This window comes from Triplophysa dalaica, chromosome 21 (genome assembly GCF_015846415.1).
Source record: "Triplophysa dalaica isolate WHDGS20190420 chromosome 21, ASM1584641v1, whole genome shotgun sequence".
Taxonomy (NCBI): Eukaryota; Metazoa; Chordata; class Actinopteri; order Cypriniformes; family Nemacheilidae; genus Triplophysa; species Triplophysa dalaica.
Window position 1 is genome coordinate 907669 of NC_079562.1, and position 138789 is coordinate 1046457.

The 138789-nt window shown below is 39.2% G+C and overlaps 8 protein-coding genes and 1 non-coding gene across 16 annotated transcripts in view; 4 read left to right on the plus strand and 5 right to left on the minus strand.

Moving 5' to 3' along the window:
• The window catches only part of gli2b (GLI family zinc finger 2b), a 59720-nt gene extending 39640 nt beyond the window's left edge, over positions 1–20080 (plus strand). For both annotated transcript variants that reach the window (XM_056735520.1, XM_056735521.1), the window contains 11 exons: positions 1626–1822; positions 3646–3819; positions 6442–6643; positions 6719–6905; positions 7154–7264; positions 8249–8383; positions 9685–9834; positions 12048–12212; positions 12899–13180; positions 17092–17413; positions 17519–20080. In XM_056735520.1, coding sequence (XP_056591498.1) covers positions 1626–1822; positions 3646–3819; positions 6442–6643; positions 6719–6905; positions 7154–7264; positions 8249–8383; positions 9685–9834; positions 12048–12212; positions 12899–13180; positions 17092–17413; positions 17519–19506 — 3913 coding nt within the window. In that variant the 3' untranslated portion in view covers positions 19507–20080. The remainder of the gene's footprint in view (positions 1–1625; positions 1823–3645; positions 3820–6441; positions 6644–6718; positions 6906–7153; positions 7265–8248; positions 8384–9684; positions 9835–12047; positions 12213–12898; positions 13181–17091; positions 17414–17518) is intronic.
• A 17850-nt stretch (positions 20081–37930) lies between these two features.
• Positions 37931–76357, minus strand: LOC130409963 (CLIP-associating protein 1). The gene is made up of 44 exons (XM_056734217.1): positions 76238–76357; positions 73292–73760; positions 66951–67029; positions 66629–66732; positions 66454–66545; positions 66296–66371; positions 65588–65685; positions 65312–65376; positions 59903–60031; positions 59749–59825; positions 58571–58663; positions 58212–58357; positions 56882–57017; positions 56151–56221; positions 55934–55993; positions 55596–55673; positions 55210–55377; positions 55023–55069; positions 54756–54926; positions 54596–54616; positions 53576–53683; positions 52777–52815; positions 52389–52538; positions 50938–51045; positions 50587–50646; positions 49695–49798; positions 49285–49308; positions 48877–49121; positions 47210–47273; positions 47067–47069; positions 46826–46989; positions 46670–46748; positions 46403–46546; positions 44927–45073; positions 44732–44838; positions 44496–44600; positions 43222–43369; positions 42807–43020; positions 42678–42731; positions 41477–41667; positions 41274–41402; positions 40991–41197; positions 40805–40921; positions 37931–39463 (listed from the first exon to the last, which is right to left on the minus strand). Exons 2-44 carry the CDS (start codon positions 73523–73525, stop codon positions 39377–39379), a joined length of 4743 nt encoding a protein of 1580 aa, XP_056590195.1. The 5' UTR covers positions 73526–73760; positions 76238–76357; the 3' UTR covers positions 37931–39376.
• On the plus strand, positions 67409–67538 carry LOC130410808 (U4atac minor spliceosomal RNA). The gene has a single exon (XR_008905043.1). It is a non-coding gene; the product is annotated as a U4atac minor spliceosomal RNA (small nuclear RNA).
• On the plus strand, positions 74625–82968 carry traf3ip2b (TRAF3 interacting protein 2b). 7 transcript variants are annotated; one of them, XM_056734213.1, is made up of 10 exons: positions 74625–74750; positions 78590–78656; positions 78748–79322; positions 79880–79922; positions 80833–80897; positions 81238–81335; positions 81425–81493; positions 81576–81692; positions 81822–81896; positions 82361–82968. In XM_056734213.1, exons 3-10 carry the CDS (start codon positions 78761–78763, stop codon positions 82505–82507), a joined length of 1176 nt encoding a protein of 391 aa, XP_056590191.1. In that variant the 5' UTR covers positions 74625–74750; positions 78590–78656; positions 78748–78760; the 3' UTR covers positions 82508–82968. The 7 variants fall into 7 exon arrangements, 6 of the variants coding, with proteins under 6 accessions (XP_056590191.1, XP_056590192.1, XP_056590190.1 ...); XM_056734214.1 differs by lacking the exon at positions 74625–74750 and adding an exon at positions 76212–76333; XR_008904959.1 differs by lacking the exon at positions 74625–74750 and adding an exon at positions 77712–77932 and having other exon boundaries at positions 81576–81630; positions 82361–82430.
• Positions 82969–83533: 565 nt separating this feature from the next.
• Positions 83534–89082, minus strand: clcn4 (chloride channel, voltage-sensitive 4). The gene is made up of 12 exons (XM_056734713.1): positions 88927–89082; positions 88130–88284; positions 87932–88031; positions 87648–87835; positions 87439–87561; positions 86552–86758; positions 86390–86470; positions 85749–86294; positions 85486–85672; positions 85014–85409; positions 84702–84918; positions 83534–84013 (listed from the first exon to the last, which is right to left on the minus strand). Exons 1-12 carry the CDS (start codon positions 88934–88936, stop codon positions 83923–83925), a joined length of 2301 nt encoding a protein of 766 aa, XP_056590691.1. The 5' UTR covers positions 88937–89082; the 3' UTR covers positions 83534–83922.
• Positions 89083–90208: 1126 nt separating this feature from the next.
• On the plus strand, positions 90209–91355 carry LOC130410673 (putative claudin-24). The gene is made up of 2 exons (XM_056735492.1): positions 90209–90228; positions 90328–91355. The coding sequence occupies exons 1-2, from the start codon at positions 90209–90211 to the stop codon at positions 91076–91078; spliced, it is 771 nt and encodes a 256-aa protein (XP_056591470.1). The 3' UTR covers positions 91079–91355.
• A 139-nt stretch (positions 91356–91494) lies between these two features.
• On the minus strand, positions 91495–96210 carry LOC130410186 (claudin-34-like). Its single transcript, XM_056734714.1, has 2 exons — positions 96151–96210; positions 91495–94883 (listed from the first exon to the last, which is right to left on the minus strand). The coding sequence occupies exon 2, from the start codon at positions 94711–94713 to the stop codon at positions 94009–94011; it is 705 nt and encodes a 234-aa protein (XP_056590692.1). The 5' UTR covers positions 94714–94883; positions 96151–96210; the 3' UTR covers positions 91495–94008.
• Positions 96211–97076: 866 nt separating this feature from the next.
• On the minus strand, positions 97077–104018 carry shroom2b (shroom family member 2b). The gene is made up of 10 exons (XM_056735493.1): positions 103927–104018; positions 103599–103616; positions 103336–103464; positions 101049–103260; positions 100731–100798; positions 99961–100404; positions 99452–99838; positions 97792–97957; positions 97420–97692; positions 97077–97349 (listed from the first exon to the last, which is right to left on the minus strand). Exons 1-10 carry the CDS (start codon positions 104016–104018, stop codon positions 97077–97079), a joined length of 4062 nt encoding a protein of 1353 aa, XP_056591471.1.
• A 21979-nt stretch (positions 104019–125997) lies between these two features.
• LOC130410371 (annexin A7-like) lies at positions 125998–129126 on the minus strand. The gene is made up of 2 exons (XM_056734997.1): positions 126934–129126; positions 125998–126710 (listed from the first exon to the last, which is right to left on the minus strand). Exons 1-2 carry the CDS (start codon positions 127414–127416, stop codon positions 126558–126560), a joined length of 636 nt encoding a protein of 211 aa, XP_056590975.1. The 5' UTR covers positions 127417–129126; the 3' UTR covers positions 125998–126557.
• Positions 129127–138789: the final 9663 nt, after the last annotated feature.

A 138789-nucleotide genomic window follows, 5' to 3' on the forward strand; every position in this document is an offset into this window, starting at 1 on the left:
GCAGGAATTATGTGTATTTATGTACAATCTCTCACCGATGTGAGAAAAATAACAGACATTTAGTGGCATCTGCATCTAAAGGTGCTTATTAAATCACACGGCGGTTTCCTTTCACTATATTGTGCACTATGTGTGTTTCATCTTTCCTGTGTTGTTTAACATTTTAGGGAGAAAAATTTCAAACCAAATGTTTGAGTAAAATACACAATTATATATTATAAACAATGAATGAAACAAAAAATTTAAATAAATCACTTCCACTCTTTGACTATATTGTGCACTTCGTGTGTGTGATCTTTTCTGTGTTGTTTAACATTTTAGGGAGCGAAATTTCAAATAAAATGTTTGAGTAAAATACACAAACATATATTATAAACAATGAATGAAACAATAAATGTCAAATAAATCACTTCCGCTCTTTCACTATATAGTGCAGTATGTAGAACTCACTATAAAAGGCAAAGCAAACACTCTCGAGTGCAGCCAAGGACATGGACGACTCGTTGAATCACGCTGAGATGGAATCCTCAGGCCACAGAGATTTACTGGATTCTGGCTGGGATCCTCATCGCCGGCGTTACCCTGTTGCATTGTGGGAGCCGTAAGCTCTGACTCCAGGAGCGTCTGGATCTTTAGGAGGGTAGAGGTGTGAAAGAGACGCCTTCCAAGGTCCCGCAGTCCCCTGGCTTTGTTTTACTGGAGCCTCCCAGTATGAAAACGAGATGCGTTCCACAGGCTAAAGATGTTCAAATCTGAATATTACATTATTTAAGTGCCGCCCGGGCTGTGTTTGCACTCTCGCAGCGCAGTGAAATAGAGAATGTTTTGCACATCGTCCATCTGATCTCCGAGGACGCAGGAGATTATTAAGTATGCATGTGTCTGATGCGTGCATGTGCTTATTGTTAGCTTTCGCATTTTTCCTTGCAGTCTTTATAAAAGAAGTGACCTTGCTTTGGCCAAACAAGTTTGTTCGTTCACAAAACACGCTTTCATTTGACTCTCGTTTTCCACTATTAAAATCAAACTTGTGTCATTAAAACGGAGGAAAATATCAGATTAGCTCATTGAATGTTGGCTGTGGATTAATTTAATGAAGCCTAATGACCGCAGATGGAGAAACACGACTCATCTACTAGGTTTAGTTTGCATACAGTAGATCTGAAAGAACCTTCATAGCAGGTTTGATCTTTTCAAGAAGTCAAGATTGAACTGCAAAAAATATTTGTGATCTTTTGAAACTCTAAATGACATGTGTTTGTAATCTCTGTGTTTTCCTCGGTTTATTCTCATCCTCAATTGAGATATTAAAGAGATTTCATTCAAATAAATCATAAATAACTAGAATAATTATTCTTATTAACTGACCAAAGCAATCCCTTACTTTACTTTTTCAGGGTAAAAGTAATTAAATTACTGTAACAAATTAGTAACTAGTTACACCCAACACTGAAAGAAAGACGCTGTGTCAAACGCTGTGTCCTTTCATCATCATACACAGGTCAACAATCATAAAAACAAATCTTCTGATTATCAGAAATGTTCAGTCCATCATTAATGTTGTTGTTTGACTGTATTGAGGTGATGTCATGGATATTAAATCTTCTTTTATCTCTGTCCTCCAGACCTCCAGGGTTAGCAGGCAGCCCGATGATCTCTGACATCTCTCTGATCCGTCTGTCTCCGGGGGGCGCCGGCGAGTCCACATTCCTTCATCCCCACTCTTACGTCTCGCCGCATGTGGAGCATTACCTCCGATCGGCTCACGGCAGTCCCACGCTGTCCATGATCTCTGCGGCCCGCGGACTGAGTCCAGCCGATGGTGCGTGTTAACTATAGTTTTGTATATTTCTGTATAGTAACACGCTACTGACAGCGTTTGAGAAAGCGACCAAACCAGTTCATTTAAGTAGTTTGACTATGTAAAGGGTTAATGGTACAGGCAGCTTGTTGTTATCGCAGAAATAATCCACAACAGTGTGACCAGGACGTGAAGCTGAGGGTCTTGTATCACACTGAAGGGGCTTATTTCGCAATAACAACCGGCTGCTTGTACATTATCCCACTTATTACATGGCTACTTGCCACATGCAAAACAAATAGACATGAAACGTGAATTTGAAATATTTTGTTAGCTAATTTTAACTGACACGATAAGCCCCACTTATAACCGGAAAATCTCAGAAGAACTGCGAGGTTAATAGCTTTAATGATAACTATAATGTTAACCACCCCAACAGAAGATATCGTCATGTTTATTCTAGGTTTGCTCACTGCAGTTTTTGAATTTGCAAGCCCTTTAAATTGAATGAATTTTGATTGGCTGTCAATGTTTTATCATTAATCAGTTGTGGTGTGGATGCCATTGAATTTTTTCAATTTAGATTGATTTCGATGACATTATCTTGAAACTTAGAATAATAACATAATAACATAGAACAAAACGGCTAGTATTCGCCTGGTCATGTGATTTCTATACGTCCTTAAAGTCACTCTGTGCAAGTATTTCATTAAAATCCATCAACTTCTACTAGGCGATTGATGGATAGGATAGTTACCATGATTTAAATGTTTTTAATGTACTCATTTTTACTTTGGCACGTTGTTTTCAATGAGGAAAGAATGAATTCACAACAATAAAGGGATAGGTCACCCAAAAATGAAAATTCTGTCATCGTTTACTCACCCTCAGGTTGTTCCTTATAAATGTCTTTGTTCTGATGAACACAAAGGAAGATATTTCGAAGAATGTCAGTACAGTTTTCAACCCAAAGGATTGATTTCTGGGGGATGAGATCTGTTTACTGACGTTCCTCCAAATATCATAAACGATGACAGAGTTCTCATTTTGGTGTGAACTGTACCTTTAAGTTTAGTAGCGTATGGCTTTTATGTATACTGTGGTTGTTGTCGAAGTGTCATAGCTTTTCAACAAACAATGTTGAGCTATCTTTCATCACAATTAATCCTTGGAATTTTCAACGTCTGTGTTTCAACCGTCTCAATCTTCCCCCTGTGGACACTAAAGGAATCTGACGCATGCAGATGTTTCTGTGAAGTGTTAAACAGCGAAACTTTCAACATTCCCTGCTTGTGATTTTGGCCTCGGGAGGGCGTTTTGAAAATGAAATAAGAGAGACCCGACAAGGCAGAATTCCTGCGGTCCGATGACAGGCCCCTGTTCAGATCTGAATTACAATTACAGGTTTGGGCGAGCTGAAGGCGTGACGTATAAATCACCATTCACCGTCTGTCAGCAGTAATGTGTTTGCACCTTTAAACTTAAACAAGCAGCGCGCTGGAGATCCCAGTAGCTATAAAGACATAAAAGCTTGCGGGCAAAAGAGAAATGAGTCTATTTGAGCCGAAACGAGGGCGGATGGGTAGAAACGGCCTTGAACGGTTTCCGGGCACAGCTGTAGTCAAACCTCAGTGTTAAACACAGACCTGCTGCTAGTGCTGCCTCTAGATTCTCTGTATAAAAAAGAAATATATGGTTTTCATTAAGAGATGGCTTGATTTGTTTGATATTGATGTTGAGCCAAATGAATAGATTTTATTTGGGCTTTCAGTAAACGTTCTGGCAGTAAAGTCTTGTTTTCTCTTGGCATGCCCTCTTAACTGCTGCCGTTCTGCGTTACGCAGTGACCCACGAGCATCTGAAGGACAGAGGTTTGTTCGGTCTGCCCCCTCCACCTCCCGGTGCCACCCCGGCCGAGTATTACCATCTGATGACCGGTCACAGAAACCCGTACGGAGAGCTGCTCATGCAGGGGGCGGCGGCGGCTCACCTGCCCGAATACTTCACACCTGTGGACGGTGAGAGAGACACATTTACTGTCATGAATTTGACAGAGACTTATATTTAAAACACCTTACAGGACATTTAAGACGGACAGAGAGAACGAGGAAAAGAAAGAAAGAAAGAAAGAAAGAGAGAGAGAAAGAGGAAAAGAAAGAGAAAGAGGAAAAGAAAAAGAGGAAGAGGGAAAGAGAAAGAATGAGGAAAAGGAAAGGAGAGAAATAGGACAAGAAAAAGAAGAAAAGAAAGAGAGAGAGAGAGAGAGAGAGAGAGAAAGAACGAAAGAGGAAAAGAAAAAGATGAATTGAAAGAGAGAAAGAGGAAAAGAAAGAGAAAAGAGGAAAAGAAAAAGAGAAAGAGGAAAAGAGAAAGAATGAGGAAAAGGAAAGGAAGGGAGAGAAATAGGACAAGAAAAAGAAGAAAAGAAAGAGAGAAAGAGGAAAAGTAAAAGAAAAGAAAAAAAAGAGAAAGAAAGAAAGAGGAAAAGAAAGCATGAAAGAATGAAAGAGAGAGAGAGAGAGAGAGAGAGAGAGAGAGAGAGAGAGAGAGAGAGAGAGAAAAAAGAATGAAAGAGGAAAAGAAAAAGATGAATTGAAAGAGAGAAAGAGGAATAGAAAAAGAGGAAGAGGAAAAGAGAAAGAATGAGGAAAAGGAAAGGAAGGGAGAGAAATAGGACAAGAAAAAGAAGAAAAGAAAGAAAGAAAGAGGAAAAGAAAGAAAGAAAGAAAGAAAGAGGAATAAAAAGAGAGAAAGAGGTAAAGAATGACAGACAGGGAGAGAGAGAAGCAGAACTGAGTGATGTGATCATGTGGTAGAGTTAGACAGATGTTTCAGGAGTGTGTGATCCTAACAGTGTGTCAGTCATCAGTCATTGTGTTGTGTGTGTAGAGATGGTGTTCTAGTGGGTTAAACCACTGAACTGGTAAATCAAAGGTTGCTGGTTGGATCCCAGCAGCCACCACCAGTGTGTCCTTGAGCAAGACACTTTACTCCATGTTGCTCCAGGGGGATTGTCCCTGTAATAAGTGCACTGTAAGTCTGCCAAATGACTAAATGTAAATGTAATGTAAGTCACAACATTGTGAGAGGATCATCCTGCAGTGTTTGTGTAACTCCATCATTCACTGAACTTATACTGTCACTAATCATCCGGAGCATATTTGACCTCATGTCACCTCAAACACGCTAAGACTCCATCCGTCCATGGTCACGCGTGTGACGTTCAGACGCTTTCACTAAAAGGACGAGAGTGAACATCTCATTGAGCTGAAGTCATGTGACTTTGATCTGTGTGATGTTTCTCATTCTGACGGTGGAGTGTGTCTCGCTCTGACTGAAAACACCGGCACTCCTTTACTGAGACTAATACACAATCATCCACAAACAGTCCTGATGTCACCGAGCAGAACGACAAACACACAAGAGCCTGTGTGTGTGTGTCTTAATATATCATAGATCACAATAAAACAGTTTCTTTTCTGTTCAAGCTTCGGCTTCTGGAGAGGCTGGAAATGCTAAAGATGTTAGAGACAGCAAACCATTAACTCATGTTACGAGTAATGACCCTGACGGCAGAGAAGCCGAGCTGTTAATTATTAGAGCTGGAGTGTGTAGGGAATGTGACACAAACACACACACACACAATTTGGGTAATCCTGAATGTGTGTTGGCATCACACGTGATGAAATCATTATGAACGTCCGGTTGGTGTGAGTCTCTGGACACACACAATCATCCACACAAACACGCATACACCCACACTGACACACACAAACACGCACCCACAAACACACAAACACTCACACGCGAACACACGCACGGCACACAAACACGCACACAAATACTTACGCACACACAAAAATAAACACACATACACACACACACACAGGGTTTATTAGCAGAGGCAGTATTGCTAAACACCTGTTGTGTTGGCTGCAGTCGTCACAATAATTTGTGTTTGATTCTGACCATAAACACATAATTTATAAAACCTGCCATATAGACGTTTTGAATTTGTGTTAAATGATCAGGATATTTTCTCTTCGCACGCATTCATGCACAACACACATTAATCACACAAATGTCTTTTACATTGTGCTATCTTACTATACAAACTGTACATTGTGTCCCCTGACAGTCACACAAACCTTGCTGCAATTTACATGTTCAGATAAGCATCAGTAGAGACACAATTTCACCGCTGTATTAGACATGTGGAAGAGAGAGTAAGCGTGTTTGGAGAAGTGTGTCGATGTAATAAAAGTGTGTTGTGTTGTCAGTGATGTCAGTAGATGGTGTTTTGTGCAGAAAGGAATAAATCTTCAGCACTTATTGATGAGACTCGACTCTGTCCTGTGGAGCTTTGTGTCACACACACTGTGTGAGAGCATCCATCATACACACACACACATGAGGGTCCTGGAATAGAACAGAGGTGGGCGGGGCTAGAATAACACAGAGGGGGCGGAGCTTGAAATGACACAGATGTGTGTCAGATGATGCCCACACTACTAAAAACGTTCGGTGGCTGCTGTGAACACTTCAGAGTAAACCACATGAACAATTACTTTTGGACTGTTTTTCATTATTTTTTCACAAAATGTGTAATGCTGGCTGTGTGTGTGTGTGTGTGTTTACAGTTTCACGCTTCCCCAGTCCTCGTCTGACGCCCCGGCTGAGTCGCAAGCGTGCGTTGTCCATTTCTCCGCTCTCAGACGCCAGCATCGACCTTCAGACCATGATCCGCACATCACCCAACTCTCTGGTGGCGTACATCAATAACTCTCGCTCCAGTTCAGCCGCCAGCAGCTCGTACGGTCACCTGTCTGTGGGGGGGATCAGGTACTGTACGGACCCCCTAAACCCCTGTCACACAAACATCATCTGCACATGCTCACGTGTGTGTCTCTCCTGCAGTCCTTCCTTTGCGTTTCCTCCCTCCATTAATCCTGTGGCGTATCAGCAGCTGTTGTGTCAGCAGAGAGGACTCAGTGCGTTCGGTCACACACCACCACTGATGCAGCCGTCACCCACATTCACCAGCAGACACCACCCACTGACACTCTCCGCCCTGACCACGCCCACCGCCGCCCCTGACGGCAAGGTAACGCAACACCTCGCTGAACACACGGCGACACATGTCAAGTCAACAATACACAGCTAACACAGGAACGCATGCGACTAATACAACTGAAGACACATAAACACATGTCAACACAACAATAAACCGCTAACACAAGAACGCACACCAATGCAACTAACACAACTGAACACACATAACACATGTCAACACAACAATACACAGCTAACACAGGAACACAATGACACAACTCTCTCTCTCTCTCTCCTTAGGACTTCAGTGGTGACTCGGCAGTCAGCAGCACAGTGAACCCACTGAACACAAAAAGGTCAAAGGTCAAGACAGAGTTTGACGTGCTGCGACCCTTGTCACCGTGCTCTCCGGTAAGAGTGACATACAAGAGAGCGTTCCTCATGTGAAGAATGTGTATTATAATTCAATAGCTTTTAATTACACCCAGAATGTTTTAGCATTCAATAATGAAAGGAAAATGTTTATTAATGTTGAATATTCAGTGCACGTGAAGCGTTCAGTGTCCATCATTTATAAACTTCTCCCTGTCCTCGTGCACTCTGTAGACGGCGAGAAAGCTCACTAGACCTCGTGTCTCATCCTCCAATTAAACAAACCGCACGACAGAAACTGTTCTGCTAAACAACGAGGCATGACGAATCGCAGCGCTAAAACGCCGGTGCGTTCTGTTATCCTGAAAAAACCTCCTCCTGATCAATGACGGGCCGGGCGGCCCCCGGGAGCATCCGCGGTCCCCTGACCCCCTTCTCGCACGAGCGGCGGCAGAAAAACTCCAGCTGATAAGAGCTTTACGAGCGTTCACTCGCCGCGCTCGTGTAAACTGTGCCAGAGCACTTCATTTTCATGAAATATTGGCCGGCCGTTATTGTCACCTGAGAGTTTTTTCTGCCCCCCCTCGCTCTCCGCTCATCTTTTGACAAATCTGCGGCTGCTGGTGTCGGTGAGGCGGCTTGGCTCTTGATGCATGGGGAGTAACGCGGCTGCCGTCGTCTTGGGGCCAACAGAATTGATGAAGATAGCTCGCGCGCCGCAGATAAACATGCTGCAGTCAGCAGCCCGCGAGCGCGCGTGTGTTGCGTCGCGTACCCGCAGTGGTCCAATAACTCTTAACACACCACACACGTGTACCCGCACACAATTAATGTTTACTTTTCAGTACTCGTCCGCCGGCGTCCTTTGAGTGTATTTTTAAAAGAGCACTATCAGTATCTTTTAATTAAAGCTTGAATAACACACATCGGTGATGAAACCAAACCACCGCGTGTTTCTCTGGCGTCCTTGTTCACGTCTCCACCGGAGAGCGTTTATGACGTAATGTTGCCGTTTCCCCTCAGGACCGTCTGGATGGTGCAGTGGACCTGAAGGAGGACCTGGACGACTGCAAACAAGAGATGGATGTTGTGTATGAGACGAACTGCCACTGGGACGGGTGCAGTAAAGAGTACGACACACAGGAACAGCTGGTGCATGTAAGTCTGTGGGTTACGGGATATCCTGACAGACGGCAGGGGGGGGGGGGGTGGGGTCACAGGTGACACGGCGTTCAGATCTGAACATGCGCTGGTGTTCATCAGCATTTTATGACAAATCCCACGTAAAGCATCAGTCTGAGAGTTTTTGTGTTAGATGTTCATTGGTGTTTTAATAACATCTGAGACGCCTCACCTGGATCTGCAGGTTAAGCAGAGTCATGAGATCTCGTTGACCTCTGAAATGCTTTGACCTCTGACCCATAGAGCCAGATGAGCTGAAGTCAGCAGGGTTTGAAAACCACAGATGAACTGTGCAAACTTTTTTTTTAAGTATTAATAATATTTGATTACTTAATTATATTAAAAAATGAAATATAAAACATTTATATGTAGACATCTTTGATCGGTGTAAAATAAATGACAAAAAAGGGCTTTTGGTTTTAAAGCTTGGCTTGGATCTATCCCAGCATGCACTGGTGTCCTGGGTGGGGTGACACAACTTTCTCTGGCATTCCAGACAACCAGTGAAGCAAAGAGAGATGAGGACACACACACACACACTCTCTCTCTCTCTCTCTCACGAGCACACACACACTCTCTCTCTCACTCTCTCTCTCTCTCTCTCTCTCACACACACACACACAGTCTCTCTCTCTCTCTCTCTCTCTCTCACGAGCACACACACACTCTCACTCTCTCTCTCTTGCACACACACACACACACAGTCTCTCTCTCTCTCTCTCTCTCTCTCTCTCTCTCTCACGAGCACACACACACTCTCACTCTCTCTCTCTTGCACACACACACACACACACACACAGTCTCTCTCTCTCTCTCTCTCTCACATACTCTCTCTCTCACACACACACTCTCTCTCTCTCACTCTCTCTCTCTTGCACACACACACACACACACACACAATATCTCTCTCTCACTCTCTCTCACACACTCTCTCTCTCTCTTACACACACAATCTCTCACGCGCACACACTCTCTCTCACGGGCACACACACACTCTCACTCTCTCTCTCTCTCTCACACACACTCTCTCTCTCTCTAACACACACACACACACACTTTTATTTCCTCTGACAGATGTGTAGAACACAGTGTTCTTCAGAAGCTGAAATGGTTTCATTTCCTCAAACACTTGTTGTATTTGTTCTTGACACATGATAATGTTGTGGTCCTTTATCTCTTTGATAAGAGACTCCGCTGACGTTGAGTTGAGAGGTCTGAAGACGGAGATCTGTGTGTGTGTAATGAAAGTAAATTGTGTTGTGTTTGTGTGTTTGTAGCACATTAATAACGAACACATCCACGGCGAGAAGAAAGAGTTTGTGTGCCGCTGGGACGAGTGTTCGCGTGAACAGAAGCCCTTTAAAGCTCAGTACATGCTGGTGGTTCATATGCGCAGACATACAGGAGAGAAACCACACAAGTGCACTGTGAGTTACCCTCTATACTCTACAACTACACACACATCCACACAACACAATCACACACACATCCAAAGAGCATGAAATTAAGACACGCAGAACATCTACAGAGCATAAACACACAACAAATGTGTTTCAACATCTACAAACCCAAAACACACATATACAGAGCATAAACACACAACAAATGTGTTTCAACATCTACAAACCCAAAACACACATATACAGAGCATAAACACACAACAAATGTGTTTCAACATCTACAAACCCAAAACACACATATACAGAGCATAAACACACAACAAATGTGTTTCAACATCTACAAACCCAAAACACACATATATACGGAGCATAAACACACATGACATCTACACACTCCAAACACACACAACATCTACACACTCCAAACACAGACACGACATCTACACACTCCAAACACACACACAACATCTACACACTCCAAACACACACACAACATCTACTCACTCCAAACACACACACGACATCTACACACTCCAAACACACACACGACATCTACACACTCCAAACACACACAATATCTACACACTCCAAACACACACACGACATCTACACACTCCAAACACACACAATATCTACACACTCCAAACTCACACACACAACGACATCTACACACTCCAAACTCACACACACAACGACATCTACACACTCCAAACACACACACACAACATCTGAACACTCCAAACACACACACAACATCTACACACTTCAAACACACACACACAACGACATCTACACACGCCAAACACACACACGACATATGCACATTCCAAACACACACACACAACGACATCTACACACTCCAAACACACACACGACATATACACACTCCAAACACACACACACAACATCTGAACACTCCAAACACACACACAACATCCACACACAACATCTACACACTCCAAACACACACACAACATCTACTCACTCCAAACACACACACGACATCTACACACTCCAAACACACACACGACATCTACACACTCCAAACACACACAATATCTACACACTCCAAACACACACACGACATCTACACACTCCAAACACACACAATATCTACACACTCCAAACTCACACACACAACGACATCTACACACTCCAAACTCACACACACAACGACATCTACACACTCCAAACACACACACACAACATCTGAACACTCCAAACACACACACAACATCTACACACTTCAAACACACACACACAACGACATCTACACACGCCAAACACACACACGACATATGCACATTCCAAACACACACACACAACGACATCTACACACTCCAAACACACACACGACATATACACACTCCAAACACACACACACAACATCTGAACACTCCAAACACACACACAACATCCACACACAACATCTACACACTCCAAACACACACACAACATCTACTCACTCCAAACACACACACGACATCTACACACTCCAAACACACACACGACATCTACACACTCCAAACACACACAATATCTACACACTCCAAACACACACACGACATCTACACACTCCAAACACACACAATATCTACACACTCCAAACTCACACACACAACGACATCTACACACTCCAAACTCACACACACAACGACATCTACACACTCCAAACACACACACACAACATCTGAACACTCCAAACACACACACAACATCTACACACTTCAAACACACACACACAACGACATCTACACACACGCCAAACACACACACGACATATGCACATTCCAAACACACACACACAACGACATCTACACACTCCAAACACACACACGACATATACACACTCCAAACACACACACACAACATCTGAACACTCCAAACACACACACAACATCTACACACAACATTTACACACTCCAAACACACACAACATCTACACAGTTCAAACAGCCCATAAACTTCATAAATTTGTGTTGTTTTCATATAATAAAGTGATTGTTTATTCTAATGTTTGTGTTGTTTTCATATAATAAAGTGATTGTTTATTCTAATGTTTGTGTTGTTTTCATATAATAAAGTGATTGTTTATTCTAATGTTTGTGTTGTTTTCATATAATAAAGTGATTGTTTATTCTAATGTTTGTGTTGTTTTCATATAATAAGGTGATTGTTTATTCTAATGTTTGTGTTGTTTTCATATAATAAAGTGATTGTTTAATGTTTGTGTGTCACAGTTTGAGGGCTGCTCAAAGGCGTACTCACGTCTGGAAAATCTCAAGACGCACCTGCGTTCACACACCGGAGAGAAACCGTATGTGTGTGAGCACGAGGGCTGTAATAAAGCTTTCTCTAACGCTTCAGACCGGGCCAAACACCAGAACCGCACACACTCCAATGAGGTAAAACACACACACCTGCGTTCACACAAACACACACACTTCATCTCAACATGAAACACATGTTTGATTTAGATCTGTTTACCTGATGAGAACTGCACGCGTGTGCCGCCCTTCAACACACACAGGATCAGATCATTTACTTCAGCGTGCGCTGTTAAGGAACCGCTAACTGCCTAATTCTATGTAAATGTGCCATTTTCAGCATACGCTAACAAATTTAAGCCAAAATTAGATTTGTTTGCGCAGTCCCTCATCATGTGTAGTGATTGTTCCCGCCTGCTCAACGCTGTCCCATTAACAACCTCTGTGTGTGTGTGTGTGAATAATGAGCTCTGAAGCTAATGAGTACAGTAACCCACCATACATTAGTGAGAATCAAGGCCGTCCCCAGTGGAGGCCGAGACCACCTGCAGATCACACATAGAAAATGAAACCTGCCTCCGTTTCCATTCGGCTCTGATCCATAATGAGCTTAAGAAGAGAGAGACATCGTTTTATCACGACTTTATTAGTCAACAGTAATGCATCACCCATGCTTAGCGTCGGCGCCGTCAGCGCATCAGTAATTTATTCCCTCTAATTGTGCATTCGTCGAAAGCATTTGAAGATAATCTGATATAACGGGCGAGAGATAAAAGTCTAATTCAGAGTCGTACATTTGACTCGACTCATATTTATCTCCGCAGAAACCTTACGTGTGTAAGATCCCCGGCTGCACCAAGCGCTACACGGACCCCAGCTCGCTGCGCAAACACGTGAAAACCGTCCACGGGCCCGACGCTCACGTCACCAAGAAGCAGCGCGGCGACCTGCCGCCTCGCCAGCACCCGCCCAAAGAAAACGGTGAGAATGAGTCGGGAAATAAGCAGATGACACGCGTGACGGAGGAGAAACTGGAAGGCAACGGCACAGGCAGAGGAGTGGACGACTACCTGCAGGTCAAATCTATTAAGACTGAAAACTCTATGGTAAGATTCACTCTCACTGTCTGTGAGGTCTGAAACATGATAAACACGAGTACACAACTACACACGCTTGAGTCACTTACACTAATGCTGGATTCACACGGTACGTGGCAGTCATGTTGGTCCAGGTCATTTTCAAAGGGAAACATGCTGGATGGGGCAAAACGCGGGCAGCTTTGATGGCGGAGCGCAAACGGTACTCCTGCATCCTAAATCCACCAAACTTCCACGGGCATGTCTCTTTGCAGCATGCGCATCTGACGTTAAAATTATTTTAACTTTTTGTGAATTGCAGCGGCAACCACATCGGCTTAAAGGTGGCTGCCGCGCGACAACTGCACCGCTCGTGCGAATCCAGCATAACACAGAAGAGAACGAAAAGAACATTTAAGGCCCAATTCACATTTCGCGTCTTTTCCGCGCGCATGTTTGTTATTTTAAATTATACATTTAATTTACATACATTTTTTTTATTTAATTTACAGTTCAATCTTAAATTTAATTTACAGTTCAATTTTTAATGTAATTTACAGTTCAATTTTAAATGTAATTTACAGTTCAATTTTAAATTTAATTTACGGTTCAATTTTAAATGTAATTTACAGTTCAATCTTAAATTTAATTTACAGTTCAATTTTAAATGTAATTTACAGTTCAATCTTAAATTTAATTTACAGTTCAATTTTTAATGTAATTTACAGTTCAATTTTAAATGTAATTTACAGTTCAATTTTAAATTTAATTTACAGTTCAATTTTAAATGTAATTTACAGTTCAATCTTAAATTTAATTTACAGTTCAATTTTAAATTTAATTTACAGTTCAATTTTAAATGTAATTTACAGTTCAATCTTATATTTAATTTACAGTTCAATTTTTAATGTAATTTACAGTTCAATTTTAAATGTAATTTACAGTTCAATTTTAAATTTAATTTACGGTTCAATTTTAAATGTAATTTACAGTTCAATCTTAAATTTAATTTACAGTTCAATTTTAAATGTAATTTACAGTTCAATCTTAAATTTAATTTACAGTTCAATTTTTAATGTAATTTACAGTTCAATTTTTAATGTAATTTACAGTTCAATTTTAAATTTAATTTACAGTTCAATTTTAAATGTAATTTACAGTTCAATCTTAAATTTAATTTACAGTTCAATTTTTAATGTAATTTACAGTTCAATTTTAAATGTAATTTACAGTTCAATTTTAAATTTAATTTACAGTTCAATTTTAAATGTAATTTACAGTTCAATCTTAAATTTAATTTACAGTTCAATTTTAAATTTGATTTACAGTTCAATTTTACATTTAATTTACATTAAACAATTTAAGACTTTAGTATGTTTATATCTGACAGTAATCTGTCGCCCTCTTGAGAGCACTCATATTCAACTGGAAGGTGCACTTGTAATATATTTGTCAAGTCTGTCCCTCAGCATACCTCTTAAGTATGTTTCTCACCTGTAGACTGTAAAGTGTATCTTTAGAAATGTCTTTTAATATCTATAATATGTAGCTGCAATCCGTAACTTTTCACTCTTTTTCAGCATCTCTGAACTTACATTTCCCACAAAATTACAACCAAGAGTTTAACTTATAAATCACTATTATAAGTTTGTGTATGTTCTTACACAATAACTTTGTGTATTTGTAACCAACTGAAGCATTTAATCTTTTATTAATTTCTAATGAAATCTATGGAAATGTTTTTGTTCACGCTGATTCAATCATACTAACAGAGCATGTGTGTGTGTCTCTTAACTGCTTTCTGCATCTCTGTCCTGTTTCTCTTCTCCTTCACTTTCATTAAGGACAGACGTTACTGAGGTGAGCGTGAGGATCTCTGTGTTTTCACCTTTATTTCTGTGACATGGACGTGAAAGATTTCACAATCGAATGTGTAAATTACTTAAGACAAATGAACACCGAGGTAGTTTAGGTCTGGTTTAATGTTTGTAAAAACAGTTCAAATGAGCCAACGTACATGTTTTGTACTCAGTTTGAAAACGAAAAAACAAAATGCTGTCTGGATCGACCTCAAACTTTGACCATACACATTTGCGCAACTTTTGTTTGTTTATTTCTTAATTTCATTTTTTGCAAATCGCTTCAATTTGCAATAGTAGGATAATTTTTATGTATTTTGTAGCCTCGAAGTAGTTTCACATACACATTATAAATGTAAATAACAGTAGGAGGTCAACTTTATCATTTTGTACAAATATTTCTTGTTGTTTAATGGTTGTGTATTTTACAGCTATTTACAGAGACAGTCACACCACATATTTGAAATACGTCAATTAAAATACAATTTGAGTGTATAAAGTAGTTCACTTCAAATTTGCCCCCATTCACTTTCCATGGTAAATGGGGTATATGCGCACGGACCGATGACTTGTTTCTGCTCTAATCTCAGGGAGCTCTGTTCTCCATGGACACTAGGTGCGCCGGATGTAACAAAGGCATTTTTCACTCGGTCTGATCGAGATGGGTGTAGGATTATGGTCAACCATATGAATCAAATGATCCAAACACTACGTCATACATCGACAACCAAAAAGGTTGTATCCACAAATATAAAAATGCGAAGTAAACTTTTGCACATACTAGAGGCTCGATCACAGCGGCACCTAGCAGTGCTCGGCTGAAGGGCTGTTGCTTCGCTGACATTCGGTCGTTTTCTTAAACACTAAACACATTGTTATCAGTTGGTGAAAAACTGCCTCAGTTCTATAAGAGCGGACGGGGCTTGGCTGTCTGAGATCTCAGCAGAAGTACGTTATACCCAGTGTGCATATACCCCATTTTATTCCTACTATGGAAATTCAACGGGTGCAAATTTTGAAGTGAACTAATTCTTTAAATTGGTGCAAAAAATAAAACTACTGAAAATACACTGTGAGGTTTTTTCTCTAGTCCATGTCTTGTCATCCGATCGTTTCTGCATGCTAAAGCGTGTCTTCTATGTTCTGTCCAAACATGTGTTTGTTCGACCCTTTTTATTTCTGTGTGTGTTTTGCGCACATAGTCCGAAATATTACCTGGAGTTCTTACTTAATTTTTGGCCTCATCTAACGGCTGGAACACACTACAAGACTTTTGCTCAGATTTTCAGTCTGGAGTTGTTCTGCGCTAGTCTGCAGATTTGATCATGTATTGTTTTCTATGCAAACATTCAAAAAGTCTGCAAGTGTGTGATGTCTAGTTTTTAAAAAATCTGTTCAGATTTTAAAAGTCTCATAGTGTATTCCAGCCTTAAGTTGCATCGTTAACTTACAGTAAAATATAGTATCACTGCATCAAAACTGTGGACCCCGTATTGTGTAATTGCCTGTGATGTGTTGGCGTGCAGAGGGCCTTTAATTTCCCTCGGGCCCCCCCCCCATCACTGAGATCTAACGCCCCCCGCACGCCACTCAAGGATAAAAGCCATTAGTGGATTAATATTATATCAGTGGGACTGTTTTTGTGTGCTGAACAAATAGTGCCAGAGCTCAAGCTGTGATCAAGAAGTGCCGCGCTTCCTGTGGGGACCTCATTTACCTCATCCGGGGGATCAGCCGTCAGGAAACAAAGACGTGCCGTGCCGTAGCTTATTTATTTTGCCAGATTTTCCTTTGTGCATTCACACCAGACCACATGCATAATGCACAGAGACGTTGCCATAGGAAATAACGATTTGTCAAGCACTTAACCTATCTATGTGAGGGGGGATATAGACATGAAACGTGTCTCGACGACGAGGAGGGGGATTTTGGGATGCGCAGTATGCTCATTATTTGCAATTATACAACTGCAAGTGATGTTCAGGACTCTGTGTCAGCATGTTTCTATCTGTCCGTTCATGAATGTCAATGTTTCTCGCTGGTGCATTGTGGGTAATCAAACATCCTGTGGGTTTTTCTCAGATGTATCAGTCCAGCCCTGGTGGTCAATCATCATGTAGCAGCGAGCCGTCACCGATTGGCCGTGCCACCCACCATGACGGTGGAGTAGAGCCGGCAGGACACAGCGGGGGCAGTCTGGGAGATCTGAGCGGATTGGACGACGCGCCCCTAGTGGATTCCACCACCGTCTCCACGGGAATGTTGGGCCTTCACCTGCGCAGATGCCCCGCCCACAGACTCTCACACCTGAAGCAAGAGAAGCTGAAATCAGTGAGGGAGTCCTGCTCTTGGGCAAACACGACACCTCCTGCCCCCTGCACCAAACTGCCCCCCATTCACATCGGTGAGTGAATCTGTCGTTCATACCAAACACCAACGTGTTCATCCTCTAAATTTCAGATTTTTATGTGAATGATTCTTCTCAATGCTTAACTTCTCTCCGTCACAGGTTCATTATTGGAAAATGGTCTCTTTGATCCAGCGCTCACCATCTCCAGCCCATGTCTGAGTGACCTTTGCCCCGGTGAGACTACGCTTCTTAGTCAGCTGGTGGAGCGTCGGGACAGTCTGGGCAGCACCATCAGCTCCGCCTACACCCTCAGTCGCCGTTCTTCAGGAATCTCCCCGTGCTACTCCAGCCGGCGGTCCAGTCAGGCCTCACAACCGGGAGGTCGCCTGAATAACATCAGCTCGGCGGACTCATACGACCCCATCTCCACCGACATGTCCCGACGCTCCAGTGAAGGCAGCCAATGTGGAGAACTCCCAAGTATGCTCAGTCTCACGCCCGCCCAACATTACAGACTCAAAGCAAAGTACGCTGCTGCCACAGGAGGAGCTCCACCCACCCCTCTACCCAACATGGACCTCGTTAGTCCGAAGGCTCGGATGGCCTTATTAGGCGATTCCTATGACATGACATCATTGCCTGTACATCCCCCAACGGTTCCCAGAAGGTGTAGTGACACCATTTACACTAACAGTAGGGTTTTACCCCATCAGGTGCCAGGCAACATCCCACGAAGGGCGAGTGACCCGGTGAGACGACTAGGTGAGCAGCGTTCTCTTGGTCAGCGCTTCTACAGCATGACTAATGTGAACCCCAGCCGACACTTTGCTCTTCAGACCTGCAACCCACCTGAGGGGAACATGAACCATCACCCGTATCCATCCCGGCCTCCTAGCATCTCTGAGAATGTCGCTATGGAAACCACGGCGAGCGACAGTCTTGATGATGGCATAATGTTGCCAGATGATGTCGTTCAGTACCTCACATCTCAGAACAGAAGCTCCGGGCAGCATACCGGGTCAGTGTACCGCCATCAGGGCGTCCACGGCTTCGGTTCCCAACATCGACGGCATGCACTGGTGGAGAGCAACATAAATGATGGACATCGACCGACAGCAGCTTCCTGTCACATGAGTCCTGCCGCTCAGAAGACGTTCACGGGTTCCCCCAAGAGTCAGATGCCGGTCCAATTGAACGAGGTCAGTTCTGGGACGGTGGAGTCATCTCCCAAGCAAGGAACTGGGCGGGGAAACCTTCATCAAAAACAAAACCTCAGCCCCTTTCACAACCTCAACTCCAACCAACAGATCGGCTTCATGAGTCAAAACCTCGCTCACGCTGCCCAGCAGAATCTAGAGCAACACAATATTGAGTTTAACTCTCAGATGCAAGCGCTGCACCAGACGAACACAGAGCAGAACTTTATACATGGATACCATCAGGGCTCCAATGACATCGCCAACATGACGGGACTCGTGTCCGTGAAACCTCAAACCAGCCGGGTGCGAGTTCAACCCACGGCTGGTCAAACTCAAAACTATTCCCAGATGAACACGAGCCAGCAAGCTTACGCCATTCAGAATCCCACACTGAACGGAAACCACAGACTCGTGCACCCGCGGCCGCCCACAGAACCCAAACCACACAGCCGGCAACTCTCAGGGCCGACACAACAACTCAGTTACCCACAGTCCAACTTCAGCCCAGCATACGACAGTTCAGAGGCCAGCCCAAAAAAATCTGCCAACGTCAACAGCACCCACACCAGCGCCATGATGTACACGGGACAGATTCACATGTTCGACTCCAGCAGTCTGGTGATGATGGACGGTGTCGCCGTGGCTGCGGTGGGTTCTCCTGAAACCAATCACGTCTCCAGCACGGTGGATTCAAGTGAGCCGGAGCATCCGCAGATCGACTTTGATGCCATGCTGGATGACGGCGACCACTCCAGCCTCATGTCAGGAACTTTAAGCCCCACCCTCCTCCGCAGCCTATCCCAGAATTCCTCACGCCTCACCACACCCCAGAACTCCGTGACTTTACCGCCGGTGGCCGCGGGAATCGGCAACATGGCCATCGGAGACATGAGCTCCATGCTCAGCACGCTGGCGGAGGAGAGCAAGTTTCTTAACATGATGTCATAGGACGGACAGAAAGTACGAGCGTTACGTTTGTGATGAGTGACGACAGGGATGTAATGCTTTTGTTAAATGCTTTTTGAAGTGTATCATTCTGTATGATATTAGTTTGGTAGTGTTTTTGTTGAAGAAGCCATACTTTGCCTTAGACAAGTTCAAGTACGGCACATATATAAACCCACAGAGAGTTTGATAAGAGACGGTCCTGTATTTTTATACGACTTTTGAAAATGTGTGCAGGAACAAGTGCCTCTCTGTGCACGAGCAGATGCAGAAATACATTATACGAACAGAGCGGGACTTTATCTTTCTGTGGATACAAAGAGCTTTTGTTTATTGTGTAAATGAAATGTAATATTCTACTTCTTATCCATGTTTGTACTCGACAGAATCGATGTCTCAAAATAATACACAGATAAAATATAAATGTGAAACTTTAAGAAAAAAGTTTGTACTCTTGTTTTGATTGACTGAAGATGGAAATGATAAGAAAATGTGATGGTGCTGAAGACTCACATCTCAACTGGTTATACTGGACTGATGTTTAGACCGTCTTATTCTACACCGACTCCATTTACAGGTCCGGATCATGTAAATATCTTTTGTACATTTTTAATGAAATACAATATTGTTGTTTTTTCTACTGCCGTGTTGTTTGCGTCGTTATTTTACAGACGGACATTCTTTACAGGTTTATGAATCTTTCTTAAAGTAAAAAAAACAGAACGCGTTTAAAAGCATTTATAGCCATGAAATAAAAAATCACAGACCATTCGCATGTGCACACCACTAACAAAATAAATGTAATGTGCTTAATGGGATGTGAAACTCTTCTGGAAAATATAGAATTTTTCATTTCAAGGTAATCGTTGCGAGGTGGCTTTACAACAAAAATATATTTTAATATGTGAACATTTAAAATAAATAGTACCAAAATTAGAAGAGATAAAAAACAGTATAAAAATGACAATGGTAAAAAAACGTAGAATACACAAGAAAATAAATGTGACTCTGGACAACAAAACCATGGATCACTATTTAGAAATTTAGATTTTTACATCATCTGAAAGGTGAATAAATAAGATTTTTATTGATATATGAGAATAGGACAATATGTGACTGAGATACAACCGTTTAAATCTCTGGAATCTGAGAGGGCAGAAAATTCTTAATATTGAGAAAATTGCCTTTGAAGTTGTTAATCAGGGTCACTGTAGCAGGCCATTCACTCACACAAATAAAGTTTTGATATATTTAAGGTTGTACATTTACAAAATATCATCAAGGAACATGATCTTTACTTAATATCCTAAGCTTCCAAAGTATTTTTGTCTTTTACTAAAAATGTTCCCGTTCTACTTAACACTGGTATTGTGATCCAGGGTCACGTGTTTTCTTTTTGTAGCTCAGAGGCCTTCTGAGTAGATTTGATTGATTTCTTAGACTGAATTGAAACTTTAATGAAACATCTCTGAGATGTTTTCTCCCTGAGGTTTTGTGAAGAGTATAGAGGTGTAAATTAATATTGAAGTAATCTGCATTTGATTAAATTTGATGAGAAATGTTTGAGTCGATATTGAGATCTTCACTAATGTTGACCGTAGCGTGACTTAAGAATGATTCTGAATTGCTGTGCCGGTCGAACATGAGAGAGGGTTAGTTTAAGAGTACAAACGTGAGTCTTGTGCATACAGAGCAGATTTTAGTGTAAAGCTGCGTGTTTTCTCAAATGAACAGTGACACGAGCACCCGGAGGAGACGCCGCTTAAAGCACATAAAACACGCGGATGAAGAAGAAAACGGTCGAGGGATGAGGCCTTCTGAGGAAAAAGCCCAGGAACAAATGTGTTTTATTCTGACAGCGAATTCAGCTGAGGCCTCGTTTGATCTTGTGTTTCTGATCGCTGGAATTTGGTATTCTCTCTGAGAAATGAAGAGGAGAGAAAATAGCCTGAGGAGGACGAGCTTGAAGCGCTGAGGAGAAATCGCTGAAGAATGCGCAGAGCTCATTTATATAGGCTACGGATGACCACGGTGACCTTTAGCAAGAGTCACATGTGTCTAAATTATACAAGTCAATTAGACGTGAACGCAATCTGGAGCAGTTTGTGTAAGTGACCACACCATAAAGCCAATGAGTTTATGAACAGCTCGTGCACGTTTGTGATGGTTAAACTACAGGTTGCAAGTAATAAAAACACGTTTGACCACAGCAAACACACTAAATTAAAACACAGTAAACACAGTTTCATCAAGTTCATCTAAAAATTGATTATTTTCAATTGTTTAATACGTTTTTGTAAATATTTTCCAGTCGGATCCTTTTGTGTTTTCTGAAAAATGAATTAATATAAAATAAAATGATGGATTTACTTAAAAAGCAGTCTCTAAAAACGAACAAAAAACTGTTTTATTTCAGGTAAAACAAATCTTATTCTACAATTGTTAATAGCAGAAAACATTAGGCCAGGTTAAAACTAATCCACACACTAAACATAAAGGGCAGAGACTCAAAGCATTTGATCACATTTCAAACACTAGGAAAAGAAAAACAATTTAAAGTTATTTTATATTTTTTAACTTTTTTTAAGTTAAACTTTGATTTATTTGTTCTGACATATTAAACACACTTAAATAGTCTCATGCTTGCCTACCAGAGGATGACAGAGCAACACATTTCCCAAAATACTTTTCAACATCATAAGGCAAGATAATTACAGGTATACTGGCATGATGCTAAGTGATGATAGATAAGCATGGCCAGATTCATATATTAATAACTGGAAATTAAAAAAAATGTAAATCTTCGTAATTTCGGCAGATATTTTTCCTGTTTAATAACAAACTCACCAATTTTTTTAAAAAATACAAGACTTGGCATCTTGTGTTGTTTTGCCTTAGAGAGTAAATGTCTCTTGATTTGAGAATGTCTAGATGTTTAGATTTGTGCTGAAAACAGGACAAAAAATACTGAGAAATGTATATTTAGCAGTGCAGGTGAGTCAGACAGAGAAATATAACAGAAAAGAGAGAGAGTGGGGGGGGGGGGGGGGGGTTGTGTAATGGTGTGTGTTGAGTTGGGGGCTCAGGAGATCACTGATCTAATGAGGCTGTAATGTAGTGCTGCTGTCTGTGTGTGCAGTCCAGTGACGGATCGTCTGAACCACAGAAACACACACACGAACACACACACACACATACACACACACTGAGTGATCAATCAATTAAAGATGTGGGTAACCTCAGCAGGAAGTCGGGCGGAGACGGATAATTAACACACTGCAGGGTGACACACACACACACACACAAGTGTTTGAAGCTTTATTAGTGAGGACTCATAAAACAAAATGTTAAATAAATGATGATAATAATATTTACTTAACACACCTCATACAAATGATATGAAATGATCTGAGTTCAAACATGAGTTACATGATTTAATCCTGAGGACACACACACACACACAAGCTGATGTGAGATTTCATGAGATGTTCAGAAACTCAAAGTTCAAAGTCGGCTTCATGTTCTTCTGTGATCTCCAGGTAACAGCTGACATCACCACACTTAAATATACAAAACCCATATTAAGTCATATATATTACAATTTATTGATTATTGATGTATCTATTACTACACATAATTATGTCTTGGTTTACTTATATGAATATTATAAAATATACAACATAAACATCTCAGAAGTGACACTGTGACATTTCCATCATATATTCCTTTGTGAAATGGTCCTAAAGAACAAGTGAAACATTTGCATTGTGTTGTTTAAACTTGAATTTGAAGAATTCTTTTATTGTGTGATCTCTTCATTATTTCTGCTGATGTCTGTCGTACAACACTACAGTTTGTGTTCTGGAAGCTCTGGTCATGTCATCAGAAACTGGTTTTGCTCAGTCAAAGTCAGAGTCCTCCTAACAGACGCAGGAATCCTGTCATGTGATGTCTCATATGAGTCGGACAGCTCTGATCATGACTGATGTGTCGTCTCTCACGCACAACTGTTGTGTCGGTTCATAAATAAAGAGTGAACGAGACCTCCTGAAGCTCAACGCTCAGAACACTGGAAATGAGCCGGTGGCCCGCCGGCCGTCTCTCCCGACTGAAGGGTCCTCAGATCTCTCAGAGATCCGCCCGCGGGCAGACACACCCCCTCACCGGAGACACGGCTCTCCGGCTGTATTAACGGTGACATGATGACTGAGAGACTATTGATGAAAGAGAAAGACGCCTCTGGACGCTCAGAGGTTCTTCATCAAGCTCATGTGAATGATTCACTGTGAACTCTGAACGAGAGCGAGGGGCTCCGCGACGTGCCCTTTAATGTTTAAGATGTGACGGGGTCCTCCTCCGGCGTGTCATACACACTCACTTCTGACAGAACGGCAGCAGAGGATTGTGGGTGTTCAGAGAACTTCAGCCCTGGTGGCATTGAGCCCCTCTCACGGATCTCTGTCACCATCAGACGACACCTGAAATTATTCATGTAACATTTTGTATCGACAGTTTATGACAGGTAAAAAAAAAATGTGATGAAATAAAAATGTGGCATCGTTGCATCATCACTGACTTCATGCTTCAGTGGAAACCCGTCCAATACTACAAGTACGTTTGATTAAGTGTTTCTTTATTATTTAGACAAAGTGCATGTTTATTTAAGGCACCAGAATTCTTCTTGTAGTAAAAGTGTCATTTTAAGCATATTTCAACAGTTAAGAAAAATAAAGTTCACTATTAAGTTTTTCTGAGAAGTACATTAGGAATAGACTGAAAGTATGTTTTCTTACTTGTACTCCAGAAGTAAACTTAAATCAACTTTTTGTTCAGAAGGGTGTTTTTTGTAAACTGTATCAGTGTTATAGTTTTATTAATACATTTATATGTTAATATTAGTTTAAGCATTTTATGTGTATGCTTTTGTCATTTTATAATTGATTTGTTTATTTATTTATGTTGCTATATAATATGTATTTATATTAATTTAGTTCATTTAGTGCTCTAAACTTATTATAAACTAAGTATATTAAAGTGTTTTATAACCATTTTTTTTATCTTTAAGTATTGTAAGTGTACTTTGTTTGTGTTTACTCTTCATACGAAATAATTTTTCACCACATACTGTAGTTTAACATACTGTCTTAAAATTGTACATGTTTGAGTTTATATAGAAATAAGTTATTAATTTAAGTTTAAGTAAGTTTACTGAAAAACTGTAGTCTGTAAACTTTGCTGTAGTTTTTCCAGCAGACTTACTGAAGATTTATGTACTACTTAATATAATTTCCAATAAGAACTGTTTTCAATTACCTTTATCGAAATGAAAAACTTTGACTTTTGAGATTCAAAATGAGCAAGAAGAGACTGATGTTAGCACAGCAACACTGTAAAATAAAAAAGCATTTTTCTCTTGTTTTCTGTAAAAATATTTTAAACTTCTTAAATAACGATACTATTACACAACAAGAAAGGTGACCCGAGATATTTAGTCTTGTTTCGTGATATCAAATATATAAACGAGGTAAGTTATGCATAAAACAAAACTGTACATTAAATCTACAGTAAGTTACTGGCACACCTGCTTCAAAATTACAGCAAAGTTTTACGGTGTACTCGTGTCCTCATAGTTTAATCCTGATACACTTAAAGTCCTTTAAAAGTACTTTTATAAAGTAAAATATGGGCCTGATTAGTAGCAGACTTACAAGTATACTACTAATGATGTTTACTACATAAAGTATACTTCAAATGTGTTTGCTCAGAGGAGTAGTTCACTTTAAACCCCTGTTGACTTTCCATGGTAGGAATGAAATGCCTTTGGACAGTCAATAGGGGCTTATTTTTAAGTGAACTGCTCCTTGAAGTATTCTTAATAAAATGAACTTGAGCACTTGTTAGAATCAGATATGAAATGTTCAAGTTTAAACTGAGAATTTGAGCACAATTTGAGACATGGAGCGTTCTTGTGAAACTCTAAAGAAGGTGTCTCGCATCTGAGATTTTCCACAGGAGAAAGACACTAAACAGACACCCAGTGATATCTTGGAGAAACAATTGAGATATTGAAGTGATTTTTGTCATTTTTCCTTGCAATATGAACATCGGTGGATTGGTTGAAACTACTGTGAAACAGGCCAGAAGCAAAGAGAGAGAGAGAGAAAGAATGATGATGAAGATGCTGAAAATGTAATGGGTGGGATCCTGGAGGTGCGTGGTCCTCGGGGGGCGATTTTTAAGGCTTATTAATATCGATGGCTCTGTCCCACTGACTTGTGTCACCCTCATTATAATACGAGGCCACCCAGCCAATCAGTGCGTGCGGTTGATGGCGGAGTGAACGCTGGGGGTCAGGAGGGCGGGTCTGGTGAATATTAATATTTCTAACTGCATTATTCTACAGAGCCCAGAGGTCACAGACGGGGGGAATAAGACCCCGAGGCAGACACACTCCATCTGACCCATTTCAGAAACGAGCTGAGAAAAGAACGACAAAGAATATCTGTGAGTGTTTCTATGGCTCCGTTTCAAAACTAAATGAGCAGCCTTGCTAGTCAACACTTCATCATGTGCACTTCTGAGACAAACACTGCTCTATAGACGACATCATTCAGACGGTTTAACCACAATTATTTCTGAATAGATTGTATGATTTCATTTGTGAAGAAAAGTCTTTCTTGAGATATATCCATGTTCTATACACATTTTCATGTTTTCTATTATTTCTTTCCTTTCTTGTTTCTCGGGTCTCTGTCTCTCTATCTCTCTCTCTATCTCTCTCTGTCGTGCATATGGGAGAGTTTTGTTCTGGAATGTTAACTCGGGTGTTTTAAGCTGGTTCAGATTTACCAGAAACAAGCTGGAACCCCTCCGACAACCCCTGCGGCGGTGACAGCCCTCATCATACCCGCATACACTTCTGATCTGAGGTCAGTTCACAGAGACACCAGAGAACAGGAAACAAGGAGAGAGAATGTGACGGTGCGGGACAGACGGACATCACAGAGTTTTGTGTGTTTGTGGACATCGGAGAATAGGGGTGAATTTCCTCCTCGCGTGACTCATGAGGGATCTGTTGAAAGAAAACCATCTCTGTGTTTTAGCGGCTTATTGCTTTTATAAAGTGGTTACTCCGTATGCTTAGCAAGGTTTCATAAAATAGCCGTTTTATATCTGGATATTTTAGCTTAAAGTTGCAAAACTTCACCTGATTCAGAGAAACTTTTATATTAATATCAATCGTATAAAGCACATTAAAGATTTACAATATTCATAAAGAATAAGATTGAATATATGCATCAAATTTTTTTATGATTTACATCTGAAAGAAAGACTAAAGTATTTATTTTACTATATACTTAAATGTTTGCATTGAAATTTTTAGGAATGCTTAAAAAAGCCTGTATGTGATTATGTGTACAGTATACATTTATATTTAGGCATTTATCACACACTTTTATCCAAACTGATCTACAAAAAACAATCAAGCATCTTATCTTAGGAAATAATAAGCGTTCTTTCTTTTTACATTAAAGGAACTGAAAACACGTGAAGAACCCAAAACATCATAAAGATTACGCCATCATTCTGAATTCTGTATAGACAAACTCTATTACATTATCTGAAAATATTCCTCAATATTCTAATGTATTAACAATGTAATTCACCAGCTGATAATATAATTCATCTATAGATTGAATGACGTTTGAAAGAGATCAAGAAATGTTGTTTTTACAATAAAAGAAGAAAGTGCAGTTCATGAACATGATGTGTAAGTGGGACAGATCAGACTGTATTTATTGTTCCTGTGGTGAGTTTAAGAGCGGCCCAAGAGAGAACTCGTGCATTACAGGTCTGTCAGTGTCATGAAATAATTACACATAAATATTCATGCCGTGTTTCAATGCAAACTAGCATCTGTTTCCAACTAACATACCATCTGTTTGTGGGACTTGTAGGGACAATTGTGATAAAGAGCTCTTGTGATGTCTGTTATCCATTCTGATGTGAAGAGATGAATGCTTTTATCGCTCTTCTGAACGTTGTGCTCGTGTTTCTGTGACAAATGATTCAGATCAGATCTTGAAAACATCATCAAACACAGTGAGATATATTCTCCGTCTCTTTGTTTTTATAATGCAGAACTAACAAAACAAATTGAACCCGAGTACATAAAACTAGTTTTGTTAGGTTGTGTTGATCTGGGTGAACTTTACGAAACAAACACTCGTGTATCATCCCTCTGTCTCTGTTGGTCTGTCTGTATAGGAAAGAAAACGAGAGGTTTTCCTCTCAGTTAAATTTAGAGCAGATCTTCACCAACAAACACCAGCAGCTTTTAGCACCCGAGGTGTTGAACACACACATTATAGGTGGGAAAACATTCCCAGCATCCCCTTGGCATGAAGAAAAGACGAGATGAGGTCAGAGATCAAGTCAAGACCTTGAGTCTCGTCTGCCGTCGCTTTAATAGACCAGCAGAACTTTACAAACATGAGATGACAGTGTACTGTAGGAGTTTATTTTATTGTCTCAGAAATACACTTCGTTTCTGCTGCAAATCGTCAAATAAACAGAAATAAATATGACTTTTAGAGGGAGATCAGAAGTTTTTCAGGGATCTAAAGTTTTGAGAGAGAGATACAATGTGGTGATACACTCACATTAACAGAAATCTTTTACACAACATCACAGGAACATAAAATATTTGAGCAATTTTGTTATGCGGTTTTGTAATTTTATTATCCGTTTATTTTTCCTTTTTTTTTTTTTTGTTTAGTTTAGTCATCATTTATTTTCAGGTAATAATTTTAGTGCCTCAACTTGTTTCATTATTTGATCATTCTTGTTTATGGCTGTGGCAACATTTTTAATTCCTGTTAAGTAATATTCAGGCCTGTATTTGATTTTAATGAACAGAAATGTTTTAACATTGGTTTCAGAGAATGATAATAAACAGAGAGTAAATGAGGACCGAATTGACTCTTTTTTTTCTTCTCCATGTCATTTTAATGTATCATAATACATCATTATTTTTGTTGAATCTGCTCAACAGTCAGTTCAGTTCTGAACACGATCGGGATGAAAATGCATTGAGTCTGAAGTTGAATGGTCAGTAGCGTGTCAGCTCTTAAGGCTCACCCTGACGATGACCTTAAATCCGTCCAGCGGTCACAGATCTCATCCAGGCCTGTGAGGTCTGATGAATGCAGAGCGGCTCGCCCGGCCTGTCATTGGCTAATCATCAGCAAGGATGATAGATGATGTTTATTTTAGCATGATGGAACGCAACCCCCTGGCCGATGATTATTGCAATAAAACGGACAGACCCTGCCGGACGACTTATTAAATTATCAAACTATAATTTGCATTAATGTGTGTTTTGGGGCTTCCTGACAGGCGACGGCACGCGTGCAGGAGGAACCGTTCCACCTTCACAGCTGTTACTGTTGACCTCTATTGGGTCCTCTCACAGTGAAGAGAAGATAAATATAATCCACTTCACACACACAGACGCTTTGGATTCATCAAACACACGCTGCTGGAATCAATAAGAAGAAACAGACGTATGAACAACAGATAAAGAAAGGACAGAAACAACACAAGCTTCTGAGCGCTCAGTGATCACCAAAAGCACACAAGAAAGCTGAGAAAGAACAGAACACATACAGGAGGAGATGTAGAGATTCATAGATCCAAAGACACATAGATGCCTCATCAGCATCTGTCTCTGTGTCATCGGTCAAACTGGAACAGTTTGTGAACACTCAAGAGTAGATAAAGTGACTTCATGTGTCATCATCATTCGAGAACTTGAGATAATGAGAACTTAACGTCTCCTCCTCCAGCACGCGCTCCAATCAAGAGAACAGATGGACGCTTGATATTTTAATACTAATGCTAAATTTTGTTTATTTTTGTCTTCCTGTAAAGCTGCTTTGGAATAATGAAACATTGTATTAAAAGCGCTATATAAATAAAACTGAATTGAATTGTGCATCTAGTAATACACGTATCAACCGTTATGTGCTGTTGTGTAGACACAGAAATTTTAATTGTTAAACTAACACAAGACAAGACAACTGCATTAGCTAACACAACATTAAAAGGTGAAAACCTGTAACCTCGAGTCATACATAAACACAAACTCAACACATTGTCCACGTGTGAACTTTTTTTTGTGTTGATTTGCTTAATCTTTGTTTTTTTATGTTAATTTTACATTGAAAAAATGTGTGCTAAAAGTTGACAAAGCCTTTTTTATGAAAATAAACTTACTTATAAAAAGAAGTATGCAAAATCTTTAACATAAAAATATGATTCCAATTAGTTTTTTCTGTTAAGATTTTCTTTATTTGTTTAAAAGTATTTACATAAAAAGTAAAATAAACTTAACATTATTTAATTTTAAAATATTTAAATGTACTATTTTTCAGTAACATTTTTATTAACTTTTTAAATTCTTTACATAAAAACTTCTCAAAAGAAATTATGTAAAATTTACTTAAACAGTGTGTAAAACATTAACAGAAAAAAATATTCAAGTGACTGAAATTTCGACTCTTCCATGATGGCGGACGAGACGTGTCTAGAGCGGTCAAACGTGGCATTTATGTGTACATATCTATAATACGAACAGAGTCAAAAAATCTATCCACCCTGTTCCTGGTCTTTCTGTCACCTCTCATAACATCATGAACTGAATTTCTTAAACATATAAATTGTTTTTTAAATAAAAAATCCAGGAAATATTCATAACACCTCCAAGCATATTTTTATAAAACGCTTCAATCTATTCTAATGTAAATTATTCGATTCCATTTCAAACTTCATGAGGTTTGATGAGAGGGTTTTGCTTTCTCAGTTTTTTGGTCCTTACATAATTCCCACATACTTCAGTTTGTGTTTATTTATAGATCTGATGACATCGGCGTTAAAATGTAAATAACACTAGTGCTTTTGTCATTTAAACGATCCATCATCGTCTCCAACACACGGCAGACAATTCAACATCATCACGTGTGTTAGACGTGAGGTTTACTTTGCGAGCTCAAACAGAAGCACAATATTTGTCTGAGGACTCGTGATGGGTTGTTTTTTTAATGAAGCGTTTAAAGGATCTCGCGGGGAAAGGAAAGCCCTGGTGATGCTCCGGCCGGACAGGAATGAGGAATGAAAGAGAAAAGAGGCTAATGGTCCTGATGCTTTTTAAAGTGTGATGTATCAGAGGAATTCATCAAATCTGTTCTTCATCTCTGTTAACCCTGAACGATTTGATCAGTTCTGCCAATTTTGTGAATATAATCGTAGCAGTCGTGCAGATAAAACAAACACACGTTTGTATTGAATGATCTGTTAACACACACCAATTTCAGTCTCTTCATAGTACACAAAACAAATCATTTCATGGTGATGCATAACAGAGAGGACAACATGCCCCCCGCTGATATCCTACAGGCTTCCGCTATTACCCGCGTTTATGAATCACAAAACAAACAACAACAAACAACAGGAAACAGGCGTCATTAACAGAGGTGGCAATTTCAAACAGATGCCAGCGGGTTTTGGCCGTGACCCAGTCAGTGTTAAATACAGAGAAGCATTGACTGTGAACGCTCCTAAAGCCTCTCTCAGCCAATCAGAGTGTGTCCCTGACGGCCCCGGGGTCAGAGGTCACCTGAGCTAAAGCAGATCAGAGGGGCCGAGGGTCTGGAGGCCGGACACGCTCATAAATCCAGCGGCTCAGAGGAAGTCATCCTTTACTCTGAACTTACATAAAAACAATAAAACACTTTCATCACATCACACCAGACCACAAACCAGCAGACGTTCATTCATTCTCTCACCAGCGCTCATGACAATCACGCTCTCACAGGAAATACAAATCTCTGGAGGATCTTTCTACCTGAGCTTCTACAAGCTTTATTCATTCAAGAAGGAATATTATTTGCAGCGATGTCACAGGAGAACCATATTGTGTTCTGCTTTAAATATGTCAAAGATCTGAGGGGTGTGTTTTTATGATTAATGATGAGAATTAACTTTAAAGACTGAAAATAAAATATTTTTAATTGTTTTCCAACACAATTAGCTGAACATCCTTAAAAAAGTTTTGTTAAAATAAGGAGCAGAAGCGTTTTGGTCTTGATTTCAGAGAAAGCTGACAGATGTTTTTCCTTAAAGAAAGAAATAAGATGTCGATAGAAATTAATTAATTTTTAACTGTCACACAATGTCTTTTCCATCATGTATTTTTTGTTTTGTTTTGAGGTTTGTTGTCAATGTATATGTCACCATTATGTGTACTTTTTCATTTATAGAGAATGAATGTTGTATTATTGTTGGCTGTTTTTATGTTAGTTTTATGTTTCCTCCAAAGGGACTGCAGATGAAAAGTAGATATTGTTACTAATTCTGGCATATTAACATGATGTATTCTTATACAACAATGTTCATGAATATGCATGGTCCCAATTAAATAAATCAATATAATAAATATTTCCATTGTGATACGCCACCGACGCGCCTGCTGCGTGTCTACATTTAAAATAACGAGTTTGCGCGCGCAAAAGACGCAAAAACTGAATCGATTTAATGGAAGAAACATCAGTGATGAGACACCATCTCCGGCCTGAGTTTTGTCAAAACAGTATGAAAGGTTTCAAAAAGAAGACAGAAACAAACACACCAGCAGCTTTACTGGAAAATAACCATTCTGAGATTCATAAACCAGCAGCTGGAATAGAAAACACACAAACATCTGCTGCAGGAAATGTTTCTTTGTACAATATCATATCACAGATTAAACGTGTAACAGGCGGTTTCCCAGACAGGGTTAAACAACGTTAAACAACATGCACTGACATATTTTAAACATATCATTGTGATTGTTTTGTCTCAAGATGCCCATCAGTAATGTTTTTGTGTAACGTATGTTTTGAGAAACTCCTTAAATATCCTAATTTAACTTAGACCTAGTCCTGTTTTAAGCTAATGGCTGTCCAGGAAACCGCCCCAATGCGTCTAAATGATCAAATCCAGCTCAAAATAACAGACCTGTGTTGTGAGATCATCTGCGGGTACGTTCTGTGTCAGCACAAATTTCGTGGACACATGATTCTGTTCCCAACAAGAGATCCTTAAAGAATGACCTTTAACCTCTGACCCCTCTGAGCGTGTCTCAGGATCAAGAGTTCTGTGGCTGAAACCAACAGACCGACCCAGAGGACAATGTTACCGCTCAGATGTTTCTCTTCATAGCTCATGAGATGGGATGGAGTTCTCGGTTGTGCTTCATCTCAAATGTTTCTCTTAAAATTGCTCAGGAGAAATTAAAAGAGAATCAAACGAGAGGTGAAATCATAAAGATTCGAGTGAAGAGAATGAGAAATGTTTGAGTTAAAATCGAGATCTTCGCTAATATTGACTTTTGATTGACACGGTTGACATCTCTTCTCAAACTCTCATGACACACACATTTTTCTAAATAGAAAAATCTGAGACGCAGATGAGATTTAAGATTCCATTTGTACTCCATTGATTCTCATTCATGTGGAGGAGAAACAACTGAGCTGTTGAAGAGATCTCATCTGTGATTTCTCTCTCCGATGCGTAACGGATGAAGTGATGAGATCTGAGGGTGTGTTGAGATAATGCACTGGGGCAGTTTGACTGGCTGTGATACGACTGCAATGCGAGCGCTTTAAATTTCATAGTCTGCCCAATTACATCTTCATAATCAGAATGGATGACAGAAGGGTCGACCCCCCCCCCCCGAATCCCAGAACACGGGACATCTAATGTCAATCTGACAGGCCTCACATGGGTGGAGAGAGGCCAGCACATACATATTAATCAGCGCGATTAGACGTGTTAAACGCGGGCCGGTACAGAGAGGTGCCTCTCTCGGACCTCCGGGTCGGTCGGAGGGCTCCCTCGCGTTCTCTTCCTCCGACATCCATCCACGCGTTGACCCGCCAGCGTCTGCTGCAGTCCGCCCTTCCCAGCGTGCACCGCGGCCGGAGGACTCCCACGAGCCCGCGCTCGCTCGCTGCCATCTGCCGTGATTTATAGAAAACGGCCGATGATTTATGGTCCAGTCAGCGCACAATGAAGTCGTCCTCTTTCATTCGCGCGACCTCCCCGACCCAGCCGCCAGTCCCGGCCAGGTTTGGGAAATATGCTGTAATCATACACTAAAAAGATGTTTAAACAGCGAGGTCTGGCGGAGGGAATTGAGCCCTTTAATAGAATTAATTTTCTCCGGCTGGGTGAATGTTGATGAGGAAAAAGCCGACGGAGATGCCACGGGCCCACACCGGAGAGACGAAGGGCCCAACCTCACTCGCTCGTCCTTAAAGAAACCATTACAGGTGAACCGGGAATGTCAGGCGAGGATTTCAGACAACACAGGTGAAATCTCAGATGAAGCATAAAGATCTTTACTGTTTTTCTGTGAAAAACTAAATGATGAAACATTAAAAGAATGTGGATTAGACGCGATGGCAAACTAGACAGGCGACGCGTGTGACACTGTCATCTTGGAATCATACTTTAAGGGCTTCTTATGACTTCTCGAAAATGAATGAAAACATTTTAAAAAGTCACAGCCCAGCCTAATTCCCTCACACGTCTTACAAAATATAAAAATCAAGGTGCCAAAAATCTCAAATAGAAACGATGTGCAGTATTTTAAAGAACGTATCCACAAAAATGTTAAATGCTTGATAGAGGTTCTGTCAAGAGAAATCATTTTGTTAGATTTGATGGTTATGAATCAAAACCATAAGAACAAGAAATAAGACCAATTAATGACACGTCTCAGGCGTTCAGACACTTGAGTCACTGAGGGATGAATGGATGGATGAAGAAAAACAGATCCATGACTTTTCTCATCTCTAACATTATAAATGGACCTCGGCCTAGAAAAAATAAACAGATGTTAAAGATTCTTCATCTGTCCACTTGTGAAGCTTCTGCTTAATGAAATAAAGCTCAATAAACGTACGTCTTGAGATGCTGAAGGACATCTTTGAGTGATCCGTCAGGAAAGTCAAAGCTGTGTCATTGAACTCTATAGAAGACATTATTAATGAGAGAATATAATCTGCATTAAATCAATCTGTGTGTGTGTGTGTCCGAGTACACGCTGGAGAATATAAACACATCACATCATTTTCAGCTTGAATGAATCTCTCGTGTCTTCTGTGATGATGATGTTATTTGTGTTTGACGGCATAGAGCTGGTGATGAGCTGTCAGGACACACGTTATTATAGAATATTACATTGTGAATGTCAGAGTGATGTGTGTATTATCAAAGATACAGCACAGGGGTTTTCATACTCTATGATGCTGAGGACACCCAAATATGAGGGACCCCCTTCTATAAAATATGTATCAATCTATATATATTTCTGTGTAAAGAAACGTTTAAAATTTGTTGGATAAACAGTTAACAGGATATTATAAAGACAGCAGCTTGTTCCTAAACCTAAATAGTCGGCAACCGTTTGAGTCCGAAGAAAGAAAATATAACGAGAAAATTTCACTAGAAAGATTCAAACATAAACAATTCTGGAAACTATCCATAGCAAAAAAAGAAGATAAGCTCTGTGGACTTTCATCCTATTTTACTTATTCTTTTTTCCGGGGGACCCCTTGCAAATTCTAAAAACCCAGTTTGAAAACCCCTGCTTTTGAAATATATACCAAATATATAAGAGTACTTCAAGTTTTTAATTGTACTAAGTTCAAAAATATGTTCAAGTATACTTTATGAAGTATCTACTAGTATAATTGTAACTTTTTAACAATGTAAGTGTAACCTTAACTTTGAACTACTATACATTTATATTTTATCACTAGTAGTGAATCCTATTTGGATATGATTTGTTTAACACTTCAAATCTGCAAGAACACTTAAAGGTTGATTTGAAGTAGATTTAGATGATCTGTGTGTTTAATGATAATCAGTTTATTTACTCTGCACTATTCCATCCTAAAGTGATATAAACCTGAACGCTTGTGCTTAGACAAGACAAACTATGTGAAAAAGTATTTCAAAGCATTAAAGACTACACACTTAAAATATAAAAACACTATGGAGACTTCTGTCACTGTAAATCAAGTATACCGAAGAGTCATTTCTGAGAATACAATGAACGTATACTTACTACAGCTTAATAGCACAACATGTTTTAAAGGGATGTTTCATTAACTCATTTATTTCATGGGATGGATAGAAGATGGAAGTAAATTAAGCAGTGAAACGGGTTTGAGATACCAGAGTATATACTGTAGTGAAGTGAAGTACACATACATACATACATACATACATACATACATACATACATACATACATACATACAGTGATGTCAAGAGTCTCTCAATGGCTTCAGCTCCCCCTGCTGATGAGACGTATAAGTGCCATTAAATCACATTTTATAAAACATCCTTCTCCATCCAATATGATTAACATGAATATACTTGATATTCATCAGTTAAAATCTATGAATAAATGTCAATTTTTATCAGATATAGTATAATCACAGAAGACGGAGAGCTAACCAAAGCAAGCAATAATACTGCTGGATGACAGGAGAGGAAATGTCTACAAAGGCAGAAACTTGTGAAGGTCTCAGAAGTGAATGTCCAGCGAGATTTCAGACATCAGAACTACAGATGAAAGAGAATCACATCTCACCACATCACACCGGAATATAAAGACCTTCTGTCAAGATTTAAACTACTACACCATCAACCTTATTATAGTTTTATAGTTATAGTTAAACTTCTGTTAACTGGATTTCAATAAAATATTGGCCTTAATTTTGTTTGAAAAAGGAAACTCAATGTTGCCTCGGAAATAAGGCAAATAGGTTTAAGCTGAGGCACTAAAAATTATTAAGTGAAAATAAATAGAAAATTAAATAAATTAAACTTACAGTATGTTCAGTATATAACAACATAAATAAATAATAAAAGAACAAAAGCATGTAATAAAACTGGTGAAAATGTAACTAAAATGAACATAATAAAAATGTCCAAATAAAAGCACATTTTAAAATATAAATTCAAGCACTATAAAACTGAAAACAACACTATAACCCTTACACCATGTATAAAACTGATTTTCAAGTCATTTCAATCTCTCACAAAGCTTGTGAAGCGCTGTGAAGAGAAAAATGAAGCCTATTTTTATGGCCATTAAGAGTTTCATGATCATCTACTTTGACATGCAAGTTCTCACAATTGCATAAATAAATCCAAAATCTGACCTGAAAAATAAGACACGATAAAACAAAAACCTTATTAAAAAAACAATTAATTTCAAGAAAGTTTTGAAAATAAGAGCGTCTTGTTTGACTTCGGTCTGTTCTGAGTTCAGCTCAACTCACACTAATGTTACTGCATTCTTTACTATAGTAAATTGCTGTAGAATATTCTAGTAATTGCTTCATGTTTTTATTGATTACTTTGGTATTCTGTTGTATCTACTAGTGAACCAATAAACTGATAAAAGTATGTACTGTGGTAAACTTGACTGCATACTATAGTAAGGTTCCAAAACAATGGGAATATCACTACAGTTTACTATAGTAAATACTTAAGTGTGTAAATATACATAAATAGTATTTTTTTATGTGGGCTGAATGACTGTATTTCCTCTGATGAAATATCCTGCGATAATAAACTGTGTTTCTGTCTTCATGACGTCTCCTGACTGTTCAGTAAAATGTGAAATGCCCACGGAAAACATCAACATTACATCCTGTCCTGATCATCATGAATAACTCAATACAACACCTGCATGACTATTTAACACCTTATGGAGGACCAAAGTAATATAATATTATAATAATTAAAATATTAATTAATTCAGTGAACCACTAATACAATTCTGCCGTTTATATTGCAGCAATTTAATCATGCAATAATTTAATCAACCATTAAAAAAAATTATTAATTTATTTTGTAATATTCCCTGAAAATACATCATTAATTGTTTAGTTCTTTTCACAATAGCTGTCAAAAATATGACTTAAGTTCCCCCAAAAGGAATTAGGAGAAGAATTAAAAAAAATGTCTACATTATGAAAAAGTCATTTTTGACAGTAGCTATTATGTATTTTTTTAAAACAATTAATCATATTATAAATCATATATTATCATATATTTTTAGGGGACATTAAACAATAAATGAATGAATTGAATTAATGATCAATTTAATTAATTAATGATTACATTGCTTTTCTACAATCAATGAACTGAATTAATATTTTAATAATTTCATTCTGAATCCTTGGGTCTTCATAACACCTCACATGATGGCGTAAGCAAAAAGATTACCTTTCAAATATATAACACAACACATCTGTGATTTAATCCTTCATTAAAATAAAAATAAATCACACAGCACAGACATGTACAACTTTAAGGTTTTGTTTATCGAAAGCAAATCAAGTTTACAGATTTCTTATTCTACACGTGTGACAGTCAAAGAAAAACAGGTCATGTGTACAAAGAAACAAAGAAATACAGACGTGAATATGAAGTAGAAAAGCATCAAAAGCAAAGTAAAGCGCGTCGTGTGAAGCTCTGGATGTTGTTCTCTATGAACTTTGTGTTTCTAGCGTCCTATGAAAGAAGTGTTGACTTTACAAACTGATGTCATACAGATGTTGGCCTCTTTAATATTGCTTAATCATTTAAAATTCTTTTTATTTAAAGCACTAATAGACAGGATTCTGTACTCTGCGTAATGGAACTGACAATTAAAATGATTTCTTTAACTGTTTCATGCAAAAGATTTTTTAAATAGCAAATCAAAGTTTTAAATATACCTAATATTCTACTTCTAAATAAATCCTTTTGTGTGTGTGTGAAATGTTCTTTGGGATTTTTAACAAGAGCTTTAGGATATTTTTAGTGTCATTTTCCTTCTTGAAACACGAAAATAAAAACAAAATAAAAAAGTAAATATCATATAAGGTTTAACATTCAGTGTGAAACAATTAAGCACCGAGATTTAAAACCACAAAACTGGGTATAAACAACAACTTGACTGATAAAATCCAATTTGGATTATTTTTGTTCACATTTTCTTCTCCGAACAGTTCAGAATTCCACAAATATATTTGCCTTTACAGTGTATTTCATAAGTTTTCTAATGTTACAGCCCGTCATATATTTCACCTGCAAAACCCAAGTGTTTAACAGTGGAATCTTTACTCGGGAAAGGCCAAATGCACACATTTCTGTAAGACCATTTTAATCAAATAAAATCAGCGTCATCACAAAAGGAAAACTGTCTCTTAGTGTTGAAATGTCATGGTCCTGAAACCGTTCTCTAATCCAGAACACACGAAATGTTATCAACCAAATAAAACGATAATGTACAAATACAATCTTTTGTTCTTGCATATTTTTTAACATCCAAACAGTTTTCATTCATTCTAATACTGGTCACCACAGGCAGAAGAACGTGAGGCAGCGGCGTTTGTTTCTCCAACAAAATAAAATCTGCTAAAATGACACATTCACAAATAAACCACACACCTGTGATCGGCCGATCTGATGGAACGATAAACTCGCGAGGTGGATAAACACCACAACAAACCTTCAAAATAAATCAAACAAACACTGATTGCGAGGGGAAATGTTCTTCTGCTGGTTTCCTTGCGCAGGCACGGATCAAATCAAAGTCAAAGGCGACGGTTGTTCAAGTGTTAAAGTATCATTGAATAATAAAACATATTCACACGTGTGCTCTAACAGCATCTACTTACACGAGAGACAACGGCACGAGTTAGACGTGCTGGAGAGCGTTTGATGATTGTTTGGAGATGGATGGAGAGGGAGTGACGCTGAGATCAGCTGTGAGAGGAGATATCTGAAGAACTGCTGCTGGTGCTGGTGGTGGTTTGAGCCCGTTTGATGTAGAGATTCAACAGTTTCATCTGCACACAGATACAGAGAAAACACAAGATCTGTTGTTAAATCTACCCAGTGGCCTTCAAAGACATCAGGAACATGTTTGCTTTCAAATGGGAAGGAGTTCCAAGATTTCAATATAAGTTTGTTATTTATATCAGTTTATATCTGTTCTGTTTGTTTTTTACATTTATTCTATACATTTGATTCATGTTTGTTATGAAGACCATTTTTTAAGACATAAAGTTATTGATAAGGTATATATTAAATATAAGTATATAAGAGAAATATAGAAAATATTTAAGATATTTCAACATATAAGATATTTGAAAAATATATACTGTAAATGTATAAGAAATATATGAAGCAAGTAAACATGTATGACATATATGAAAAATATATAACTATACAAGATATATGAAAAAATATATCCATATATATGACCCTGGACAACAAAACCAGTCTTATGGGTCATTTTTTCAAAATTGAGATTTGTACATAATCTGAAAGCTGAATAGTTAAGCTTTCTAACGATGTAAAGGTTGTCAGGATAAGACAATATTTTGTGGAGATAAAACAGTTTAAAGCTCTGGAATCTGAGGGAGCAAAAAAAACAAAATACTGAGAAAATCGCCTTTGAAGTTCATATCAGAGATGCTGTAGCATGCCATCCACTCGCAAACTGGTTTTGTGATCCAGGGTCACATATATGATATATGAAAATTATATTGATATCTAAGATTTATGAAAAATATATGATATGGTATGAGATATATGAAAAAAATATAAATATATGAGATATATGAAAACATGTATAAATGTATAAGATATATAAAAAAATAAGATATATGAAGAACATACGATAGTATGAGATATATGAAAAATATATAAATGTTTATGATATATGAACAAATAAAATAAATGAAAAATATATGATATTTTGATACAATACATTTGATATATGATATTTTAGAAAAATATTTAAATGTAGTATGAGATATATGAAAAATTATATATATATATATATATATATATATATACAATAAATGAAAATATATATAAATGTATAAGATTTATGAAAAATATATAGTCTTAAATTTACATTTTTCGTTCAGTCCTAAATGTTCTGTTGATTGTGTTCTAATATCTGTGTAGAGTTAAAAACCTGAAACATGTTTTGTTGTTTGATAAACTATATTTGCCTTGACCTCTGACTTGATCACTGGGAGATTGATCGCTGCATGTGTAATAGTTCTGTTAATATGTCTTATGTTTATGTTGTAAAGCTGCTTTGCAGCAATCACCAACGAAATAATTGACTTTGTTCTGAACGTTTGCTTGTACTGTGCACATTTGTTCTGTATGACCTTGCTGCCGGTGAGCTGTTGAAGGTGTGGCTTCAGATCTTCACCAATCACAGAATAAATGGCCACCAGACAAAACACGCTGGCCTTCCGAACGCTGCTCTCCGTGTTATCATAGCCCTGAAACACATAAACCCACGGTCTCAGCGTCAGTGTGATGGATGTGCACACAGGTGAGTGTTTGTCTACCTGTAGCAGTCCTGGGATGATGTCGGGCAGGAGCTGAAGCAGTGAATCCTGGGGAATGCGCTCGATGACTCTAGTTTGCATTTTAATGGCGGCGAGGTTGACGGGGTAATCCGCCGTCTGGATGATGGGACACAGAACTTTGACACACTGTTCAGAGTGAATGGAGCCGGCCAGCACTGACGCCGTCTCTTCAGCGGCCCGGACCACCTGTGTGGACAGAACACACGTGACAGACACATCACGAGCGTTAAAGACGGCTGAGGACAGACATCTTCTCGCTCACCTCTTTGTGTTCGTCTTTATGAGCCTCCAGTGTTTTCATGATGGTGAGCTCTGCGTAGTTCTTGAAGCGTGCAGGCTGACTGCGCATGATCTCTTTGAGAACACGCAGAGCGAGCGCTCGGATCGTGTGCTGCGGAGAACACCACACCACGGTCAACACATCAACAGCGCTCACAGTAAAGTGAAGACTGAGGTTTCACTCACATCTTTATCTCCCAGCGTCTCCAGCAGCAACAGCAGCATGGTTTTAAAATGCTCCTCCCACGTCACCCGTCCGTCATCACGAGTAACCTTCAGTAACTCCAGCAAAGCGGCCCGCCTCTCCTCCACACGCTCGCTGTGATTGGACAGCTCCTTCAGCAGGTCGCCAACCATCTCCGACTGCTGATCGGGCCCTGGCCAATCACAACACAGCTTTTGTGTTTGTTTTGCAAAACATGTGACATACAGTCATGCAGCTTCTGTTAACTGAAATAAAATATATAACTTAAAACAAAATAAAATGCAATTATAGTCAAAATGTTGTTTGAATAACTTAAACTAAATTATACAAATAAACTCTTACTAAATTAAAAAAGAAAATGGCAAACTTAAAATATGACATCAAAACCAAATCAAGACATTAATAAAACTACATTAAAACAGATCAAATAAAACTAAGGTTCAAAAATATAATATATAGGTTTACAAATCCAAAAGCTATAATAACTAAGGGTTACATTTTAGATTTAAATAAAACAATTTATTTATACTGTAAATGAAATACAGAAATAAGATTATCAATATTTTAAATAGTTATTTTTTTAACATAAATGAATGGAGATTTGAGAAATGCTTCTTTATAGCACATGTATTTTACTTTAGTTTCATAGTAGTTTTATTAATATTTTACACTGGAGTTTATCTTTATGTGTGTCTTCTTCTTGTTCATTTTGTTGAATATTTCTCAGGTTTTTGCTGCTTAATTTCGGTATTTGCTTCATTTGATTATTTATTTTTGTAGGTTTCATTTCTTGTTATTTCAGTTTTTTATAAGTTAATGTATAAATCAGAGAGAAATGGGCTGTTTGTGAAACCTTATCTTAGGTCTGTAAATCACATCCAGAATAAAAGTTTGTGTTTACATAATACATGTCTGTGTACTGTGCATATTAATTTTGTATTTATAAAAACATACACATGCGTGACTATATTTAGGACATTTTTTTTATATAAATTTAAATTATTTGCAAATAAATACATGTACATTTTTCCTAAATATGTATACATGTATGTGTTTATAAATTCAAAATGAATATGTGCAGTACAGAGACGATTAATAGCGATTAATCTTTTGACAGCCCTACTTCTTTTACATTTGTTGGCACATATTGAATATTTTGTAACATGACAAATATTCTCATACCTGCAGAAAAGCTTCTAGCATGCGTGGTTTTGTTTTCACCGCAGCCGTGACAGCCTGAAAAGGAAAACAGAGAGATTGTTTTGTGTTTTGTTGTGAACGTTGGGCCGCCGGTCTGATGGGTTACTTTACCGTCTCTGAGCTCCGGTGTGTCAGGAGTTTCTTTCTCATAGACGCCAATGGAGTCGCTGTAGTTGTAAGGGTTGTACTCTCGTGTCCACGGGCCGCTGATGGAGCGCTGAGACGGCGTGTTTAATGAAGATGTTTTATTGTCCAGAGCGGTTCGACCTCCTTCAGTTCCTCCTGCTGACAGACGTGAGTCCGTACATGATGACGTCACACCCGTCTGACAGAAACACAGAGAAAGATTTACATCTCTGTTGAATGAATAAATATAAACGGTTATACTCTGATGAGTATAGAATGTAAATCATTGATGTATATCAGTTCTATGAACACTGGAAACATCCAGCAGTCCTCATGTTATGCTTTTATTTTAAAGTGATGAATTCATTCCTCTCAGTGATATCATCAGGTGTGATCTTACGGGATCGTCCCGCCTGCCGTCGCCTTTGATTGGCTCTGGGATCTCCTCCTGACTGCGGAAGCTGAAGCTCTGAATGGCTTCTGTTACTCCTCTCAAAGAGCTGAAGATCTCCTCTGAGTTCATGTTCTCTGTGTCATACTCCAACATACTAAACACACACATACGGTGAGATAACATTAATATAAACACAATGTCATGATGAGAAGGTTTTTGTGCTCGCCTGAAAAGTCTAAATTACACACACATGAATCTGCATGTTTGTCTATTGGCTAATATAGTGAGTGTTTTTTCTTAGAAACACTATTGTAGGTTTAACCGAGGTTACAGCAACAGGGAAAGACATCACACAGAAATAAACATCATGACAGTATAAAGCGGTGAACATCACTGTCATGAGTAGGGCTGCAACAACTAATCGATAAAATCGATAAGGAAAACATTTGTCAACAAATTTTATTATCAATTATTTGGTCTGTGACATCACTTTTTTTTTCTGTATACTTTTTACTGTACTTAACTACATTTGAATGACAAAAATGTACTTTTCATGCCACAAAAAGAGTGCCGACCCTCCCCTCACTTTCACATTTGGGAGAGACTTTTGTTTGCTGCTTCTTATATGACACATCTGTATCAACTCACCAGATGTGTTATTGAGGGAGACATCTAAAACTTTTGGAAGATGGCTAATGAGTGCAGTTTTGTCTACTTTTCCCAAATCTGATTTAGGTATTACAAGCAAAAGATCTAATTCAAACATTTAATCCGATTAATCGGACAAATAATCCAACTAATCGATTATAAAAATGATCGATAGTTGCAGCCCAAGTCATAAGCGTGTAATTAGTAATCATGACGCAACTATCAATCTGTCCATGTTACATCAGATTGTCAGGCTTTCAAAAAATGACACATTTGCATGTGATCAACAATTAAAATGAGCGCTGGAACAAAAACACAAGATGCACATTTCCATATTTATATTTAGACTTACTGGAATGACTGTAGATCACCACTGAAGAGTATTTCTCTACACCAACATGACACTACGCATGTCAATGTACAACTTTCTCATCGGTAAAACACAACAGAAGATATTTAGAGAAATTTTCATACATTGGAAGTCAATGGGTGTTGTTTGATTACCGACGTTCTTCAAAATATCTTCTGCGGCAGAAAGAAACTCATGCATATTTGAAATGACATGAGGGTGAAAAGATGATACAATAATTTCTGGAACATCTCCACCGCAGCGCCCGGCCGCGGCGTGTTACCTGGGCGAGTGAGCTCTCCGATGAGCTAGGAGAGGGGGGGTGGCGGGGCCGGGGTGGGGGGATGTGAGGGAAGAGGAAGACTTTGAGCTCCAGGCCCAGAAATGACTGAGACGTGAGGAGAGACGAGAAAGAGAAAAGAATACCGTCTAACTTCTGACCAACCAGCACAGATTCCACAGGTTCACGTCACAGATCTGTTGTTTGTTCGGCGTGTACTTTTGCGTTGTGTGATGTACCTGGGTGAATGTGCCCCGTGTGAACAGCTGCTGGGTGACGTCAGAGGACTCGCGCGGGTCACGGGGTGTTTTGATAGTGGGCGTCCCATAGCGCTGCTGGGCGACGCCTGAGATTTCACAAACACGTCAGTGATGTTAGAGATCAGTTGATCATGTTTTAGATGAGTGTGTTTTGTGAGGATCATCATAGTGTACCGCTGCAGTGGAGATGCTGCTGTTCTTCAGATGACTGTGAAGCAGTTTCGTGGCTCCGTCCTGAAAGGTTTTGGGAAGAGCACCCAACAGCATGGTGAACTCTGGAGTGTTGAGCTCAAACAGAGAGATCAACACCGTCTGAGCAGCCTGACAACACATAAGAAATGTGTGTCCTTAGTTAGTGAAACATATTATTTCATATTAAAAGAGTCCGGTCAGTACTATGGAAGTAAATTAGTGACAATTGTATTTGAAGCTAAAAAAAATTGCTAAGTAGCATTAACTGAAAAGCATTATATTAACAGTGCTTGCATTTTAAGGTTTTGCAATTCAAGCCGTGAAGCTGTGAACTTTTCAAGTGGAAAATAGCATTTTTAAACAATTCAATATTAAACATTCAGATTATTTTAAAATACGACTTTAACTTTTTTGTTGTTCACAATGTCAATATTAAATATTCATATTATTTAAAAATACGTCCTTCACTATCTTTATGTTAAAAAAAAATCCATATTAAACATCCAGATTTCTATATTACATTTTCTTAATCTTGATGCACGTAAATACGCTTCCACGAATTCAGTGATTCCAATTGGGCAAGAAATTAAACATGGCACACCCGGGTATCGCAGGAAGAGCTGGTGAAGCTGACAATCAGCAACTATCGATTATTTATCGACGCTCGATTCCTGCGATACCAGATGTACGACGTTGAAATTCGAACAATACGCACCAAATATCTGAACTCACTGTTCATGTAAGACACGTCTTTTTCATTTCAAATACATTTGTCACTGTTTTACTTCCACACAGTAGTTACACTTCATTAACTCGTGTAAACCCGGTTTCAAGGAGACTTTTTTGAAAATATGTTATTCAGGAGTAAACAACACAGCAGATATTATTCGTGATTTATTTGTTAATGTATTTATAACGTAAAGAACTGTTTGAATTTTTGCTGTTTTAAGTCACAATTTCTTCGTCTCCTTGTTTTCATGCGTGTTAAATCAAATATGACATCCTTACTAACATAAGCGTTACTGTAAGATAGAAGAGTTAGTGAAACAGAAACATGTTACACAGCCGCACACACACACACACACACACACACTCAAACATGCTGTTAGATTACAAACATGAACAATCGCTCAGATTATCCACATAAAAGATGACAAGATGTGGTCCTGTACAGCAGGACCTGTAAATCATTCTCAATCTCATCACACCACACAGAAGTGTTAGGGAACACATGTACACGCATGACCTCTGTATTGCAGTTCAGAGGTTAAAGGTCACGGGGTCACTACCTGCTTACATCTCTCCTCCATGTTACTGTCTCCCGGCAGGGAGGTCACAGTGATCCTGCCCGACATCTCCTCATTCATCCAGCAGCTCTGACGACGATCATGAGACACATCACAACCTCACAATATACACAACACGCACGCACACACAACACAATACACACTCACTGACCTTCCTCACGTCTGAGCTCTTCGGCTCTGTGGTCCACGTAATGATCCGAGAGACGGCCAGACGCGTCTCGCTGGAGTTCACAAAGTCTGAGGGATCCATCTGTCGGGCCAAAGACTCAATGTACTTCAGGATGGCCACCTTCACCTGCACAAACACACACACACACACACACACGTGTGTAAATATTATCATTAAATCTGACCCCCGACTTAGATAAAAGTGAAAGAGTTTTTCATGCATGTTGAGACATTCAAGCGCTTTACTGACCTTGAGGTTTGGCGTCTGCGTTTGATCAACAATGAAGCGCATGAGGATGTTAAACTGCTGATCGTACAGGAAAGAATCTCTGTGAAGAGCAGAAGAAACCAGAGGCGTGAAACAGAGACGCGTTTATCGGGACAGAACGTTGAACGGACCACAGACCTGGTGACATCCAGCGCTCTCTGAACTTTAGCCTGGACGGAGCCCAGAAGATCAGCTCCCATCTTCTTCAAGAGCTGCGTGAGCAGGACGAACAACCAGTCCTGAAGATCTTCTCTGTGAACGGAGATGAAATCCACCAGCGTCTCCAGGAACATGCTGAACACCTGAAATCAAGCACGCCGGTTTGCAAACGCCTCGAGAAAGAATCATATTGGTCTGAATATGCTGAGAGAAAACTCACTCTCTGATGAAACCGGCCAGGTCAGAACGAGAACAGCAGATTCATCAGCATCACAAGAAAGAAACAAAACAGATGAGGACTTCTTAATATCGCGATTATTTCTCTTATTTTAGCGGAGAGAAAATGAAAACCAAAGATTTCACCTTGCTGTGTGGATCTGCGAACATTCTGGTGAAGATCTCACACAGTCTCTTGAGCTCCACACGACTGAAACACAGACATGTCATGTGACTCGTGTGAAGTGATGTAAACACAGACACATCATGTGACTCGTGTGATGTGATGTAAACACAGCACAGGGTCTGAGATACATGTTGAATTGCAGAACCTTAGAATGCACTCACTTTTCATATATTGTTTTTATGTTGTCGCTTTAAATAAGATTGTCACTGTATTACTTCCATACACTGCAAAAAAGACTTTCTTACTTAGTGTTTTTGTCTTGTTTTCCAGTCCAAATGGCTAAAAATTATTGAATCAAGATGCATTGTCTTGATGAGCAAAATTACCGTCTTACTTTTTACAAAAAATATATATTTTTTAATCTTAAAACAAGCATAACAAAAATGATCTTGATTTAAGGTTGATCTCTTTCTTAGTCACGAAATTTAAGGTTATTTTTATTACCCCATTATATATTATTATTATTATATATATTTTTTTGCATGTTTTAAGCACAAACATATTTTTTGTCTGATTTTCTCAGGTCATAGAAAGTGCATCTTGACTGATGAATTTTTAGCCATTTGTACTGGAAAACAAGACAGAAATACTAAGTAATTTATTTTTTGCAGAGTACAGTTCTTCTGCAACTTGTGCACGCCAGGTTTTAGGGACACTTTTTTGAAAAATATGTTTTTTAGGAGTAAACTAAATATTATTTGTAAATTAAATTTACATAAATTGTAAATGTATTTATAATGAAAAGCCCTGTTGTTTTTAACTTTTGCTATGAATACACTTCAAATAAATACTATCTTACTCTGTCTATTTGTCTTGTTTTCCAGAAAATTGTCTAAACATTCTTAAATCAAGATGCATATTCTTGATGAGCAAACTGAAGAAAATCACTCTTGTTTTTAGTCCAAAATTATGAAATTTCAGTGAATTTGAGCTTAAAATAAGCAAGAAAAATCTGCCAATGGGGTAAGAAAAATTATCTTGAATTGAGTGACAAATGAGAAAAATGTCTACCTTATTTCAAGATCATTTCTTTACCCCATTGGCAGATTTTTTTCGGGTCTTTTAAGCATAAAGAAATTTATATTTTTTTACTATAAACAAGACTGATTTTCCTGCATCTTCATTGAATACTTTTTACTGGAAAACAAGAAAAAAAGACAGTAAGTAAGTCATTCTTTGCAGTGTAAATAGCTTCTCCTCGTCTAATGGAACATAAATATCTGTGTCCTGAATGAACGCTGTAGAAGTAATAAAGAGAAGTATAACACAGGCGTATAAGCCTACTATGAAACGTTTTTACTAAAACTGTAGGAGATTGTTGATATACAGTATGAGAAAAGAAGCTTGAGTTGATGACATCATACTGTATGTGAAGTCAGAGGTCACGCTTATGATGAAACTCACGTGTCTCGATGTTCACAGTTTAAAACTTTACGTATGGCTTTGATTCAGAAGACATATCAACCCAATGGAGTCATCACAGTATGGATTACATTTTAAAGGAGGGATGCACTTTTAGGAGCTTTGAAAACTCTGATGGTGTTCGGCTGAAGAGAGAATGTCATCATATCTGTGATGGCGGCGAGAAAACAACCAGATATTTTCAGGAGATATAGTATCTGAGCACCTGAGGATTCTTTGGCTCTTCAGAAGGTTCTGGAGTCCCAGGAGACCCTCTTTCCTCTCAGACCAGTTGGAGCTGGCGCAGTGGTTCAGAATCTCGGCCACGTCCTCCGTCTGACGCATGTAATGTGGAATCCCGCCGTTGCGTGAGCCGTAGGAAAGCTCTGAACACGCGCTGGACGCGTCACTGTTGGCATCGTCGTCAGAACACATTCCAGGAGACTCGAAGCGCCGGCACATCGGCCTCCGCTGCCAGACAGATAAACCACACATTCATTATATATATCATACCATCAAATCTCAATCTATTGTACAAAAAGGCAACAGATTGTCTGAACATGTCTGATCACACAAGAATGATGCAATGAACGATTCTTAAGCATAAAACACTGTGTGTGAATAAATTCATTACCTTATTCCTAGATTCTCCTAAAAGCTGTGAGAGAGAGAACAAATACATGAGATGTTCAATTAACAAACTGTACAAAATGATCAAGTGATTCACTTCGTGCCTAAAGCCTTGCTTCACATTACTGCATCATTATTTGCGACACTGATATAAATGCGGCAGAATATTTCAACAATGCAACCTGTCACTTACTGCGTGTCATTTAACTGTGTTTAAGAAAATACTGTGAAGGTAAAACTGTATATTTGATGGAAAACGACAGACTGGATGCATTGTGAAAGCAAGTGATTGATGACATCAGAGGCAAAGAAAGTTCAAATTACCATGAAAAATTACAAAGGCGAACATTTGTTCCGATGAATCCAGCACAGAAATATGTTTAAAGACATTAAAGGTTGTAACGTGGTTCTCACCAGTGCATCGGCAACCGCAGCCTCCACCTCCGAACCCGTGTTCAACACTCTCATGGCATTAACAGACGCTGAGATACGAGCCTGATGAATCAGACCAAAACGATCTGAAACAAACACATACACACACAGAGAGATTGTGTATTTACACATCAATAAAAAGCTTTGTCGATACCGCAACATAATCCAAATGTGTTACCAAGACGGAGAGAGATGGAGTGATTTGAATAATTCAGTCCAAACTGAAGAGAAGCCTAAAGAACCAGACAAGCTTCTTCATTCATTTACACCACAAAACGATGCGAGTAATAATGCAAACGATGAAAAAATACAGAAAGAACGCTTGAATGCAAGTTTATCAAAATGATAGAAGTATAAAGCACATTTACATTGAACAAACTGAGTTCCCACTCCTGACAAATGACTCTTTACGAGTTTTCCTGTCATTAACGGACCAAATTAATTGTATAAAGTTAAAATGCATTTGCATGGCAAATTAAAAATGTCATATTAACACACATGCTGCATCCCAATACGCCTACTTATAGTAGTATGCACTAAAAGTATGTACCGTTTTTGTAATGGAAACGTATAAATATTTTAGTGCGAACCAAAACCGTATGCACGCATACACGAGACATACCAAAGAAATGAATATAAAAATCTGTAAAATCTGAGAAACACACGTGAACAGAACAACACAATAAAGCACAAACAGTCCAGATCACATCCAGTGTTCTATTGACCAACAGTAACACAGAGAGATTTGAGGAGGGATCACTGATCTCTGGCTCCACCGTATGGAGGGAAACATTTAAACACACAGAATCTTCATTCTGTACTCAGATGACCTGGATGTGTCTGGGTGCCGTGAGCCGCAGGACATGCAAATCACCTGTCTGCAGCATGTCACCTGCCGTCAGAGCGCTGGTGGAGCGAGAGTGCCTGTGGGATGCTGGGAAGGATCAGGAAACACATAAAACGCTTACTTCAACACATATAAAAGCTCTTTTACACAGAGAAGATTAAAGCAAGAGATGTTAGACAGAAGATAGAGAGGAGAGGATTAAAACAAACAGCCAGCGCTGCGGGATATACTGAATTTAGTTATCATGATGATGCTAACGGTTTAGCAAAATTCTTTAATTATGAACCAAAACAATGACACAATGCTCTAACACTTGAGCTCCAGGGAATAATTCAATCATTTGTTTGCGGGGGTTAAATATTTAGTTGGGTGTCTTACCCAGCGAACTGAAAGCTCGAGCCGGGCTGGGGTCACGACTGCTCTCTCGACTGGTGTCACGACTACAACCCTGACTCATGCTGGGCCTCGGGATACGACTGCCCCGCGCTGACACACACAAACACACACACAGCGGGACAGAAGAGAGGAAGACACGAGCAGGACGACATCATGAGAGACAGCAGAGAGTTTAAAAGAGCAGGAAATGAAAGTTTTATCATCCGCGGCGAAACATATTCAATTTATATAAGTAAACACAGAAAAATCTTTTTGAAACAACGTATAGAACAACGTGTGATCAGAGAGATAAAGAGCTCATGATTGACCTCATCGGCCTCTTCATGACACGGTCTGATGTGTCTCGTCAACATTGAAATACAACTCACGATTTCAGAATCATCAGTCACAATAGCGTTTGTGACAGTCGATCTCAGGCTTTAAATATTTGCTATGAATAAAAAATAACACATTTATCGCTAAATGTCAGAACATGTTAAAGTACATCATCCTCATTCCAAAAACTGTGTTTTTTCAAGTGTTCATCGGTGTACTTTCGAACTAAATATAAGAGTGTATACTTTTTTAACATCGCTTTTCAAAATCATGTAAAGTTGCGTCCTCAATATTTACTACTGATACTCACAAAATACACTTAAAAACATGTTTATAACATGAAAACGAGCCAAATTTAGTCCTAAGTAGTTTTAAAATAATGCTGGTCCTATAGACAGATTCAAAGCAACAACATAAACAAACGTAACTGCGCATGCACGCGTGGACTGCCCTTGACCTCCACCACACATTCACAAACAACAGAGCGCCTGTAGATTGTTTCTGATAACAAGCAAAAGAAACCCAGAAGAAGCGTAACTTAAACGTGTCTCTACAATATATTAAATTAAGACTGCAATACCAAACTCAACCGCTAGTGTACCACATAGTTTATTTAAACGTGACTAAAACTGCAAGACCCACCAGACCCACCTTATTTGATCAAATTATTTTCCGATAAGATAATAAATTAATATTAACATACACTATATTATATATAGACACACTAACCATAAACAAACACAGACCGGAGGCGCAAGTGTCCGATGAAACCGTCTACATAAAGAAAACTTAGATATTCTTAAGCAAAGTTTAAGTATTTTTAAAAACTAAATGCATTTTGTTTGTATGGACAGTTGTTCTTATACAAACTGTGTTAAAAGACTCTTGCTGCATCATGTCACTCACACTCTCTCTCTCTCTCTCTCTCTCTCTCTCGCTCACTCACTCACTCACTCAATCTCTCTCTCTCTCTCTCTCGCTCACTCACTCACTCACTCACTCAATCTCTCTCTCTCTCTCTCTCTCTCGCTCTGTCTCTATCACTCCTTCTATCTCTCTCTCTCTCTCCCACTGACACTCTCACTGTGTGTGTGCGTTTTTCTTTGTGTGTGTTTTACCATCTCTGCCCCGTCTGGGACTGGTCTCTCGACTGCAGCCTTGACTCCGCGGGATCTTACTGCGTTTATCTGATGGCGTTCCGGCAGCTCGAGGGATTTTACCATAAGAACGAGCCAAGAGCTTTCCGGGTGAAGTTGAGCGGCTGCCGGCTGTAACACACCCCATGCAGAAAGTTCAATAATGCTTTCAAAACATTCAAACTGTAAACACGCGTGATAAATCATATCTAAAAGGTGCAGGACATGCAGACGTAACGAAACACAGACACGTGACTGCAAAATACTAACATCAACAGATCTGTGAGCAGCGTAACAGAACATTGAGCTGCTGCACAGCTGACGATGCGACCGACGCAGGGGAAACATGCAGACGTGTTTTACTCCGTACCGTGATTTCTACCCCCCGCTTGATTAGCTGATCTGGATCCTTGATGCAGGACAGTGAAGAGAGTGAAACTACATTACCCATCAACATGAACTGACCGTTGCCATGGGCAACCATCTGACGCATACTGATGCTAATGATGCAGCACAGGAGCAGAGATGAGTTTCATATTCATAAATCCTCATCGAGATAAAGATGATGAGTTTAAGCAGAAACACACGGAAGCCACATTATACACGTGTGTATAATGTCAATAAAAACAATCTGTTCATGTAATGTACGACTTCAGGTGTATTTCCATACAGCGCACAACACGTATGGACCACGTTTAAACATGATAACCCCGGGTCACCAGGTGAGTGCAGTGCTGGGCAGGTAACTCTGAAAAAGTTCTTAAAAAGTATTTAATTACTCATTACTAATTACTTTTTATATCCTATATCAACTTTGATTAGTTAAGTGATTCAAGGATAGACATGAAACGGCTGTTTCAATTCACTCAAATAATATAAACTAGATTTAGATGTATAATTCACTTACAAATGTAAGAATTGTACATTAAAGCACTATTTTTTAAGTTGGAAATTGAAATTGTCAATTCCACTATTGCACACAGTACATAGTTTAATTCCATCAGAAGTAACTAATTCAGTTACAGAAAAAAGCCCTAACTTTACTTTTTCAAGTGAAAAGTAATTAAATTACAGTAACTAATTACAAAATTCCTGTCGTTCCTTTCCATACGATACATTTTGTAGCGAAACTGCAGATTTAAACACGTGAACATTGTGATGTCACTCACGTTGTGATTGGGACGCAACTTTGGCTCGGCTCCGCCCCCTGCTGTCCGTCACAGGGGCTCGGCCCACAGCAGCCTTCTCTGAACTCAGTCGTCTTGTTCGCACGCGACCTTCAGATGAACAGAGAAACACAAACAAACAGAAGACGAAACAAGATGACGGATACAAAAAACTAGTTTTTCCTGATCAAATATAGGAAGAGTAAATAAACATTGTTTGTCCGATCGTGATAAACACATCACAAGACCAAAACGCTTTACAATGTCTCGACAAACCAACACCGAACAAAGACGCTGTGAAGACCGTCACACACACATGCTGTTTAAGGCCTGATTCACATTTCGTGTCTAAAACCTGTCTCTCTTCAAATGGCCCGCTGTGAGCGCGCGGCACTCCGAAAAGTTGAACTATTTCAAGATCGACGCAACTAGAAAAATGTGCGCTTTGTGCATCAGCCCCTATTTCACCCGCTTGCTGTGCCAATACTTTTAAAGTAACAAATATGCACGCAAAAAATACGCTAAAATGTGAATCGGTGCTTAGTGTGCGTTCAAACTGCTAGCGACTCTGTCGCTAGTCTGCTGCTGATAGGAGGCGGTTAGAAGGCATTCCTAACTTTGGTTGCTCTAGTAACATTTATAAACAAACCCTGCAGTAACTGACGAGAGACGGATGACGTGATGACGTCATTGCTTAACTCCTATTGGTAGTTTGCGTAAAGTCGCTAGACACGCCCATTTCCTGTCGCCAAAGGTCACTCGTGTCGCCAGCTCTCCATTAAATGACATCGCCTCGCTTTGGCGGTATGAATGCACATTAACACGTAAACAAACATGTTTGATGTAAACATACATGACCAGTCCAGCTGAAACCGCAGACACACAAGCTTTGAAAATTGAGATGAATTTGACTTTTGACAAGAACTCTTCCAGACATCTGACATTGTCTTCTGTGTGTGTCTCATGAAGACAACATACAACACAATACTGATAGACAGAGAAACACACACACACACATCTTACCCTCCGCGTCACCAGCGGCATCTTTAAGACGAGAGGACGTGTAACAGAAGATATCAGCATATAAACACTTTTTATGTCCATCATCGCATCCATATGTCTTTCATTCTGTCTGCCTCGTGATGCATGTGTGTGTTTCTGTCTGTAAACATGTGTTGTTTACCCAGTGAAGCGTAGGAGCCGGGCGGCAGCGCTGCGGATGAACTGAAGGGTGTGACGGTGGGTACAGCCGGCATACGGGATTTGGCGCTGGCCGCTGCGTTTACATCGACATCGCTGCGAGAGCGCTGCATCGAACCGGCCGCAGTGGACGTGCGGGAACTCACTGACTTCGCTGAGAGAGGGAATCACCACGTGACATTAAATATAAACAGAAATCAGAATGCATTTTTTTATTTTTTATTCTTTAAAACAGGAAATAGACACTCACTTCTGCTTAAATTGCTCCCGACAGGTGTTCTTACAGATGCCGGTCGACTACAAAAGACAAAATAAGAGAAACGATAGAGACATTAAGTCAAACAGCGAAAAAGAGAGAGAGAGAGAGAGAGAGAGAGAGAGAGAGAGTGAAGGTGGCACACTATGGAGAGATCACTGAGACGGCAGCACTTTCTCACTTGAGACTCTCTTGAGAGCTGGAGGACGAGCGGTCGGACTGAGGGAGAGACGAGACGCTGTCAGAACTCTTCAGGTGAGACTTTAGAGCTTTCTGATAGGTCAGCTCGAGGGCCTGAAACAGATGCTCCGCCTCTCTACTGAAGTGGGAATGAAAACCCCAGTAACACCTGAAAGCAAACCAACACGATCTTCATTAAGTTACATTTCCAAAAAGAGAACGTAGAACAAGGTTTGTTTATTCCTTCGGTCAAACGCAGAGAAGCCAATCCCAGAATGCACTTTGACAAGAGATCCACAGACTCAAAGAGAAGTGTAAACATTCATATGTGAGAGCTGAATTCATGACTCAAGGGTTTGAAATAAATCATTGAGAATATAAACGTACTTCCTGGCGACTGATTTGGCTTCAGAATCAGCATCATGAACGCCTTTCTTTATGGTTTCCATGAGGACACTGATGTGCCTGCAGAGAGTGAGAGAGAGACAAACCTCAACACAACATCTCTCTGAACTTTTGAGGAGAAATGATGCCGATTCAGCGTTACCATGACAACAGTGAGTGTTCAGTGTAGTGCACATGTTGCATTGAACCAGAGTGGATCACCTCTATCACGCAGGGCCTCCATCGCTCATCCCACCCATCACAAGCTTTCACCCGTAACGCCATTGTGTTACTATCAGCTTTCATTGAATAAATATCTGAGTGATGTGTAAATCTCTCACCTCTCTAAAGACGTCGTCTGCCACTCCTGCAGCAAAAGATCCAAAAACTCAAAACACCGCCTGCAACAAACACACAGAGAAGAAGAGGCTTTCTGTTTAACATTGCGTGTGTGTGTGTACGTGCGCGCGTGTGTGTGCATGAATGCGTGTGTGTTTGTTTGTGTGTGTGTGTTGGTGTGTTTGTGCATGTGTGTGTGTGCGTGTGTGTTTGTCTCACCGTCTGACAGCCACTGATTTAGACGTGCAGTTGCTGGTGATGATGGGAATGAGCCGAGGATAGTGTGTGTGCTGAAACACAAACGCACACATTTACATTCATACTATATCCTATAATAGTTTTCAGATGGATTATTTCTCATCATGTCACACTGCAGGACATACAGAAGAACTTACTTTATTGTTGTCAATATGAGGGACAGTAGAATAATTCAATTTATTACACGGCTCGTTGGAGAGATTGATTTTGATTGGCCAGTCGCGACATTTGCATGTTCTTTATTCCCTGATAACAACCACTCAAAAGTAATAACACCGTACGCGAAAAATCATTTTGACTAATGAAATATAAATATATCTTTTTATAACATGACATTATATTAACAAATGATAAAACCAAATTGAATGTTCGTAAAACCAAAAGTAAACAGCTTTTCCACGTGGAAAGTCTTCATTTAGTAAAAATGAGCCAAGTCTAAGTCAAGTTCACATTTCATGTGCTGATCACACTGTCGGGGGTTATTTCAGCAATAATAACCGGCTGCCTTTACATTATCCCTTACATAAAGCAGCGTGTGATATGTTTTAAATGGCTGTGACTTTTATTCTCCATCACTGTCTGAATGCGGCCGGATGAGATCAATGTTATCGATCGTGTTTGTCATTCAACATCACGCTCGGCTGTGTCTCACTCAGTTCATGTCATGTCCCGTGTGTGTGTGTTAAACTCACTCGTATGATCAGACGAATGGCAGCGAATCCAGACGTGGCCATGACTTTAGCGCTGTTAGGGACCAGATTCAGTAACATTGGCATGATGCTTTCAGCTCCGTGGTCAAATTTATTCCCCAACAGCGACGACAGATGACTGAAAGAGACACAAGAGAGATCAGATCTTTATTACAAAACTGAGTGTGTGTGTCCGCGTACATGTAGAAAGTGCTTTCACATCTGATCATGATCCTGGAGTTCATCCAGCGTTTAAAACAAAAGCACTTAAGTTAATTAACTGTTAGGTAATTAACATTCAGTGTGATGTCTCTAGAATAATAAAATACATAGAAGAACTTTAGCATAATGTTCATGTGTTTTACTGATACAATGTGTGTGTGCTGTCTAAGTTATATTATTTATATATATTAATGTTTCAATGTTCAACATCTTTTTAACACTGATAATATGAAAAATCTTCCTCTTCTTTTTCTTTATTCTAACAAACCAATTTCATGTATTTATTACTGACTCTCAGAAAAAATATATTAGTAAGTCACTTTGAATAAAAAGCAAATGAGAAACAGTGAAAATGTTGATGGTTTAAATCTTATTTCAACCAGATTATTGTTGTCACGGTCCCCCGTCTGCCCACTCACCACTGGACTACATCACCCATAATCCTTTGCACCGTCACACTGTTTGATTACACACACACACATGATGCACATCTCTGTATTCTTTATATACTCGTCCGCTTCTGTCATCCATTGTCCGGATTTGAATCTTTATGTTTTGTGTGTTTATGGTTTCGTGCATAGCCCTTGGATTGTATTAAAGTGTTCTATCTCTTTCTGCATGTACTGTTACAATATATTGTGTCATTTTTGTGTCAATTTAAAATCAATTATTTACTTTATTAATAAATAAATATATTATCAACCACAACCATTTAAAACAAACATTATCATATCATTCCAACATGACAGAGAGAGTGAGACAGACAGAAAGAGCGAGCAAGAGATTGAGACAGACAGAGAGAGAGAGCAAGAGATTGAGACAGAGAGAGTGAGATAGACAGAGAAAGCGAGTGAGAGATTGAGACAGAGAGAGTGAGAGAGCAAGAGAGTGAGACAGACAGAGATAGAGAGTGAGACAGAGAGATAGAGAGTGAGACAGACAGAGAGAGCGAGTGAGACAGAGAGAGTGAGTGAGACAGAGAGAATCAGTGAAATAGATAGAGAGAGAGAGAGAGAGAGAGAGTGAGACAGAGAGAATGAGTGAGACAACGAGAGAGAGAGAGAGAGAGAGAGAAAGTGAGACAGAGAGAATGAGTGAGAGAATTACTCACCCTAGTGTGATACAGGCCTCACGCACCACCTGTGAACGCAGATCTTTGACGGACAGTTTAAAAGCTCCTTCAAGTTGTCTCAACTGATTAGAAAACCCGTCATGATGAACCGCGCCGGCCAACAGCAGCGACCGAACCTTCTTCAGCTGAAAAAAAACAGATAATCCTCATCTACTACACACGGGTCAAAGGTCATGCACGACATGATCATGAAATACTGGATTAGAGTGAGTTATGTGACAGTTAATGAAATAGTAAAAAAGTAAAAGAATAACACAAACCCAACCAAAACTATCGCGTTATAAAATTAAACACTCATGAACAACCAATCAGAATCCAGTATCAGTGACATCACTCACAGCGGCCACTCGCTGTTCCCAGTCGTGTTTATCATCTGAGAGAACTTCTCTGATCTTGTTCATGGAGTCCTCCAGCTCTCGACCGGAATAAATCTGTGAGGAAACGACAGCGTCATCAGATTCACGGCGAGGAAAATAAAGATCCAGATGCATCTCAAACTGGCCTGTCTCCAGAAAAACCATCAGATGCAAAGATCTGTCGCATCCGTTCTCAAAAACACACCGAGTCTCCATCAGCTGGTGATGACGTTTCATGAAACACAAACACTTTTAAACTTTACCATGCGAGGGCTGATGAATCTTTTGTGAGGACCCCTTTCCTAAAATACATGTTCGTAATTTAAGATGAGAACTTTAACGCGTTAACGCATGCGATCATTTTTTCCCGTTGGATGCGTAAAAGAAAAAATGTAACGCCATAAACGCAAAATGTACATTATATAATCACGCTCTTATTCATATAAAGGCCTTAAAACTATTAGGCATCATTTGAAATGGTTGTATCGACACGTCCAGTATAGATTGACAATTGTGGAACAGACTGGCTTTAATTTCACTCTACTTGTGCGATTAATCGTGATTAAAAATTGTAATCTATTGACATCACTAAGTCATATATAACATTCAGCTGTGTCAAATAAATAATAAGTGTGATGTTGTAAATAATTGTCTCAAATAAGAGTAATGTTGGATCTATAAATCTAAACAGAATATTTACTGTCGTAATTTTCATGACATCCTTGGAAAGACTTTTCAAAGCCCAGTGTATGAAATAAAAGAAATGCTAGCGAGAAAAATTCACTGTAAAGATAAAAAATAAACAATTCTGGAAAGAGATAAACATGAACACTTCTGACTAAAACAGTAGAGTTTAGTAGACTATTCAAGTTTTCGCTTTGAAGTAATCTGAGATATTCCGAGGACCCCCTAGAATCTTCTGGATGCCCCCCGACCCCAGTTAGAAACCCATGTTTTTACAAATAACTTGTGTTATAAATAACAAATAACTAAATCCTACTGTATGACATCACAACCGACAAAATGTACGTAGTGTCTCCATGTCTATCCAGAACTCAATCTGACCCGTCCCGACGAAGGATAAAGTAAAACATGCCAGGACGAGAGGTTAGTCAAAACCATCAGAGGTGCACTTTATAAAAATCTAAACCATGAATGACCTGTACAGCAGGCACGTCCTCGAAGGCACGGAGGAAATCTTCTTCATCAACAGCTCCAGCGCCAGAACCTTCTTTACCTGAACACCAGAGAATGGCTCGTGTTAGAGAACATCAAATCCATCAGAGACACGCAGACTGATGGACGGATCTTCACCTGAGCTCTTAGTGCTGGAGGCGGAGCTCGGCCGCCGCGTGGATCCCGTCCGGCGAACCGACGACGCTCCTTTAGATGAAGACGAGGAACGTCCTCCCTCCACAGATTCATCATCGTCAATGTTTTTATCTGTAAACAATCACAGAGAAACAAATGCAGATGCATCTTGGGATAGTTCAAATCATTTATTCTCTCTGTGTGTGACTCTTTCTTCAGAGGAACACGACAGAAGATATTTTGAGAAATGTCTCAGTGGTTAGGTGTTCATACAACGGACGTCAATAGAGTTCAGTGTTGTTTGATTGTCGACATTCTTCGAAATATCTTCTTTTGTGTCCTGATACAGAACTCCTACGGGTTGGGATTCTCAGTTTTGGATGAACTCTCTGACTTTCCATGTTTGGGTGAAATATCTGTTAAAAGTGAAGTCGCTGCTATCTGCACATGAGACGTGTTGTTCTTCGCATGTGTCACTTTAAGAGACGCCCTCCTCTCATCCGTGTGACATCGCTCAGGAAACCCCGCGTGGACGGATGATTCCCCCCCGAGCGGCTCATGTGAGACACCAGGCCTGAAGTCTGCCAGACCGGCGATCAATCGCTTTGAATTATTTATACACACACACACACACAGTCATCATGACCGCTCTCCCATAATCCATCACCCTTCAAACACACTCTCACATCCAAACCTTACACTGTTTCATATAATCAAGATTACACACTAACCCAGATCTTAAAGGGACAGTTCACACAATAAAACAGACAATTCTGTGCATCACGTCAAACCTGTACGAGTTCTGTATTACTAGATCACAACACAAGAGAAGATATTTTGAAGAATGATGATAATCACACAACACCAAACTCCATTGACTTCCATTGTATGAACACAAAACCACTGACACATTTCTCTAAATATCTTCTTTTGTGTTCCACTGAAGAAAGACAGATTCACAGAACTCTTTTTTAGATGATCTGTCCCTTTAAGCTCTTCCTTCGAGGGGACTGTAGATGATTTTACTACTTGGTTGCCATACATGTGCACACACACACACACACACACACACACACACGTGCAGTCGCCTGCATGCAGCATTGAATCAAAGATTTCACACACAGTGCAGAAAGACACGCGAGTCGCTCATTCACAAACACACAAATCACATCTCTCTTTGAGTAACAAAACACACAACACTCGGTGTGACCGCTGACCACCAGACCACCGTGCCGCCGGCTCACATCCCCCCGTGACCTGCTCATGCTGTCGTCTTCACCTCACACACCTCATCTCGTCTCTCTCTCTGTGTTCATGCGGTGTAAAGTCAGACTCTTACAGGCACAGATGCGGCGACACACCAGCTTCCTCAACATATCCTCACGCTTTCCCACGCTGCCTCATTCTGATACAGCATCCCCCGGCGACCCCTCCCTGCTCCTCTGTGTGTGTGTGTGACTGAGCACTGTTTAAGTCCCGCCCCACACCTCACCGGTTGGAGGAGAGCTCAGGGGAGGGGCCACACTTGTTCATGGATACAAGCATACTGCTGCATACTGCATACTTATACTGAAGCATGCTCAAAACTGAACAGCACAGCGACGTCAAGGTCATGGGTTCAATTCTCAGGGAACACAAACACCGATCATATATATATATATATATATATCCTGAAAACAGTCCGTCTCGTTGGAAAAAATCATCTGCTGAATGTATTACTTTTTTTTTTTTAACTTAAGACAGAATTTAAGAGACAGCTGTGTGTGTGATCCAAACAGCTGACTAAACGTGTGCAATCCAAACCATCAGTTCCTGACCATGACTGTGCTGTAATCACACAATTGATGATGTCATCACATCCTGCCTGATGATGTCATCACCTCACACTTACAGAAACCTTCATCAGCCCCCTTTAAATGATACAGTAATTGTATTACTTGAGGATGTTATGAGTCAAAACATAATACTCGTAGTAAAATCCACATCACAATATTTGAAGCATTAAAGACAAGCAGTACCATCTTTCACCACTAGAGAGCAGAACGCTAACAACATCTGATAAACGTGTTTGGTGAGTTTTATCAAAACGGCCTATTTCAGTGAGACCTGACGAAAAACTGATGGGGATACTACTGACAGATGAAGTGAATACAGCGCTCTGGATTATTATATAGTTACACATACGCAGAATTAAACTCGACTGTAAACCACACGTCACCTGGAGCAGATGCTTCATCAAAAGATTTCTGTTAATCAATGTAACTTCTCGACTTTAATATAAATAATGAAATGACCGTCAATTTCATGTGATATTTTAACAGAGAAAATGTGGAAAATGTAACTTGTGAAAGGAAAAGTTTAATGTGACTAACTCATATCAGTAGTGATCTTGGCGTGAGATGCTGTTGAAAGGCTCCATGAGAATAACATCTCATTTGTTTCTAAAGGGGTTAGCAGATGTTATTGTGCGTTACATCACAAGGTAAAATTATGTTTTCTCTCCTTCTTCAAAGAAAAACACACAATATCTGACTGTATTTCATTATAACCTACTTTAAAACAGATGAGTACCAGAGGAAAAATGCCCTATAAAAATTATCTATATTAAAATGGCCTATTTTCAATCCAGCGCCTTTGTGTGTGTGTGTGTGTATGTGAAAGTGTGTATGTTTGTGTGTACGTTCAAGTGTGTGTAAGAGTGTATGCGTGTGTGTGCATGTGTGCATTTGTGTACGGGCAGGTGTGTGTACATGCCAGTTTGTGTGTACATTCATGTGTGTGCAACTGTGCGTGTGTGTGTAAGTGCAAGTGTGTGTGTGTGTTTGTTTGTGTGTGGGTGGGTGTGTGTACATGCATGTGCGTATGGGAAACTGTGTGTGTGTGTGTGTGTGCATGGATGTGTTTGTACGTGCAAGTGTTTGTTTATGTACGTTCAAGTGTGTGTGTGTGTGTGTTTGTGTGTGCATGTGTGTACGGGCAGGTGTGTGTCCCTGAATGTGTTTGTACATGGAAGTTTGTGTGTTCATGTGTACATTCATGTGTGTGCAACTGTGCGTGTGTGTACGTGCAAGTGTGTGTGTGTGTGTGTGTGTTTTTTGTGTGTGAGTGGGTGGGTGTGTGTACATGCATGTGCGTATGGGCAAGTGTGTGTAGGTGCAAGTGTTTGTATATGTACGTTCAATTGTGTGTGTGCGTGTGTTTGTGTGTGCGTGCATGTGTGTATCCCTGCATGTGTATACATGCAAGTTTGTGTGTTCATGTGTACATTCATGTGTGTGCAACTGTGCGTGTGTGTACGTGCAAGTGTGCTAGTTTGTGTGTGTGTGTGTGTGCGTGTGTTTGTGTGTTGCTTTCACAAGACACTGGAAACACCAAATCTCTTCTTTAAATCTCTGCCTGGCACCTAGTCTCACATCAGCACAAGAGATCATGTTAAAACTGTCATTTAACATCACACAAACATTCTTTAGTTTCCATCTCTGTCCTGACAAACTTCTGATGGTAAAGTTCTGAGAGTCTTCTGGCCCCTGAATCCAATAAACAGAAATACAATTTGTTGGTTGAGCAAATTAAAACTTTTTTACATCTCATCTGTGTCTCAGATATTCAGAGTAAGAGTCAGAAATCACACAAATGTCAAACTGAGCTCAGATTTGTCTCGTCTGCGATCAAAAGTCAATATTAGTGAAGATCTCAATATCCACTCAAACATTTCTCATCACATTTACTCAGATTTCTCTCCAATCTACATTCATTTAACACCTCAACAATCACACTCTCATTTGATTCTCTCTGTATTTCTCCAATAAGAAATTTTAGAAGAAACATCTGAGACTAATCTGATACACAACCGAGAACTCCATCAAATCACCGGTGCAAGAAAGAGAAATCTCTGAGCAATTAACATTTTCCTGATGACTTCCGATGATAAACTGATCCTCCATCGGAAACAGAATTCAGTCGTGTGGTTCAAATATTCCTCATGTTAATTCTGCAGAGCTCTTCAGACGTCTACGTCAGGTTACAATCTCACATTCACAGGATCAACCAAACCAAAAAAAACAAACAAATTCATAGCAATGACGTGCAAATAATGGCGTGGAATGAGATCGCCGGCTGCTGAGTCAGATTAATAACAAACAGATGCACCTGCAGCGCTCCAGCTCAACACATGGAGACACGTCTACACGGATCTTACCGTCTCCTGCTGTCATGATGAAGATCTGCTCGACTCCACTGCAGATACTCCCACTACACTGACCTCACACTGCCGTTTAAAGAAACAGCTCACACCACCAAAATAACACAATTCTACACAAAAGAATGTGTAAAGGATCTCAACGCAGAATGCATCTGTGTTTAAATGCACGTGTCTGTACAGGTGTGATGAGTTTCTCTGTGTGAACTGAGACGTGATTAAACATCACACACAAGAGAAATCTGGTGAGAGAGTATGAGTTGTGTTCACATTTCACCTGCCAATGAAACCAAACACACAAACACGCACACGATTACATAAAAAAACACACGCAGACAAACAAACACACACACACACAAATACACACAGAAGCGCACACGCACAAATACACACAAGCGCACACGCACACAGAAACGCACACACAAACACATACACAAATACACAAAGAAGCGCACACAAAAACACATACACAAATACACACAGAAGCTCACACACAAACACACAGAAACGCACAGACAAGCACATACACACAGAAGCACACACACAAACACAGGCACAAATACACACAAACAAACACACACACACACACACAAAGAAGTGCACACACAAACAAATACACACATAAACACGCGCACAAATACACACAAACAAACACACCCACTAATACCCACAGAAGCGCACACACACAGAAACACACAAACACACACAGAAGCGGAAATACAAACACACAGAAACGCATGCACACACACACACATACACACAAACAAACACACACACAAATACACACAGATAAAACACACACAAACGCACATACAAATACACACAAACATGTGTAGACACACAAACACACATACAAATAAATTCAGAAGCGCGCACACAAATACACAGACACGCACACACAGATACAAGCACGCACGCACGCACAAACAAACAGAAACGCACACAAATACACACGGAAGCGCACACACACACTGATATACACATGGCAGTGCACACACAAACACACACAAACGCGCACACACACAGAAACTGGGGCGGTGACAAAACAATGAGCTCACCACCAGCAATAAAAACACAACTTAAAAACCTCATGCACCACCTGCAGACTGACTTTCATCTGTTACCATGGCAACAATAAGCGATTTACAGCCCACAGCTGCTCATTAGAGTCCCGCTAAACACATCATATACCGTAGATGAAGAATTTCTCTCACCTGCAGACGGAATCATATTCCCAGACCTCTGAACTTCATCAAATCTCCTGAAAATCAAATTCAACCTGAAACAACCAGACGCAGAACATTTTTAAAAGCGTTGAAAATTTTAAACAATTAAACTAATAAAAACATTTTCAAATATTAAGCTGTTTATTAATACATAAATAGTGTTAATAATTGATTAAACAGATTAAAATGAATGATTAAATGATTGATTAAAACTATTCTTTGTTATTATGTGTTATAAGTAGTTATAAGTTATAAGGTATTTACCGTGATTGTGGAAGACCCTTTTTCCCCAGATCCATGCGAACTCTCTCTCCCACATGTCTGTAAATCTCCACCAGACAACTCATCGCACCGTCTCGAACCTGCAGATAATCGTTTCTATTTCAGCGATTGACTTAAACAATTGTTCAGCACACAGCCAAACCATAAATAATGATTCAGTGCCTAAAGGCAGACACATGAAGAGTAAACTGGTCAACTTGTGAAATTAAATCATCTCAGCATCTCATGGAAGGAAATGGGTATTTGACAGACTTACATGCAAATTTCTCATATGGTGTGACGGCAAAAATTTAGAAATAATACGAACAATAAAACATAAATCTCTCTTATGTAATTTTATATGATACATATAAATATTAATAGTAAACAACAATTAAATATTAACAGTTTGCTTTCTAAATTTTGTTGTCACTCCACAGGACACGTTCATGATTTATTTCTTCAACTACCCAAATTTGTATACCTGTCCCTTGACCAAAGCTAAATATACGATACCACAAAGAGTCATTATAATATACATACATTTACTTCGATAAATTAAAGTTAAAGCATCTGATAGCATGTGATGAAGGCATTGGACGCAGTTTCTGGTCTCACCAGCAGATGGCGCCCGAGACCACAACATTACAACCCCGCACACTTCCTGAAGAGAACACAACTGTAAATGTGGACAGTCACGTGATCTCTCACCTGACTCGTGGGGTCTCCCAACAGATGACATATATGAGGAACAATCTTGCTAAGAGTTAAACCTTGAGCTCCATATCTGCAAGTCATGAGAGAGAGAGTCAATATTTCTGAAAATGTTTAGGATTAAATATTCTGTGCATTTGATATATGGTACATACACATTAAGAGTTGAAATAAGACAAAAGCAAACAGCTTCTCTGGTCCGACTGTTTTTGTGTTTAAATCCCACCAGCATTCGGTCCCATACATACTGTCAACAAAAGTTCATTCATCAGTTTTGGGCAGAATTTTAAAGGGAAAGTGTAAAAATGAAGCATGAGGGAAATGTTCTACCTGTGGATTGGCGCATTGGTCCATTATTTTTAACAGCAGCGTCTGCGCTTGGTCTCTCACCTGATCTTTAGAGTCACCTAAACGGTCTATCAAACTGGGAAGAACTGAACGAAACAAAACATTTCTGCAATTTAAATGTATTAATATTGCTCTAAAAATCAACCAACCAATTGAAAATGATTCATCAAACGCAAAAAAAAACGCAAAAAAAAAACATGGCAACTATACATACAATAGATATTATTTACATGTTTTACATTAAAGTTAGGAAAAGTTTGCGAGTGTTAGAAAATGATTCCAACGGTCATTAAAAAGACTTTACCTGTTCCTATTAGTGTTTTGAAGCGGTCCTGTAATCTTGTTATTAATGCAGACACTATATCCATCCCTAGTAAAGCCACCTTAAAAACACAAAAAAATACATTTAAAATGTTATATTTTTACAAAAATTATATTAAACATTTTAAAAAGATGTATTGTGACATTTTAATAGTAAAACAGTCCTCTAAACTTGTATTTTGCAGAGAAGAGACAGAATGCAAATCCCAGCAGCAAAGGATTATGGGTAATGGCCAGGTTCTGTGTTTTCTTGACAATTATTCACAAAATGAAGAGCTTTTTCTGGAAAATAATCACTGATATGTTCAATAGTAAACATGGTTAACTAGTCATGCAAAACAGAAATCATCTTATAATCTGTATTTTCTAAAAGTGAAGAGTTACCATCTGTGTGAATGTGAGTGTGAGTTAGTGAAGGCAGAGACGGTTCATCTTTCTCCACCTTTCCTTGTCTGGGGGTGAATGGACCGATCCATGAGCGTGTAGCGAGATCAGTCCTGCTAACACCTAACCAACACAACCAGCATCACCTGAACTCTTTTGTTCAGGCTATGGTGCAATTTTTGGAACCTGTTCACTCGCTAAAGTGTATGAAAGGCATTTATGAAAACACCTCACTAGCGCCCTCTAGCGTATCTTTCAGCTATCGCAATCTGAACTGAACATCTGAACACACAATCGAATACATTTAACAATGTTATATTTGTAAGTTATTTGCACAACACATTAAAACATAAGAAAAATGTTTATTGTAACTGATATTTTTTATTACATTAAGTAAATTTTTACTTTACGTCTATGCACAGACAGAACGGAGCATCTGCATTATACAATGAAGCTTGTTGTGTGTAAAATATTAATATATGAAGAGTTTGGTTTGGAAATGAGACAACTACATTTTTTTAAATGTACAAAAATCATGTTTTTTACATTCCAATTAATATCAAAGTGTAGTTGGTTTGTTTTGATTGAAGCCATAATAACTAAAAAAAATACAGAATACTGCAGTAAGACATGGAACACAAGAACAACATGATAACATTACAAAAGAAGATTTGTGGATTTAAAAACGAAACTAAGCACATGTGCACGATTTGTGATGTTAGAAAAGCACTGTTAGTGCTAATCTGCATGAAATATTTTAATAAAAATGTATAGTCACATAAGATGTCTTCAATAGTGTTAGTCGTCTAGCATTTGTATTTATTAATATTTATCTCATTTATATTTATTTATCTTTATTATCATCATCACTTCATCTTATATTATTTAATGAACACCGCTTCTTCATCAATTTCTCTCTCTCTCTCTCTCTCCCTGTCTGTCTGTCTGTCTGTCTGTCTCTCTCTCTCTCTCTCTCTCTCTCGCTCTCTCTCTCTCTCTCTCTCTCTGTCTGTCTGTCTGTCTGTCTGTCTGGTAAAATAAGACGGGTCCGGGTCGCAGTGGGACCCCTCACTGTCCTCATTACAGAGTGGGGTGATCACTCTCTCTGGACTCCTCTGGGTTTCCAGGCCGTCTGTGGGACGAGCTTTCTGATTGGCTGTGACGGCTCAGGCGTTTCTAAGCAGTCGTACGTTTATTAAAGGACCCCAGAGATGAAGAACAAGGAGACGACACTCTTCTCCATCACAGCTAATGTTCTGTGTGTTTTTGTAGTATATTTTCTCTTGTATTACCTTCATCTGTGTCAGAGGAACATTAACTCAGTATCCGACTCAGTCTATTAAAAATTCATCACATCTCTCTCTCATCAGTACCGATGCTCGAGCTCAACCTCACCTCACACAAGCACCAATACACAAACTCTGACAGCATGCCTTTACAATGAAACAGTGTTAAAACAAATGTTTTAAATGTAAATATGTTATGTCACTTTGGAAAAAAGCATCTGCTAAATTATTAACTGTAAAGGTGAAATGTTCTGGTAGCAGGCTACAGTAACAGATACAGATGTGATTCTTCTGTTTCTATCCTGTAGTCACATCATAACCATTAAATAATCACCATCAGGTCAGAAGTGTGGTTATTCTGAGAGTACAGTCAGTCAGGATGCTTTGAATCATCGCCCAGATTTCTGCAGATATGTTTAGTGTCAGCTCACTCCCACACACACAAGATATCCCTCCATGGAAAAACAAGAATGTGAAATCTTGTGTAGACAGTAGACACCACTGAAGCAAACCTGTCCTGGATGTAATTCTGTATAGATATTGTGTTCATGGTTTGTGTTTATTCTCATGTTAATGCGCACACAGATCACCTTGAGATGATGTTTTTATCCTCTGAGCATCTGTGTTTAAGGGCAGATGTTTAGTTCATGACCCGCTGACTCACGACTAGGGCTGCAACAACGAATCGATAAAATCGATAAAAATCGATTAGTAAAAAAGTTGTCAACGAATTTCATTATCGATTCGTTGTGTCGCGCGATGCGGAGACGTTTGGTTATTAAAAAAAAACTTTATTTGAGCGCGGAGCGAAGTAAACACACTCGGTCTCTCTCGCGCACTGATGCTAGCAGAGTTCGGCGCCTCATATACAGGGCGGAGCAAAAATAAAAAAACGAGCGGAGGAAAGATACATGACGGAGGCAGAGAAATCAGCGCGACCCAAGTCATCATAGGTGCGGGAGCATTTCACACTAAATAAACAGAAAAACTGTTAACTACAAAACATGCAAACGCGACATGGCGGGAGCAACGCGGCAATGATCCAGCACCTGAAACTCAAACATGTTTGAGTCTGTGATGAGGAGTTCAACAGCAGGTTAAGTCACTACAGAATCCTACTTTTGTTCCGTTTCGAAGTGAAGAACGTAATGTCCCTGGTGCGGATGTTTACTCGTTATCCAGATTGACAAGCATCACAAGTTAGCATTAGCTCGTTAATAACAGTATAATCAGGGGTGGTGTAGTTACTTTGCGCTTTGCATTGTAAGACTAAAGACACGTTTTTATTCACTCGCCTTTTTTGGACCATTCATTTATCAATCTGTTGTCATGTATAGCTACACTGCAAAACTTCCTTAGTAATTTTGTCTAATTTCCAGTCCAAATATCTAAAAAATCTTAAATCAAGATTACTAGACAAGAAAATTAATTGATGCTTAAAACTTCTGTTTGAAATTAGATCTCATTAAGATTATTTTTGTACCCCATCGGCGGATAATTTTTCTTGCTTTAAGCAAACAATCACTTAATTTGAGGTGTTTTTTCAGAAAACAAGACATAATTTCATATGCTTTTTCATGTGTCTAGTACATGTTTCTTGATATAAGATTTTTTTTTTAATTTGGACTGACAACAGGACAAAACTACTAAGTTAGAAAAGCAATTTTTGCAGTGTATATTCTGTGCTTTCTCCCATATAGGTTATTATTGACAAATACATTTGTGTGTGTTGTACTTTTTAATTTAATTTTAAAGTTCTTTTATAGCTCTTGGTCATCTTAAGCTTTGTTAAAATGTGGTGTATAAATGAAGCTTGCACTTACTACAATGATTGTAGTAATTGAATGAATAAGCTTCAAGTGAATTTGAGAGAGAGTGTGTGTGTGTGTGTCAGTGTTTGTCAGTGTGTGCGTCTGCGAGTGTGTGCATCTGCGAGTGTCTGTCTGCAGTGTAGTGTAGTGTAGTGTAGAGAACAAGTTCTTACATTCAAACAAATCCTGTTAAGTTTTCTGATTTGTATTGTTCTTTAGTTTTTATAAATTATTTATTGTTCTGGCAGCTCAGGTGGCACTTTTATTTAAAAAAAGTCTATATATTTGGCAGATGTAAAGCATACATGTGTATGTTTTTTGTGTTAGTCCATTTTTATTTGATTTTATTATTTTTATAACAGCTCAGGGATGTTCAAGGAGCAACATGCTTGTGCACTTTCTAAAGATTTTAGTTCTGTTTTTGAATAAAGGGTTGGAAATGAATGTTTTTCTTGGTTTTTGTTTTTATCCGATTCATCGATTAATCGAAAAAATTATTTACAGATTAATCGATTATTAAAATAATCGTTAGTTGCAGCCCTACTCACGACTCTAAACTCACCTTCAATTCAATTAAAACATCTGATGATTTACTGATCTGAATCTGAACCTTGTTCTGACAACATAACAGCCTCGAAAACCAAAACCTGCGTTGCTCACTTGTGCTCACATACGAGTGTACGTCAGATATACACTCAAAATCAGAATGCATTGTGGGTAAAAAGCAGTTAACAAACGTAGGGAATGAGTCGTTTACTCAGAATTCGGACAACAATACAAAATGGCGGACACCTGATATAGTGCACTATATAGGAGATAGGGGGTGAATTCATACACAGCTGATATCACACATGAAGGTTGTGTTTCTGTAGTATACAAGCCTAAAATACTGTATCCCATAATGCAATGTTGGGACTGTTTACATCTCTGTGATTTTTGTTTCTGTTTTGTTAGATGGGATAGTTCTGTCACACTACACACACAGACACTGAATATTTCATGAACACAATGAACCCCATAACTGTTTGATCAACGCAGAACAGAAAGAGCATCACGGTAATGAGGGAGGAATCCGTTACACTCGCTGAACACGTCATACAGATAGACAAGACATAACTATACCATAACTGATGCTCACATCACACCATCTGAACAAACCACTTAAGTAATAAATACACGAATAATCAAATCCTACAGCTTGTCGAGGAGAACTACAATTTATGCACCCATTTTCACCAAATACAAACTTGGCACTGAAATGTATTTCAATTTTCTACAGTGTGAACATATTGAAACTTAGTATTTTATAATATAAATTATGATATGTGTATTGAAAACTGAGTACAGACATGTCAATGCCCATTTTCCTCGTAAACAACTATTTTGCACGTATCGGGATGTATAAAAAACACACACTTAGCATAAAATGTGCACATCACCGAATGAACACGTCCTGGCCAGAGTTTTAGGTGCATCCTCCAGAGGTTGTGTTTTATTTCAGACAGGCAAACGTTACATTTCAAGGTAAGAATGAGACTACAATGATTATTGATTAAACGTCTTAAAAGACATTCATTTCTGTAATGTTTTTTGACTGAAATGTGAGAACCTCAATGACGTGTCCAGTGGACAAAGGCGACCTCCCAAAAATCCTGAAATCCTGACCAGGACGTGTCCGGTAAAAAGGGCACGTATGGTCATCCCACTTTAAAGTCTCAATGAAAGTCTCAGTCTTCCTTTACAGCGGTTCAGCTTTACTATTAAGTTTTTTATTTTCTATGTTGTTTAGAAGTTAGTGAGTAATCGTTTTAAATAATAAGCAGCCCTATCTTTAATGATGCATGTTAGACGGCTTGGGCGGAGCATCCTTTAACTCCTCCCCTTTTACTGTCAGTCTGCTGCCAGTGACATTTCAAAATGCAACGGCTGTTTTTATGCATCCAATGAAATCGCAATGAATGACAAAAGCCACGCACACTTTTTTTCTCATTCGAGTTTCCATTTCACTAGGAATTTCATCAAAAAACGGGAGCAAGAAAGATCGCAACTTCCGGTTCACGGGGATTTTAAGGGTGAAAACGTTTTCTTGAAGGATGTAAAGTTTCCATAACATAGCAAGTAGCAACACCCTCGTATCCACGTTCAACAGTCTCACAACTGTCATTTATTTAAATATCAAATAAAACGTAAACTCTAGTGGTTTTAAAAGTGTCTTTACAGTTACAGTATGTTTGGTTTTCTTATAGACGTCACAAGTATAATTTTGCATCTCAAATATCAGAACAAACAGCTGCGATGACAGATGCTGTATAATCATTTATAACATGTTTAACACTGCAGTACAAATGTTAGAGAACGTTCTAAACATTCACACAGTGCTGAGAATGACAACAACACTTCATAAATCCAAGAGTGCCGAATGTCTCTTCTAGCTAAATATCTGGAAAGGATTTAAAAAAAACTCCATCAGGTCTAGACAGCAATCCGGCTTTAACACTCAAATACAGACATAAAATGTTTACTTTACGGACATAAATTATGTTTTGGGTTTAATACAAACTGCCTGTCGCCCTAAAACGCTGCCTGTGAATTTATAAGACACTCAAACCAGAAACATTTTCACAATTTCAGCTTGAAAAAAGAGCAACTTCAGCTCAGATTAAACTCTGGACTCTGATGAGAGAGGTGAGAGTCGTTGAATCCATCAGAATAAGAGAATATGACCATTTCTCAAATGATCACAATCACTGTTTATCATCATCATACTTCTCCGTTATGTCTGAGCACAAACCAGAACGAATGTGTCAAAATACTTCCAGTTTCTTTCCTGCATAGAATCTCACCTTGAAATTGCTTGAGTTGACCCACGAAGTGGCCAGACTGTCCACCATCCGGTCCAACATGGTCTGATCCTGTTCCAAATCATGCGACTTGTGTCGGTCCAGGATGTACTCAATGATTTCTGGTCCAACCTGAAACCGACGTCCAACTTCCTTCTGCGTGACCTGTGTGACGATATACTCCATGTTGGGCTCCATGTCCTTGTTGAGTTGGACCAGTGATGGACGACAACACATGGAAACCCTGTCCTGTGAAGATGTATCGTGGATGTTTAGACGGGGTCAATCCAGAGATTGTATCCAGAGGAGATGTGAGAGGACGCTGCGGGTGGGAACGCTCTTCTGAAGCATGTGAAAGATGTTTTGACAAACTGATGCAGGACGGATGATATTAACCCTTCAGCTGTGAAGTCACATCACTGGTCCAAAACGTCATTCTGATGTGTCCCTCGTACACAAATTCACTTCAGTACTGCAATAAAAAAAGTATTGTTAGTATATACAGTATATAAATTATATAACTCATTAGTATTGTAAAAAACAATTGTTAAAAGTATATAATATTATAAATTAAAGTGAAGCAATCCAATAAAAATATTTTAAAGAGTAAATATTTTGTGATTTTTAAGGTCCTACTTCAGTTCAAGTAGTGTCCACCAACAAGTTTACGTACATATACAGCGTAAAAACACTTTCATTTTCTAATAATATGCAGTTATCATTACCTAACTTCTTGACTGACTCTCAAAGGATTAGTCAGATAGTCTACTCTGCTGTGATTGGTCTACCGCAGGGATGTAACGAGGAACATCTTAAAATTAACAACTGCCTTTTTATTACTTCTCTAATGCTACACAATTATTGTTTAATAAAAATATATTTATTGTCAAATAAAAAACTAAATTGCATTTTTAAACAAATTCCAAATCAAGTAAAAAATGAATAATACAAAAGTCAATTGAATATAATACAATATAAACAAACTAAGACTATGTCAGTGCTTTTCCTATATTTTACTTTTTTAAGAAATGTCAGCATATCCACGTTTACCAAGTATGCAGAAAAACAGCGTCTACCGCTGTTCAAAACATGTACTGTGATTTTTATAACGTTTCCACCGAATCGTCACATATTATAATCGATTTTCAACCGGCTCACGGTGAATCGTGCATCTCTAGTCTAACGCGTACAGCGTCGCAAATGGAACGCATGCGGCAATTACGCCGAGTGACGCAAATCTGACCCGGAACTGAAATTAGAACCACAGACTCAGAGTCAAATCCCGAGCCAATGACTGTTATTTGTTCACTTTCGTGCTTTACAACTAGGCAGACTGCTTACATTCACACACGGCAACATTACACACTGCATGAAATGTAGTTTTAGAGACATTGTGATAGTTACTCTTTAATAACAGTAATGAATAATTCCTGCTCACTTTGCGAAATACTGACAACCTGAGGTATGTGTAAAACAGAGACGTAACGTTACTTTAAAAATAGAGCACTTTTCTTTTAATAAATTATTGTTTAACCATAATCCAACACTATGGTGTTTAAATGGTATTCACAGAACACCATGGTTTTCCATCTAGTGTGTTAATAAAACACTCTTAATTGTGGTATTTTGTCTATTCACGTCCAAATAAACAAGATTGTCAGTGTGGTCACACGTGCACTTAATAACAGCAGTATTTAAAGACATTAATAAACATTAACAAAGCAGCTGTCGTGAGTGCACATCTAACTTTAGCACTCTTTCATTTCACTCGGCAGTTGTGTAGCAGCTGTCTGGACGTAGGTCAACAACCGCACACATTCACACAACATTTATTCAGCCTTTAAGCACTAAAACTCAATGAAAACATTAGCAACATTGGCTAACTGGCGTCTCAATATCGTTGCTTGGCAACAGCGCCAGAACCGCGCGAGGCCAAAAGTAGCGTCTGTGCTCTCGAGATGCTCGCGATACCGTGACGTCAAACGCCGATCGGTCTGCGCAGCGCCGCATGAAGTGAAGCCAAATCAGCGCAGTACTCACACAGTTTACATTTACATTTACGCATTTGGCAGACGCTTTAATCCAAAGTGATTTACATTGCATTAACCTATACATTTATACTTAGGTATATGCAACTCCCTGGGATCGACCCCACAACCTAACGCAATGATCTTACCTATGTGCTACAACAAAGCATTTAACGTTAATAATAAATGAAAGTTAATTAACTTTACCCCTGAATTATCTCATTTAAACTTCATGAAGAGTTATCTCGACATTTTATGTTTATTGATTCAACAACTGACCAACAGACTTGTAAAATAAATAATTATGTAATGTAATGTGTGTGTATTTGTTTTTTAACCGATTTTTACATCACATACAACACCGTATTATGTACAGTAATGGTGCAATTACAGTATAGGCTACTTGTCAGATATCATAACTGTACAGTGAACGGTTCAGCCACATTACTTTTTCCTCTTATAATAAATGAAAGTGAACGGATGCACGTGCTATAATAAAACTGTCTGTTCATACACATTACGTAGATATATCAGCTATGCTTACATTAAAACTAGCTCAACACATACCGTCACTCAGTTAAACTATGATTTTACGCTGCATTAACTGATGCATCCAACTCTTGCATCTGATAAATCCAAACTGAATTCGTTGAAATCTGATGATAAAAACCACAAAAGTCAAACCGCTCAGATAATCAGTGGAGTGTAACAAACACTTCCTTGGCGTGATATTTAAACGTGACATTTATTTCCAGAATGCAGGAATGTAAAACTGCATGCGGTGTGGCACTATTACAGTGTATAATGATACAAACTATTGTCATTGATAGTCGTTTGCAAAGCTCAGTGTCTGATAACATCAGCTGAGTCAGAAGGCAACTAGTGATAAGAGCTGATAAAGCTCGGTTGATGTCGCACGTACCTGACATTCCGCTATAATCGCTGTGCACGGGCGCCGTTTCCCGGAGGAGGATGATCGGTTGATTTTCGAAGGAAACAGCAGAGATCTCCGCCCATGGTGCGGCTTCAAACAGAAAGACACCACTGCGCATGAGCGAACGTCTTGAAACCGCAGATCGCGCGCCACCTCCTGTCTGCAGATATCTTTTACTACAATGCAGATAGAGTGCCATCTGTTGTTCATACAAGCTAACTTTATTTTTACAGAGCAGATAGCGCGCCATCTGCTGTCTGCTCAGCTTAACTTTATTATACAGATAAAACCCGTTAACTCGGCCAAAGTCTCTCAATGGAAAGTCTTCACACTCGAGCACCATATTTCCGACACCTCGGGCAGCTGTTTCCGTCTTAAAGACCATGGGCCGGCTGCATAAACTACTTACACTAGTTAGTCATCAGACTTTTTTCTTAAAGACTAGTCATAACTTCTTAAAGTCAGTTACATAAAGAGCTAGACTAGTCTAATTTAAATCTTAAAATCAAGACTGAAGTTTATACTAAACCAACATATTTACGAACAACAGTTAAAACTTTACGCTAAAAACTTTTTTCGTGCTCCTGCGCATACGCAAGCAGGGACGGATTGTGACTTTAAAGGGCCCCAGTTAACTCCAAGGGCCCCCCTCCCACAATTTTTCTGTTCTTTCCCTTATCTGTGCTTTCACAGTTATAGAAAGTGGAAGTTAAGATGATAATGAATATGAAAACCTCTGCGTCAAATGTCTTCGCTACGCTAAAAATAATCTGTAAAGGGTTAGAAGTCTAATATTATCTACACAGTGATAAATCAACAATAGACCAAAATGAAGTGGTATGAAATATGTCTTTATTTAACCGTCAAATATACACGTATTTAATGCATCACATAAATAAAAAAATATTTCTCACCATAAAATGCCCCTTTGACACATGTCTGTAAACATCAAAATATCAAGCAAAAGATTCAGAAAAGGCCATTTAAATGTGCTGTAATTTAATTATTATGTTGTTTTTTAATAAGTGAAATTTAATTTAATAAGTTGAAGTAACGTAAAAGCTTATATTAGCATGATTTGTTGATCTTTTCATTTTTTACAGGTCTTGTATAGGCTATGGAAGCCATATATTAAACATAGATAAACATTTGTTTGGATGACACAACCTTGAAGCCCAGGCACACCTCGAGCTCATGGTAGTTGTTCACAAAACGTCTACCCCCGTGTTTTGGAGAAGGCTGATATTCAATATTAGACTCAGGTTCCTTCACGAGATCTGTGGTTTAAGCTACATTTAAATTGAAGGGGAAAAATCAAATCATCTATTTAAAGTTCTCAATTTGATGTCGACATGCAGTGAACGGCTAAATAATGTTCCCTACATGTACAGAAAACTGCGTGGTTATATATAGGGCATCTCTTTAACTGTTTTATGACCACGTTCGTGTTGATGCTGTCACTCCTCCCTCAGATACAATCACATCCAGTCTCCGCCACACGCAAGAATCAAACACGCGATATATCATCATGTCGTTTGACACGACACTGTTCACGACAAACTTGTGATTTATCGGTATGGCCTACTTTAAAGGTTTAGTTTAAGCTGTTGGCAAAAGAGAGAAAACAAGCAGAACCGAACATTTCAAATGAAGACTTCCTGAAGCAAGACTGTGCGCGCTCCCGTGAGTCTCTACTTTTGGCACTTTTACGTGGTATTAAAATATTTATATATTTTTTATTATATGAAGCATAACAATATATACTAACGCTACGTCAAATCTAACATTTTTGCCTGATTGAGCGAGTTAGTTATTAATACTATATGTTGATAATCTCAGTGTTGATATAAATATATATACATACATACATTTATTCATTTATTTTTATTTATTTGAATTCATATTGTGACACGCCGCACCCTTGTTTACAGTAATAACTTATTTTTGCTTGTTTTAATTTGTTCGTCACATATCAAATTGAGCTTTGAAAATGTATCACAGATTATCAAAAGATCAAAATAACTTCCTGACAACGTTCGTTTTCATTTTTTTTCTCCTTATCATATTTCCCTTTCATGACTTTCTTGTTTATTAAGTTTTCTGATCACTTCGTGACATCAAGTTTTAAGACACACATAATCATCTTGGTTTTGTGTAACATGATTACATGACAACATTTCTGATGTGGTCTGCAGTTTTGCACAAGCTGCACAGCGAGATAAAGTCATAATGCACAGTTTGTCCTATTTAAAGAAGCTCATGGGACGGTGCAGGGGTGGATTTCACAATACATTTAACTTGTGACCTCTTTCTTTGCATGTAAAACCTGGTCGTTGACAGCTTTCAGACGTCTGCGTGTGATGCTTTAGAATAACAGCACAAGGTTGTGAATAAACATTTCTCTAAGGTCGGTTTTAATTGATTTTTGTGCATCAGTGAATTATACACCCTCCATGCTCTAACCCCCAAACAGAAACAATTGATGTGCTCGTCCTCAGATTCCTGACCCACATGGCACAACCCGACGAGCCGTACATATCTTTAAACTGCCCGGAGGAGAACGACGAAACGAGGAGTGACCAGTTTGAGTCAGAACATCTGTCAGCACAGCAGATTGTCCTCCAACATGAGACATTCAGCCACAGTCATCTGTCTGTGCCGTACACCCGTCAGATGCCCTACCCCAGATGGCACGAGCCCGTGAGCGAGCGTCACGACGGCTGTCAGTACTCCAGTTACTATAAGACAGATCAGAGAGACGGATCTCCTCACAGTTTACCCTCCTGTCTCCCATCGGCGGTGTATCAGACCATCTCAGACGGCAGTCTGTTCTGTCCCAGCAGACCTCATTCCCTTCCAGGCAGCTGTAGCTCCAGTCTCATCAGTCTTGAAGTTCCTCGGTCTCTGCATTCATACGTCCCATCTGCACAGATATACCCACAACACTCATCGTACCCCAACCCGTACCAGCATCCACCGCACTGCCGTCAGTTTGGTCAGCCTCAGCACCACGCGGCGCCTGTACATCACTGTAACTCCAGACCTGGACATCAGATGACCTACAGACCTTCAGGTTACTTCATGTTATCACAGTACTTTGATAAATCACATGCTAGCCAATACAATAATCTTTTACTTTCTATATAATCTAAATTATATTTGATCAAATATTTTTACATCTAATCATAGAATTATAAATATTTATAAATTATTTATAAACACAGACATGTACACAAACATGTATATATTTAGAAAGTGTTTACCTGTATTTATTTATTTGTATTTGCCAATCATTTAAATTATATGTAAATGTTTATTAATATTTCTTTTTTTCTTAAATAAATGCGTATGTTTTTATTAATACGAAATGAATATGCACAGTACACCGACATACATTATGTAAACCCAAAGTTTTATTCTGGATGCGATTAATCGTGATTAATCCTTTGACAGCCCTATTGTAAATAATTTCACATCATTGTACAATTTCATTGTTTAATATAATATATACAATTTATAATAATTGTATATAACACATACACACACCAAAGGTGTAAACATATATAATATGTGTGTTGACATGTGCAGTATATGACTGTTTGTAAATCGGTGCTGTTTTTATTTTTATAGACCCGGCACACTACAGACAAGTGGATTACCATTCTTCTGAACAGTGAGTCAATAATAGTCAATATTTAAATTATATTCACAGAAAACCTTCCTAAACTGATTTTTAATTTACAATTAAAACACTTAGATGGACAAAATGAGTGAAACTGAGCTGAGAAACGTCTGCAATTGAAAACATTCGCACATATTTTCTTCGCTCAGTGTAAAGGCCCATTCACACATCCTTGTTTTTATGGTGTTAAGAGTATATTAATTTCAACACCCTCACCAACAGACAATAACATTTTATTTATTCTAAGCTCGCGTGCTGCGTTTTAACATTTTAAATGCACAGGCCGTTTCACAAGTTCGCCTGGCAGATAATAAGTACTGATGATAAGAGACAGATGTTATGTGTATTTGGCGTGCTGTCCCAGGGACAACACGCCAGCTTGGTAGTTCCTCCAAACACAGAGAGAGAACCCCGGGCCCGTTATGTGTCCGGACTCGGTTCGTTCTCCCCGTTGTACTGCGGTATAGGGGAGGGATCCTGCAAAAATGTAGAGAGAATGAGGGTAAGGCTTCTTCTCGGTTTGTAGGGTTTTTTTCCCGAGCTAAAAGGATGATTGGCGAGATTGGTTATAGGAAACCAGTTGGGTTAGTTATCTGCTCGTGTTCCTCACAAACTTTGTTAATAAAACATCATATATATTCAGATCTTATTTTGATCAGCTGTGAAAACACTCTTGTTGGATCACAACAGTATTGTTCATGTGTATCTTTATTGTTATCGTTGTGGACTCCTTTATTTAATTGATAAAAATGTCAAATGTTATCTTTATAGTCTAGTAACCCTGTGCTGCACGTGTCAAAATCATTTGTCATTACTTCAGAAATAAAAGCACGCAAACGTCTTTTAGAAATCTCTATAGTGTCTTAATGTGCAGACGTCTTTATGTTTTGTGTCTCTGCAGCTGTAATGTGTCTCATAAACTCAAACAAGACGGACCCAACATCACTCACCTGTCTCAAGAACACAGTGAGTCAACAAAACCCTAAAGTGATATTCATAAGAATTCTCCCATTATTTATTCACTCTGCAGAACACAAAAGAAGACATTTTGAAGAATGCCGATAATCATCCCTAAACACCATTGAATTTCATTATATGAACACAAAAATATTTCTCAAAATATCTTCTTTTGTGTTCTACTGAAGCAAGATTTACAGATTAACAACCACATGAGGAGGAATAAATGATGAGAGAGATTTTTCCTTCAGCAACATCGGGTCCTTTTTTGTGTTACAGGAAAGCAAAGTTTTATATGTCGTGACCACATCACGTGCGTTTCATCTCTCTGCTTGTGTTTTCCCCACAGGGAAAGTGTTTGTCACGTATGAGGCCGACAGCGACGAGCACTTGAAAGAGATCATCAAGTTTGTGGCTTTGCTGAGGAACAACGGCTTCGACACACACGTAACATCATTCGTTTTTTGTGTCATCTGTGCGATGTCATGAGAGACGAGTGCACAGTAGTGAGTTCTGTTGAATCTTTGTGCCAACAGATCGACGTTTTTGAGGAACAGCTGAGCAGCATCAGTAAGATTGACTGTATGGAGAGATACCTCAACGAGGTAAGCATGCTGGAAGTGATGTCATAAATGACATCATCACAAATACAGTGACTTCAGGGTGTGTCCCTCTTTTTACCTGCAGAAAGATTATCTGATTATCATCATCATCAGCCTAAGATATTACAAGACTGTATCAGGTATGAACACCGGCAGAGACGATAATGAGAAGACATCAAACACAGTTTACATTCACAGACAGGCGAGTCACCGGTTGCCATAGTTACCTTCAGATAATGATGTATTGCTAGGTTTATGCGGATGAATTTTGGTAAAGATCATATGATATATTGGTGCTTATCATTGATGTTTTGAGTTTGTCCTCCATTAGCTGCAGAGTGAATTTATTCAGAACGGCTGCCGAAACTATAGATTTATACCCATCCTCTTCCCCGGAGCCAACAAGGTAATCGTCACCATTTAAAGCTATACATCGACATCCTCTCATCATTTATTCTTCCTCGTGTGTATGTAAACCAGTTTGCGAGGCTTTCTGCAGTGGAACACAAAATAAGATATTTGGAGAAATGTGCACATACGAGGGAATTCAATGGAGTTAAGTGTTGTTTGATTATCAACATTCTTCAAAATATCTTCTTTTGTGTTCTGAAGAAGAAAGAAACTCATACAGACAGGACGGTGAATAAATAATGACAGACTTCTCTTTTTGTGTGAACTGTCAATATGAGAAATCAAAAAAAGAGTTTGTTACTGAAGTAGATGGTGGCCTTGTGGGTTAAACCACTGAACCGGTAAATCAAAATCTGTAAGTCGCTTTGGATAAAAGCATCTGCCAAATGACTAAATGTAAATGTAAGGACTGTATGTCCAGTGTACTCATCAATCTGATTCTTCTTGTCTCCGGCTCAGAGTTACGTCCCGTCCTGGCTGCGTAACACACACATCTACAGCTGGCCTAAAGACCGCGATGATATTCTCCTCAGGTTAATGCGTGTGGAGAAATATAATCCTCCTCCCGTCGGTCCTCTGCCCACTATAGTTCCAATTCCTCTGTAAGAGAGCATCTCAAACCTGAGGGTCTCCAGATGGTTCAGAGGTGGAGGATTAAAGGCATTTTATGAAATACAGAATTTACATAAACATGAGAAATACGACCACTAACCAACAATATTGATGTTCCAGCATTGTTTAATTTTGATGTTCTGGTAAAAATAATTAATGTGTTTGAGAACTCAGTACTGCTGTACTCTTACTTACATTTTTCATTACAAACCATACAGAGATTTCAAATGGTGCTCTTCGTGTTATTTTGCTTTTTACATTGGTTCTTATGTATTTTGTGTGGATTTGATGTTTATATTGTGATTCCGATGGATGCGGTTTTGTGTTATGATAGCAGATTAAAGTGATTTTATAGTTTTCTTATTCAAACTTTTATCCATGTGAAGTAAATACTAGTTTAATGTTTCTATATTTGTTTTGCTTAATAATCATTCAATAAATTCAACCAGACTGTGTGTCATTATTTACTATTTTACCTTTCAAAAATGTTTTTCCTGAATGATCAAAGTCAAATAAGGATCACAAAAACATTATAAAACGGTCAGTCCTAGTCCTTGATTCTGATTGGTTGAGCCGAGATCTAGGCTATTATAAAATACCAAAGTTAAAACTGCCACTGCTTCACGGGGCTTGTTGCTTTTTTATCTTCAGATTGATTTGCTGAAGTGTTTGAATGTTGTGTGTTTATTTAACAATATTCATGTTTTGATACCAGTGCAAATATCACTGTCCTCATACTGATCAAAAGTAGGGCTGTAAAAAGATTAATTACGATTAAACGCATCCAGAATTAAAGTGTGTGTACATTGCATATTGATTTTGTATTTATAAACACAAAACATACACATATTTAGGAAATATTTAAATGTATTAATTAATATTTACGAATAATCTAAATTATATGTTGTTATATTTTTCTTAAATAAATGTATTTATGTTATGTTATCGTGTATAAGTTCATAAATGCAAAATTAATTAGCGCAGACATAATGAGGAGGAATAAATGATGAGAGACATAAATTACATTCATCATTTATTAATCATTTGACAGCCCTAATCAAAAGTAACATTTACCTCCAATGAATAATAACTTAATACAGACAAAATTCACAAAACTAGTGTTAGAGATGAGTTGATCACTGTCTTTTGACATTATGACAGATAATGCATTAGAGCTCTTTAAAAACAAAAAATAATCTATAAGATTCAATAGAGTCAATAATAATTTAAACACATTAAAAAGGACGTACCAATTTTCATTGCACCCGTTACACCAATAATCAAAGCCATGAGTTATACATTTACACATATAAAACAAATATGGTAACAGCAGCAGTGTAAAACACAAAGAGAGCAAGTGAACAACACTTTGATGTGCGTGTGGCATCATTAGAGTACTGCAGTGAATGTTAGTTAAACATGATGGATTCAGGATCCTGGTTCATCATTTGAGCCATGTGTCGCAGAACGTCTTTCTTTGTGATGATTCCAAGCAAACGTCTGAAACAAAGAAGTGTTTCTTTTAGATATGAGCACATTTAAAACACGGATGGGTTTGACCCTCACATATCTCTGACAATGGCTTTGAACATTCACACTCATTCCAGCTAAAACATGTTATGAATACACACAGAATCTGAACTCTGACATGATTTACTGCAGATTTGAGCAAATTATTGCCCATGATCTCATTTACATTACAACAAAACCCAAGTCACAATCAATTTCTGTATGAAAAAGATGTTAATTTCTTTAGATTTAGAGTTAAATATGACAAGACGTGTGTTTAAATGAGTAAAGTAGTGAGTCAAATAGATATCGAGCAGCCCTTAAGTCATTATTTGTTTGAAATAAATCAAAAGTTAATTTAGTTTCTCAAATGCTCAGGATACTTCTTTTGTTCTCTTTTTAACAGTTAGGGTCTAAAAAGTAACAGGCATATTAAGAACAACAACAATAATGTAATTTAATATTATGATAAGACCGTTTACCCAAATAAAAATACAAATGTAATATCATAACGTGCTTAAACAAGACATGTAATGCTCATTCTGGGCGTTCAGTGTAATAAAGGTACATGAATAAAACCTTGTTTCTCGGTGGACTCATACAAGCAACTCGAGCACTGAATTCACTTCAATTTCGGCAAACAGTTCAAAACATAAAGTGAAATAAAGTGTTTTGTTACCCGCTGCGGGTCACCAGGCACTGCCGAAGCCCCAGTTTGCGGAAGATGTCCACCACGGTCTCCATCGGCGTGTGATCGGTGACAGTGAAGGGACTGAGATTAAGAATGCGTCTGAGTTTCAGAGGTTGAGGGTTTGCCAGCGGAAGCTGAGGAGCATCTTCAGTGAAATACACCACCGAATTACTCACCACACCGTCCTGCTTCTGACGGGCGGTTTCTGCACACGGGAGAGAGAGTCATAGTCATGTTAACATTCATAAACATCAAACAGCAGATCGCTCAACTTCCAGACACTAGTCTTTTGTGTCTTACTGATGGCCATTATAAGATCTCGTCGCTGCACGAAGCCGATAAGCCTCTCCGACTCCCGCGAGACCACCACGGGAAAGCCGTTGAAATCCGTCTCTTTGATGAGCGTCTCCACGTCCTCCACAGTGGTGCTGTCCTGCGTGAGAAGGGACAGCGGAGGCTCGTTCCTGCGCGGGCGCATCACGTCCGTCGCCAGCGTTCGGTGGGTGAACTCGTCCTGGTCCAGATACGGGTAACCGTTGAGCTGGATGTGGGCTTCGTAAATGCCCTCCTTACCGAAGGCGTCGGCCACCCATTTGCTGGTGACGGCGGCGGCCATGAGTGGAACGATGTATTCTAAGCCGCCGGTCAACTCGAACATGATGACCACCAGAGAGACCGTCATGCGGGTCACGCCACCTGCACAAACACGTTCAGACATCAGACCACATCTCACTGCGCTACACCATCACGTTCCGGGTGCCCGGCGTCTTACCCAAACACGCGGCCGCACCGACCATGGCGTACAGACCGGGAGTGACGCAGTCTGCGCCCGGGCGACACCAGCTCTTAAAAATGATCCAGTCGTGGTGGTGGTACGCCATCTGCTCCACCGCGATGCCCACGATGCGCCCGGCAATGGCGCCCACGGCCATGCTGGGAATGAAGAGACCCGACGGGATCTAAGAAACATCATCACATCGTTAATGTCCCACACATCCACCCTCGGAAAAATAAAACTGAGACGTCACCGCTCACCTTCATCCCAAACGTAAAGATGGTAATGACGATCTTGAAGACGAGTGCCAGCGTGAGCTGCCAGAGGGCGCTGTACACACCCGGCCCTGCGGGGCGATCCGGAATGTCGTCCACCGGTCGGGTCATGTTGGAGTTGTTGACGTAATCGCAGAGCTGCGAGGACTCCAGCGCACCGCAGTCGTTGAACAGCTCCGAGATCAGCTCGCTGGTGCTGCGGCGCGTGTACGGGTTGGGGAACGCCAGGATGGCCGTGACGCCCGTCACCACGATAACCTCCAGCACGGGATATTTGCCCAGCAGCGTGGTTTTGCGTCTGCGGCACCAGGCGATGTTGCAGCGGATGAAGAGCGTCCCCCAGAGGCCTCCGAACACGCCCAGCAGGATGAAGGGCACCAGCTCGGCCATGTACCACGGCGTGTGATACTCCACGTAAAACAGAACCAAGCGATTGTTGCCGAACGGATTGATGGAGCGGAGAGTGAAGGCAGCCACCAGCGCCGCGAAGAAAGAACGCCACAGAGTCTTCAGAGGGAAATAATAACTGACCTGCAGTCAAACAGAATGATGTTGTCAGATGTTTTCATTTCAAAGGCATGTGGGTCTGCGTGTGTGTGTGTGTGTGTGTGTATGTGTGTGTGCACCTCCTCCAGACTGAAGAGAACTCCTCCGATCGGAGCTCCAAACGCTACGGACACACCCGCAGCCGCAGCCGCAGACAGAACCTGCAGCCAACACACACGGACTTCAGTTTTTCTCATTTCGTACATCAGTAACATTTACTCCTGTAAACACGGTACACTCACCTCTCTGCGTTTGCCTTCGTTCTTGCTGTATTTGGAGAACAGACTGCAGAAGAGATTACCACAACAACACGCCACGTGAACCAGCGGCCCTTCCTTCCCCAGACTGAGACCGGACGACACGGCCAACACCAGCGTCACCGTCTTTATGAGCAGCGTCCACTTCCCAAGATACCCCCGAATGATGAAACCGCTCAAGATCGTCTTGATCTGACACACACGTGAACTCTCTTTAACTCAAATCATCCGCATGCATTTGCAGATGTTCAAAAATCATGTTTTAAGGGGATTTTATTGTGTTAGTTAGATGTCTTCTCACTTCATCAAAACAACCCAATTGCAATTCGATTGAAATATATCGGAATGCACAATAAAAAACATGATTTTTTTAATCTGCAAATTAATAATACAGCTGCAGCTTGTGGTATGTAAAATGTTTGTTTGATTTAAAATCTGAAATAAAATGAGATAACTTCGTTTAAATTTTCTTTTTAAATCATGTTTTTTTATTGTGGATTCCAATCAAACAGCAGTTGATTTGTTTTGACTGAAGCAATAATAAAAAAATACAGCTAACTCACAATAAAACAAATAAAAACATGATTTTTGAAAATATAAACATTTAAAAAAATCTCATATTGGAACAAAACTCTTCAAAAATTCTATAATACACTGTATTTCAAAAAGATATTTTATTTTCTTGTTTACAAAAAAACATTTCTTATTCCCGTCTATACTTTTCTACAATGTGTTTTCTCCAAAGCTCTATAAAGTTATTTTTTTGTGTGTTTTATAACCCACAAATGCTGTAAACGAAATGCTATTTTTTTTTTGCTGTGTAAATATTCAACAGCAGATAAAACCACAGGTTTATTTTTTCCTCTCCGCACCTCTGGAATTCCTGAGCCGCAGGCATAGGGGGCGAACACTCGCACCAGAGACACGGCCAGAAAAGAGAAGAAGAGAGCCCACACCACGTACAGAAAGTAGTTCAGCATGTAGACGCCAGCGCCCTGATGACACAATGACAACAGCGCATGTGTTTATTACAGATCAGACAGACGCTCTGTTGTCGAGGATCACGTGTGTACAGATCTACCTCCGTGTGTCCCGTCATCAGTTCAGCCCATTTCTGCCACTGAGGACACTTGTCTCTATCAGCGAAGGTGGTCTCGTTCGAGGTCCAGCAGCACTGCTCGTGACTGTACCAGAACACCGATAGACACACCCCCTCCTTCAGATCCGTCATCCAATCAACAGCCAGATCAATCACTCCAGCCAGTGTGCCTGTCCAATGACACGTTACGAACACGTCACACACGTGATGTCATCGCATTGGGTTGGGAAGTGCATTGCATGTCAGAAGTGGGCGTGCCTCTGTACCTGAGAGTAGACCAATCAGAAGCATGACCAGCCATCCCGACCAGGCGTCCAGCAGACTCTTGATCAACTCCCAGATGGATTCTTTACTCTTACTGGTGATCTGCAAATATACACACACAAAAAAAGCACACAGTGTTGTGATCATGTGACACAACTCCAAGGGTCCGAATGGAACGTTATTATCTGAATATATTTGACCTTTCTGTGTCTGTCTGTGTCTCTGGATTTCTCTCTCAGCCAGTCAATAGTGTGAAAATCCTCATAAGTTCCAACGTCTGGAAACGGCTCGTCCAGAAAATCCATCAGGTTTCCCGAGCCGTTCATCTCCTCTGTGGAAGTCGCACTGCTGACGCCTGCATGGAAATCAACACAGGAATACACTTTTACCTTATTGTTAATAAAAAACGGTGTTATGCTTTAGAATTTATTAAAGTAAAACACTATCGGTTTTCAGTTTATTACTTCAGAACATTCCCATATACTACAATGCACTACAGTTTATTACAGTAAATACTACTGTACAACACACTATTACAATAAAGTGTGTGTGTGTGTGTGTGTTATCTGCAATGTCTGCAGTTCTGTGTCAATATCATGGTACAGTGAGGGTATCTGAGAGTAAATACATGTTACTAAATCGCTTATCATATTTACATTCTACAGGTATCAATATGAATATTACAATGACATAAGGTAGTATCATGGTTGGTGTCTTAACTTTAAATTGTCATATGTTGATGCTGTCATACACCCTGCGGATGTGAACACTGATACAATAATAATAACACAACACGAGGAGGAACACGAACCCATCGAGGCCTTTCGTCTCAGATATTAAACCTGCATGAATTCTCATCTCTTTTTGAATGTGTACATGAACATGAAGAGAAACACATTAAAGACAGGGGATGCATGTAAATAAATGCATGCGAGTGAGAGCTTCGAGCAGGTGCATGATGATGTCATCACACAACAGTCGCGTGCATTCGTCTCACCCTCCGCCATCGCGCGCGCGTCTGTGTGATATAACCGGAGCTGCGGTGAATTTTATGGATGCCTGTCCATCATAACATCAGATTCAACATCAGACTCATCTGATCGCAGCCATTCAGCCCGATACAGCTGAACTGGACAGACTATGCGCCGCTGACGTCAGAGGACTTCCTATTACGCAGCGCGACGTGTTTGCGGGTGCGTTGGAAGGAGTCAGCAGCGCGCAGCGTTTACGCAGATATCAACGCCACCTCCAAAAAAGAATCAATTAACGAGTCCTCCAAAACCTCAGAGGATTTGTCTTATTGTGGAAGTGTGTGTACTAGAGAGTATTGATAGCTGACCGACACATATAACTTTTTCTTTATCAAATCTGTCTAAAGTGACTTATTATGTAAACTTATTATATGACTAAAATAATCACAAACATTGAAAATTGATTAAGTTCTTTAAATATTATGAGCCTGTGTGTCACCAGTGTTAAACAGTTTTATTTATTTCATTTTACTGTCTGTAGAGCAGTGTTTGTCAAGTGTGTGGTTCACATTTGTTTATTAATATTTATTTACAAACCTTTACTCAACACTATGAACATCTTCTCCCAATGTTCTCATTCACATTTAGGCAAGGCAAGTTTATTTATAAAGCACATTTCATACACAAGGGCAATTCAAAGTGCTCAACATAAAATGATTGACGGAGAGAAATAAGATGTGTCTTTGAAATGCAAATGATTTAAGATCACAAATAGTTTTTAAGAAACAATAAAACAGCCATTAAATTGAATTAGCAGTCGCTGTTGTCCAAAGCGACTTAAAATGGGAAATATTTTTGCTAAATGAATAATTATAAAGGTCATTTAGTAACTGAGCTAACAATAGATGATTTTTAAAAACAAATGAAACTACATCGAATAAATAATTTTCTCTCCAGGAATAATTGTATTCGAGTTCTTGGATATTGAAGATGTTCTGCTGTTTGTTTGTTCTTCACCAGACCGTTTAAAGAACATCCCATTATTGAGAGTTTACAGGAAACTTGATTCAATTCAGATTATTAGAGTGACCAGAGGTCAATTGTCTTCTGAACTAAATGCAAAACTCCAAGTGATTCAAACACACAAACCGTTGTCTCGCCGGCACTGATCTCTTATGAGTGGAAGAGGATTTTCTTCAACACATTTCTGTAAGATGTACTCTGTCTCCTGAATAGTTTATCTCCAGAAACATGTGTTTAAAATGAATCAAGTTTAATCCCCTGCAGTGTGTATTTTTCCAGCATCTCATGTTTGTTGGAGTAAGTCGGTGTGTTTGTGAATGACGTTGTTGTTGTTGAAGCAGATCAGATGTGTGCCGGAGGGGGGGGGGCTGGATGTCAGAGCGCTTCTGCCCACCCGACTGAAGAGGACGTGAGATTCATCATCATCCCAGACACAGAACTCAAAGGAGGAGGAGGAGGAGACGAGCACATGGACTGAGCTGTGATGGAGCTGGAGTTTGTGTTCTGGAGCTGCTGGGTGTTTTCTTCTCGCTGAGCGCCTGCTTCTGTTCACTGCTCACCACCATCACGTCTCAGTGGCTGACGCTCTCCACCGACCTGCTGCCCACAGAAAGCTTCGAGCTGGGACTGTGGGATACGTGTGTGGTTCAGGACGTGGGAGTGACGCAATGCAGGCCGTACGACAGCCTGTTGGGTCTCCCGCCCGACATCCGGCTGGCCAGGGTTCTCATGTGCACGGCGGTGGCGGTTGGTGTCGCGGGCCTGACGTTTGCCATTCCGGGCATCTATCTGGTGAACAGCTGCAAGCGCACGGAGACCCTGGAAGGCAAACGGACCCTGAAAATGCTGGGTGGAATCTTATGCTTCGTCGCAGGCGTTCTGGGACTCGTGCCCGTGTCGTATGTGGCTCACCTGACCGTTCTGAGGTTCTTCGATGAAAGCGTTTCCAGCGTGGTTCCGCGCTGGGAGTTTGGGAACGCGCTGTTCCTCGGCTGGACGGCGGGCTGTTTGCATTTATTCGCTGGCTTCCTGCTCATCACCTCATGCATATACTTACAAGACGATCAGTGGCCGCTTTTACAATCTCTAGCTCTTTACAGAGCACACCTGGTGCGTTCAGAACGCTCTTCACACAGGAGGACAGAGTATGTGTGACACATCTGAGCGACGTCCGGCTTCCACTAATGTCATTTTGCATCAATAATCAACATCTCCATGGATCTGATATAGTGAATGTGATGCTGCTAATGTTGATTACAAATCATTTGTATATGATGGCTACAGATTTGTGAATCATTTGATAAGAGTTTTCATTTGTTTTTGTTCGTGATGCTGAATGTTTCTGTTCTGTTCTGGCGATTTTAACCACATTTTTTAAAGTTTACTAATCATGAAGGAGAAAAACTTTCCAAGAAACCGCGACTTTTATAGTTGCAAATCTATTCGAAAAAGAGACAATTTAATGCTAATTATCCAAATATTACTCTGAGAAAACCATCAGAGAGAGAAGAAGAATAAGAAAGGCATGCGTGAGAATGTTTTGAGAACCGGCTCGAACATGACAAAGCACCAAAGATGAGATGAATGTTTATTTTACTCATATGATTTATGCGGAGATGTGTGTTGTAGATTCTTGTCAGCGGTATAAAAATGTAACAAATAAAATATATACTTATTCTGCATATACTTATAACAAGATAACTAAATGATTAGTTAAAGTAAATTTGTGTAATATAATGAGAAGAGAATATGAATCCTAAATTTTGACCCTGGACGACAAAACCAGTCTTAAGGGTACATTTTTAGAAATTGAGATTTTTTCATCATCTGAAAGCTGAAGAAATAAGCTTTCTATTGATATGTGATCATAAAGCTGAAATCTGATGGTGCAAAAATATTGCGAAATATTGAGAAAATCACCTTTGAAGTTGGTAATCAGAGGCACTGTAGGCACTGCAATAAAGACACAAAAATAAAGTTTTTATACATTTACGCTAGGAAATTTATAAAATATCTTCATGGAACAGGATCTTTACTTAATATCTTTGTGATTTTTGCCATAAATGAAAAATCTATTGTTTTAGCCATACCTTGTATTTTTATACACTTAAGACTGGTTTTGTTGTCCAGGGTCACATTTATTTTTTCAGCTCAACAAATTTAGCACAAATTTTACATACCCATTACTCAATGTTAAGAAAAACTATTTCACTTTATTATGGTTTCAATACCTAATAGATAAGACTAAAAAATATAAACAGAACATCTTAATATTATATGCAATTTTGTTTCTTTAGTAAACTCTTGTTATTTTGAGGATGCTTTTTTCATAGAAAACAATACACTTCAAATCTGATATTCATTCAGTCAAACAGGTGTTGAATTTGCTGATACACATCACTTTATGAGTTTATTCTGAAATAAAATGTTCAAACTAGAGACAGATGAATATTTTGCTGCTGACCACATGAAACGATTGTAAATAACCGAATGATTATATAAGAGCTGTGTCTGATGTGGTCATTCTACAGCAGAAGTGTTTCTTTGAGAGATTAAAACGTATTAAATCCCATCAGTTTTAACTCGTGAGATTCTCTGTCCGTTCTTCTCACGCCGGACACGTGAAGATCTGCACTCCAGCTGCTGTCAGATCAGACATGAAGCTTTTCTTTGTGGAGCTTCTACAATAGAGTCATTATAAAGCTGTATGCTAATCTTCTGATCTGTTTCATACAAAGCTTTCTTCAGATATAGATCCCGCCCACTTCCTTTATGATAATGAGACACACGGATGAGAATCACTACTGATTTTCCTCAATCAGACTGAAAGATCGCTGAGATATTCATTCATGTGTTTAATTTAGGCATCAAATTAGTCTCTGATTTGAACCACATGAATGAGTGAAATGAGTTAAAATAATCTAGATTTTGTACATTTGATGAGAAATGTTTGACTTGATACAGAGATCTTCACTAATATGGACTTTTGACTGCAGACGAGACAGATCTGAGCTCAGTTTGACACACTGTTGACATCTCTTCTCAAACTCAAAGATTTCTGACTCTTGCAGGAAAAATACCGGAGTCACAGATTTGATCCGACTCACGTAAGAAATAATAGAGATATTAAAGAGATCAGAAGACTTAAATACAGCACATCAGCCACATCAGAATCATATGTGATCTGAACTCACAGGTCTGTTGGGTTTTTATATTCAGACGCAGCGTTCTGTCCAATAGAGGCCTTTTGTTCGGCGGCTCTCAGTCTCGACACAATGTGGACCTCAGAGGGAACGGCTTTGGCACGGACTGTCCTTCCAGGATAACAATTAGTGCAGTGATAGTCTGGAGTTTTTCACGTGCCCTGCCACCACCATCCTCCACAGCAGTTCACATGAGCGGGCTCAACATCTGAGCTACACACCTACCAGCTTGGATCGATGCCAACGGCCCAATTACGCAAGTTTAAGCCTCCCACATCACTTCCTTTACAATCATCTGTCGTCTCCCGGTGCCAGGAGATCAACGTCCAACAGAGTTTAACTCCAACTCTAATCCAACACATTAGAATAAAGTCAGCACACACTTTCTGTCTGCTTTTGATTTACTCTTCACACATAAGGATAGAATGTAAACAGGCGGTTTTATTTTACTAAACGTGACAAATATTCACAAGCAATGTTCTAAATTAAATTTGACTTCGGGAGTCTCGTGGGGTCGGTTGTTTATGTTTTTTCTTCATGATACACGTCATCATCATTTCTGACCATCTCCTAGAAAACACATATCCGTCTCATGTGTTTCTCAATTCTCACATTTACTTTAAATAAACCTTACATTTAATCTCTTTATTCCCTTTATACCCTTTATTCCCCCTTACATCCTGTCAAAGTCAAACCGGCGTGAGTTTCTTTCTTCTGATAATCAAACAACACTGAACTGCCCTGTATGAACACAAAACCACTGAGATATTTAGCAAAATATCCTCTATTGTGTTTCACTGAAGAAAAACCGTTACACAAACACATAAGGAGAATAAACGATGACTTTCGATGTTTGTGTATACAGTATGATGTAGTTTGCGGTCACTCGTCTGTTCTGGTGAAAGCAGGATTGTCTGTTCCATCATCGTTCATGTCTTTGTCTTCTGGTTTCACAATGCCCGTCAAACCAACTGGAACCCTGTAAGACAGAACGATCAGCCCACTACAAACCACCAGAAAAGACGCCACAATCCCAACACCGATCCCAGGGCCGATGTGCTGCTTTTCAGGTGCGGACGGCATGCGAAACGCTGGGGGGAAAACAATAGTCTGGTTGTGTGCGACAGAACTGAGATTCCAAAAGACTGGGATGAGGGTAGAAACGCCAGTGAGAATGAAGAGAGCACCTCCAGCCGAAAGAGCCAGACGGATGCGTTTGAAAAGATTCAATCCAAAGTAAATGTTCCTGAGGCCGTACACCACGCTGACGTTACCCATCAGCCCCAGCATCACAGCCACTAACATCAGCACCTGAGCGGCAATGATCTCAGGTGGAGTGAAAGATTCAAACATACCAATTTTCTGACAGAACATGATTTCATTCTCTGGCAGGATGGGAGCGCTGCTGTAAAAACACACTCTCCAGACGCCCACCCAGGCCAGACCGGAGGAGATGACGGACAGGTCGGACACTTCCCACACCCTCCACTCCACCATTCCCATAGTCACTATGGTGAGGATCCAGCCCACCGTACCGAGCAAGAGAGCCACGGACAGAGCGTGAGCCGTGTGCACGAGGTACGGCATGACACCCGCTCAAGTGTTTTCACAGGTCAATCCTGACGAGAAGCATCACGCCGTCTCAGAAGATGCAGCCATACAGTGACTCTCTCACGCACACACCACTCACGGGAGATGCTTTTAAACCAACCCATGCTGTCTCCAGGACACCAGGCAAACAAACCTCCAGCATCCCTCTGAGAGTGAGCGAGCGAGAGAGAGAGAGAGAGAGAGAGAGAGAGAGAAAACATCCGTTTAGATTTAAAAACCAGCCGAAGAAATCCAACACATCACGTCAAGGAACCCTTGCAAACATTTACTATAATAAACATTTTATGACCTTTTGAAAACAAATCTCTTAACTAATAAGAGCTGGCGACACTGCGTGTGCACAGATAACACTATATTTACCACAAATAAAGAAAATACAGTACAGTAGTTATAATAGTTCAAAACATTCTTTGAAATCTTGTGTCACCACATTTCTATTGTACTGTTCTATTGTTTTCTTTTTATTTCACTTATTCTTTTTGATGTGTGTTGTTCAAATAACTTTGGATAAAAGCGTCTGCTAAGTGACGAAATGTAAATGTACTGAACACAGTTGAAATGGGTAAAGCTGCAGTTACCATAGTAAATGTTGAAGTGATAGTTCACCCAGAAATGAAAATGCTGTCGTCATTTATTCAGCCTCATGTCATTTCATACCTGTTTAAAAGACTTTACACAGATAAAGATATTTGGAAGAATGTTAGCAGTTTTCAATTCTTTGATATCACTGACCGCCATTGTAGGGAAAAAAATGAATGGTAGTGCCCAGAACTATTTGTGTTCCTAAAATATTCAAAATATCTCACTTTGTGTTCAATATAACAAAAAAATGATGCAATATTTTTTCCTACTATGGTAGTGGATGATGTCACAGAACTGAAAATTGCTAACATTTTTCCAAATATCTTTCTTTTTGTTCAACAGATCACCCTGAGGGTGAGTAAATGATGACATCATTTTTATATAAGTAGCACTCTTGACATGATGAAACAAAAGTAGGTGGAGATGAACGAACAAACACTCTCGTTACACAAACAGACTTTGAACAACCAAATGTTAAAATTGTCATATATAACGTAAACAGTAAATAACATTACTGTACTGTACTGTTCATAACGTACATAAATCATAAATACGAGATGCATTCATGTTTTATGTTAACATTCCTGAAATTAACTCCAGTAACAGACTTTAGTAATATTTTCATACATTCTCATTTAAATTATTTCATCCTATAGGTTTTTACTATAATGAACTACAGTATGTACTACACTATTCAGTTCTCAATACAACACCACAGAACATACGATTGAAATTGCAAATAGTAAAAATACATCCTAGTATTTCTTCTTATTAATCATTTTGATTAAAGCCACATCTTCAAAATAAATTATATGTAAATGATGACATTACCACATGAGTCCAAACATCACATGTTGATCTTCTTGATGTCGGTACTGTACTGGAAACAGTTTAAAGTGCACTTCACACACACACACGCACACACTGTGTAAATAATGTTGTGAATATGTCTTTGTTAATGATCGACTCACAGCCAACATCATAAAATCACACAACACAAAGAAAGAGAGAAAATTAAGTGACTTGTGTAAGGTGACACGACGACATGTAAGATATAAGTGTGATTTCCTGTAATATTCTGTATTTGTGACAGACCTTGAAGCAGATCCAAGCAAAAGTTTATTCTCTTTACATTTACAGCGTTGCTTAACAATACAGTTCCAGTAAATGTGCTTGAATGTGTTAAATGTACATCACAGGCTCATGATCAATGAAATGTGTTTGTGTTTGATGAGAAATTTTATAATACAGCTCATCGTGAACATCTTGAGTTGGATCACTGTAACACTCCCTTAACAGTTTAATATAAAAAAATCACATTGAAGTTTAAAAGACTAAATCTGGATCAGAGGGAGAGAGAATATCAATCTATCTGGAGATAAGATCCAGAGTAAATATATATTAAACTTTTCTAATGTCACAGAAATCCTGAACTTCTGTCATTCAGTATGAAAATAAATGAACATGTATTTATAGCGTTACACTCACAGCACATGAGGATAAACATCACCGTTCATTCATAAAATATCCCTGAAAACATCATCAAATATATTCAAAGAAAAGTAAAATCCAGTTTTCTGTTCTGACGGTGAGAAATCAAATCAATGTCCACAGCAGTTAGAAAACAGAACATCAATCACAAGTGTTTAGTTCTTATTTAGTACATAATGGATCAGATGAGTTTATAAGGGTGTAGTCTGGCTCAGTATTGATCAGAAGAGTGTAGTCTGGATCAGTATAGATTAAAAGGGTGTAGTCTAGTACAGCAGTCTCTGGTCCATGGGTAGACTGTCTTTTAGACATTTAAGTTGTTCTTCACCCAGTTTAATCTTGTCTTCTAGTTTCCTCTGCTCGATGATCAAAGCCGACTTTATTTTGACAAAATGCTGATAGTCAGCGAGATGTTCTTCACTGAGATGACCAGACAGAATGTCATAGACCAGATGTTCCCTTCGGTCCAAATTCTCCTTCAACTCTTTAGCGTCTTCATGCTGGCAAATGAGCAGCTTGCGTTTCTCCATCAGAGTTTGCTGAAAATACAGCATAACATCAATGACGTCATCATAAACATCTGAAGAGACGTGTGATTGCTGTAGATACCTTCTCCTCAGCTGACGTCTCCTCCTCCAGGTGATTCAGAGCATTCTCCACACGAGCCAGTCTGCCCGACAGAGACAGCAGGAGACTCACCACTTTATCCAGATCTCCCACAAACATGCGGAACTTCTCCAGCTCATTGGGCCGACAGACGGAGCGCACCGTGGCCTCCACCTCCTCCCCCAGAAGATTATTGTTCCGCACGTCATCTCGCAGACTCGCCCGCGCCTCCCGCAACACCTGCAGCTTACGGCTCAAACTGTCCATCAACTCTTGCTACATCAACATCACGATAACAAAACACTTCAGTCACACAAACATACTGCAGAACAAATTCTTCTCATCTCTTGAATGTCATTCAGAGTGACTGTGTACCTTCTTGTTGGACAGAACCGAGTCGAGCTCCTCTTCTGAGTCGTGGTGACTTATGTGTTCCTGCATGTCCTTCATCTTGATGAGCAGCTCAGCTTTAGGTGCAGATGTGCTGTAATATGAAGACGTGCTCAGTAAAGACACAGACGCGGTCAAACTCTCCTCCAGCCTGCAGAGAAGAAATCAAACCATCAGCATTTAATACAATGTGTACATTCACACTCTGTGTATGTTTGTGTGCCAGCATGTGTGTGAGTGTGTTTGTGTACCAACATGAGTGTGTGTTTGTGTGTATCAGCACAGGTTAAGTTTTTAGGTTAAGTGTGTTCTTTTGTACCAGCACATGCATGTATGTGTGTTTGTGTACTATGTGTGTACGTGTGTTTGTGTGAGTGTGTGTTTGTGTACCAGCAAAGATATTTGTTTGTGTACCAGCATACGTTTGTGTACCAACATGTGTGTTTGTTTGTGTACCAGCATGTGTGTGTGTGTGTGTTTGAGAACCAGCACAGGTGAGGTGTTTGTGTACCAGCACATGTGTGTGTGTGTGTGTACCAGCATATCTGTGTGTGTGTGTGTCCGTGGACCAGCACAAGTGTGGTGTGTTTGTATACCAGGATGTATGTGTGTGAGTGTTTGTGTACCAGCATGTTTGTGAGTGTTTGTGTACCAGCACAGGTGAGGTGTTTGTGTACCAGCACATGTGTGTGTGTGTGTGTGTGTGTGTGTGTGTGTGTGTGTGTACCAGCATATCTGTGTGTATGTGTGTTCGTGGACCAGCACAAGTGTGGTGTTTGTGTGTTTGTATACCAGCATGTATGTGTGTGAGTGTTTGTGTACCAGCACAGGTGAGCTGTTTGTGGACCAACACAGGTGTGTGTTTGTGTACCAGCACATATGTGTGTGTGTTTTTGAGCTATGTGTGTACGTGTGTGTGTACCAGCATGTGTGTGTGTTTATGTACCAGCCCAGTTGTTTATTCGGGGAAAAATGTAGCCCCAAAAGTAATAAAGACTCACAAATCTAGACAACCTCACATTGAGCGCGTGTCCTCATTTGCAAAAACAACAATAAGGTGTCGTAAAAAATTCTTTGTAAAAATGCTTCTTAGGGTAAGTGTTTATTATGGTGTACATATATAGTGTTGATATCTAGCTGTGTATAAAACAAACAATAGAAATGTTATAAATGTGTGTCTGCCTCACAAGGATGTTAAAACCTTTAGGTGAAATCTGATGGTAAAATCAACATTGTGTGTATCGGTCTTTGGTCTAAATGAAGTGTCTGTGAAAATGTAAAAATGCAGAGAAGGTTTAGGGCTTTAGTGTGTGACATTAACAGTTGTGTGTGTGTGTCAGTAGAGGGCAGCAGTGTGCGCTTTGTGATTGGTGACTGATCTCACATGAAGAATACTGTCCTGTACTATCAGAGACTAATATCAAAATGAGCAAACAGTGTTTTATATCACACAAACATTCATGCACTTCACACTAATGTAGCCGTGTTTGCTGATGATGAATAACAAACACCAGAACTCTTCATGTCACTCTTAAACCAAGAAAAGCCAGAGTAATGTTTATTCTAAAGTCAAAGATATCTGTCTCTAAAAATCTCATCACTTTAATGTTTATAATGTTGAAATCAAAAACACAGTGTTTGATACCTCATCTGTGTGTTTTTCACACACGCCTGTTTGTTCGTGTTCTTCCTCCTCTGGATGTGTTCACCCTGAGGAAAGATCCCCTCCATCAGATCCATGGTGGTCTTCATCTTACGCTGATCTAAGATATCCACAAGACTCTTATCTTTTCCCATGATGTCTCTGGCCAGTTCCTCTCTCTTCAGGTCGTCCTCCGAGCGTTGGGCGGTGTCGCTGATGTTGAGTGATTCTGTCCTGTCATTGGTTTGATGTTCAGATGAACTCTGATGTGTGCTGCTGTTCTTCAGTTGAGCGGCTTTACTCTCCTCCCATCCTCCAGATGATTCTCTCTCTGAATCATTCTGTATGTCGAGCTTCTGTCTGGCGGCGGACGTTTCCTCAAATGTACAACTGGCTCACAAGGGAATTATTGAGTTAGTCATGAGGACAAACACTGGCAACGAATGCATGTGATTTAGTGGCTTCATCTACCTCTCTATTCTATCTTGTATTCGGACTATTTGTATTCTTACCCAATGTGTGTCCTGTTCTCTGAGGTTACAAACACACCAACATTCTGTTGGGAAGAGATGGAGATATGACCTAACACAGGGAGAACAAGAGAAAACTCCCCCTCGCCGTCCTCTGATCTCAAGAACATTTCTCTTTCCAGGGTTTCAAGTTGACAGGGTAAAGAACAATGTCTGGTGGAGGATTGAGTCGGCTCTGGTGTTTTTCTCACCACTGAGACCCCCTGTCCGGGCTCTGTTGTTTCTAGATGTGATGGAGTTTTCCTCCCTGTATTTTTTGGACATGACTTTTCAGATACAGGAACCTGGAGATGATGTGAGGAGAGAGGTGACGGATCTGTGGAATCAGGTCTTGGTGTCTGGTTGGATGGGGGAGGAATTGCCGCGTCTTCATTTTGGCGAATGTTTTGTGTGATCGCCTCAGGGATGCTAACAGGATTTTGCTCCCTTTCAGACAGATCACATAAAAGTTATGTTAGAGAGAGAGACAGAGAGAGAGAGAGAGAGAGAAAGGTTAAACCAGCCTTAAATGGATAGCTGGTCATCCGACCTAGTGAACGCTGGGTTAGGCTTGTCTGTTTTGTTGGTTACATTTTGGGCACTTAGGTGCAGGTGGTCAGCTAAACCATCAAAAACCACCATAATCTAGCAAAAACCAGTTCCGACCATTTAATCCGTACTTTAAGAAGACCAAGCCATTTTGCATATTTCTCCATTATCCAAAACTGAATTACATGTTTGAACATGTAGTAACTTAGACAAGAGGTCCTAACCTGATGACACAAGTCTCCCGCTTGTTCTTGTGTTCCGAAGAAGACATGTTCGGTGGCAGTGAGATTTTCTGAAAGGAATTGACACACGCGACAGGGATTCTTTTACATGAAGGACTAACTGACCTATGACATCTGCTATGCTAATAATACATCACTATTTTACAGAGAGCAGATGATGTATCTGAAATGGTAACCACTATCACGTTTAACTTGTGAACAAGAATGTTAAATGTGCAGAGCATTTTGTATTAGCATCATTATGAATGTGATATCTGTAAATGAAGCCAAATATGATCAGTATCATGACTAACCAGTTACCTGAGTGTGAATGTCAGCAGACGGGGAAGAACGTGATCTTTCATGAACGCACACTGTTCCGCTAGAGTCCAGAATGTTTTCAGCTGAGTGAAATCTGCCTGTGTTTCTTCTTTCTATTGTCTTCTTCTGCATGTTCCACGTAGCCTCATATTCAGCAAACGTATCGAGACGTTGTTGTTCTTGAGCGTTCAGGTTTGAATGGCTTGATTTACTCTGTCTGAATGGAGATCTAGGGATACCTTCAGTGTCTCTGGTCAATTCAGTTTTGTCTCTGGGACCGGGCAGGGACTGCTTAAAAATGGGCTTTTGGAAATTCGGTCTACAAGAACCCTCAAAGAATTGATATCGGTCCCCAAAGGACCCAACTGTTTTATCTTCAACCCCTACTTCATTGATCTTATCCGGTTCAGAGAACGAGTGTATTTTCTTGTCCATAGCAAACCGTTTACGTCCGCCAATACGGGTGAGTTGGCCATTTTTTGGAGGTTGGCCTGTTGAAGTTTCGTTCCCCAGAACTTCCAGATCTCGCCTCATAAAAGATGTGGCCTTTAGAACTTTGGCTTGGGCTTCCTTCAGATGATCCTTGTAGGTGTTTGTGAAGGAGCCATCAGACGAGGAGGTTGAGGTCTCGTTAGCCTTCCAGACAACAGAGTCAGCCTCAACTTCACTGGAGCAGATCAAGTTAGCTGCACTTCGGCTTTTCTGCAGCTGAGCTTTTTTCTGTTGGATCTCTTTGCGTAATGTTGTGGCGTAACGGTCGCTCCTTCTTCCCAGTTTGCCACCCGTGGAGTCAGAATATTCTTGATGACTTGCTTCTTTGGATGATACTATCGATTTATCCGCAATCATCTTGCTCTCCTGGGTCAAAGAGTATAACATAGGCGTCTTATGTGGACAGATATTCTCCTCCTGCATGATCCAGGGACTGGAGATGGGGATCTTTTGCTCCATCTGATGGTTGGGTTTGTGATGGAACCCACCTTTATTCTTTTCATGGGAGTCTCTTTCCCTCTCGTTAGAGCTGGACTTTAGAAAAACACGAGGAGGTTGACAAGAGGTAGCTTCAGTTGGAGGAGAATTAATGGCCTTTTTGGTGCAACCATTCTCAGGCAGGGTAAGGTGAGGTTGGGGATACTTTGTCTTTGCAATCTTTTGAGAGCCAATAGTTCCCGGCATGGTCCCTACTTCAGTTCTCCGTACATTTCCTATCAATCCCTGTGGATGGGAAGAGGATTCTTGGGATAGCTGCTGAGTAGTGATGCAGTAGTATCGGAAATGAGATTGGCCTTCATGGTTGTGTTCAAAGGTTGTTGAAGTTCTAGCAGAGTTTTGAGTCTCTGAGTTGGTTGGCAAGTCTTGAAGACTTTGGTAGTAGCTTCCTACGCTCTGAGTCTTTGGTGTACATGCAGTACTGGGATACATCGCATAGGGACTCTCATCGCTGTACTGTCTCTGATGCTGGACTTCATATGAAAATGGGTTTTGGGCTTGCCTTACATCAGTGCTTGAGCGGGAAAATGTTTTGCTAGGGTATACCTGATTTTGGTTGCAGTCTTTAACGGAAAGATATGGATGAAGAAAGTAATTTTTTGGAGGTGGGTTGTAGCTATGTCTCGCCTCCCGTCCCCTTTCGCTGGCATGGCTATCGTCACTGTCTCTATCCACAGTTCTGGAGGGTAGATGCACGGAAAAACCTTCAGGGAACGACCCCACCAGGCCCTTCTCGTGAACTCTGGTGGCAGTGAAACTATCACTACACAGTGGAGGAGGAGGCGCAATTGACGGTTTCCTGTCAGGAACATTCCACACAGGTCCAGGGTTTGATCTCCCGCTGGAGGCGATTTTAAAGGCAGACTGCTCCTCTATGCTGGGACTCACACTTTCACCTGTGCTCATGGGTATCTGCAGGTATCTGTGGCAGTCGTTGGTAAGCTCGTTTGGACTGCCTCTGTAAAACATGCCTTCAGTGGTGGTGATACTCCGAAGTGCACCGATGTCTCTTGCGCCTGATAAAAATGATGGAGGCTTGTTGAGACCCCTCTCAACGACCGAATGGTCCACTCCAGCGTTAGGCTTGTTCAACTGCGACTCTTTAGAGAAAGCGTGAGCTACGGGCTCTACACTTTCCATATTTCCCACTGAGCTGAACTGGCAGGACACTTGTCGCAGATTCGTCTGACCCCAACAGCTGGTGTAGTCTTTTGAGGCAGAACTACAAAAGAAGAAAAAAAATGTGTATAACTATTGTTTCAATCAATGGCAGAGTTCAACAGCACAGAAATCTCACCTTGCATCATATCTTGTCGGCCAAGAAGACTCTGCTCCAGGGTCGGCTTCAGATTTTGGGATGTTTGTGGTCGGGTTTTCGGCAGATTTGGAGTGCCAGGAGTGGGGCCGACATGAAGACTCATTCCTCCTGAAAAGCAGGTAGATAGAAAGCAATAGGAATTTCATGAATGTTTCTGCATCTTTGGGTTTTATATTGAGTATTGGGATCATGGCATTCCAAACTGCTCTACCAGAATATCACTAAAGCAGCAGGACACATACCCTTTGAGGTGATTTTTCCTGAGATGTGTGTGAGATAGACAACAAAATCAAAAAATTCTTTGAGGAACACATGCACAACATTATGTTTTTTAAAATCAACACACAAACACAGGATGACACAATGGTGCTCTTGAGTTCTACTGAAGTCAGTGGAAATGGCAGCACAATAATCAGATTAAGCAGGTAATCCTGCGTTTTGCACGTGAACAGAATGGCTACAGCTAAAACACCACATGTTAGCGGACGTGACACAAGGTTGTGCGGGGATGACAGGTTGATGGATAATATCTACAGGGTCGTATGGGGCAGGGGATGAGATCATCAATACCTCATAGAACTTCTCAAAATCTTTGTGAGAAAGTTTCTGGCCACGTTGGCATCACTTTCTGCAGGCATTGTATGAGTTACAACATCCACCATGTTAATATTCCTGTGCGGCAAAAAGAAAGAACACGACATACGGTTGGCTATAAAGCTTCAACTGTATTACACAGCGTAAAGAACACATTTACCAATCAACTCTATAACTTGAACAAGTTACTGTTCCGTCAAAGTGTGTCTGTAAATCTGTTGGTGAGTCTTTCTTCAGAAGATATTTTGAGAAATGTGTCGTTGGTTTTGTGTTCATACAATAGAAGTCAATGGAGTTCAGTATTGTTTGATTATCAACAAAAATAATATCTTCTTCTGTGTTCTGGAGAAGAAAGAAACTCCTACAGGTTTGACACGACAGGCTTTGGGTGTACCATCTCTGTAATTCACAGTTCATCGGTAACATCTCTATTTGGTTGAATTGGAGAACAAAGTCACCCAAATGTGATAGGCTTTGAGTTGCAAGTCACAATCCAAATCCATATCAATGCTGAAAAAGCCAGGAGATGCATTCAGAACAGAAAGAAAATGTGTTTTAAAAAGAGAAAAAACTCAGAAGATGAAAATAAAGAAACATTGTTTGCGTATATTGTCATGAATCCAAAAACTTGTTTAAACCGTCACCCCACAACAGAAGACAGACACAGAAGACAACTGACAGAAGACAAACAATCCAACAGAGACAGACACAGATCATCTGAACTCAAAGTAAACCTGTCTCTGATCTGAAAGAAAGTAAATGTTGGATTATCCCTCGATTTTACAGACCTTGTTTACAGCCGTGAGTTTACTCGGATGCATATTTCTCCAGCCAATTAAATTCCAATTAAAATACAGCCAACACATGTGTTGACGTAAATGCCTGGAGAGACCAGATAAATCGACCGGTCTGCAAAACTCCCCGTCCTTTAGCTTCACACTAACATCAGGTCCGTCCCTGTCAATAAGAGATTTCCTTTAGGGATTACAGACGTTTCAGACGGGGAGGAGCTCACGGGGCTTTATAGCATCATGCTGTAAAATCAGCTGTCCTGATTGGCTGATGCTGAAATATCCACTGGGCTACAAAAACACAAACGTCTGTCCGGCCTACGCCACTAAAAACATAAGATACTTTCCTCAATGCCGATCATAAAATATAAATCAATCAGGAACTAAACATGAAACATACACATTTGGAGTTTAAAGTCTGGAAAGATGGATTTAGGCTATTTAACATATGTTAATAAATGATCTCCTGAAGAATTTTTTTTTGCCTACAATGCAGAATAGATGGAAGCGAAACACACAAAGTGATAAAAGCCGGTGACGTTCTCTGATATCTGAGTCACACTGATCCCAGACATTAACACTGAATACACACACATCACAATAGAAATTGCTGTGATCATCACCAGCAGGATTACAACTTAAACACCAGACAGAGAGAGGGAGAGAGGGAGAGAGGGAGGGAGAGAGAGAGAGAGAGAGAGAGAGAGAGAGAGGGAGAGACAGAGAGAGAGAGAGAGAGAGAGAGAGAGAGACAGAGAGAGAGAGAGAGAGAGAGAGAGAGAGAGAGAGAGGGAGGGACAGAGAGATAGAGAGAGAACTTTTTGTCAGAGAGAGAGGGATCTCTCTCTCTCTCTCTCTCTCTCTCTCTCCACCTCCCTCCCTCAGGTTACTCACTCAGAGTATAAGAAACCTCGATTTCTGAAATGGGCTTGACTTACCCCGCGGTCGCGGGTTTGACATACCTTGCATTCTGAAACCAAAAACCTTGAGTATTCCGTGTTCTGGGGTTGACTTACTCTGAGTTTGCACTTACCCTGCTTTCTGAAACGGGCCCCTGGGCATTTTTTGGTAAATAAACAACATCATTTACTGATCTGTAATATCACAGCAGCACAAAACTTCTCTACCTACTAATGCCTGTGAATTAACGCAATATATTTAAGGTCGACATATAAAAAAAAGATACCTGTTTAGCAGAATCAAACATCTCCATACTGAGGTCTTTACAGAGAGATGCTGAGAAGAACGATCACTACAGTAAGTTCCCCAAGAAGTGTCTCAAAACAACATGCTCATCCAATAACCTGCCGCAGCTAATGGAATAAATCGCCCTTTCGTCCAATCAACGAGGAGGATCTAACATCATGACATCATCACAAATAACGTGCGTTTTAATTAAAAACAAAGCTACAGATACTATACAGTATGACATGACATTGAGTTATATTTGATCTTTTTCAGCATGTCAATGTTTGTGTTGCGATCACATGGATTTAGTGTTCAGACGGCAGATCACGTGACTTATAGACAGTCTCACAGAACCTCATTATATTTAAGCAAACAATTGACTCAAATGAGCTCAATAATCCTCAGCACTAAACCTTCACGACGGCTGCGGTTAAACAACTTTGACAGCAACACAGTAAACGGTTTAAAGCCTCTGTGACACCTGAGCTCAGCTGTGAAAAATTCACGAGGTTGAAACTTTAGATGATTCCTTGTGTCACATTCACTGCAGATCAGAGGACAGGTTACACACGACCCAAAACATGGTGATTCTGTCTTCATTAACTCTTCCATTGATTGTTCCAAACCTGTGTAATGTCTTTGTTCTGATGAAAAAAAGGAGGATATTTGGAAGAATGTCAGTAACCAAGATCTCATCCTCCATTTACTGCCATATTAGGGAAAATAAATACTATAAGAGAAGATTGTCATTTTGACTCATCCGTGGCATTTATGTACCATGTACATATGTACTAATTGGCTTGGTCTCCTCTCCACCAATATGCTGGTGTGTGGTGGGCGTTCTGCCGCAATGTGGCTGCTGTCGCATCATCCAGGTGGATGCTGCTCATTGGTGGAGCTTGAGGAGATTCCCCCCTTCAACGTAAATCGCTTTGACTACCCAGAAAAGTGCTAAAAAAATGTAACAAATTATTATTATTATTTAATGTTTTGGTTTTGTCATCATTTAAATAATCCAAATTTCAGCCAAATTCTGTAAAATGTCCTCGATTCGACATGTGTCACGAATCACGATCCTCTGTGTTCCCCTGTTATTTTGTACTTTTATGTTATTTCCTGTTATGTGCCATGTTTGTTGTAGTTTTTGTGTTAATTATTGTCCGGTGTTCCTTGTTTGCCCGCTTGTTATCCCAGTGTATTTAAACCCCAGTGTTTCCTTTGTTTGGTGTCCGTCTTTGTTTCATGCTCTGTTTTGTACCGCTGTAATTCTGTGATTACCTGAGGTCTTCTGGTTTTCATTAAAATACTGCACTTAGATCTGTTTCTCAGCTTGGATTACTCTACCACTTGTTAGATTTGAAAAAATTTATAAGTCTGGGTCCTAAAGGGAACCGAATTCGAGAGGGGGATTGTGTTTTTTTAAATGTTTTTTTTGATGAATGAAACCGAATAAATGAGGAATGGCGGTTAACAACACCTCTAAACACTTTCACATTATAATCTATGACATAAAACACACCTGTTTTAACCATTTTTAAACCTTTATTGTGTCTTTAAAATGGCGGCTGCTAACAAGGAACTTGACTACTTCCTTTGGCGGGGGCGTTAGACGTCATCGCACATTTAAATCTCACTACTAATGCAAACAAATCTCTTTAAACACTGTTGGAGATTCATTTACCGAGTAATTACCTGCCAGGGAACACGTTTTTAATAAAGTTTGAGAAAGATGTCACTGTCCAAGGATTGGAAGTGACATTGATATCGAGTGATCGAAGTCTAGTGGTCTGTTTATAGCCTCAAGTAAGCTTTCTGATGATTGTATTAAGACTTAAAAATATTGTGCGCAAATATTGTGTTAATCTGTAAATATGATCTTGATAGAAAAACTTCTGAACATCATAAATATTTGTTAATCGCAGATCTCATTTTCTACGATCTTCCAAAAGTCTATGAATAGGCTTTGTGTGGAGGTGACAAATGCAGCACTTTTTATTTTTTAACAAGCGTGGCACTTACGTCCTGGTCAGCCTACAAAAATACGTCATCTCTGAGGTGCTCTATAGAGTTATTCATCTCAAAATGACGTAAGAAATGCTGCCTTCACATGCTCTCGGAAGTTCGATAATTCACACTTTTGTGACTTCGTCCTTCAACTGTCTGTCTGCTCGCATTTCCATTTCAGAATACAACGTGTGTTTCTTGTCATCAACAGCTTGTGTCACTGTGATCATCCCACAGCTGACACTGATTTCACAGATACCTTAAATGTGACATACAGTAGACGACTATCAACACTAAAAAATATTTTACTCAAGTGTTAGTATACAAGCACAATTAAAACATGAAGATATTTCTTAATTTTATTTACAAGCAGAAGTGATGACACACGATTCGGTTTATTATCATGAAGTGTGTTTATTGGCAAGTTATACAGTGATCATAAATAAACACACAGACTGAAAATTTCAACATTGAGAGCAAGAACATACTGTACATGACAGATGACATGATGAAGAGTAATGTGTTTTATTGTACATGTGAAGAGATTACAGACAAGATTGACTCATATATGAATATTTTAGTGTTCAGCTGATAAATAACACAACTGTGTGTACATTCTAGACTATCAAATGTTTTATAGAGATGCTTAATACAGTATTTGAATCATGCCTCTAAAATCACAAATGTCATTTTCATTGAAATATTACAAACACACTCACTACTACAGATACACAACTGGACACAGTTCAATGGACATGAAGATACACACACGTGTAAGAGAATCACACAACTGTGAGTCTACTGTACATTATGATGACGATTGTGTTGTTCTGGTTGTGTATCGTACAGTAATCTGATGTGTGTCTGATCTACGACAGCAGTGAAGAGACGGCAATAAATCAGCAGCATCAGTCCTCATGAACAAATACAACAAACAGTCAGTGAGAGGATTCAGACACAGCAGACATTCAACAAATCTATAGACTTTTTCAAATGACACAGTCCAATTACCTGTGAAATGCCAATAAAGACCAACCACTGAGAGTGGGAGGATGATAAACGTGTAACTCAGCAGCACAAGGAACAAAGTGCCTAAAATCATTCTGCGTTTCTGAGGCGTCAGTGATATTGAGTGAGAAAGACCCCTCCATGTACCAACAAAACACACAATGATCACTGGATAGGGGATCAACAACGCTACAGACCGCCAGAGAAGATCAAAATACATAAAATCTGGTTCTATTGATGCAAAGATCAGAGGCACAAACCAGATGATGAGAGAAATCAAACAGGAGGATTTCAGTGTTTGGTGAGTTTTGTGCCAGATAGGATGAGACACCAAAAGATATCTTTCAATCGCCACACATGCCATAAAATACACACCTACAATCACAGAATATTCATGTGCAGACAACAATATCCCTGTATGTTCCCATGTCATTAATATGAGACAAATCAACTGTATGAGATCTGAAAGAATCAAATGAATCAGAAAAACTGAAGCAGTTCGATGAGACTTGATGAGACAACACAACGCATACAGAGTTAAGAGCATGATCGGAATCTCAACAACTGAAAGAATCCAGATGAACACTGAACGAGCAAATGACTGTTTGTTCAGAAATCTCAAAGCTAATAACCCTTCAGCATATGACCAATCTAAATGGTTATCTTCTGTCATGATGTAATCTGATTGGTCGGTGTTGTTTTTTTCTGTCATGACGTGATTGGTTGTTGGTTATGTTTTCTGTTATGATGTGAGACTGTTGAGAGTCGACACTGAAATAACAAACTTTCGTGAGTAAAGAAACATGTTTCACAAACATCTATTCTGTGTTTATTTCTAGCAGATGGAAGCAGCTCAAATGAGTTTGTTATGCAGATGATATTCTGTTATAGAGATTTTCTGCATTTTTGACGTCTATAGAAACCACTTTGTGAGGCGTTTTGACAATTCAGAGGCACTGTACAAACAAGCGCAAGTACAAAAAAAACGCAAATGAAACTGTCATGTATGAGGCGCTGTATAGGGTGCAAATCAAACTGCGCTTATGAATACATATATAAAGGCGTGCATACACATATATGCATTGCTCACATATACATGTATACGTTTGGATGTTCAAGCAAACACATATGAAAATCATGTGCGCACTAATGAGTAATCCATACCAATACATCTTATCTTGGTAATGCATGCATACACGATATTTACATTTACATTTAGTCATTTGGCAGACTTACAGTGCACTTATTACAGGGACAATCCCCCTGGAGCAACATGGAGTAAAGTGTCTTGCTCAAGGACACACTGGTGGTGGCTGCTGGGATCGAACCAGCAACCTTTTGATTACCAGTTCAGTGGTTTAACCCACTAGACCACCATCTCCACTCCGATATTTATTTATAATCATATAAATATATATTATATATATATATTTCGCGAATACATACAAACTATGCGTACACACACATCTATGAAACACTCGCACATGTGGATGTGCGTGAACTTTTCAGCGTAAACGGAAGGCATTTCCGTGTAACCGGAAGTCTTCTTCATTTAGATCCTCATGAATCTGAGAGCGATAATAGCCTTAACATTTATTAATACTTTGCATTTGCAACCCAGCTAACAATCTTGGTCCCCAACGTTCCCAAAATGTTAAGGTTCGTTTTTGGTTATCCAAGAAAGTTAAGTTCTTTTACGTTAATAGAACGTTAGTTTCTGGTTGGTTACAATGATTATGGTTCACAAATCATATTATGAGAAATGTATTTCAATGATTATTGTACATGAATTATGTCTAACCTTACTTGAGTTCAAGCGCTGACCAAGTTAACAGAATGTTCAGAACATCGTGCTGCCTTTTGCTAAAAATACTTATGTACTTCTAAGAAGTTCTAAGAGCAAGGAACTAACTCACGTGAATAACATTAATAGGTCAATGACGTAGTTTCAATGACATAGTTACTTCCTCTTTTATGAACATAAATTGAACTGCACATCTGTGTCTGTGTCATTCTTGGTTCCCAGATCTGAAACTCTGTTCCATCGACTAGACTCTTCAACCTTAGAATATTAATACCTAGACCAGGGGACAAAAAGTAATATTCTTAAGAAAGAGACGTCCACACCTGAAACGGTGTCGACGAGAAACCACAAAAGACAAAAGAAACCAAGAAACGCTATTTTATTTTTGTCCACGCTGGATGCGGCGCGGTGCGACGCGACAAATCAATTAAGCACACGCTGGTTGTCATGTTGCGTCGCGCCTGTCTCGTCCGGCGTGGACACTTTGAGACGCTATTAAAGAAATCTGCTATATCATCTTCATTCCAACTTGCACTAGCAAGCAAAGCACTAAAAAACGTTAAAGCTATTATCGCTCTCATTCATGTTGATCTAAATGAAGAAGACTTCCGTTTACACTGAAAAGTTCACGCACATCCATATATGAAATCACTATTCATGCAAACTAAAGCGTGTGTACGCAGAGTTTGTATGTATGTGCGAGTGTTTTATAGATGTGTGTGTACGCAGAGTTTATATGTTTGTGTGAGTATTGTATAGGTGTGTTTGCACACATCGTGTTTATATGTATTCGCGAAAAAGTGTATATGCATGCATTACCAAGATAAGATGTATTGGTATGGATTTCTCATTAGTGCGCACATGATTTTCATATGTGTTTGCTTGAACATCCAAAAGTATACATGTATATGTGAGCAATGTATATATGTGTATGCACGCCTTTATATATGTATTCATAAGCGCAGTTTGATTTAAACCCTATACGGCGCCTCATACGAAATGGTGGGTAAACAAAGATATTTATGGGCAGACAAGACTATACAAAAAGGCAAAACAAAACCCACAATGGGGAAAACAAGACAGGATAATATATATATATATATATATATATATATATATATATATATATATATATATATATACAAAAAAGACAAGGACTAAAGAAACTGAGAAATCAAACACTTGACCAACACTACACAAAGAGGAACAGCAAACTGACCATGTACAAGGTACCTCATACAGATACAGCTACAAATAAAGTACAATAAACCAGCACAGGACAATGAACATGAGGATGTTTTAAAGGGAACCAAATCAAGAGGGAACAGGTACAAGGGATAAACTAATTAACACTAACTAGGAAACAGGAGGGCAGGAACGATGACGCAGACCGGAGAGAGAGAGAGTATGGTGACAAATAGGTGCCAAAATTGTCCCTCTCCCACATGAAACAAAGGATCCTGTATGATTCCGACTCTAGACAAAGAAATACCTGACAAGGAGAGGTGGAATCATGACAGAAACTTTCAGACTGTACGTGCAAAGACCTTAAATGTATTGAAGTATTGAAGAGATCTCAACAGCCACGTTTTCAGGAAACTTTCCTTTTGTCCAGATGATAGCAAAAGAGAAAATTCAAAGGATTGTAGTGATTGAACATCCTTCACACATCTCACCAATGTAATATCATCTGCACATTTCATCAGATTATTAATATCACCAGTCATCTCATTTATAAACACAGAAAACACAATCTTTAGTTTCTCATCATCTGAACTGCTGCTCATCAGATCTTCACTTTACATTTTCAGTTAAGAAAAGAAGAAGACAGATAGATGTGATGATGTTACCTGATAGATGTGATGATGATGATGATGTTACCTGATAGATGTGATGAAGATGATGATGTTACCTGATAGAAGTGATGATGATGTGAGCTGGAGTCAGATAGTTGCTCAGATGTTGTTCATCAGATGATGATGATGTTTATGGGCTGTTGGGTCTTTTATAGTCTGAGAGATTCTGTCACTTAATGATGTTAAACCTCAAAAGTGCATTAAACACACACACACACACACACACACACACACACAGACACACACACACACACACACACATCATCATCACTGAGTGTTTTAACTATAAAGCATCTCCTCTATTAACAGTGTGAAACTCAAACAATGCTTTCTGTGGTTGTTCATTTCCTCTCATGTTTCTTCAGTGTTTCTTCATTATTGTTCTTATTATTTTCATCTATTAGCTTTAACCACAGGATCTGTTTGTCTAAGTGTTTTTCTGTTTCTACATAGAAATAAAGCCACACATGATGAAGAGCTCAGATGAGTCCACACGTCTCTGGATCATCATACAAAACTCTTTCCATCTTTTCTCATCACATCATCATCACTTTAAAATGCATCTTCACCTGTACTACAGTATTCTCTGATATCATCTCATGATCATCCAGGATTGTTTAGTTACATTGAGACGTTGTAAACATCTCAAGTTTTGAAATGATGGATTGTGAATATAAATGTGAATGATGGTCTGTCTCTGTCTATAGAACTCTGAGAGCACTTTTGATATGTTCAGTTGGATCAGTTATATGGCAGTGATTCTCCACCTAGAGTCAGTTTCACACACATTGTGTATTATTGTGTTAAAGATGATATGAGCTCTAATGATTATTACTTCATATTATTAGAACAAACACAGTCTAATAGAAAGAGGTCGTGCTGACCCTACAGTTTCACATCATGTTTGACCAGAGAAGAAAACTCCATTCATCTTGACCACAAACACAACTTTCAAAAACAAGAAAACACATTTAAAGACGGATGAATGATTGATCCTGTGGTTAAAAACTAAACTAATGGATGAAAGTGATGATGTCATAACACCCACAATCCTTTGATGATCACTGAGAGGAAATGAACAACCACAGAAAGCATTGTTTGAGTTTCACACTGTTAATAGAGGAGATGCTTTATAGTTGATGTGTGTGGAGTAAAAACACTTAAAGAGATATTTCACCCATAAATCATCATTTCCGCACCTTCAGTTGTTTCAAATCTGTATAAATGTCTTTGTTCTGATGAACACAGAGAAAGATATTTTGAAGAAAGCTCATAACCAGACAGATCTCAACACCTATTGACTGCAATAGAAAACAAGGATATTCAAAAGTGCCTCAGAACTGTTTGCTGTCCTATTCTTCACAATATCTTCTTTTGTGTTCATCAGAACAAGTATTTCTTCCTTTTTCTTTACAGAGTCAAATTCACAACAGGTTTTTATTATTTCCGTGTCGACTCAACAGTTTCACATCATGACACAACATCACCAACAACCAATCAGATCGGTCCAATGAGACATCCAAAATGTTCTTTTATTTACAGTTTTTCTGGATTGCACACACACAATTCATGAAACAATTCACAATTTTCTGACAAATACAAACACATTCTCACAACAATACACCAACTTGTACAAACCCCACACACAAACATCATAAATTTGCAAAGGTTTGACCATGTTCTCATTCAGAAAACACAAACACACAATATGATTACCTGAAGTGTCTAGATGTAAACTCAAATAACACACATTTATCCATCAGTAAACATTCAATAGCAAAACTGATGACACAAACATCAGAATATCAGGAATCTCAGGTACCATATTGTGTGGCATGACCAGTTCATTTTGTTCTTTGGTTTTAGAACTGTTCTTGTCTTGTAAGATCATATCATCTACTTAATTTAAACTTTTTCTTGCACTTGCTCTATGTGTACTCTTATTTGTTGTAGGTATATTGTAAAAACACTAAGCAGTCAAATTATTCTTGAATCCCAATAAGAGGTATAAGTTACAGTGTTTTGAATTGATCTCACCAGTGTCTAAGTTGTGGGGGGTTTTGAGGGCTTTTGTTTGTTATATCTGGGGGGAAACTTTCAGAGGTTTTACAGCAAGGTTGAATGGTTTTGAGAAGAGTGTTTCATTTTGACCTGAAAATAGAATGTTTGGGGTATTGGGTGAGATCATATGGATTTGTGTTTACTGTTTTGAGAATACGAGGCATAATTTCAAGAAGTGTGTTGAAGCAATCTAGAAAAACTGTAAAAAGCAGATGTTTGCAGAATCAGTGTTCATCTGGACTCTTTCAGTTGTTGAGATTCCGATCATGCTCTTAACTCTGTATGTGTTGTGTTTTCTCATCAAGTCTCATCGAACTGCTTCAGTTTTTGTGATTCATTTGATTCTTTCAGATCTCATACAGTTGATTTGTCTCATATTACAGTTTTTCCTCGATTCCTCAAACACATTTGCCCACTCTGACATCACATTTTCAAAACAGTTAACACACAGGATAAAACTGAAGCTCAAATCGCCAAAATGACTCATTTTGTTAGCAAAATGCTCTGACACTCACAAAACATTAAAAACATGCAACATAAGCAATTTCCATTTCCATTTCCATCAAACACCATAACTTGTGGTCAAATTCATTTATTCTTTCAATCAATCATTACACGATGGACAACAAAATACAGCCATCAATATGAAATATGATACTGTACAAACTCAAATGGATACTGGAAAAAAAAGCTACCAATGGAAACTCATGGGTGGAAATACCTTTAAAAAATATATATATATTTTATCTTTCACATTTAGTCCATTCGTTCTTGACGATTATGCCACAGGTTCTCATCAACATCGCATTGAATGTTTTCCCTTGCAATACACCGAGGGAAATACCTCCTTGCATGGCGTATCCATCCCTGGCAGTCCTCTGCACCCATTGCCAGGCAACCAGCATTCATTCCCTCCAGGAGGGCATCTGCACATGTGGCCGGTGATCATACACCTTCCACCTCCAAGCAGAGAAGAACTCCTCGATTGGGTTCAGAAAAGGCGAGTATGCAAGGAGGAATTGCATCATGATACGAGGCTGTGCTGCAAACCATTCATTCACAAGGCGAGAGTGGTGGAAAGCAACATTGTCCCAAATTATGACATACAGACTCATGCCAGGCCTCAACAGCCCTCTCTCTTCGGGTGGAATCAACATGTCTTTCAATGCATCAAGAAATGTGATGAGGCGTTCTGTATTGTATGGGCCAATAGTTGGCATGTGGCAAAGGACCCCATCATTGGAGATGGCAGCACACATGGTGATATTGGCACCCCTCTGACCTGGCACTGTGACAGTGGCCCTCTCCCCAATGATGTTCCTCCCGCGTCGTCTCACTTTACAGAGGTTGAAGCCGGCTTCATCCACAAAAATGAATTTGTGATGTGCCCCTTCAGCTTCAAACTCCATTATTCTCTAACAAAAAGAGCAAATTCATAAAGAAAATTATTCCAGTCGCATGTAACTATGTAAGAAGGTATTACAATAAAAAATCTGTACCTGCACATACTGGAATTGTCATGGTTCCACTACCATGTCATGTTTTATTCCTGTCTCAAGTGGAGCCATGGCATTGCCTGATGGTTTTATGTGAGATTGAATGTTTCTTTCTCGTGTCTCGTCATTGTTCCCTGCATCACGTTCCTCGTCAGCCTCTCCTTAGTGCTAATCCCCAGCACCTGTTTCTCGTTATGATCCTGTGTCTGTCTCCCCTATAAAGAGTCCTCATGTTACATTGTCCTGTGCTTGTGCATTGTACTTGTAACATGTTCCTGTTTGGTCTGTGTAAGCTGTACGTCTTACCTGTGATGTTCCTGCTGTTCAGAGTTTGTTCGTGTAGTCTTTGTTACCTTGTTCCTGTTCCCCTGTATAGTAAGTGTCAGTTTAGTGTTTGTTCCAAGTGTTTGTTTTCTTAGTTTTAGTTTAGTAAGTCAGTGTCCTAGTTTATTGTTAAAGTATATATTTCCCTGTATTGTTTTCCCCCATCGTGGGTTTTTGTTTTGCCTGTTTGTTAAGTGTTTATTTGTTAGTAAACGTCAAGTGTTACCATCTATACCGTCTGTGTCTGCCTGCACTTGGGTTCCCACGCCATGTGTCACCTCGAGATTCATGACTGGAATCGTGCCTCCTTTACGATGTCAGAGTTTCTTTCAAATGGAACTCTGTACAGCTGCTTCATTCTGACATGGTTTCGTTTAAGGACTCGATCTATAGTTGCCAAACTCACACTGTTTATATTTCTAAATGCTCCATCTGCCATAACTGCTGCCTGGATTTCACGCAGTCGGATTGCATTGTTTGCCACTACCATATCTATAATGACTCCTGTTCAATATCAAATATCCTTCCTCTGCCACCAGTGTGTGGTAATGTGTGGATTCTATAAAGTAAAAGCAAAAAGCATGTCAAAATTGACTTTACTGTATGACATTCACATAAATGGGATGGATAAAACATCTGCATTACTGTAGACAGGGTTTGTTCTGCTAACAGGGCAATGCAGTAAAGCTGAAATACACAGTGTTATACATTACAGTAACACTGTGAATTACCTGTTCTCATTCCGAAAAAGCCTGACAATCGATGCCACAGTGCTCCGACTCAGAATGGGCTGGACCCTTTGTCCAGCCTCTCTAAAGGACAAGCCATGATTGATGACATGGTCAATAATTGTTGGCCGAATTTCATTTGAAACTTGAGCTTGACTTTGTCCTCTTGCTGCTGCTGCTGCTCCTCCACCACGCACACGAGCTCCTCTTCCTTCGGCCCCTCTGCCATGGCCTCTTACTCTTCTTCCGTGCCTATGGCCTCTTTGATCCATGCTTGCAAATAGCAATACAGAGGTGGCATCTTTTGTAGAGGGATGAGGATTGATTGCTGATTGAAGAGTTGTGCAGACAAGTTTCACACGGGTGCATTGGAGATTCATAATTATGCAAGTACTTTCTATCGGCTGTGAATAGATGTTTTCCTTTTGTTCAATACAGTGAATGAAATGGAGTTTGGGATCTTTCAATGAGATCTGTGGTGACTGTTTGACAAAGGGTGTGAAAAATGTGTGAAACAAATGAAAAAGTGTTAAGGCATTTGAAAGAGAAGATTTCTGCTGTGCTAAGAATGTGATGATGAAGATCAAGTGGATCCCAGTTTCACTGAGCGTGTCTTAGCAAATGAGAAAAACTGTTAATCATCCCACATAACATTTTGTGAAAATACTTTGAGATATGTAAGCTTCCGCGCAAGTTCTATCAGGAAGACTCCTCACATCATAAATAATTACCGGTTAGCCTATCATGCCTCAGCACGTAGTATAAAAGGATGGTACATACCCTCTCTTTTGTTCGCAGAAACGAACGCATGAGTGAAACCTCCATCCTCCCCACCACCACCACCAGGTCAGGGCCCCGTCCTCAGTCCGGGGGTAGGCTCCGCCCCTGCCTTATCTTCAGGCAGGAACATCAGAATCATTTTTCCATGATTCATTCATTGGACGGGGCCTATGCCCAAAGATCTTTAACATTGTTTAATAAAAATTATTTATCGTTCTATGTTTCCTGAGTCTTTCTGGTAGATCTTTAAAACTGACAAAGTAATACAATGTAAAAGAATGAAATCATATTGAAATAAATGGTTGAAATCAAACGGTGAGCTCAAAATTAGATTATAAAAACTTAACTCTGGTTGTTATAGGAAGGGTCACTGTGTGTGGTCAGAGAATGACCTGAAGGTGGCGCTGTGATATCTCATGTGATCAGGCTTCAATGTCATATGATGGGAAAACTGAAATGGAAATAAAGAGTGTGCTGATGCTCATAAGGATGATGTTATAGTGAATTTGTGGGTGTGAGAACATTGGTTTCCCTTTTAAAACAAAGTTTCACTCTTCCTCATTCAGTTTAATCTCATGAGTATTTCTGTGACTTACACATATAGTGATTATTATCAAACAGTAGAGTGTTTCACAAGCGTGTGTGGTGAGATGTTCTTCAGATGCTGAAGTTAGTCCGAGCAGAACCTGACATGTGTCCTATAAAAACAACATCATCTCTCATATTGATTTCTCTTCTGTGTCTGAAATGTCAGATTGATTCTTTTATTCTTTATATTTGTGTGCGTGTGATAGTTTTGTAGAGTTTCAGATGAACGACTGATGAGTTATTGAGTGATGATCATGACTGATGTGTGTTCAGGTGTTTCAGTGACTGATGTGATCTGTGCTCCTGTGGGATCAGATGTGACGCTCAGCTTCAGAAGCAGTCGACCCCTCAGATCTCCATCACATCCAGACTCATGAAGACAGAAATCTGATCATGAGCGCAAACATATTGACACGAGCTCACAGCACAAATACAGAAGAAATGACACCGAGCACATCTGTTCTCAAACAATCATGAATCTAGAGAAGAGAGATGATGGCTTGTGTTCATATGACTCGACTCAGAGACCTGAAAGTGTTGTAAACATTTGACTCTTTATGTCACAGATCTTTATTATTTAGTGATTTCATTCATTTTCACTCCACACATCTGATGAGAAGGAATGAGATACTGTTACTGTTTTGATCTGTCGTTGATCTTCAGGTGAAAGGAGATGTTGACAGGCTTTGTTAAATGGAGTTGTTTGTTTTCATGAACGTGTTTTAAACCCAATACTGTTCATTCCTGGTTAGCACCATTTAACAGACACTTATCTGACACACAGTCATTGTTATTATAAGCCATGAGTAGGCCGTGTGTGTATTTAATGTTCAGATCAGCTATAAATAATACATTTGTTCCTCATTCAACTCCTGTAGCCAATAAATCACAGCTCCTAAACCTACACTGTGTATGAAAATGTCCCAGCAGCACTATCCAAAATCTTTAATATGAAGAAGAGAGGAGTCTGATCATGAGGATGTAGATCAGTATGTTAATGTTGATTATAGTACATTTATAAATGATCAAACTCTTGCAGATGTCACTTATATCCAGTATACTGTACAGTGACACCACCTACTGAACAACAGCAGTATTACTCTTCATACTTATATCATTGATATTAGTACTGATTCAATGTTATTGTTAGTTTAATTTGATAGAACGGTTCGAAGTGTTTTGTACAGTGTTATTTTGTTTAACTGCTGTGTTTGTTTATTGTAAATGTCACATGTTTTTTTATTCAGAAAAAAAGAAAGACCAACAGAAACTTTGAAATAATATGTCATTATGTTAGTCATTGTGATGTTGTCATTAATGGAACATACACGTTCATATAAGGTAATATATCAGTTTAGTGTATGCCGGGATACTTAACACGTCATGTTGTGTTCCTCATTTTAATTTCCTGAAGTTGGTATATCTCACCAGCACTGAGTCTGATGTCATTCTGCACATTCTTCATGAGTGTCCACGTTTGTTTTCTCAAGAAGAAACGATTCTGCTGTCAGGCATCAAGTGAAGGAAAACCAGACATGTACCCGGTTACAGTTCAACATTCACTTCTAGTGGCTTTTCTCCTGTGTCTGAAATGTAAGAATCACATTATTTCTTGTTTGTTGTATTTAGTAAATTCTTATTTAATTGTTTTTCAATTATGTTAAGTGCTTTAAATCTCCTTATTTCACAAATGTGAGACGATCAGAAATGATCTGGAATGATGTATTATTGTGTTACATGTGTTTCAGGTTCATACATTCACTCTGCTGAAGATATTTATGCTCCTGTGGGATCAACAGCACTTCTGTCTTGTCCTCACACATGTTCCAAAAATTATATTTGGACGTTAGATGGGAATCACATAAACCTTAAAAGTGACCAAAACAAATATTCTGTAAATAAGAAGAACTGTTCCCTCACAATTCAGAATCTAAAGAAGATGGACGAGGGAACCTATCGCTACTGTAAAACTGATGATGATGATGATGGTGATGATGATTATGATGATGATGATGATGATGATGATGACTGTAAAAAACGTTGCAGAACTACTTTATATGTTACAGGTAAAGATTGCTTAAGTACATTTGATTTGAGTTTATTTTCTCAAAACTTGATATTCTAAATCTTGATCTTATATCTGTGTTAGTGTGTAAAATAAACACACCACTGAACACACTAACTTTCACAAGTTGTGTGAGATAGTTTTCCTCTGAATGCTGCAGATGCTTCAAGAATCACAACAGTCTCATCAGTGAGATCTTTAGAGACGCGTGCCGTGACTCTGACCTACAACACACTCACACCACCGCCAGGTTTGACTTTGATTTTATTTTCTTTACATTTTTGGATTAGTGATGACATCACAACAGAAAGACTGAAACAGTGTTTTGTTTTATTATTTGTTCAGATGTGATGATTGACAGCACTGGACTCATCATTCTCTCATCTCTACTGGTTCTTCTGATGCTGATGATGATTGGTGCGGCTGTATGGATGAGGTGAGTCTTGATCATATTCATTACATCACTTCCTGTTGTCACATCAACATGTCTGATGTCATGTTTTTGTCTTAAACAGAAGAAATGAACTCAGATGTCGTGAAGGAAATGAGTCAAACACACAGGTGAAGATGAAACATGGTCTCTGATATCTGTGCAGTGTGTGTGTTTACACTTAAATGTTTAAATCTTTAATAATGAATTATTCTTTCTTTCCTGCTGTGTCATCCATCTCATGTAGTCAACAAACCACAGCCTCCCGGACACTGTGTATGAAAATGTCCCAGCAGCACCGTTCAAGACCTTTAATGTGAAGAACAGAGAAGAGTTTGATCATAAGAATGAAGATCAGCATGTTTATGTTAATTTCAGGACTTTACTAAATGCTTAAAGTCCCTGTGAACCGGAAGTTGCGATCCTTTGAACGTCCGTATTTTGACGCATCTCCATGTGAAATGGAATTTCTTATGAGAAAATTAATGGGCGTGGCTTTCGTCTTTCTCTGCGATTTGATTGGATGTATAAAACAGAGATTGCATTTGAAATGGAACTGGAAGCAGACTGACAGTATAAGGGGAGGAGCTAACGGAAGCTCCGCCCAAGCCGTCTAACATTGGTCATTTAAGATGAATAACCATAACAGGAAGGAAGTGCATTTTCAGATTTTAACTGAAGATTATGAGGCACACAAAATTTTCAAAAGAGAATGACCCACATTAATAAACTATTTACAATAAACTCTGAAATATCTCATGAAAAAACAGACATTGTCATTTTTAATTTCACTGGGACTTAAACTCTTGCTGAGGTCACTCACGTTCAGTGTACTGTACAGTGACGCCCCCTACTGAAGAACAGCAGTATTACTCTTCATACTGATATTATTGATATTTGTAGTATTTCAACATCTGTCGTTCTGTTGTTCTAAATATCAGTTAGCATTATTCTTTGATTGTTAGTTTTAATTGTTAAATGTGTATTTTACAATATTATTGTTTTCCATTACTGTTTCTCATCAACAGTTCCATTTTATTTCTCTATCAAGTACAGAAGTGATAAGAAATTGCAATATAATACTGTATATGTGACGAACATGTTTTTTTAATCATGTTAGTCTTGCTTAAGACAGCTCTGAGACTTTCATTCAAATGAAGTGACAAACTCTTGATAAACTAAACGATTTGAATACATTTCCATTGAACCAATATTTGTGATTCTGTCATTGACAGACCAGCAGTCCTATTTATAATGTATGTTTTCTCACTTTCACTAGATATTAATGTCATAATTGAACGGCCCGTCGTCATTTATTCTTTACATAAAAAAGTTAAAATAAATTTTGAAGAATTTACATTTTATCACTTAACTGTTCAACACACAAATCTCTTTAAAAAAATTACAGAAATTCTGATGGGTTTGATAGGAATTCTAATGGCCTCCATTGCATGTTCATTATCAAGCATTGTTAACTATTAAAACCATCACAATATTCATTTGTGCGGAGGATTTTGTGCCTTATTCAAGAAGTATTAAACAGAATTTCTCTGAAGATTTCTATTGAGTTTTTAGAAGGGTTGTTTTAGAAAGTGTTTCTCACAATAAAGTTGTTTTAAAACAACTTTACAGATAAATCATACTATGTTGTTGTAAAGGTCTATAAAGTCGTCTTCAAGTCTATTTACAAGGTAACGTTTTGCTAAAAGTTTGTTGTACATTTTCAAACTGAGTTTAAAGCAGATTATGTGTTTGCAGTTCTGCAGATTTGATCAGAAGTTAATAGTTTCACTCACTGAGACAAACAACGATTACATTTAGTGTCTAAGCCATCTTTAAAAAACTATAAATATCAAAACTGAATACTTTTACTGGATTGATATTGTATCTTGTATATTTGTGTACTTCACACTAGGTGTGATCCTGAGGGAGCTCATAGTGAACCAGTGGTCTAAACAATATTCTTGATTATTTTGGACACATCATATAGTTTGTTTATTGTAAATGTCACATGTTTTTTTATTCAGAAAAAAAGAAAGACCAACAGAAACTTTGAAATAATATGTCATTATGTTAGTCATTGTGATGTTGTCATTAATGGAACATACACGTTCATATAAGGTAATATATCAGTTTAGTGTATGCCGGGATACTTAACACGTCATGTTGTGTTCCTCATTTTAATTTCCTGAAGTTGGTATATCTCACCAGCACTGAGTCTGATGTCATTCTGCACATTCTTCATGAGTGTCCACGTTTGTTTTCTCAAGAAGAAACGATTCTGCTGTCAGGCATCAAGTGAAGGAAAACCAGACATGTACCCGGTTACAGTTCAACATTCACTTCTAGTGGCTTTTCTCCTGTGTCTGAAATGTAAGAATCACATTATTTCTTGTTTGTTGTATTTAGTAAATTCTTATTTAATTGTTTTTCAATTATGTTAAGTGCTTTAAATCTCCTTATTTCACAAATGTGAGACGATCAGAAATGATCTGGAATGATGTATTATTGTGTTACATGTGTTTCAGGTTCATACATTCACTCTGCTGAAGATATTTATGCTCCTGTGGGATCAACAGCACTTCTGTCTTGTCCTCACACATGTTCCAAAAATTATATTTGGACGTTAGATGGGAATCACATAAACCTTAAAAGTGACCAAAACAAATATTCTGTAAATAAGAAGAACTGTTCCCTCACAATTCAGAATCTAAAGAAGATGGACGAGGGAACCTATCGCTACTGTGAAACTGATGATGATGATGATGATGATGACTGTAAAAAACGTTGCAGAACTACTTTATATGTTACAGGTAAAGATTGCTTAAGTACATTTGATTTGAGTTTATTTTCTCAAAACTTGATATTCTAAATCTTGATCTTATATCTATGTTAGTGTGTAAAATAAACACACCACTGAACACACAAACTTTCACAAGTTGTGTGAGATAGTTTTCCTCTGAATGTTGCAGATGCTTCAAGAATCACAACAGTCTCATCAGTGAGATCTTTAGAGACGCGTGCCGTGACTCTGACCTACAACACACTCACACCACCGCCAGGTTTGACTTTGATTTTATTTTCTTTACATTTTTGGATTAGTGATGACATCACAACAGAAAGACTGAAACAGTGTTTTGTTTTATTATTTGTTCAGATGTGATGATTGACAGCACTGGACTCATCATTCTCTCATCTCTACTGGTTCTTCTGATGCTGATGATGATTGGTGCGGCTGTATGGATGAGGTGAGTCTTGATCATATTCATTACATCACTTCCTGTTGTCACATCAACATGTCTGACGTCATGTTTTTGTCTTAAACAGAAGAAATAATCTCAGACGTTGTGAAGGAAACGAGTCACAGGTAAACATACAAATAATAAATGACATCATTTAAAAAAGTTAAATGATAAAATATTATGTTTATAAAATGTTTAGATCTAGTATAAAATTGAATGTTTTTTTCTTCCTCTGTAGTCAACAAACCACAGCCTCCCGTACACTGTGTGTGAAACTGTCCCAGCAGCACAGAGCGAACACCAGCGGCAGAAGAAAGAAGAGTCAGATCATAAGAATGATGTTCAATACAGTTTGCTTCAGTTCAGTAAATCTGCTCATCGGCCTGCACGTGTAGATGATTTTGAATACGCTGCCATTAAAGTCTCAGCGCGAAGTGAAGAACAACAGTATTACACTTCATACTGATATCATTTATATGGTTGGATTTGAATTCAACGACATCTTTCGTTTGGATTTTTCTTGATTATTAGTTTTATTTAGTAAAAATGTCTTGAACAGTAACATTGCTTTGTATTGAGCTGTCTCACTAAAGTGACATGGAAACTGGAACAGAAATAAACTGCGTGTGGTGATGCTCAGATGAATTATGTAATGGTGGTGCATACGTCATGAGTTTCTCACTTGGTGTTTCTGTGAAATCCCCATGTATTTCATAAATAGATAATATTATAATGCAGCCATATATGTCACAAGAATGTGTGATGAGAAGTTCTTAAATTTAACATTGTGCTTATGTGTATTGTGCTTTTGTCTCTCTGAATGATATTCAGATGAATGGATATCTCAAGAAAATCCCTAAACTCACTAGAAGTTCGGGGTAGAATTTCTAGTTTCAGCAATTGTGCTTTTAAACGATTCGTACTTGAGAATCACAATGCAAACAATATAAATACATTTAAGTAAAAAATGTGAAAGGTGTAAACCCTGTCAACATCCAGCGGGCATGAAGGTACTACATGAATTCTTTTAGAAATGTCACTAACTGAGCAGTGGATTTGAAGTTCCCAGGATGCTTTGCGTTTTGCGAAAAAGTGCTACTTTGTGTGCTTTACAATATGAAATACTTGATAGTGTTTATTGTTCAGTTGTCTTTAAGATTAGGAAGGGATTCTGTTTGGATTTGGATGGATGGATTTGTAGCGTTTTGAAAAAAATATATAATATATGAAAATATATAATCGACAATATTGTTGTTTCATTTAACAATCATTGTTTAACATGTTCAGCGGCAGCCTGAGCCAACAGACTATATTTTATATAGGATTTATAGCGATTTGGAAAAGAGCTCTTCAAATGTTAAACTTAAGTTTGAAAGTAAAGTCCAGTTCACAAATATATCTTCTTGATTTTTTTAAGTTTATCAATTGAACAATTTAGGCAATTTTACTTGATTTATTCATGGAATATTGTGTAAAAAATAACCTTGTCGGTACTTTTTGTGTAATATTGTTTTAAGTAAACATCCATGTCATTGTTTACAGTGCAGACTTGGCAAATCTGAGCTTAGTTTTACACATTGTTGACATCTCTTCTGAAACTCTAATGACAGACACATTTCTGACATTTCTGACCCTTTTTTTCAAGGAAATATCTGAGACGCAGATGAGAACGAAGCAACATTTTCATTTGCTCTCTGTTTAATTTCATTGATGGCAGAGACAGTGTTCTGTACGTGCACATGTGGGGTTAGTCTCAAGTTCTGTTTACAGTTTGTGACGTGTCGCTGTGATACACAGTAAGGTCAAAGGATGAGATTTTATATGGTTACACACTCATATATTACACTGAAGTCAGATTAAAGCAACCTGAGTTTCGTTTACAGTCAAGCAATACAATAAAACATTAAGATAACATCAGCGCACGATCACTGGAAATGAAACAAATCAGTCAGTTATTTAATCATTAACAAACACGGCTTCACATTCATCTCCAACAATGGAATATTTAACTGTATGGGAAAATCTTCACGGGACTTTAACAGCATTAGGTTGAAGTATTTTGCATATCTCACATGAATAATGCATGAATAAAAAAAAGAAATCTAAAGCAAAATCATGTAGATGTTACAGAGAAAATCTGTTTAAAAAGAAAAAGGATCCCCATTAGATTCCTGCACATCATTCCGATATGTAACCTTGTGTTCAATTAAAAAAACAAAATATCGATCATTCAAATCTGTGATTACCAGATGTTGCGATTAATAAGAAAAAAACATAGGATGGCCACCACATACACTGTGATGCCGAAGCCCAGAGCTGTGTTGTTCAGGATCAAGGCCGTCCTAGAGCTTCTCTCGGCCGCTTCTCTCTGCCCGGAACTGTAAGCGTCACGAGTCTGTCAAAAACACAAACCAAATCCACTTACAGGCCTTCTCATTATTATGTCATGTAGACCAAATCTGATCTGGATTTTACACAAATTTACTACACAGAGCTCTAATAATTCCCCGTTTAATATTTAACATGTGAATGACCCTCAAAAAGACATATAGTATTAACACACATACACCTGCAACACATTCATGTCCAGACACAAACACACGTGCGCTAATACTTACAGCGGCCGAATAGACGGCAGCAGCAATACCCAGAGGTAAACAGCAGAACAGCAGAGTAAAGACGGAGTAACACATGTAATCTGGTTTTGGATTGATCGGTGGCGTTGGGGTCGACAACGGCGTGGGCTGAACAGTGATCCCTGGATGACCTGGAAGTTGTCCCTGATGATACGCTGATGGATATGGAGCCGTGGGCTGAACAGGGATCCCGAGATGACCTGGATGTTGTCCCTGATGATACGCTGATGGGTACGGAAAAGGAGGGCCTCCCGGGGCTCTGTTGTGCTGGGCCGGATACCCGTATGGTGCCGGATAACTCCCTGGAGGAAGATATCTCACATTAGGGTACGCAGGGTACTCCTGGTACGGTGGTGGATGAAATTGTCGTATTCCTGATTTCTCGAATGCATTCTGGTCACTCGGAGGTCTGTTAACTATGTTGATAGGATCTATTCTTCCAATTGATGGACCTTGATTGTACATGTTTTGAGTGAGAAGTCGAGATAATGTGATCTCAGTAGTGTTTAGTGCCCCGCTGAGTCCTCACTGTGATCTGTTTGATCTGTTACCGTAAAGCTCTTCTCTGTCTTGTACTTTGGACTTTTATGATGAAGAATGGGCGGTGGTTTGGGTCTTGAAAAGATCAGCATAGATCCAGTCTGATATTATCTGAGTTTAAAACAGATGGGTCACGTATCTGTACTGATATGTATAACTGAATGAAAGTAAATGTACCTATGAAGAGTTTGTCTAAAATGTAGCAAATTTTCTGTGTGCATAATATTAAAATATGTACGGTTTGATACAAAAATGTTTTGGTGCTTAAATCTAATCAAAAATCATCCCTTGGATTTCCCAATTAACTTCATGAATTATAAAATTGTTAAAAAGAAAACGCTTATTGTGCATTAGCAGATGCTTTTATGATGTAACCTATGCTAATATACATAATAACACACCATCTCTAAAATATATTGATCCATTTATTTTTGTTTGTATTCAAAAACATGATAAAAAATTATTTCAAAATAAATCCACGTTTAGCGTTTTTACAAGAGAATACATGGCATTCACAGAAAATATGTTACTTACAGTAAAACAAACACATTTTCGCCTGCAGATGGCGCAGCAACACGAATGAAGCGTTTTGCGCAAAGTAAATTAAAAGTAAGTTCAAAGACGAGTATAGACGCAAACTCACAGTAGGCGGTGCGAATGACGGACTTCCGCGAAGGTTGAAAATATTTGTCAGATCGCGTCAATAACTAACTTTTCCCGCGAGCAATAAAAATTATGGAATGCGATTGTTCGCGTTGGTGTGAACACAGCATTACACTCGATTCACAGCTAACGCGAATTAAGCTTTTTGCGCTAGTAAATTACATACTAAGTCAATGCAAAGATGCATATAGACGCAAACTCGCTGCAGGCAAACCGAATGACACACTCCCGCGAAGGTTTCAAATACTTGTCAGATCGTGTCACTCTAGCCAAAATAACAAACTTTTCTCGCGAGGAATAAAAAACGTGGAACACGATTGTTCGCGCTTGGTGTGAACATAGCCTATCACTCGTTTAGCGCTTGTAAATTACATACAAAGTCAATGCAAAGACGCGTGTCGATGCGAACTCGCGGCAGGTGGTGGGATTGTCGCGAACGCGCATCAATCTCGTCTTCTGCGAATAAAGTAATGAAGTAATAAAGATTGTGGAACGCGCATGTTCGCGTGTGGTGTACAGCAAACGCGAATTAAGTTTTAAGCGCTCGTAAATTACAAACAAAGTCAATTCAAAGACACAGATGCTGGGCTCTCAAGTGTCACGCATTGAGCGTGACACTTGGCATCTGTGGGGGTTACCAGCTAAAAATTAAAAATGAGGATGACGTAACAATGATCAATGTTAACATCTACAAAACAACAGGGATAGTTGTAGTGAAAAGCACTCAAGGACTTTTCGTAAAAAACTTCCTCAGTATCAAAGGAAGATTACAACTGGAACCCAACAATGAGCAACCCACCATAGAGGAATCAGACAGAACCCCAGCTTCTGATGAGCAGCAAGAAAATAGAGATCTTCCTAACACAGAACAAACAAAGGAGCTCCATTCACACTGCTACTGTACTGACATGAGAGAGAGATTTATAGCCCTGGAGGGAGAACTAGTATAGCTCAGAGAAATTACCCTTTCTCTCCAAACCATACAAAGCTCAGACCAATCCGGCAACAACCCCACAGCCAAGCAAAAAGAGGGAGACAACATCAGGAAAGAACTGTCTTCACTTCAGGCCGAAGTGAAGCAGCTAGTGCAAGGGAGGGAGAGGCTCAAGGTTCAGCTGGCATCACTGGAAACCCAGCTCACACAGCAGACAGAGAGTCACTGGACCCATTTAACTGCTTTAAGAGAGGAGATAAGAGAACTGAAGCATGAAAAAGATACCCACCTCACAGACCTCAACTCCAAAAATGGTCCAGAACAACAGGTCACCCTTCAAACGGACCACAGCTCACAGACCTCAGTGTCACAACCCAGCCAAAACCGTCCATCTTCACCAAACCCTTTGCCCAGTACAGATCTACGCAATGAACCTGACAACATTCCAACACCCACCGAGGACTCACAGAAAACAGATATTGTCGTTCTGATAGACTCAAATTGGAAATTTATAGACGAAAAAAAGCTCTTCCCCAAACAAAAGGTGTCCAAACTCTGGTGCCCCAACACGCACAGCCCCCTCAGACTACTGAACGAGGACAACCTAGGATCACCTAGCCACATAATAATCCACACTGGCACAAACGACCTGAGAGCACAACAAGAAAGATTGGCCACAGCACTAGAAAGGGTAATCGAAAAAGCTACAACCACCTTCCCAAATGCCAAAATCACCATCTCGACACTGCTACCACGGAAAGACTTCCACCCAGACACAATTCAACAAATAAACTCAAATCTCTCTAGGACTTGTGCACTCAAACCTCAAGTGCACCTGGCACATCATCCCACCTTGGACCTCACATGCCTCTATGACCATGTACACCTGTACAGAGCATCTGTCCCCATCTTTGCAAAGAAATTAAAAGATGTTGCTCTAAACCGCAATAGCAACAACCCTCCTAGAAGCAACAGAGCAAGGCAGTCCCTACCCAGACCATGGATGAACCACACCGCACCTTCAAAAAACAGCCAAAGACTGGGACCCCTTCCCTGCCAAAACAACAGCCAACAGACCAGAGCACCACCCCTGCTGCCTACACCCCCCACCCGGCATATGCAACAGAACTCCAGCAGCCTAAGCTATGCCCAGACAGTGAGCAGAAACTCCACACCGACATCTGCACAAGCTCCAACAGCCGAGCTAAAAGACATCCATCAGATGCTGAACCTGATCTGCTCACACCTACTGTCTTAAGACAAAATCCGCAATAAATAAATAAATACCTTATGGATAACAAAGCATTTACCATATCATGTTGGAATATTCAAGGCCTGAGGTCATCTGCTTTTGGACTGAAAAGCAAAAACATAGACTTCAGCTCTGAAACAAAAAACTCAGACATCTCCTACAGGAGACATGGAGTAGGGGTGACGGACCCACTGGTCGCCCTACAAACTACAGAGAATTCATCATTCCATCCGTCAAACTGCCTGGCGTCACACAGGGAAGAGACTCAGGCGGAATGCTGATCTGGTATAAGTCAGATTACGCCCACTCAATAAAAATGATTAAAACTGGCCAGTTTTACACATGGATAGAAATCAACAAGACCATCACTTCAACAGATAAGAATATCTTCCTGTGTGCAACCTACATCCCTCCAGCAGAGTCACCCTACTTCAATGAGACAGCTTCACGATCCTGGAAGAGGAGATCAACTACTTCCAGTCACAGGGCAATGTTCTGATCTGCGGAGACCTAAATGCCAGGATAGGTGAAGAATCAGACTCAGTTCACTCCAAGGGAGACAAACACATTCCAGGAGGATATGTCCTTTCCACACCTACTCACACACAAAGACTAAACTACGATAAAACAACAAACAAAAATGGATTAAGACTTCTCCATCTTTGTCGCACACTGGGTCTGTACATGGTCAATGGAAGACTACGAGGAGATTCATACGGTAGGTACACCTATAGTTCTAAGCTGGGTAACAGTACGGTAGACTATTTCATCACGGATCTGAATCCTAACTCCCTCAGAGCGTTCACAGTCAGCCCACCATCCCCATTGTCAGATCACAGTAAAATCACTCTCTACCTCAATAGATCCGAACCTAACACAGAGGCATCAAAACAAACTCACCTCCATACCCTAAAACAAACTTTCAGGTGGAAACAAAATTGCGAAGATACATACAAAAGCATAACTCGTGAACCAAAAATTCAAAACCTACTGAATAAATTCCTAGATACCCCATTTCCACACAATAATGAAGGTGTAAATTTAGCAGTAGACAGGATTAACCAAATTTTTACAATATCTGCAACACTATCTAACCTAAAACCCACTAACACAAAACCAAACAAAAAGCCTGTAAATGAGAAATGGTTTGATAAGGAGTGTAAAAACCTTAGAAAAGAAGTAAGAATTCTATCAAATCAGAAACACAGAGATGCTGACAATGTAAACACACGCCAACTCTACCATGAAAAAGTTAAACAATATAAGGACACACTAAGGAAGAAAAAGAAACAAGATACACAAAACCAGTTAAATGCATTTGAACAATCTCTAGAAACAAATCGCTTCTAGGAACATTGGAACACACTTAACAAACCCCACGATGAAGATCTTCCCATTCAGAACGGAGACGTATGGATAAAGCACTTCTCAAACCTCTTTAGTAAAATAACCAAGAACCATGAACAAACTAACCTACACAACAAACTATGCACTCTGGAGTCAACAATTAAAGATTACCAAAACCCTTTAGACTATCCAATCACACTCGCTGAGCTAGGCCAAAATATACCAAAACTTAAATCCCAAAAAGCAAGTGGTATCGACGGTATCCTAAACGAGATGATTAAAAACGCAGACCAAAAACTCACACTCGCCATCCTCAAACTGTTTAATATCATCTTGAGTACAGGTATATTTCCTACAATCTGGAACCAAGGTCTCATAACTCCAATCCATAAAAGTGCAGACAAATTCGACCCTAATAATTACCGCGGAATATGTGTAAACAGCAACCTAGGTAAACGCCTCTGTAACATTCTTAACAGCAGACTTATCCAATATCTAAACAACCAAAACATCCTGAGAAAATGCCAAATTGGTTTCCAACCCAAATACCGCACATCCGATCATATATACACTCTTCGTACCTTAATTGACAAAGAAACAAATCAAAATAAAAGAAAGCTCTACTCATGCTTTTGTAACAACTGTATAGTGTGGTTAACTATGTTACGGTGACAGGTCGCTCTAAGGACCTGATATTGGACCAATGTCTAGGTTCGGTTACAGGAGGGTAAGAATCAAAACACTCAAGACACAGGAAATGACTAATTATATGAATGTGTTTTGATTGGTGGAAAACAATGATAATAAAAGCAAATGTAACAATCACAACAACAATGAAATAAAAATAAATCAAATGAAACAATTGTCCTTTTCAATCCCTTGCTGTTCTTTTAGATATCTTTTGAGCTCTGTTCACTATTTAAATAGCTTTCTCCTATTTACTTCTAGGTTTTAAGTTATATTTTAGTCGTTTAGTTTCTAATTTTAGTTATAGATATTTAGTTCCGCTAACTTTTAGTTTAATAAGAGCTTTTGTTATTTTGGGGTTTAGTTCCTCTTCACTCTTTTAGTTCCCACTCATAAAATGATTAACCAAAATTAAAACAAAATATGAGGAAGTAAATTACATTAAATCACAATAGACAAATCAAAACAAATTGAAACAATTAAATTTCTCAACAGTATAACAGGCGATTACTCCTCAATAGAAATGTTCTTTTGTCAATCAAAGTGTAAAATATATTAGTGTGTGCAAAGAGTCTTTGATGAAGGTTGTATTGCGACAGTCAATAGTGCAAAATGATCCACGTCGGGAAAAGAATCTGATCCTTCCGATCAGAATGTACAATGAAAAAAAAACGGATTCCACCTGTTTAGTTGAAAGCACTACCGGAATCTTCTGTTTGCGTTTCTCTCAAATCACTGTGGTTCGGGTGGGTAGGCTCGCCATTTCAATGTCAAAGAGTTCATCCAATCGCACAAAAAAACCTGACCAAATCCGGGGGTATTATATGTTTGACACCCGCATGGATTTACAGGGGTTCGAATCAGAAATCGTCAGTGGTAATATCGCAATCTCGTTCTTGGATTGATCTTGGATTTTTTCTCTCGCTCGCAATCAGCAAAATGCGTTCGCCTCTTACTGCTCTGGTGTCTCGTTTTTTATGACGTCACGCGCAGTCGCAATTTAAACTGAATATATCATTTCAGCATTTAGTCATTTTATTATTTATTATATTAAACTGCAATGACTTTAAGCAACATTCTATTTAATCCTTTTTACAATATGTTAGAATTATAATTATTTGAAAATTATATTATTTTCTTTCTGTTTCTCATATAGCAGGATTCTAACCTGTGTTTCACCTTGTTGACTTCAAAAAAGCTTTTGACTCAATCTGGCATGAGGGACTTTTTCTTCAGTTGATTCAATGCGGCATCGGAGGAAAAACCTACGACATCATCAAATCAATATACACCAATAACACATTTGCAGTTAAAATTGGCAACAAGCACACAGACTTTCTCTCCCAGAGTCGTGGAGTGAGACAGGGCTGTAGTCTAAGTCCTACACTATTGAACATTTACATCAATGAATTAGCTGGAGCTCTAGAACAGTCACCAGCACCCGGTCCTGACCTTACAAGACACGGAAGTGAAATGCCTTCTGTTTGCAGACGATCTGGTGCTACTGTCACCCACAAAAGAGGGTCTACAGCAACATCTGGACACCCTGCACACTTTCTGCCAAACATGGGCCCTATCGGTTAACCTTAAGAAGACTCGAGTCATGATCTTCCAAAAAAAGCCCATAGCCAAAATCAACATCACCGTTTCAAACTAAACAACGTGCCCCTAGAACACACCAAGAACAACACATATCTCGCTATAAACATTAGTAACACCGGAAACTTAAACAAGGGTGTGAATGACCTGAGAGACAAGGCACGAAGAGCCTTTTACGCAATCAAAAAGAATATCAAAATTGACATCCCAACCGTAATCTGGCTGAAAATAATACAATCAATTATAGAACCAATCGCGCTGTATGGAAGTGAGGTTTGGGGTCCTCTCGCCCACCAAGAGTTCAGCAGATGGGACAAACACCCAATAGAGATTCTGCAAACAGAAATGTGTAAAAACATTCTACGGGTACAGAGAAAAACTCCAAACAACGCCTGCAGAGCAGAATTAGGACTGTATCCTCTAATCATTAAAATACAAAAAAGAGCTTTAAAATTCTACACACACCTTAAGAACAGCGACACAGACACACTCCATCACAAAGCCTTAAGTCATCAAGAGCTGAGCCCAGAGAGAAACCCCTTCATCCAACTGATCTCACAACTAACTCTACAACCCCAAACATGCCCAAGTCAACCCCAAACCCCAGCCAGACTAAACCAAATGATCAAAAGACAAAAAGAGAAATATCTCAAACACTGGACAGAAGCAACAGCTCAGCAAAGTAAACTGGAATGCTATCTGTCACTAAAGAGAGAATATAAAGTGTCAGAATACCTCACAAGCGTATCAGACCCTAAAGTAAGAAAAGTGTTGAGCATGTACAGACTCAGTGATCACCAGCTCACTGTAGAGACGGGCAGACACAGACACACATGGACACCGAGAGAAGAGCGACTGTGTCCACACTGCACACACAATCAAGTGGAAACAGAGCTGCACTTTCTCCTCTCCTGTCCCAACTACACACACATCAGAGAAACATTCTTCCCCCAGTTTACAAACTTACACAAAGACTTTGACCAGTTTCAACAAAAGGACAAGATCTCATACATACTGGGAGAAAAGTCAAGAAGCTCAAACCTGCTGCAAGATATGTCAAGTCCTGCCACGACCAAAGAACAACCAGCACAACACAACACAACACTGACAGGACAACACACACAAACTGACACTGTCACCTTCATTGAAAAATTAAAACTCTTTTTCTGTTTATATTGAGATGTATATATATAGATTTTTACTTATAGACTTTTAATTTTATTCTATATTATTTTTATCTTAATCTGTATTTCTGCATGTTTATATTTAATCTTGTGCTTTGGCAATGTACATTTTCTTTTATCATGCCAATAAAGCTCCTTTGAATCTTGAATCTTGACAGTCACTCATTTCGGTCTTTTGTCACGCCCTCCCGCCACACATTGTATTTCTCACGCAGAAAAACTATTTATAATACATTTAATATGCCGCAGCGCCCAAAAGTTATCTGGTCGCGCCGCTCTCACTATGGAAACTACAGGAATCAACCGCGTCTCCCCTGGAGATTTTAATCGAGCCTGCCACTTATCAGCCAATCAAAAAAAAGAAATAGGCTACACAATAGCCAATCACAAAATAGCACTATTGTATCTGGGTAAGATTTAACGCAACAACCAATGAAAAAAAAGCATCCTGGAATTGTTCACCATCTTCCTCGTTCACCCACAGAGGAAACCACTGGAGCTCCGAGCATATGGGGTGAGATTTGTTTCATTATTCTGTATAAATAAACTACGATTCGCAAATAAATATAGAGCATTTCACAAACTTTTTTTAAATCCACATATGCACAAAAAGCGAACTATAAATACATGTTAGACGTTCCACAAAAATAAATGAAATTCACAAATAAATACAATGAGATTTGCAAATAAAATTAATTTACAAATGTAATTTAAGGATATTTATTTGTAGATCGCTTTCTTCACATTTGTGAATCGCTGCACACATTTGTGAATCGCTCTCTGTGCATTTGTGGATTTTGAAACATTTCTAACGTCAAATCGTGCGCACAATCCACAAATAGGTGGACTCCGCCCACTATCTACGCAAGCCAATCGGTTAAATTCCGCTTTTGTTGTCCAATAGGCCACGTTGAAATTCAGCCAATCACGTTATGCTATGCACTAAGATTTAGGGAGCTAACATGGCGACTAGTGGCGTCTATAATGTGTGTTATACTAAGAAATGATAATGGCCTCTTCTTTATACTATGTAATGATCGCTTGTGTTTATATACATTGTCCGTATTGTTACATATATGCTGTATTTAAACGTGTATGACTTGATAACAGCGTGCACGGACTGGAGTGGAAAATCCCGGTGACTAGGGAGTCGGGACAGATTTGGTCTGCTGCCAGCCGTTTTATTGTGTTTATGTTCCAAAGGGCTAAATTCAGATTTTTTGCTGCAGTCGGTGTACTACCAGTATAACGATGACAGAATTCGATGACTTCATCGATCAACACAAAATTACAACGAATTTAAGAATATATTTTGTGCACAAGATCATAGTAAAAGAATGGACATCCTTTGTCATGGCAAAGAGTTAGACAGTAAACAGAACAGTTTAGCCATAGCAGCAGAGATCATTCTGGAATGGGATAAACCGAGATGACTGTAGAAATTACGTTTTATTTTGAATTATGAATGACATAGAAATTCACAATGCTGATGATTCCCCCCACGTTAATTCTGTCATCGTTATACTGGTAGTACACCGACTGCAGCAAAAAATCTGAATTTAGCCCTTTGGAACATAAACACAATAAAAAGGCTGACTGGATGACCAAATCAGTCCCGACTCCCTAGTCACCGGGATTTTCCACTCCAGTCCGTGCACGCTGTTATCAAGTCATACACGTTTAAATACAGCATATATGTAACAATACGGACAATGTATATAAACACAAGCAATCATTACATAGTATAAAGAAGAGGCCATTATCATTTCTTAGTATAACACACATTATAGACGCCACTAGTCGCCATGTTAGCTCCCTGAATCTTAGTGCAGAGCAAAACGTGATTGGCTGAATTTCAACGTCGCCTATTGGACAACAAAAGCGGAAGTTAACCGATTGGCTTGCGTAGATAGTGGGCGGAGTCCACCTATTTGTGGATTGTGCGCACGATTTGACGTTAGAAATGTTTCAAAATCCACAAATGCGCAGAAAGCGATTCACAAATGTGTGCACTGATCCACAAATGTGAAGAAAGCGATCTACAAATAAATATCATTAAATTACATTTGTAAATAATTTTTATTTGCAAATCTCATTGTATTTATTTGTGAATTTCATTTATTTTTGTGGAACGTCTAACATGTATTTATGGTTCGCTTTTTGTGCATATGTGGATTTAAAAAATGTTTGTGAAATGCTCTATATTTATTTGCGAATCGTAGTTTATTTATACAGAATAATGAAACAAATCTGACCCCATACGAGCATCACTTTGAGCACAAAGTAATGATCTCCTGTTACAACAAACAACACCAGTCATAATCTCTCTCTCTCTCTCACACACAAACACTCGCACTCAAACACACACACACACACACAAATTTTATAAATGGAAATTGAATAAACACTTTGTATTTGGTTAAATTGTCAGTGTCATGTGTCAGATATTTTCTTTCGGGGAGGGTGTCACTCTTGCCTGTCTTCAAAACTTGAGAGCCCTGAGTACATGATGATCTTAAACCAGAACAAACCAGCATCAAAGCACACCAAACCAGCATATGGTGTTTTTTAACAGGGAGTGTCACTCTGAAAGCTCTGTAGACAGAGATGAGCCACAGATCCTGAGGTTAAACCCTAATGGATGAAACTAATAACAAGATGATGTGTAAAATGAAGCAACACTGATGAAAAATGCATGAAAATTAAAATCACAAACCATAGTTTTAACAATGATAATAGAGGAGATGTTTATAGTTCCAGTATCTGCTTTATTGTTCTTCATGTTCTCTTCATTGTTATGTTTTTCAAACATTTGACACTTGAAAGTTCTGTGAGTTTAGACAGTAATTATTAATTTATCAGTGTTACATTTGTTAAAATGACATTTGATAATCGTATTGAAACTGTATTTCTGTAGAATGTCTGTGACATATAAAAGTGTCTCAGTCTTTATCAAAGTGCTCATGTGTTCATCATAAAATACGTCAAATTCTTTTCAATTCTATGTCACACTTCATGGTGTATTTTTGAGATGAGCCGACAGTATCAGTCTATGATATTCTACAGTATATGATTCAACATCATTCTTTAAGATCAACCAAAACAGAAATAAACGTCTAGAGATGAACTGCATCTCACATTCATCAAACATCTTTCTGAAATCTGTTGTTGATGTCTTGATGTGTTTTGTTTGATAATTGCTGTTACACGTGCGGTTTCATCTGCACTACACAGAGATGATGATGTTTAATGCAGTTTTGAGATTTCGTGTCATTAAGAGACTCAATCGCTCTCCATCTGATGTGACGTTTGAGTTTCTTCAGACTATAAAAGATGCACCAACAGCCCATAAACAACATCTGCTTCACAATCTGACTCCAGGTATCATCATCACATCTGTCTACTGATTTGTGGATTGGATATTCATTCATCTCTATTTCTATTGTGTTGATAAGATCATATATGAAATAAAGTCAAATGTAAATGTTTATTGTGTGTTTTATTTCAGCTCCTCATCTGACAGAACGACTCTTCATCTGAAGTCTTCATTCATTAATAAACATCATCATCATCTGAACAACATCTGAGCAACAATCTGACTCCAGGTAACATCATCATCATCTATCAGATAA

Coding starts and splice junctions, on each gene's coding strand:
- LOC130409963 (XM_056734217.1), bottom strand. CDS start 73,525: ATGTGTTGTCGTCCATCACTGGTCCAACTCAACAAGGACATGGAGCCC. Junction 66,372..66,453: donor CTTATTTCAACTCTTAATGT/GTATGTACCATA, acceptor CATGACTTGCAG/ATATGGAGCTCAAGGTTTAA. Junction 55,994..56,150: donor AAATCAGTGGCTGTCAGACG/GTGAGACAAACA, acceptor TGTTTGTTGCAG/GCGGTGTTTTGAGTTTTTGG.
- traf3ip2b (XM_056734213.1), top strand. CDS start 78,761: ATGGCACAACCCGACGAGCCGTACATATCTTTAAACTGCCCGGAGGAG. Junction 79,323..79,879: donor GATGACCTACAGACCTTCAG/GTTACTTCATGT, acceptor TTATTTTTATAG/ACCCGGCACACTACAGACAA. Junction 81,494..81,575: donor TGGAGAGATACCTCAACGAG/GTAAGCATGCTG, acceptor TTTTACCTGCAG/AAAGATTATCTGATTATCAT.
- clcn4 (XM_056734713.1), bottom strand. Junction 86,759..87,438: donor GCGGCTCAGGAATTCCAGAG/GTGCGGAGAGGA, acceptor CGTGTGTGTCAG/ATCAAGACGATCTTGAGCGG. Junction 86,295..86,389: donor TTCTCTTCAGTCTGGAGGAG/GTGCACACACAC, acceptor GTTTGACTGCAG/GTCAGTTATTATTTCCCTCT.
- LOC130410673 (XM_056735492.1), top strand. CDS start 90,209: ATGTTTGTTGGAGTAAGTCG. Junction 90,229..90,327: donor ATGTTTGTTGGAGTAAGTCG/GTGTGTTTGTGA, acceptor ACCCGACTGAAG/AGGACGTGAGATTCATCATC.
- LOC130410186 (XM_056734714.1), bottom strand. CDS start 94,713: ATGCCGTACCTCGTGCACACGGCTCACGCTCTGTCCGTGGCTCTCTTG.
- shroom2b (XM_056735493.1), bottom strand. CDS start 104,018: ATGGTGGATGTTGTAACTCATACAATGCCTGCAGAAAGTGATGCCAAC. Junction 103,261..103,335: donor CCGACAAGATATGATGCAAG/GTGAGATTTCTG, acceptor CTTCTTTTGTAG/TTCTGCCTCAAAAGACTACA. Junction 97,958..99,451: donor GTGAAAAACACACAGATGAG/GTATCAAACACT, acceptor TCTTCTCTGCAG/GCTGGAGGAGAGTTTGACCG.
- LOC130410371 (XM_056734997.1), bottom strand. CDS start 127,416: ATGTACAATCAAGGTCCATCAATTGGAAGAATAGATCCTATCAACATA. Junction 126,711..126,933: donor CTGCCGTCTATTCGGCCGCT/GTAAGTATTAGC, acceptor TGTTTTTGACAG/ACTCGTGACGCTTACAGTTC.